The 142,048-nt window shown below is 35.6% G+C and overlaps 13 protein-coding genes and 1 long non-coding RNA gene across 21 annotated transcripts; 6 read left to right on the top strand and 8 right to left on the bottom strand.

The window, feature by feature from the left end:
* Nucleotides 1-22,056: 22,056 nt before the first annotated feature.
* On the bottom strand, nt 22,057-24,500 carry LOC116106952 (RNA pseudouridine synthase 1). Its single transcript, XM_031393258.1, has 2 exons — nt 24,117-24,500; nt 22,057-23,361 (listed from the first exon to the last, which is right to left on the bottom strand). Exons 1-2 carry the CDS (start codon nt 24,406-24,408, stop codon nt 22,691-22,693), a joined length of 963 nt encoding a protein of 320 aa, XP_031249118.1. The 5' UTR covers nt 24,409-24,500; the 3' UTR covers nt 22,057-22,690.
* A 686-nt stretch (nt 24,501-25,186) lies between these two features.
* LOC116106966 (peptide chain release factor PrfB2, chloroplastic) lies at nt 25,187-28,327 on the top strand. The gene is made up of 7 exons (XM_031393278.1): nt 25,187-25,657; nt 25,970-26,182; nt 26,570-26,671; nt 26,878-27,015; nt 27,257-27,561; nt 27,682-27,835; nt 27,931-28,327. The coding sequence occupies exons 1-7, from the start codon at nt 25,187-25,189 to the stop codon at nt 28,063-28,065; spliced, it is 1,518 nt and encodes a 505-aa protein (XP_031249138.1). The 3' UTR covers nt 28,066-28,327.
* Nucleotides 28,328-30,007: 1,680 nt separating this feature from the next.
* LOC116106953 lies at nt 30,008-33,210 on the top strand. The gene is given in 5 exon segments (XM_031393259.1): nt 30,008-30,315; nt 31,482-31,597; nt 32,047-32,332; nt 32,335-32,375; nt 32,825-33,210. Coding segments are annotated over 5 exon segments (891 nt in total). The 5' UTR covers nt 30,008-30,204; the 3' UTR covers nt 33,162-33,210.
* A 961-nt stretch (nt 33,211-34,171) lies between these two features.
* Nucleotides 34,172-36,820, bottom strand: LOC116106997. The gene is made up of 6 exons (XM_031393309.1): nt 36,506-36,820; nt 36,123-36,359; nt 35,877-36,050; nt 35,685-35,791; nt 35,152-35,468; nt 34,172-35,074 (listed from the first exon to the last, which is right to left on the bottom strand). Exons 1-6 carry the CDS (start codon nt 36,704-36,706, stop codon nt 34,446-34,448), a joined length of 1,665 nt encoding a protein of 554 aa, XP_031249169.1. The 5' UTR covers nt 36,707-36,820; the 3' UTR covers nt 34,172-34,445.
* Nucleotides 36,821-44,786: 7,966 nt separating this feature from the next.
* Nucleotides 44,787-53,578, bottom strand: LOC116106956 (lon protease homolog 1, mitochondrial). 2 transcript variants are annotated; one of them, XR_004124375.1, is made up of 21 exons: nt 53,123-53,578; nt 52,489-52,554; nt 52,173-52,355; nt 51,994-52,059; nt 51,809-51,850; nt 51,598-51,720; nt 50,998-51,096; nt 50,710-50,775; nt 50,540-50,626; nt 50,363-50,402; nt 50,096-50,267; nt 49,492-49,616; nt 49,140-49,270; nt 48,937-49,041; nt 48,681-48,794; nt 48,187-48,354; nt 47,990-48,091; nt 47,610-47,852; nt 46,692-47,210; nt 46,006-46,243; nt 44,787-45,486 (listed from the first exon to the last, which is right to left on the bottom strand). XR_004124375.1 is itself a non-coding variant. In XM_031393267.1 (20 exons), exons 1-20 carry the CDS (start codon nt 53,441-53,443, stop codon nt 46,058-46,060), a joined length of 2,958 nt encoding a protein of 985 aa, XP_031249127.1. In that variant the 5' UTR covers nt 53,444-53,578; the 3' UTR covers nt 45,810-46,057. The 2 variants fall into 2 exon arrangements, 1 of the variants encoding a protein (XP_031249127.1); XM_031393267.1 differs by lacking the exon at nt 44,787-45,486 and having other exon boundaries at nt 45,810-46,243.
* Nucleotides 53,579-69,030: 15,452 nt separating this feature from the next.
* Nucleotides 69,031-72,226, top strand: LOC116107005 (pentatricopeptide repeat-containing protein At1g09820-like). 2 transcript variants are annotated; one of them, XM_031393323.1, is made up of 2 exons: nt 69,031-71,192; nt 71,799-72,226. In XM_031393323.1, exon 1 carries the CDS (start codon nt 69,059-69,061, stop codon nt 70,865-70,867), a length of 1,809 nt encoding a protein of 602 aa, XP_031249183.1. In that variant the 5' UTR covers nt 69,031-69,058; the 3' UTR covers nt 70,868-71,192; nt 71,799-72,226. The 2 variants fall into 2 exon arrangements, with proteins under 2 accessions (XP_031249183.1, XP_031249182.1); XM_031393322.1 differs by having other exon boundaries at nt 69,031-71,333.
* A 1,160-nt stretch (nt 72,227-73,386) lies between these two features.
* On the top strand, nt 73,387-75,630 carry LOC116106963. Its single transcript, XM_031393276.1, has 2 exons — nt 73,387-73,650; nt 74,790-75,630. The coding sequence occupies exons 1-2, from the start codon at nt 73,581-73,583 to the stop codon at nt 75,464-75,466; spliced, it is 747 nt and encodes a 248-aa protein (XP_031249136.1). The 5' UTR covers nt 73,387-73,580; the 3' UTR covers nt 75,467-75,630.
* Nucleotides 75,631-79,362: 3,732 nt separating this feature from the next.
* On the top strand, nt 79,363-80,582 carry LOC116106954 (nicotianamine synthase). The gene has a single exon (XM_031393261.1). The coding sequence runs from the start codon at nt 79,454-79,456 to the stop codon at nt 80,423-80,425; it is 972 nt and encodes a 323-aa protein (XP_031249121.1). The 5' UTR covers nt 79,363-79,453; the 3' UTR covers nt 80,426-80,582.
* A 3,694-nt stretch (nt 80,583-84,276) lies between these two features.
* On the bottom strand, nt 84,277-87,813 carry LOC116106957 (homeobox protein knotted-1-like 1). 2 transcript variants are annotated; one of them, XM_031393268.1, is made up of 5 exons: nt 87,179-87,813; nt 86,987-87,100; nt 86,726-86,873; nt 85,310-85,569; nt 84,277-84,613 (listed from the first exon to the last, which is right to left on the bottom strand). In XM_031393268.1, the coding sequence occupies exons 1-5, from the start codon at nt 87,431-87,433 to the stop codon at nt 84,410-84,412; spliced, it is 981 nt and encodes a 326-aa protein (XP_031249128.1). In that variant the 5' UTR covers nt 87,434-87,813; the 3' UTR covers nt 84,277-84,409. The 2 variants fall into 2 exon arrangements, with proteins under 2 accessions (XP_031249128.1, XP_031249130.1); XM_031393270.1 differs by having other exon boundaries at nt 85,310-85,560.
* Nucleotides 87,814-89,250: 1,437 nt separating this feature from the next.
* On the top strand, nt 89,251-92,127 carry LOC116106960 (uncharacterized CRM domain-containing protein At3g25440, chloroplastic-like). The gene is made up of 4 exons (XM_031393274.1): nt 89,251-89,377; nt 90,121-90,427; nt 90,688-91,095; nt 91,349-92,127. The coding sequence occupies exons 1-4, from the start codon at nt 89,253-89,255 to the stop codon at nt 91,850-91,852; spliced, it is 1,344 nt and encodes a 447-aa protein (XP_031249134.1). The 5' UTR covers nt 89,251-89,252; the 3' UTR covers nt 91,853-92,127.
* A 1,252-nt stretch (nt 92,128-93,379) lies between these two features.
* On the bottom strand, nt 93,380-97,753 carry LOC116106961 (ATP-dependent Clp protease proteolytic subunit 5, chloroplastic-like). The gene is made up of 9 exons (XM_031393275.1): nt 97,545-97,753; nt 97,228-97,353; nt 96,259-96,376; nt 96,062-96,154; nt 95,573-95,618; nt 95,401-95,473; nt 95,195-95,229; nt 94,957-95,045; nt 93,380-93,772 (listed from the first exon to the last, which is right to left on the bottom strand). Exons 1-9 carry the CDS (start codon nt 97,664-97,666, stop codon nt 93,569-93,571), a joined length of 906 nt encoding a protein of 301 aa, XP_031249135.1. The 5' UTR covers nt 97,667-97,753; the 3' UTR covers nt 93,380-93,568.
* On the bottom strand, nt 94,299-94,725 carry LOC116106962. Its single transcript, XR_004124376.1, has 3 exons — nt 94,678-94,725; nt 94,506-94,578; nt 94,299-94,334 (listed from the first exon to the last, which is right to left on the bottom strand). It is a non-coding gene; the product is annotated as an uncharacterized LOC116106962 (long non-coding RNA).
* Nucleotides 97,754-98,376: 623 nt separating the features above from the next.
* On the bottom strand, nt 98,377-109,775 carry LOC116106946 (protein EFR3 homolog A). Its single transcript, XM_031393254.1, has 21 exons — nt 109,567-109,775; nt 108,878-109,015; nt 108,107-108,181; nt 107,882-107,997; nt 107,373-107,487; nt 107,039-107,167; nt 106,840-106,887; nt 106,464-106,663; nt 106,193-106,339; nt 102,215-102,264; nt 101,749-102,032; nt 101,512-101,661; nt 100,721-101,131; nt 100,460-100,609; nt 100,266-100,344; nt 100,070-100,194; nt 99,706-99,897; nt 99,489-99,626; nt 99,039-99,176; nt 98,737-98,937; nt 98,377-98,659 (listed from the first exon to the last, which is right to left on the bottom strand). Exons 2-21 carry the CDS (start codon nt 109,010-109,012, stop codon nt 98,543-98,545), a joined length of 3,000 nt encoding a protein of 999 aa, XP_031249114.1. The 5' UTR covers nt 109,013-109,015; nt 109,567-109,775; the 3' UTR covers nt 98,377-98,542.
* Nucleotides 109,776-114,536: 4,761 nt separating this feature from the next.
* On the bottom strand, nt 114,537-119,409 carry LOC116106955 (RNA polymerase II-associated protein 3). Of its 5 annotated transcripts, none has more exons than XM_031393263.1 (12): nt 119,338-119,409; nt 118,875-118,973; nt 118,364-118,504; nt 118,178-118,302; nt 117,873-117,994; nt 117,689-117,771; nt 117,323-117,481; nt 116,516-116,656; nt 115,813-115,995; nt 115,491-115,585; nt 115,292-115,389; nt 114,537-115,100 (listed from the first exon to the last, which is right to left on the bottom strand). In XM_031393263.1, the coding sequence occupies exons 1-12, from the start codon at nt 119,365-119,367 to the stop codon at nt 114,997-114,999; spliced, it is 1,380 nt and encodes a 459-aa protein (XP_031249123.1). In that variant the 5' UTR covers nt 119,368-119,409; the 3' UTR covers nt 114,537-114,996. The 5 variants fall into 5 exon arrangements, with proteins under 5 accessions (XP_031249123.1, XP_031249124.1, XP_031249122.1 ...); XM_031393264.1 differs by having other exon boundaries at nt 116,516-116,659; nt 118,875-118,996; nt 119,338-119,399; XM_031393262.1 differs by having other exon boundaries at nt 114,538-115,100; nt 116,516-116,659.
* Nucleotides 119,410-142,048: the final 22,639 nt, after the last annotated feature.

Here is a 142,048-nt window from a genome sequence, read left to right as displayed (position 1 = left end):
TTCTAGTTCTGAACTTCCACTGCACCATAAGGAAACACTTCGAGCACTTTATATGGTCCAGTCCATCATGAAATCAAATTTCCTAGAAAGGGTAGCAAACGTGAGTCATAAAGCAAAACTTTCATACCTAGACAAAATTCCTTGGTTGTATTGCTTTATCATGATAGAGCTTTAGAGCTTTGTTCGTTCTTTGTAAATCTTCGCATTTTCATATGCTTCATTCCTAAGCTCTTCCAACTCATTTACTTGCATTTTCTTTACCTCTCTAGCTTTGTCCATGTCAAAGTTTAACCGTTTGATTGCCCAATGAGCTCGATTCTCCAATTCCATCAATAAGTGGCATGCCTTTCCAAAAACTAGCCTATGTGGGCCCATCCCTATTGGAGTTTTGTATGTGGTTCTATAAGCCCAAAGAACATAATTTAGCTTTAACGCCCAATCCTTCCTAGATGTGTTCACTGTCCTTTCCAAAATCGCTTTGACTTGCCTATTACTCACCTCTACCTGCCTTGAAGTCTGAGGATGATATGGGGTGGCCACTTTATGAGTTACATTGTACTTCTTCAACAAATCGTCATTAGTTTTTATGGCGATTGCCTCAATCCATTTAGACATGTAATCTATAGCAACATGTATGTATAACCATAAGAGTTAGGAAATAGACCCATGAAATCTATACCTCATACGTCAAATAACTCCACCACCATGAATGATGTGAGTGGCATCTCGTTCCTCTTGTTGATGTTTCTAATTCGTTCGCATCTATCTCATCTAGCACAAAAAGTAAACGCATCTTTAAACAAAGTTGGCCAATAAAAACCAGATTGCAATACCTTTAGAGTTGTCTTCTTTCCCTCAAAATGCCCTCCACAATGTAGTTCATGATTATGTTGTAATATACTTTGCTGCTCTTGCTCAGGCACAAATCTCCTTATTATTTGATCAGGATAGCTCTTAAACAGATAGGGATTCTCTCAAAAATAGTGCTTCACCATGGATAAAAATTTATTCTTTTCCTGAAAGGTTAGATCAGATTTTAAAATATCATGTGCAAGGTAATTTACTATATCTGCATACCAAGGCTCTTTTCCACGGATAGAAAAGAGTTTCTCATCTAGAAAGGTCTCGTTAAGAGGATAATCCCCTTCTTGATTATGATCTTCGTGTTGTCTCTACCAGTCATGACAAATGATCAGTCCCAACATTCTTGCTTCCCTTCTTGTCCTTGATAATCAAATCAAATTCTTGCAGCAACAACATCTATCTAATCAACATAGGCTTAACATCATTTTTAGACATCAAATATCTCAAAGCAGCATGGTCAGAATAAACACTCACTCTAGACCCTATCAAATAAGAACGAAACTTTTCTAAAGCAAAAACAATAGCCAAAAACTCTTTTTCAGTAATGGAGTAGTTAATTTGAGCATCATTTAAAGTCTGACTTGCATAATGAATAACATGATGCAATTTTTCAACACATTGTCCTAAAACAACTCCTAGGGCATAATCAAAAGCATCGCACATTAATTCAAATAGGAGAGACCAATCGGGTGACATAAGAGGAGGAGCTAAGGTGAGTTTTTCTTTCAAAGTAGTAAAAGCAATAAGGCACTCATCACATAATTCAAATGTTGTTTCTTTAGCTAATAGGTTACATAAAGGCCTACTAATTTTTGAAAAATCCTTAATAAAATGCCTATAGAAACCTGCATGACCAAGAAAACTACGCACACCCTTCCCAAATGTAAGTGGTGGCAATTTAGTTGTCAAATCTATCTTTGCCTTATCTACTTCAATTCCTTTACTAGAAACTACATGTCCTAAAACAATGCCTTGTTTAACCATGAAATGACTCTTCTCCCAACTCAAAGTCAAATTCGTCTCTACACATCTTTTCAACACTAAAGTTAATTTACTAAGGCAATCATCAAATGAAGTTCCACAAACAGAAAAATCATCCATAAATACCTCAATGAATTTTGAAATCATCCACATGGCATCCTCTTGTATGCAAAAGTTTCGAACGGACATGTGAATTTCGTCTTCTCTTGATCTTCGGATGTGATAGGAATCTGGTTGTTGTTAGAGTAGGTGCCTTAGAGCCAATCAATTATTGTAAAATTGACTTTGTAATAAATGTTTATTTATCAATAAAAGGCATATTCTACTATATCACATAAATCATATTATATGTATTGATATATGTCCTTAGGATGGTAGAACCGTGACGAGGGTATCAAGTGTTTCAAATCTTGATAGTGAGAACTCCATGATCACATATGGTGGCCATTCTAGAAACGTCCGTAGCCCCATTATTATTCTGACCAAGAACACAGATAATACGGTAAGGCCATCATAGTGTTGAACGACCTTGTCAAAAGGCAGTGACTGATCTCACTTGTTAATGTTGTTTGCCGACAACCTGGTGCAACGCATGGGTGCTTGCTAAAGGCAAGTTCACTAGACAGACCCACCAAAGGATTCCATATAAATGGTAACCCTAGTGTCTATGGAATAAATCCTCTAACAGATGGTGGCGCATGTGATCCTTAGACTTGAGATCACCGAAGCGCCTTGTGCACCAATTAGTGTAGTTTGACACTAGCCTAACGTAGTTCTATTCAGAGCTATCAACACGATAGTGATTGGCTACATTGAGAAATGTATCGAGACTATGGTGGATCGACAAAGGATTCATCACTCCTGGGCATAGGAGAAGTTATCTCACTCGGTAATTCAGTTAATGGCAATGACACTAAATCTGTGGCCACGGTAGGATTGAGTTGATGCTCAATCCAATTTAATATTCCTGTCATTGGTCCAGTAACTGAATATAAACATGTCGAGGATATCTAAGGTTGACACTATTTTTGTTGCTCAGTCTCGATGAGATAACAATTGATGAAAGGATTTGATTGCACGACAACCAAACAGTTGACAGGCTGTGGTTTCATTGAATCTGAATCTATCGGATGGCCATGATGCCTTGCTAGGGGCCCATCTTGGTCTGTGTGTAGTGAGACGATTAATTGGTGTTAATCACGATACTACTCACTACCGATATGATAAGGAGCCTACGGGCCACACACTCAGAAGATAATTTAAGAATCAATTTGTGAGAATGGTATTTTCGTCTTTCAGGATGAAAGGGTATTTTGGTAATCTCATAGTGCAATTAAATTTGCTGAGGTTGTTGTATGTATTTAATTTTAATATTAAAATTAAATTAGTGAGATTATATTTAAATACATCTATGTATATATTTAAATGAATTATTATTATTAATTGAATGTTAATATATTATTATATATTAATTTATTTTAATTATAATAGTAATTAATTAATTAAAACACCATAAAGGGTGTGTTTGGTTGCAAAGGTGAACTAGGGTTGGAGCCCATGGCTATTCCTAAGTGGAAAAGTGGAATAGGGTTTTAATTGTTGCACTATATAAGTGCAACTTAAAATTAAAACAAAAGAATTATGCATTCAATTAAAAACCCTAGCCACTCTATCTGTCTCTCTCGAGAAGAAGAAAACTTTTCTTGTTCTTCTTTCTTGATTCTTGAAGCCCTTAATTGTTCTAGCAAATTAATCAAGGGTTTTGTGGATTATCTTCATGTGGACTTCCGTGAGTGCGATCCTACTTTGGATCGATTAGAGAAGAATCACGTGAACAGTAGACCATGAATAGTAACTGGTGAACAGTATTCGAGTCCGAAATCAGAGATATTCGAAGGAGCCTCCAAACGTACGTCAGTATTCTAATCCTTGAATGGATTTACTTTATACAGATTTTGTTTATAGACATGTAAACAGTATAATCTATACTCGGATCTCGGCAAAGAAAGGTAATTGATTTACCAATTGAATTTTTGTTTCCCACTACGTATGGTAGATCAATTACTTATAGTGGTATCAGAGCCTCGGGTATTAGATTATATTGTTTAATTGATGTTAGATAACAATTATATTTGTTTGATAACATGTTATTGCATGATTTGAAGTGTTTTTTTAAATTTGAAAAATTATGTATGTTGAATGTCTTAATTAATCAATTGATTAAATAATGTGTTAATTGAATGTGTATTGGTTGGTTGGTGTCTTGGTCGAATGTTTAAGCATTCAATTTGATTTGGATCCGTGTCATTATGTGAAAAAATGCAAAATACGTTATTGTGCCTGATTCACTGTTTTGCGGCGTTAGCCACGGCGAGATGCAAAAGGTGAATCTGGCCGCGGCGAAATTCTAGAAAAGTAGATCTAGCCGCGGTGAAACAAAACTTCGCCGCGGCATAAAACTCTCTGGAACGATTTGTGTTTTCTGGAAGTTCACGGTCACCGCGGCAAAATAAAACTTCACCGCAACGACCATGTGTGCATGAAATTCGTCGAGGCAAGAAACCTACTATTCCATTTTTGCTTTCCGTTTTTCACACAGGGGCTAAATTATAGTTTTTTGAACCTTTAAAGCCAATATTTATTCTGCACGTTTAAGATGGTAACTTGATAATTCAACCCACCCAATTCAAAAATTGATTGTTTTTGAATGCATGCAATGTTCTTGTTTGATAATTGCATGGTGCCCGGTATATGAGCCTTAGACCTATTGTTTATTGTTTATTGGGTTTGTTTGTAATTTTTATAAACAAATAGGACCTGCATGTCCTGCCTCTCTCTCTTAAATCTCCATGTATTTCTTCTCCTCGTCTCACTCCCCTCGTATGTAATGCAAGGTTTCTATTTTATTGATGTAAATTAGAATATAATTTTTATTATAAAATACTTTGTAATGATCGTGAAGAAGAAACGAAAGAGCAATGAAGAGGAATGACTTGAAGACCCAAGATTAACGTTTAAACCCTAGGTTGACCTACTGATTCCTCTAGGCTCGAGGAAATCGGTTTTAGTGGGCCATGTACCGGCACGTTTAATTTTTTGTTTAGAATGCATGCTAAGGTTGAATGTTCAACCACTGTTCGTCGAAACTTTGTTCGCCACAATGAAGGTTGCAATTCTACTAGTGGGAGGTTAAAATTCATTGGAGTTTTCCTTAATGATGATGGGTCGACTTAAAATGACAGTTTTGCTTGTTCGCCACAGCGAAGGTTGATAAACACGTCATAGACGTAGTAGAGAAGTACACATGTTGAGTGTACGTGGAGACATGTTGTGTCCACTCTACTAATACTGGGCATCACACTTGAGGACGATGGCTAGGCCGTTGGATTATGTGATTGTCTTGTTGGCTTACTTCACATTTGAGGTTGGTAGTAGGTGCTATCAACTGGTGTGGATTAAGTTTGTTGGCCTACCTAATCAACCCATTTTGGCTTGTTCGCCACAGCGACGGTTTGAAATGGGCCAGATGAGATCTTAGTCCACTAGGAAAGCCAACGGGCTTTCCCGAGTTAATAGTGAGGGCTATTGGCTTGAGGAAAATAGTGGGAGTGTTTTTTTTAATAAAAGACCATATTAAGAAAAAATAAACATTATATTGACTTTACTTTTCTAAATTATAGATTCATTTAAAAATGAGCATTATGAACCTGCGATCGATAATCGAGAAAGAAAACAGGTTGGATGGATCCAATTTCTCGGACTGGTATCGTAATCTTCGGATTATACTTAAGTCCAAAAGAAATTGTATATCCTTGATAAGCCATACATGGCTGAGCCTGATCCTAATGCCACTTAGGAAGTAAAGGATACTTATCAAAAGTTCCTTGATGATGCTAATGGCGTTCAATGCTTGATGTTAGCATCGATGACACTAGTGCTACAAAAGCAGCATGAGAATATGGACGCTACTGCCATTATTCTACACCTCAAGGAGCTTTACGAAGGGAATGCTCGACATGAGAGGTACAAGGTGTCAAAAGCACTGTTTGGAAGTCGCCTGGCCGAGGGAGCCCAAGTTGGCCCTCATGTGCTCAAAATGATCGAGCACATGGGGAGGCTTGAGACTTTAAGGTTTGAGTTGGATGCAGAATTACAAGTGGATTTAATTTTGCAATCCTTGCCTAACTCTTATGTACTGTTCATAATGAACTTCAATATGAACACTATGGTGAAAACCCTGTCGGAGCTTTTGAACATGCTAAGGACTGCAAAGCAAGACTTGAAGAAGTCCAAGCCTGTTTTACTAGTAGCTGCTAGTAAAGGAAAGGGTAAGGGCAAGGGAAAGGCCAAGGCCAATCCCAAGCCCAAGCCTAAAGGACATGATGCTCTCAAGCCTGCAGGTGGCGTTGGGAAAGGTGGGAAGGTAGTTTGCTTCTATTGTGGCAAGCCGGGCCACTAGAGGAAACACTACAAGGCTTTCGTCGCAAACAAGAAGAAGTCAGATGCTTCGACTTCAGGTATGTTTATGATTGAGATTAACTTCTCTCCTTCAACATCTTGGGTCATTGACACAAGATGTGGTACTCACGTTTGTACTGATGCGCAGGGACTAAGGCAGAGTAGATTGCTTGCCAAGGGAGAAGTGGACCTACGAGTTGGAAATGGAGCACATGTGCCTGCATTAGCTGTAGGGACTTATTGTTTGTCTTTGCCTTCAGGCTTATTATTAGAACTCAAAGACTGTTATTTTGTACCTATAATTTCTAGAAACATTATTTCAGTATCCGCTTTGGATAATATAGGGTTTCATTTTGAGATTTCTAATGGATTGTTGTCCTTTAGTTTGAATGGTATTCAATTTGGAATTGCAAGGTTATATAACGGATTATATGTTCTTGATTTGAACAATAAGGATATTCTCAACCTTGAAACTAAGAAAGCTAAACATAGCGAACAAAACCATACATACAATGATGATTTACGTGATATAGTATAAAATACCTTTCATTGATCAATGAACATTATTACAAAGAGTCAATTCTACAATAATTGATTGGCTCTAGGGCATCTACTCTAACAGACAAGAATCCACACAAGATCAATTTGTTAGAGAGATAAAGGTGGTTCAAAGAAGATGAAGGCAAGGAAAATTTTCTCTCTTTCTTGGCTTCGGCAGCAAGGCTCAAAGTTATAAGAGATTAGGGAAAGTTGCCCCTTTTATAAGGCAACCCTAATCTCCCATTTGGGATATATTCCAAATATAATCCCCATCTAATATTTAACCCTAAATAATTAGATATAATCAATTCCCCAATAAAGTATTAAATGGGTATTTAAGAATTATTATTTTATTCATTCAATAATAATAATTCAATAATTAAAACATATATACACCAATATATATATAGTGATCCTTTATTTATTTAAAATATACATACACCAATATATATATTTAAATAAATATTCAATCTTACAAATTAAATCCAATATGAAATTGGATACAGGCGACAACCTTTCCAACAAATTTAATTGCTCCATAAGATTTACCAAAATACCTCTTTGTCTATGAAATATGAAATTGCCCCTATTTGTTATCTTCCTTAAATTGTCTTTTAAGTGTGTGACCGGTAGACTCTTTATCATATCGGTAGTGAGTAATACTGCAATCAACATCCTATTGATCGTCTCATTACATACAAACCAAGATTGACCTCCAGCAAGACATCATGGCCACCCGACGCTACCTGTTAATAGTATGGTTACCATGCAATCCAATCCTTTCATCATCTATTACCTTATCAAGGTTTGAAGCACAGAAATAATGTTAGCTTCAAGTATGAACCGCCTTGACATATTCATATTCGATTATCGGAATAATCAACCAAATGAGCAACAACTTGATTCCACTGTGGCCACAGATTTAAGGTCGTTGCCTTTTACCGAAATCTCACCGAGATAATTTCTTTGATACGTAAGAGTGATGAATCCTTTGTCGACCCACCATAGTCATAGTGTACTTCTCAATGTAGCTAATCATTACCATACTAATAACCCTGGATAAGATTATGTTTTGATAGTGTCAAACTACACCAATGTTTACACACATCACTCTGGTGATCTTAGGCCTAAGAATCTCATGCACCACCATCCGTTAAAGGATGTATTCCATAGATGCTAAGGTTACCATTTATATGGAATCCTCTGTATGGGCCAGTCTAGTGAACTCGTGAATAACAAGCACCTATGCGTTGCACCAAGTTGTCACCAAACAACTTTGACATGTGAGATCTATCACTACGTTTCGGCAGGGTTGTTCAACAATATGATAGCCTTATCGTATTATCTATGCGCTAAATCAAAATAATACTAGGGCCATTGAACTTTCTAGAATGACTACCAAATGTGTTCATAAGGATTTCACAATCAAGACTTATCACTGCTTGATTCCCTCGTCACAGTTCCACCACTCTAAGGACATATATTATTACATACATATAGAATATGATTTAATAATATAAACGATGCCTTTTATTAATAGAATAACATGATGCATAGAATCAATATAAAATATCGATTGGCTTTAGGGCACCTACTCTAATAACCAACTCCCACAACTCAACAGGGCCCGATTTGAGAGATCGTCAACCAATCTCCAATCAACATTGGGACACCGAGGTGGATCCGATATGCCTTAGCAATAACTACTCAAGAGGGTCTGCAACCCCAGCTTGACATCACCTTGAGAAAGGATCCATGATAAATACGTGAAGAAGGCCCTCTAGATCGACGCTCACCATCACAAACTCGAGCGTCAAACTACAAGTATTTGTCGAACCGGCCCTTGAATACAACCGGGCTAACGGATCTAATTTCATCCTATACAAATTAGCAAAGGAAAGTCTTCGGAGAAAGCTGGTTCTCATTAACAGCCAAATGAAACAAATATATGACGATTACTTCCAATGATGGGTAGGCACGCGAAGAAGAGAAGAGAGAGAAATGAGTGAATGCATAAAAACAATCAAGTGCACCAGATAATATGGTAAAGTAAACTCTTCCATTAACCAATAATAAGTATCGTCCAAAAATTACAAAATAGGAATACATAACCAATGAAACAAAACAACAACAAGGAAAAGAGGAAGACAAGACAAGATTCGAGAGGCTCAAGCACTAGAACAAGATTGTCAGCCAAAAGAGAAAGCCTACCAAATGGTGTAGCAGGATCATGGTTGCAATGGCATTGTCAGCCAACGTTAGGGGAGTGGAATGCTACAAAGGATATCCCCCGCACCGTCCTCGCTTGAGCATCGGAGGGGAAGGAGAGGGGGGGGGGGGGGGGGGGGTTGGAATTGCCCTTGGGAGACATCTCTTGCCACCTCGACAACAAACTTTCTTACCTGTTCGTGATAACATGGTGGAAGGGAAGAGAAGTTGATAGCTCAAGCGTCTTCCCACATCATCCTAAGGAGGGAAAGGCATGCGTCCCAAGTGATAGCCTGACCACTACGCCTTTCCCTAGCAATTTCTTACTCCAATTCAAACAACTTCTCCTGAGTGACAGACACCTTGATGGTGCATACCTCGAGCTTCAACCTCAAATCAATGATTCAACTCATGACAATGTCAACCTCGAAGGTTGCTGTTTCACATCTCTCCTTAAATTTTACAACTAGCACAGCTACGATGTTCTTCTTAACCGGGGCCTTATTCTTGGCCCCTTCAGATGTTGTAAGTTTCATTAGGAACTCTTTCTCCCTCTCAGCCAACAGTGCTTAAGAAGCCTTGGCTTGTCTCCCTAGCTCTGCCCTCAAACTGGCGAGTTCCTCCTTAAGTCTAGAGACCTTGTCCTCAAAGGACGTTCATACCATTTTTGCTTCCTCCCAAGCCATGGCTACTTGCTCCAAGAATGGGCAGCCATCTCAGAACAGTGAGCAAAGGATGCCAAGGGTCTATAGGTAAGGAAACCAGAACCTGTTAAATAACATATGTATCAGGCAAGCTAAGCAAGGAAAGTTTTGCGCATACCTACGTAAACCAAACAACTACTTGTTAGAACCGCCTGAGAAACGAAGAAACGAGCCAACTTTCGGGAAGCCCCTCGGAAGTTGCCCCCATCAACGCATGGACCTTGGGGAAGAGTCGACGCGGAGGTTGAGAGGATGCTTCTCCAAGCTTCATGCTCGCTATTGGAACAAGCGGCGAGGGAGCAGCCAACCTCTCAGGTAGCAGCAACGAGACATCCAACTCGCCTTTTCGACGATGATGACTGGGACCCTATCCCTTTCAGACTAGCTAAGTTTGCCTATAACCCTTCCCGTGCTCGCCAATAACTTTTTTGACTTCCCACCCCACTTCGGGTGGTCGTACCCTCTTCTCTCTCAATCGAAAGGGCAACTCTCTTTCCTTCCTCATTAGGGCAAGCCTTTGCCAAACTTGGTATGCCCTAAGACGACTTCACCGAGGATGGCTTGATGGGAGCCCCCGGCCTTAGAGACAAAAAGTCAAATGGTCTCTTCCCCTCCAAATAGTGACTAGGCTTAGGGATGAACGTCTCTGAGGAAATGAACCTTCATTAAAAAGTAGACAAAACTTTACAAAGAAAAGTGGAGGGAAAGAAGAGAAAACACTCACTCATCTTCTTCTTCTAAAAAATGGTGGGGAATTGAGCGTTTGCGAGACAAAACCTTAATCAAGTTCTCGAGGGTGATCAACTGCTTGATGTCCCGAGCTGAATCTGAAAGCTTGAAACAGTATAAAACCTATAGTTGGAGCTCCTAGAGTAAATAAAGCTCCTCACGATCACTTGCACAGAAGAAAGAAGGGACATAAGAACATAACGACTTGCTCAAGAGGACCCCTTTGGAACAATTTGTAAAATTAGCTAACACCTACTAGCATCACCAAAACTGCCGCTCCCTTCACAGGCACACAAAAAGTAGTCAAAATTCCAACCACCTTGTTTGCAAGGGATCTTGACCAGCCCCTTCAGCTCGGAACGTTTCACCTTGGAGAAATAGTGAAGCCTTCCTTCACTTTTCTTCAGGGGTAAACATTTATAAGCTTATCAACGGTGAGGTCATCGATACTACTACTTTGGTATGCAATGCACATACCAATCATGCACAAGTACGAGTTCGCCATTAACTAAAGTGGAACAACGTTGAAGCACTCCAGCATAGTCGAAATGAATCAATGCAAAGGTACTAACACCTCGCACCTAAGGAAGGTCTCCGAGATCGCAACCCAGCCAGCAGGCAGTCTCTCAAGAGAACAGTCCTCGGTGTGATGGAGGAGACCAACCAAACCAAACTCTTCCTTTATGTGATCAAGCTCGTCACTAGGGAGGGGATGCGTCGAGTTCTTGTGTAGTTTAGATACCACTAGAGGAACCACGTCGTCATCCACTCGTAAGGGATCCATATCTGCTCTACTGGGCCAACTCCTTGCGAGCATTTCAGTTGCCAGAGGAAAAACAGTGGCTCTCCTTGTAGCCTTGCCTTGGCTAACCGAGGCACCCTTAGTCGAACACGCATCAAACTCTTTAACATTAGTCACAACCATGTCGTTCGATTTTAAAACACTTGAAATGCAAAACCCAATGTTACAGGCAACCCCTACTCCTAAACTCCTAATAGAACAACTCGCCAACCGTTCATCCCTGGTGTCCCTCGCTCAGGACGAGGATGGGTCATTTAATAAATAAGATGTTTGAAGCCAACCTTTGGCCCTGCCTACTAAGGTATCCCCAGGACAAATTCCCCTGGTCACCCTCTAAGACACCACTGGGCCAGACCAATGAACAATGTAGCGATGAAAGGTAAAGGAAGAAAGGGAGGCTTACCGTAAAAATATCCCAAAAGGTGTTAGGAATCCACTGAAAGACTGGCGAAACTATCAGAGCGTCTAAAGACCAAATGAAAAGGAGCACACAAAAAATGAAAGCCGCGAATAAGGAAAGCCAAATTTAGGGCATCTTTATAAGGCACACCCGAAAGGAAAGTAATCCAAACTGTCCAACTAATGCACGTGGCAATGTTTGACATTGGGGAGATAACCATCTTTTAAGATATCGTGGCTATCACTTATCAACCGAGCCATCAATTAATCAACAAAATACCCCAATTGACACAGTGTTCAATGTGATTGACGCGACTCCTCAGAAGCCCAAAATAGAATCTCAACTGTTCTTTGTCGAATATGTGAAGCTTACAAGAACGGTATACAAGCCTTAGACAATCCCAGGCTCCAAAGGAAGGATTATGACATGCGATGCACGAGCTTTCTTCTAAGCTCATAGCTAACGCCTCTCCTTCGTCAATAGCCAATCCAAACACGAATTTCCTATGACTCGGGGCTCAAAAGCTCAAAAAAACAATGTCAAGGAACAAAAAACTATTGCGATTAGGTTGCTCGATGCAAGACAAGAAGCCTTAAAAAGAGGTAAGGGAAAGTAAACATGTTAAAAACACATACGTCTGCATTCACATCCAAACTAAAGACTTAAGTAGAAATCATTTCATTAACATTCAAGAGTCAATACAAAATGCTTATTTACAAAGGCCCCAAAGAGTGAGAGGGCTATAACAAAAAAAAAAAAAAAAGTATCTAATGCTAGAGAGCGACAAATCCTAATTTTTTCTCCCTCAGCTGGTCAATCTGCTGCTCAAGCTTCTCCTTCTCACGTCAAAGAACATTATTCACATCCTACAACCACGTCAACTCAAAATGGCTCATTGCCTTCTCCCGAGAAAATCGTTGATTCTTTGCTCCCTCATATTGACCTCTCGGAGCAGCTCGTGATGTTCCTGGGAAAATTCAGCCTGGAACGTAGCAAGACGACCCTTTAATTATGTTATCTCCCTTTCGACTCTTTGAAGCCAAAGCTGAGTCACCCCTTGCTCCGAAAGGGCGGTATAAGCCTCTTGATGAAGCAATATCGTCAAAAGGAAAAAAGCTACAGAAAGAAAGGTGACAATAATTAATTGGATTGCCCCTATGAAAGGATTAAGGAAGCAAAAAATTATCAACCCAGGTTTGGTCATGGAGGTCGCCTTCCATAGCAAGGCCACGAGAGGGAGCCTCCAAAAAGTAATATAGGATTTCTTGGGAGCACCTAGCATGAGAACACGTATGGGAATGCGGAGGTGGTCCGCAAATTGCCTAACCATTTCCTCAGGGACCATTTCACAAAGGTAGATGACGGGCTCTCTAATACCCGCCTCATCGTAGAGGGAAGAGGAATCACTGTTTTCCTTCTCCTCTACGAAAGAGTCAACACCGGAGCCTTCCCACGACTATCGATGGCCCTCATCTCCCTGACACCTAACCGGTTAAGGGAAGAACCTATAACAAGGACCAGAGAATCACGCCCAGTCCGCTCTTTACGGACTATGGGGCAGACTTTAGCGTAATCAAGTCCCAAAGCACGAAGGCCCGATACCCAGTGCGAAGGGGACGAAGGTCCCCCCAGAAACCCACTCTGATTGGCACGCCATGCATTGAATTTGTCAGACAATGAGGAATCAGTAGACATCTGCTAAAACAGAGACAAACGAATGAAAGTTGTAGCGAAGAAAACAACAATCGAAAATGTGAGAAAAAGGAATGATGAACGAACTTGGCCAGAATAAAGACGGTAACGGAAAAAAAAACTGGCAAGAGAAAGCACAAGGATAGCAAGTAACAATAAGCCGTAAAGGTAAGAAAATAAGCAATTTATAAGCTAAGGAAATAAGCATGACATCAATCTCTTGAATAGCCACTTGTGATTCCTAAAACTTACATGGGGAAAAGAGACCAACATTAAATGCGTTGTCGAAACGCTTTTGGCAAAGATCGCCTAAAAATTGAAGAAGCAGTGCAATTATCAAACACGATAAGACCTTCGTGGGCCCCACTCAATCAACTGGAATCAACAACAAAGAAGTTTTCAAAACCTACAGCGACCTTCGAATATTAGGGGTGATGTTGTGCGAGAAAAAAAATTCAGCTCGAGCTTAGAGGAAGCACAAAGATTCTAGCTCGGATGCCATGCTAAACAAGCCAAATAAAATAATCAATAAGACTACATTGATCGACAAAAATACCGACTAACACATCCTAACTGATATGTCAGTTTATGTGGCATATGCCATATGTCAGATTTAAGCCACGTCAGACCTCAAAATCTTAAAAAAAAAAAAATTAAATTTCCTCCAAATCAAAAATCTCTCTCAAAATTTTCACACCACCTCCAAAATCAAATTTCATGCATTCCCCTAAATCAAATCTCTCTCCCAAAATTGAAATTGCTCTCTCACCAATCTATCCTCTCCCACCACCACCACCCTACCACCACCACCGCAGGCTATCGTCTTCCACCACCACTTGCAGTAGTCATTCGGTCTACCTCTTCCACCAACGCTCTATCCTTTACAAGACCCACACTTTTTGAGCCTCTACCACCACTGCCGTCTATCCTCTAACATCGCCACCACTCGCAGTAGTCCATAACGGAAAAATTACGGCTTTGGCGGGTCGGGTTGCGGCATGCACCCTCTTCCAGTACGACTCACAGGAGTCCTTAACGGAATCGAGGAAGGGAGGAGGATCTGTGACCTAGCTAGTGGTAAATCACTTATTTTTTTTAGATTGAAAAGTGCATGGGAGACTCTGAGGTAGACGTTGACAATCTTGTTCTGAAAGAAGAGCAGATGCCCAAGTAATATTGTATACTGTCATTAAATTTTAGTACATCTTGATATGTTTCAGTATGTTTAGGCACATAAAGTTACATTATGCCATGCTTTTCTTTTCCCTTTCTGTTTCAAAATTGGTGTTTTTAGCTCAGTTATACATAACCACATTGATAAGAGCACTTTCTGTGGGTTGGTAAAAGGATCAAGGGGTGATGTAACCATCACAATATGGAGGTCTGTATGTGATGTTATGTTTTGTACATAAAAATGTGAAGTTTTTCCCTTTACTGAAGTATGTTCTGCTTCTTGCAGTAAAGTTGGAGAAAGGTGTTGTCCTGAGGGTCATTTGTGTTGGTTTTGAGGAACCAACTAAGCCAGCTGTTTGTTTGAGTGGTGGTAAGCTTTAATTTTAGTCTGATACTAATTAGGGAAAATGTGTTACACTTGTTGGGTCATATTAGTTTATCTGGTGAAACAATTGAAGTCTCAAAGCTTCAATACTTAAGTGCGCTAATTGAATCTTGAAATTGGAGAGGTTAGAACATTTTCAGGACCCTTTGGTGGGAGTTGGAACCTTCACTGAGCATGGTTTAACTCTTGGAGATGTGTTTGTTTTGAACATAAGTTCATGAGTGAACATTTTTCTATGGCAGATGTAGAGACAAATGAGTGCTTGGATAATAGTGGGGGTTGCTGGCAAGATATAGGAGCCAACATCACAGCCTACAAGGTATGGATGTAATCATTTGGCTTGGTAGGTTATTGTTTTTATTTCATATTTGTTATAATTGATTTTTTTTTGTTTATTTATTTAGCTGAGTTATTGAGTTGTTTATGCTTCTACAGGATACATTCCGTGGGAGGGTATGTGAATGCCCCATGGTTAATGGTGTGCAGTTCAAATGAGATGGCTACAGCCACTGTGAAGGTAAGATTGTTGTACATGTAGCCTCTATATTTGTGTAAGTTTAATTAAGAGATGAATTTTAATCTGACGAATGCATTATTTGAGAATCATTGTTTCTTTCACATATTGTGAACTTGAGAGTTCTGCTGACTAAACCAAGGAAATGATGTTAATGTTATAATATTTTGATTTATATTTACTGTGTATTTACTTTTAGCAGATATAGAATGTTAGTTGGTATCTATTTCTAATTTTCTTTTTTTTTTTTCTTATAGGAAAATTATTTACTTTTATATGTGTAATATTATTGTGAATATTTGGTTGACAAAAAACATAAGATACTTGCAAAGAATGTGAGTTGCTTACTGATGAACAACCCAGAGGACTGGTATACCATAGGAAGGGCAAGAGGGTAAAAAAGTAGAGGAATAAGTAAAAAGGTTAGAGTTTGTTAGAAAGGACAGATGGCTTGACAGGAGCAAAAATAGGAATTCGGTTAGAAGTACAAAAGGTGCCAGGAATGAATAAAAAGGGGAGGAGAGAAAAAGATGAATCAAGCAGAAAATAGTTAATTTGGCAGGGAGGCAGCTGACCCTCGAAGTCAGTATTCTGGGAGGTGACTAACCCTCGAAGTCAGCTTTTAGTACCTTTTCTTTTATTGCACTTGCTGTGTTTATTTAGTACATTTGCTTAGTGAGTACTGATAGGGCAAGGCTACTAGAATTATTGTTCTAGCTGAAGTGTTCTTTGCAGATATTAATAGAACTGGGCATTTTATTGTTGATTGTGAGTGACTGGTTGTGTGTTGTGGTATATTCTGTGGTATTGCTGGTGTTTTTGCAGGACAGGTTCTATCAATTGGTATCAGAGCCCTGTCGTCTGGGTAATGGTCTTGACAAGGATGGATTAAGAATGGATAATGTTGAGAGAGAGGTTACGAAGTTGGGGGCTGAAATGGGTACAATCAGAGACTGTTTAGTGGAGTTGCAATCTTGGGTGCGACAGAAAGACGAGGAAGAAGCTGGCAGGGCTGAGATCCGGTCAGTAGAGAATATACAGTCTCACCAAGAAGGAAACCCAAACGGAGCCAGTGGGTCTGGGAACGATGCATCAAGCCGCAGTGAAATGGGGGGGGGGGGCGAAAGTTGGAAATGCCCATATTTTCTGGCGAAGATCCGTACGGATGGATCTTCAGGGTTGAGCGCTACTTTAACCTCAACGGGATATCGGAGGAAGGGAAGTTAACAGCGACAGCCATTTGCATGGAAGGTGAAGCTATAAATTAGTTTCAGTGGACGGAATCCAGAACTCCGGCAAGCTTGTGGGCCATGTTTAAGCTGGCACTACTGCAACGTTTTAGTGGGTCACAAGAACTCAACCCCTACGAATCTTTAATGGCAGTCAAACAAAATGGTTCAGTCATGGAGTTCCGTCGCTAGTTTGAAGCAGTGGCAGCGCTGTTGGTAGGGGAGAAAGATGAAATACGGCAGGCTGCTTTTGTGAATGGGCTGAAGGTGGAAATACGGGCTGAAGTCAGATTAGCCCAACCAAACTCATTAATCCAAATCATGGAATTAGCCCAACGAATTGAAGACAGAAATCGGGCTTTAGAAGAAGCCCAAATGGGATCACATAAGCCTTCACGCACAGCTGGGCCTGGTCTATCTTATGGGCCCAACAATCAGGGATCCAGGATGGCGACCCGATTTGAACCCAACCCAACTAATCAGCACCACCCGACCCGATTTGAACCCAACCCAACTAATCCCAAATTTCCCAACTCCGTTGAATCCCTAAAAGACTCCACATCCCGTTTCAATCGTCGTTCACCAGAATCCTCCATGCAAGGATCGTCGACGAATTTTCCAGCTTGCGACCATTCGACGACATCATTCCAGCCGTCAGAACGTCAGAACTTCCCACGGCGAGATTTTCCCTTCCGTCGAATGACAGATGCAGAGATCCAATGAAAACGAGAAAAAGGGATTTGTTTTATGTGCGATGGGAAGTATTCGATTGGGCACAGATGCGGGGAGAAACAGTTTCAGATTATCTTGATTGACGATGAGGAAGATGACCCAGATCCTATTGGAGACACTGTCGAAACGAGATCTGAGCAACAGCAGGAACATGTGGAACTTTCTCTTAGTTCAGTGGTGGGGATCCAGGGGCCGAAAACAATGAAGCTTAAAGGAAGGATCCAAGGTAAGGAAGTGATTGTTTTGGTTGATAGTGGGGCTTCCCACAATTTTATTAGTTCAACGGTGGTGGAACAGTTGGGAATTCCAATGGTGGGGACTCAGTCTTTCGGGGTCAGAGTAGGTGACGGGTATAGTGTGCGATGCGAAGGGGAATGTTGGGATGTATGTATGGAGTTACCAGGAGTAACGATTGCTCAAAATTTCTTCCCATTTGATATGAGCAGTGCGGACGTAGTCCTGGGTATTGCGTGCCTTGAGACTTTAGGTGAGACTGTTACGGATTAGAGGAAACAAACGATGAAATTCACGTTGGGAAACCAGACAGTTTGTCTGTATGGGGACCCGTCTCTTAGCAAAACAATGGTTTCCCTCAAGGCAATGATTAAAGCACTGCAGAATGAAGGCCAGGGCTATTTGATAGAATTTGGGCAGATACAGACTCAGTGTGAACAAATGGGGAACATCGATGACAGACTACTAGAGGTTTTAGGAAAGTTTAGCAGAGTCTTCGAGCCACTTCCGGGGTTACCACCGGTCAGATCAAAAGATCATACCATCCAGTTAGTGCCAGGAGCACAACCACCCAACCTCAGGCCATACCGGTACCCTTATTACCAGAAAAACGAGATAGAGCGCATTGTCAAGGAAATGTTAACTTCAGGGATTATAAAGCCTAGCATTAGTCCGTTCTCCAGTCCTATTTTATTGGTGAAAAAGAAAGATGGAGGGTGGCGATTCTGTGTGGACTATCGGGCAGTCAACAAGGTGACAATTCCGGATAAATTTTCGATTCCCACTATCGATGAACTGTTTGATGAGTTAGAAGGAGCAACGGTGTTTTCTAAACTCGATTTGAAATCCGGATATCACCAGATTCGAGTGAAACCCGAAGACACCCACAAGACTGCTTTTCGAACACACGAAGGGCACTATGAATTCCTTGTGATGCCTTTCGGCCTTACCAACGCACCGGCAACTTTTCAGGCAGTCATGAATGACATATTCAGACCTTACTTAAGAAAATTTTTATTGGTCTTCTTCGATGATATACTGATTTACAGCCGGGAGATGGACGAACATGCGAAGCATTTAAGCATTATTTTGCAAGTATTGTTGGAGAATCAACTGGTGGTCAATCAAAAGAAATGTCAGTTTGGCAGCTCCAATTGGAATATTTGGGACACATAATCTCAGCTAAGGGTGTGGCCGTAGATCCATCAAAAATTGACAGCATAACTAAATGGCCAGAACCGAAGGATATCCGGGCACTCAGAGGATTTCTTGGACTCACAGGATACTACCGTCGCTTTGTGCGAGATTATGGTAAAATAGCTCTACCTCTCACTGGCTTGTTAAAGAAGGATTCTTTTGTATGGAACACAGCAGCTCAACAAGCTTTTGAGGAGTTGAAAAGGATCATGACCAGTGTTCCTGTCCTACGGATGCCAAATTTTACCCAAGAATTTATTATAGAGACTGATGCTTCAGGCAGCGGATTAGGGGCGGTGTTGATGCAAGAAAGGAAGCCGATCGCATTTCTTAGCAAAGGGTTATCTCTCAAGTCTAAACTGAAATCAGTCTATGAGCGGGAACTAATGGCGATAGTATTGGCTGTGCAAAAGTGGCGTCACTACCTCTTGGGAAGGCATTTTGTTATCCGAACAGATCAGCGGAGTCTCCACTTCTTAACTGACCAGAAACTATTAAGTGAATGTCAGCAAAAGTGGGTTATCAAACTGTTGGGACTTGATTTCAGTATCCAATATAAGCCGGGACCGCAAAATAAAGTAGCAGATGCTCTTTCCAGAATGCCTGATACGATTGAGCATCATGCTTTGTCGATGGGTTGTTTTTTCGGCTTAGACAGTTTAGAAGATGCAGTCCAGCAGGATGACAGGTTGCGGGGAATAATACAACTACTCCTGATTGACCCGAACAGCCACTCCCATTTCAGATTAGTGGGACACCATCTGTTGTACCATAACAGGTTAGTACTGCCTAAATCGGGGCCTCACATCCAGAGAATACTGCAAGAATTTCATACTTCCCCTATTGGAGGCCATTTGGGGTTTTTTCGGACATATAAGCGACTCTCGAATGTGGTGTTTTGGGAGGGAATGAAGAAAGATATCAAGGAATTTGTGGCTGCTTGTTGTGTCTGTCAACAAAATAAATACGATGCATTAAGTCCCGCAGGACTGCTTCAGCCGTTACCAATTCCTAACCAGGTGTGGGAGGATATCTCTATGGATTTCATTATGGGGCTGCCCAAAGCAAATGGGGTTGACACTATTCTGGTTGTGGTCGATCGTTTGACCAAATATAGCCATTTTGTCACTCTTAAACACCCATACACGGCCAAGGTGGTCGTGGATCTGTTTATAAAAGAAGTAGTCAGGTTGCATGGATTTCCCCGCAGCATTGTTTCAGATAGAGATAGAATATTCATGAGCAACTTTTGGACTGAATTATTCAAACAGTCTGAAACCTATTTACTCATGAGTTCGGCCTACCATCCGCAGACGGACAGTCAAACAGAAGTGGTAAACCGAGGCTTAGAGACATACCTCAGATGTTTTGTTAATAGCCACCCGCAACAGTCTCCAAAATGGGTCCCCTGGGCAGAATTTTGGTTCAATACCACCTATCATAGCTCCGCGGGCATGAGTCCATTTAAAGCCCTTTACGGCCGTGAACCTCCAACAGTGTTACGCTATGCAGACCGGATGTCACCCGTGGAAGAAGTTGATCAGCAACTTCAGCAAAGAAACCACATTATTGAGGAGTTAAAGGCCAATCTTCTCAAAGCCCAAAACCGCATGAAGTTGTATGTTGATCGCCATCGCCAAGAGGTTACCTTTAAGGTTGGTGAATCGGTCTATTTGAAATTACAACTGTACAGATTACGTTCCTTAGCCCGTCGCTACAATGAAAAGTTCAGCCCACAGTTTTACGGTCCATTTGTAATTACGGATAAAATTGGGGCCGTGGCATACAGGCTGGAACTACCTTCGTCCGCCCGTATTCATGACGTTTTTCATGTCTCTCAACTGAAGAAAGCAACGTTTCCAATCCCCAATAGCCAACCTTTACCGGCAGCCCTCACCGAGGATTTAATTCTACAACTGGAACCTGAGGCAGTCCTCAAAAAACGAAAACTCCTGAATGGGCAGTGGGAGGTGCTGATTCACTGGAAGGGATTACCGTCCTACGAAGACACATGGGAAGATTTCGATGTTATCCACCACCAATTTCCTTCTTTCCACCTTGAGGATAAGGTGGCTCTCCTTAGAGAGGGTATTGATGAACAACCCAGAGGACTGGTATACCATAGGAAGGGCAAGAGGGTAAAAAAGTAGAGGAATAAGTAAAAAGGTTGGAGTTTGTTAGAAAGGACAGATCGCTTGACAGGAGCAAAAATAGGAATTCGGTTAGAAGTACAAAAGGTGCCAGGAATGAATAAAACGGGGAGGAGAGAAAAAGAGGAATGAAGCAGAAAATAGTTAATTTGGCAGGGAGGCAGCTGACCCTCGAAGTCAGTATTCTGGGAGGTGACTGACCCTCGAAGTCAGCCTTTAGTACCTTTTCTTTTATTGCACTTGTTGTGTTTATTTAGTACATTTGCTTAGTGAGTACTGATAGAGCAAGGCTACTGGAAGTATTGTTCTAGTTGTAGTGTTCTGTGCAGATATTAATAGAACTGGGCATTTTATTGTTGATTGTGAGTGACTGGTTGTGTGTTGTGGTATATTCTGTGGTATTGCTGGTGTTTTTGCGAAACAGGTTCTATCAGATTGCCAAGTGGTGGATATAATACCTCCTCCACCCATTCTGTTGGCTAGTTTGAAAGCAGGTTTTAAAGATATCAGATGCACAAACTGGCAAATCAACTCTCAAAATCAGTACTCATTATTCATACAATACAACAGACAAAATAAATTTTTTCAGCAATGGACCACAAATTTTAACTGTTTCCGGAAATCAATAAGCCTAAGGCCTGCCCTTAGATATTACTTGAAAAGTAAAAATTTCAGACAAATCAAGTCAATTATAACCGAAGACTCAGAAATCTCTTCAAAAAAAAAAAAATGAATTTATCTCTTCAATAGAATGAATTTATCCTAACCAATGGCGGCCATGTTAACCAACGTGACTTGTATGTGAGTCGTGATTGGATAGCACACAAATCCATGTGTATTTGTCCAACCATGACACGCCACTTTAATGTACATAAACTATAAACACAACTTGATTGGAGATGCATCTATTCACTTGAGATTTTCTGCAGTTACAATTTGACACCATCCTTACCCTACATAGTGAAAGTCCTATAATCTGGTGCTTCCTAAAGCCAATTTGGTGCACATAAAGAACATAGAGGAAAGATGTTCACTATTACTTACCCAAAAAAAAAAAAAAAAAAAGATGTTCACTATCTTTTTCCCTTTTAAGACAATTCCTAAATATTGGGTTAAATACATCGGCTTGAATGGTTCTAGAATTTGTTACAAACATTCCCTAAAAAGTAGGCTTCTATCAAAATTTTACATAATTTAAAGGAAGTTTTGATCCACTTTTAGCAGGGTTTTAACAATTTTCAAAACTAAAATAAGGTTTTGATGAATTTCAGAACTATTCCAACTATGTCTGTATTTAACAAAAACACATAGGCAGTCAATGATTTCAACCTTTTTCTCACTGCTGTAGGCAAAGGTTTTGAGTCGATGAAAAGTTTGTAATTGCAACTGAGGCATATTGCTGCAACCTCGAGCTCTTTCTTCAGCAAATCATTACCATTGGCAGCTTTGCTGAAGCACCATGGATCTGCATTCAGCATACTTCATCAGTTCAAGAAGAAATACGTTATTGGTCATTTCATTCAGTTCACAGGACTTTTCTGCGGAGCTTATTTCCTCTTCTTTAACAGTAATCCCTTCATTAATTCATAAAAAATTGAATTGCTCCAAAAGAGAACAGGTATCATAGCACCTTAGCACATCATGATGAGATCTTCTGAAGCCTGAATATTAAAGAATAAATAGAGTGGAGGGCATAATTTAGGGTGATTGCAATGCTTGGCTTGCCCAACAAGGCAGAGGCGCTTGGAACATTATAGGGCAACCAGTGACTGGATGCTCCAAAGACAAGCTCTCCGCATGAAGTTCATGGCCCTCATAAGTCCTCCCGTTCCACTCATAGACACCCTCATATTTCACATCCCCTCTTATTGAAATACCAAGATACTGACAATGCAAGCGGATTTGATGTGTTCTTCCACTCTGAGGAAATGCTCTCACCAAAATTTCATCCTTCTTTGCATCAGCATCTATCATGGCCTTTTCTTCAACTACTATAACATTTGTTACATTTTTTTGAAATTCAGATAGCTCTCTGAGGCTCCCCTGTCCGTTTACTGATAACACTTCAAAGGAAGTAACCATGTCCTTAACTACAGACCCACCTGGTAGATTCCGACCTACATCTGATGAAGCATACACACGCCAGACTCCAAACTTTGATCGACCATGGCCTGATTTAAGGGTGGTTCTTTCCCATTTTGGAGCAGGACCAACACAGAGAGCAATGTAAGTTTTACTCACCTTATGATTGGTAAATGCCTTCACAAGCTTAGATGCTACTTTGTGGGACTTGGTAATGATCATTACACCACTTGTGTCACGGTCAAGTCGATTAGCAAGATGGAGCTCTGGGGGTTTGGCTTCAGTCACTGGAAATGGAAAAGTTTAACGCTGTTCAATGCTTAACAAAGAAATACGATTGAACTCTACATTAGTGTAACTCGTCATACTTCGGTTCATTGTAGGATAAACTGAACAAATGAAACATATCAATTGCAGAATCTGACAAAAGACCATAAGGCAGTCAGTGTGAAAACTTGGTGCAGAGTGATTCAAAGTATCCAAACTCCAAAATAATTTATCATAAGCATTTTCAATTCGGTTCAGTACTAGGAAAATCACTACATGAATGTGACTCATTGAAACCCAATCTATAAAAGCCCATTATAAACTCTGCTGAAAACATGCAGAAGCTAACTATGAGTTAATAATCCCAGTCACTACGGCACTCACAATTCTTATTTTAAACTCTTATATTAACAATTAAATAAAAACATGAAATCAAGCAGGCAGTTATAGTACAAGCTTTTACAACTTATGAAGTGAACTTAAGTCTTTGATTTGGACGGCAATTTTTATAAAGCTTAATTAAGCTAGCAGAGAAGCTTTAACAACGAAACTTAAAGCAATTAGCACCTCCTTACTCAATGTTTCAGACTCTATGCTTCAATTCATATGCCGAACTTTATCTACATTTCAACATATTATTCCACTTATTATATGCTATCAATTTGACTAGCAGACAAGCATCTTGAAGATCCAAAATTTACCTACAAAATTCGAAACTTTACTCTTCCTAGAAAAAAAATAAAATAAAATAATGCAAAATAAGAATCAAACCAACCTGCATTGAGTTGACCCGACTCGGCGGAGTTACCAGCAAGAAGACAGGGAACAGAAGCCAAAACACTCTCACAATAAATCCCTTGAGGCTTGTTGACAGCAATGAGCCATTCGTCTTCATACAAAATATCACTTCTTGATAACTTAAAAAGGCTTGATTTCGAAGAGGCGGACATGGCTCTTGTGAGCTCTATATCCTTTGATATGGAAGGTAAGGGAGGGGAGAGGGGTGTGGGGTAATTCTGTGGGGTCTGAGGGACAGTTTCGGAAGTGGGTTCTGTTGGGTTTGACATGTTGCTTACAGAGATTAATGTTTTGGAGAATTTGGTGAAGAAGGGTTTTGGCGACAAGAAGAGGATTGAATGGAGTAATGAAGGGACTTGCAGGAGGGGCATCTCCGCAAGTTTCCAGTGGTTAAAAAGGGGTCTTCAAGAATTTATACATGCTCAATTGTCAATTTTGATCGAGTTCACATGGCAAATTCTAAATACCTCCCTCTTGTTTATAAAGTAGATATATATAAACACCTTTTCCCCCCTTCAATTAGATGTTAATGTTAATTACTTTTGACCGTAAAATAATTCACATCTCTATGTTTAAAATTCACCATTGCTAAATTACATCTTATACATTTCATAGCTTGGGAACTAATGCCCTCTTATAATACTTGTGCATTAAATACTTTTAATCGTCAATGTATTATCATGAGCACTCTTAATATTCTCTTGTTTCTTGAACCATTTCTTCTCTTATCAATTTGTATTTGATAACAAAAAGCTAAATCCCAACCTTTTATGAGTGAAGTAGGCCTTAGAATTCCCAATACTCTAGTAGACAATTCAACAAGTGACAATTTAAAAAAAAAGTGGGGATCTATTTGATTTTTATAAAACTAGAGAGGAGCTTTGTGAAATTTATCTATATCATGCTCAATAAACGAGGTCGTTTCACGGACAACTCGCATCGTCTCTACCTTTGAGCTCCTATACTTCGATGATACTCTGTTAAACCCTCCCCACAATCCAGTCTACAGAACCAAAAAATCACTCTTTTCGATCGTCACCTCAAAAAATGTCATCTTTTTTTCTCAAAAGATCACGTAGTTGCTTATCGCTTCTCTCTCAGAACACTAGAACCAAAACTACAACGCTCAGCTCCACACAGCTTCATAATTTCGTTGACTCTAATCAAATTCACTCGCGTTCACCTTCAGGGTTCTCTTCATTATTTATTGAAGTTACGAAAAACCCATCTGGGTCTAATCAAAATATTGCCAAAGTATGCTCTTTTGAGTCTAGGAACTTAGAAGATACGACTTTGGCATCTGGGTATTGCATTTTGAGGCAAGATATTTTAAAAAGTCCATCTGGGTTTAGGCTTTTTGCTACACAGGCTGCAGTTGAACCTTCAACTTCTGATGGGCTCACTGTTGAAGGAATTGTGGCTAATCAATGGATAATTCTTGATGAGAGTGAGAGTGACTGGAAGAGTCATGCTGCTGCTATTGCTCAATCTATTAAAGTTATCAAGAAACGGTTGCAGGTATAATTTGGGGTTTTTATTTTTGATCTTGGCTTCATTTGTGTCATTTAAGTTAAAATTTAGTTTTTGCTGTTTATATTGATTTTTTTTCTTTAAAGTACAAGAGAATATAGGTTCAACATAATTTACCTTTTTTTATTCGTAAGGGTAGTTTAGTTTAGGTGCTCATGTGAAGGGAGAAGTTGTGGATATGGGTTTGCCTCGAGCAAATTTATGTTTGTTGTATTGGAATGTCTGTCAGGGCGGTTTTGGTTTTCTATTTGACCCATTGTTGTTCAATGTAAGGGATAATTTTGTTATTCATGATTGCAGTGGAAGAAATTGATGGTTAGGTTGAATCTGTTATCTGCTGAGCTCAATAAGCCTAACCTTTGGGACGATCCTGTACATGCTGGAAAGATTAGCCGTGAGCATGGTTCACTTATGGGTAAAATGAAAGAAGTGAAGACATTTGAACAAGAATTGCTTGAGCATATTGACATGATCAAGCTTGCTCAAGAAGAAGGGGACACTGAGCTGGAATCGGTGGGCTCCTACTTCCTATTTTAGGCATGTACTCATTCTGTTTGATGATTAATTTCTTGTATCTCATAAACATTAACAACCGTATGATATTTATTTCTGATTGTTCTAGATTTATTTCGTGGCTTTTTGGCATTTTGGAAGTAGCCATTGGTCTTTTTGGCATATGAAACGATGGCCTTTCCAGGCGAAGTAGTTAATGATTCTATTGTGAAAAGTGGCCTTATATTAGCAAAGAAATGAGAAAACTAATCTGTTACATTTTAAATAACCGAACAAGATATAGCAGAGAGGTGCTATGCTACTAAAATTGCTTTGGGAATGATGCCATGGCTTGCAATTTCTTTTGAGAATGGTCTCTCGTTAATTAACATCTTCTTCTCTTTGCAGGAATCACTAAAAGCTTTGCTTTGGATGAGAAGAAATTCAAAGGAGAAAGAACTTGAAGCTCTCTTATCAGGAGAGCATGATCCTTGCTCTTGTTACATAGAGGTAATCTTCATATGCATTAGTACTTATCTTTGTTTCATTAAACAGTTTTCCATACGAAGATGTCTTTGAATGCCCTTAGTCTATAGCTTAAGAGGCTTGAGAACATGTTATTGCCCTGCTGTTTTTTCTTCTTTCATCTCCATTTTTAATGCATGAAAATTTGCTACTGTAATAGATATTGATGTTTCATGTGATACATAATATAGGTTCAAGCTGGTGCTGGGGGTACTGAAAGCATGGACTGGGCATCAATGGTCATGCAGATGTATAAATCATGGGCTCAAAAGCGTGGATATGGTGTAACCCTAGTGGATGAAATGGCAGGTGAAATGGCAGGAATCAAGGTTCACTTTCTTACCATCATCCACTTTAATTATTTCAGTGAAATATAGCATCACATATTTTCTTACTCTTGTGGGAGAAGATCAACATATTCAATGGTGAAAGTGCTGCTGCTATGTGCTTCCTAATGAATTACTAAAGGCTATTCTATATGCTAATGGTGAAGCTGTCTACTTTCTGAGACTTTGAAGCTTTGAGGAACAAACATTAATTTCCTGACTTTGGGTAATTTTATTTTTTCAGCGAGCAACAATCAAAGTAGATGGTGAATATGCATTTGGATATGCCAAATCAGAAGTAGGAGTGCACAGGCTGGTACGAGTCTCACCCTTTGACAGTGGAAAACGGCGGCATACATCATTTGCTGCTGTTGCTGTAATTCCAATCTTGGGTGATGGATCTACATGTGTACAAATTAACGAATCTGATCTCCGAATTGAGCGATTTCGTTCAGGGGGAGCTGGTGGGCAGCATGCCAACACAACTGATAGTGCTGTGAGAATAATTCACATTCCTACAGGAATCACTGCTACTTGCCAAAATGAAAGGTGTGCATTCTGTGAGGTTTTAGACATTCATCCTCACTTTTTTAATGCTAATCATGGAAAGATGAATTACCTTAAGTCTTTTTTTCCTGATTGCAAAGTCGTAATTTTGTGTTAACACAGATCACAACATCAAAATAAGGCTTCGGCAATGGCTGTGCTTCAGTCTAGATTAGACCAGCTTGAGATGGCGCGCCAGGCCCAAATGAATGCACATCATACACAATCTCTTACCGACATAAGTTGGGGCACTCAGATACGGAGTTATGTGCTCCATGTATGCATGTCATCTTAACAACCTTAATTTCCTGGGCTACTACTGACAAGCTAACCAAACTCTAATATGTGTTCCTTTCATGTTTCTTAACACAGCCTTACCGCATGGTGAAGGACCTCAGAACTAACTATGAGGTTTCTGATCCTGATTCTGTTCTCGAGGGAGATCTAGACAGCTTCATCTTGAGTTATTTATCAGCTAGCTTGGATAAAGAAGAAGATCAACAATAGGATTATTCCCGAAAATAGTGGTGAAACCCTGCATAGTCAGTGAAGCTAAACATGGAGTGAATCATCTAACTTGTGGTTCTGGGGATTTCAGTACCCTAACAAGAGAAGCTACAATGACAGTCCTATAGCATTTGTTTATTTATTAGAAGGATGAAATGTAATCATTCTCACAAGTTACTTGTTTGCCATATAAACATATGTATTAATTTATTATCAAGTTTTGGTTTCTAATTGCTGCTATAGTGTAACCATATTTCATATACCCAGTTAATCTTTTTTCTTCTTCTTCTCAATGCTATTTCTATGGACACTTATTATTGGATTGGATTAAGTATTGTATAGTTATCGAATGCTGTACATGGAGATGATAACTTTACCAAACCGCCACATGGAGATGATAAGTATAATCCTTATTTCAGGATGCCGTACAGTTTGCCTCAACTTGTATTTCCTGCAAAATCCGTCGATGTGTTGGAGTTGTCTTAACCGTAAGCTATACTCACCAAGAGTTGGTGTTAAGTTCTCTTTGAGAACATTTTGTCTGGTGAGTGTTTATGCAGATGAACACGTGATTAGGAATCTTGTTGCTGGGTGCCCTTTGATTGAGTATCTGACAATTCGTTCATCTGATGGCTTTAAGAGTCTGGAGTTTAATCTTAGTAAACTCCATAAAATCAAGTTACGAGACAATAATGAACTCGAAAAGGTGTAGATCAAAGAATTGAATGTTCATTCAGTAACAATCGGGAAAGTTGAAAACACATGAGATCAATGTAGGTGCTTGTAAGAATCTCCTATGCCTAAAATTAGTAAGGCTTTCAATAATGGATGATTGGTTGTGTAATGCATCAGATTTGTTGCTCCTCCAGTACTTAAGCATTACTAGCTGCTGTCAGTTAAGGAGTATCAATATTCCAAGTCCTAGTCTCAAGAAATTGGTCATCAATGGATATAGTTTGGTTGAAGTAAAGCTTGAGACTCCTAATCTAAGCATCTTCAAATTTCGGGGCGATGCAATGGAATATCCTTTATTTCCAATGCTTTGGCGTTGTCAGAAACTGACCTCTATCTCGATAGCGATAGTGATCACCACCTGTGGCAAAACTTGTGGATGGCTTCCTCTGGCTTTCACCTCATATGGAGACTATATTCATGATACATACTTGGAGTGGAAAATTAACATCAGCTTTCATACACCTCGACGGAGACTAACGCAGCAACTCGTCACGGTCTCTCACTTAAATTGCAGATGCTGATATGAGAAATCTAACTTAAGATCGTGCATTTATCTACACTATCCTCAATTCATCATAACCATTTGGACTATCTATGGATGAGTGTAACTTTACTACCCATTTCTCTATATTGATGAACTTTTTATTTGTGAAGTATTATTTGTGGGGGTAAAAGGCCTACTCAACCTGCCTGCCCTCTTGTCATTGTTGAAGCACACATTCTGAAAAGTTCATCATAGACATGGAATTAAGATAAACAGTGTGTTGTTGATTCAACTGTGAATCTTTGCTTCTCTACATGTTTCAGTTCCATGAAACTTTTCTTTTTTATTCACTATAGTTTAGGTTGGTTTATTCATTGTTTTGATATAAGAATTATTTCATATTTATATTTTAGATGTTTTCTGAATACATTCAAGAATCTCTATCATATCAATTGATGATGTAGGGGTGGTTGCCCTAATATTTTCTAATTAAGTTATTAAAATTTTAAAATTTTAAAATCTTTAAATTTATTTTTCAAAAACTATTTAAAAAAAATAATTTCTCTAAAAAGTAATTAGACCAAGTGAGTGACTAAACGACGTCGTTGGGAATGAATCTTTAGAAAATCAGAACCCGAGTCGGTTGACAATCGCCATTACTTCAATAAACAGAAACTGTCCGGCGGTTTCGATTCGTTAACGAAATTATCGACAAAGGTACGATAATTTCTCTAATATTATGTTTAATGTACTAGTTTATTGAATCAAACAAAAGGGTTCTTCACGCTTTCTCCAAAGCAGCTTCCTTGTGTTTAATTCATTTGTGAAGTAAACGGAGAGATGAATTAAATTGTTGTTTTTGGTTTTGCGGGCAGGCGTTGGATTGAAAAAGTTATATTGGGTTTTTTTTGTGGGCGAGAATGGCTTCATCTTCTTCCGTTATAAGCCCAGAAGATGTTTTGGAGTCTTTGATGAATGATGGTACTTTTGATTCTCTTAGATTGAAGATCATCAATCAGCTCAAAGCCAATGTAATTCTCTCTCTTTATTTACATATATTTTATATTGTTTCTTGAAATTGTGCTATGTAATTTGATAGTACTCGTGGATTTTTTGGGTTCTGGGTTCAGTTCTTACCTGGGTTTATAAGTTAAGTGTTTAACTTTACAGGGTGAATTTTTTAGTTCCAATTAATGGTGTTTGGTTACATGTAACAATGTTTAAGCTAGCATGGACGATTTTTATCGGTATGCGTGTAACTACTTCATATACTGTGCGGGAATATGATACCTTGCTTTCATCTGAACTGTTACTGTTGTGGGTTTGTTTCATGGTGTGTTTTGAGAATACTGAGGTTAATAATTTGGATATGTGGGGATATTACTTGTTTCTTGAGTTGGTTACATGAAAAATTGCAGCTTTACATGTGAAGTTTGCCCTTTTTTGAGAGAAAAAGGAAGGCTTTTGCAGAAAAATGTTGTTTTTTCCCTTGAACTAAATGAATTATTGATAACTTTTGGATTTTCTGTTACGGTCACTTACGGTTCCTAGTTGTGGTTTGAATTGGTTTTGTCACGCATGTTTGATTAAATATTAACTGAAATATTTGTTATGCAGTTTGGTTCATAATATACAGGTATTGGGTATTTGCATATTCTAATAGCAATCCTGTGTTCTTTTCTTGATGCATCTTGGCCTTTTGGACATTAACGTCATGTTCTTTTGGACCTCTATGTTTTTTCCTTTTGTTTTCTACTCGATGAGTATTCGTTTCTGCCTTAATCATCTATTTCTGCACATATGTGGCTGAATGTGGACAAAATTACCGCCTTTTCTGAGTGTTATTAGAAAAGAAAGTAAAAAACTGTCTGAACTGTATTCTGAACTTAGCTTTTCTAGGATGAAGTTCTATTTTTATTCCATTTTAGTTTAAGTTATCTTAATTCCATAGTGACAAGTTGATGACATCTTTAATATTTTGATATGGCAATTTTCAGAGTTTCTGTTGCGGTTAGTAATTATAGTGTTGAAGCCTTTATTGAGATGATCGAATATAAAATGCCAAAGATTGAGCATATCACACATAATTAAATTATTGAAGTTGATGGTTTTAGCATTTTGATTCCCATAGAAATGACATGTGACTTTTGGTTCTTGAGAGTGTAAGTCTTATATTTTTGCTTTGTTTCTATTGCAGGAAGAGCTAAAGAGTACGACCATTAAAATGGCTGAACAGAGTAAAGTTCTTAATACCCCTGGGGCAGAAAAACAGACCAAAAGAGAGCTCTTTGATGCACTTCGCCAGGAACTTGAGTAAGTGTTACAGCTTCATATTTAACTGTTTTCACAAATATTTAGAAGGTTGGAGAGACTCCATTTGTTTGGGTTAAGTGTTACGGCTTCTTAGTTAATTGTTTTCACAAATATTTAGAAGGTAGGAGAGACCTCATTTGTTTAGATTAATCATGAGATTGCTGGTCTGCTTGTAGGCCCTATGCATACCGTTACCCATTTTCGTATCTCCTTGGTGGTACATAGCTGACTTACAACCCTTAATGTTTGGGAAACATACAAGTACTTACTGATCTCTTTTTTCTGAGCTCTCTGCTTTAATGCCTCTGAAGCCACAGTTTTCTTCTTTATCTCTACGGATATTTTACACATCTCTTGCAACATATAATATGCTATACCATTTACATTTAGATTTACAAGAGTCAATCTATGCACGCTGAAACTGCGTTTTATGTTTTTTTATTGCACAGAGCCCCTGTGCTTGAGAAGGCGTCAAAATCGGTTTGGGAGTTAATTCTGGACAACAATGGGCTAGGAAAGGAAATAAATGAGACAGTTGAAAAGGTATTTTGTAGATTAAGTGGCAGTGAACCTCCGTTATTTCCTCCAAGTGTTGAGTCTCAACCTGATAAAGTAACTGAGAATGAGAAAAGAAATGTAAAAGGAAAAGGAAAAGGAAAAGCAAAGGAACATGAAGATGAAAAGGAGGGTTCGAACTCTAAATTAAAGAAAAGGAGTTTCATCGAGATGAATGACGAGGNAAAAGAGAGCTCTTTGATGCACTTCGCCAGGAACTTGAGTAAGTGTTACAGCTTCATATTTAACTGTTTTCACAAATATTTAGAAGGTTGGAGAGACTCCATTTGTTTGGGTTAAGTGTTACGGCTTCTTAGTTAATTGTTTTCACAAATGTTTAGAAGGTAGGAGAGACCTCATTTGTTTAGGATAGTCATGAGATTGCTGGTCTGCTTGTAGGCCCTATGCATACCATTACCTGTTTTCGTATCTCCCTGGTGGTACATAGCTGACTTACAACCCTTAATGTTTGGGAAACATACAAGTACTTACTGATCTCTTTTTTCTGAGCTCTCTGCTTTAATGCCTCTGAAGCCATAGTTTTCTTCTTTATCTCTACGGATATTTTACAAATCTCTTGCAACATATAGTATGCTATACTATTTAGATTTAGATTTACAAGAGTCAATCTATGCACACTGAAACTGCGTTTTATGTTTTTTTATTGCACAGAGCCCCTGTGCTTGAGAAGGCGTCAAAATCGGTTTGGGAGTTAATTCTGGACAACAATGGGCTAGGAAAGGAAATAAATGAGACAGTTGAAAAGGTATTTTGTAGATTAAGTGGCAGTGAACCTCCGTTATTTCCTCCAAGTGTTGAGTCTCAACCTGATAAAGGAACTGAGAATGAGAAAAGAAAAGGAAAAGGAAAAGGAAAAGGAAAAGCAAAGGAACATGAAGATGAAAAGGAGGGTTCGAACTCTAAATTAAAGAAAAGGAGTTTCATCGAGATGAATGACGAGGGGGGGGTTGATGAAGTTGTGAAGGATCTGACGTCCCCTGGGGTGTAGTGATAGAATGTAAGTAACACATTTTAAGTTTGAAGATACGAGGGGCCATCCTGACAAAAGTTTTTCCCTTTCAGGGTGAAATAACACTTTTTAGGACCTATCCAGAATAGAAGTAAAATGTGGTGACTTAGGTCGGAAATTAGTGCCGCACAACCACCATCTTTTATGTTTGTATATTAACTATTGGATATCATTCACTTTATTGAGTACTCTGAATGATGACTGTTTTTAAGGTTGTTTTAGCTTGAATTTCCATATACTTTTATTGGTTCTAGTTCAAACTGTTAAGGTACTCTGAGGGTATTGTAATCCACCTTTTTAGCCGTTTGATCATGGTCTAGTCGATTCTTGGATCATGATCTAAAGGTTAATAAGGGGTTAGCGCTATCCTCGGCTCTAAAATCATTCATTTATTTATTTTTGTTATGCTGGTAAATAATCTTCATTGCTAGAAGGATGACTTGAATAAGGATGCCTTCAAGGTTAATCCAAACAAAAGAGCAGCCATTGAGTCTGAAAGATTTCATTTCATGTTTGAAGTTTTCTGGGTAAACATTAATAATGCCTTAATTCCACAATTTTTGGAGTTGCTTAATATTTTTGTGTCATGTTGGTCAAGTCTACAGTTATACTTTCACCTCAAAAAAAAAAAAAAAAAAAAAAAAAAAAAAAAAAAAATGTAGCTTTACTGAAAGTTGGAAGGAGCTGATTATTAAGTTTATCAGTAGGTAATTAAGTTGCTGTTGCATGGCTTGATTTAGAACATAAACTAATTGATTAATTCTTAATGAGAGGTTTCTACTTCTGCAAAAAGTCCTTTTCGAAATATCAAATAAAGAGTGATTTAAAGTTTCTCAAGATTTTACTATAAAAAGAGGTTCCTTGATTATGGGATAAAGTGAAGTTTGGGACCTCTATTTCCTTCGAGTTTAAGGAATTCTCATTCTTGTTTCTTCATCGTAATTGGGAAGTTTGAATGAAAACATTCTTCAAACATTCAACATGAAACTCCATTAATGGAATCAGTAAGTTTGATCTGTTGAAGTTAGAAGCAATTTGCATTATAAATCTCAAAGTCTTCTGAGAAGATGAAAACAAAAGGAGTCACCCTTCTCAGAAAACTGTCTTTACACATTTATAGTTCCACCAAAACAGAAGGCCTAACTCTTCCTAATATTATGAACTAAAAGGATCGGATTCATTCTATAAATGACTACTATCTACACTACACTGAGATCACAGTTATCTAAAACTCCCTAATTCTACCTCTTCTTCACTTGTACATCAAGGCCAACTATTCTGTCCATGGTGATGGTGGTGGTGGTGGTGATGGTGGTGGTTGTCAGTGGCATAATCATAATAACTCACTGGAATTTCATTAGTTACTTGAGTTGGCATCACTGCAGATATAGGCTGTCGAATCTCAGTAACCATAGATGCCATCCAAGGTTGAAAAATTAGGCCTCCAGTAGTTTCATTTGAAGGCTGATTAGAACTCAAATCAATGTGCATAGCAATAGGCATGTTTTGTCCATAGATAGTGTTGTTTGTAGCGTTAGTGTTACAGAAAAGGTTGTTCCCGTCAGTAGGCTGATTGATCATTGCCTCCATTGTTGCCATACTTTCGAGGCTACACTGGCTAAACTTTCCTTGGTCTCTGTAATCTGCGTGTGCATCGCTCATCAAAGCCTTTTCAATGTGGTTTAGACAAGTGTCAGTGTCGAAATTGCGCCTGCAGCTGCTGCCTGATTCGATGTAGTTGTTGTTGTTGTTGTTCGGATAAAATACATCTGCTGGTGTGATTGAAGGAACATGCAGAAGTCCTTGAACTTGATTTCCAACTAAATTATCTGCAAAATTGTTCATTCCTTGACCCCAGAATGCCATCTCTGGATTTTCGCCAAATTCCATTACTGTATTGCAAAATTGAGTTAATGTTCAATTCTAAATACCAAAATTGAAGTGAACATACATCAGTAAAGAACAGTACCTGAATCTGGTGAAGCTAATTCACTAATGCTTCGTCGTTGCGTGATAGTTTGCTGATAAGATGGAACTGGTTGAGCAACATATGATGTGTTATGAAGTTGTGCCAAAGAGAGTTGCAAAGCAGGGTTGAAATGAGGCCTTTGTCCATGAAAGCTGAAATTTAACTCCATGGGCTCATATATAGTTTGGTGATAGAAATAAGGAGACTTCAAACTTGGGAAAGGTTGACGACTTAATTCATTCAATCTGTCATCACATTGCAAAAGCTTCTCAAAGGGTTTATCAAGAACTCCTGGAGGAAATGTCAGGTAATGCCTCCTGACAATATCAGTAAAAACAACAACAGCCGCACATCAGTAACATCAACGGAAAATCCTGAAAGAAAGTTCATTCAATCTACGCCGCCACTCGGATTTGAACCGAGATGCTTGAGCAAGAAGCAAACGTGTCTACCCATTTCACCATAGCGGCTAACAAGCTCAAAACCATTCAAAATTAGCATAATTTTTTAAGAGAATTTAAGGCATAACTAACCTCCACACAAGAGCTTGCCCATCTGTGAAATCTGCTGCTGTCTTCCAATTAGTATGCTTTCTTGGCTGTGGATCAGTCTCATGGTGAAATGTAGGAGGGTTTTTCAACTGCCAATAAACTAAAAGACATCACTAAAGAAAATTAACATTAATTAAACATGTCAAAATTAGAGAAAATTGACAAAACTTAAACCTCAATTTGAAGAATTCCAGGCTCATTTTCATTCATAGTTGCTCTGATAGCCAATATATCACCCCATTGTATTTCAATCTTTCTCTTCAATGTCCTCTCTAGAAACTCCCACACAAGTTTCTTCTTTGCATAGTAACACTTGGCCACCAAATCGCCTTCATGAATGGAGACTCTCTACATGAAACCAAATCATGAGAAAGTTCTGATCTTTTTGGAGATGAAATATGATATGTAATGTAATGTTACCTCCCATTTTCCGATTCTGAGTAATGATGCAGAAAAGTTTGAAGCTTTCAACTTCTCGGTGACTTGTTGAGATACAAAATCAGTTTTTCTTGGCCTGCCTACCGCCCCATGATGATGATGATGATGAATCTGTTGTTGAGGTACCAATGTGTCTTGTATTAAGTTGATAAAAGATTGAGACTTTGTAAGTTTCAAATGAAGTTCTGGATTTCTCAAGATTTGTTGAAGATCATAATTCTGCAAAAATAAACTCGAGAAATCAAAAACAAACAGCAAAATGCACCTGAACGAAATGGACATCTTGAAAATCCGAAGAGAAAGTATAAGGGAAAGAAAAAAAAATTAAAAAAAAAATAAAAGAAAACATGAAAGAACCAGAAAACCTGATGATAAGAGTACTTCATCTGTATATTATGGAAGCTCTTGTTAGCCAAATGTCTATAGAGTTGGAGTTCCTCAGAGGAAATCCCGAAGCTTGTATCATCACCATCGCTATGTCGTCCATGTCCATCTCTTTCATCCGAAAAATAAGGCGGTGGTTGTGGTGGTGGTGTTGCATCACCTGAAAAACCTTGCACCACCATGGTTGTTGATCTCCGTGTTTATAGGGTTTCTCAACGCAAACTCAGGTTTTACTCCACAGTGTTTGAATTGAAGGAGAAGAAGAGAGGAAAAAAACAGAGAAAAAACAGGGGAAAAACAGAGACGGGTGTAAACAGGGAATTATGAAGCAGCCTTCTTTATAAGTATTTCATTTCACGTAAAACTCCGTTGCCATAATCATTATTGTTACACGTGGGAAGCTCCGAATTAATCTCAGGTTTTTCAGTGAACTAAAATAAATATATTTCTGTTTTGAGAATAAAATATTCAGTAAATTGGCGGCTAATTAATAGATAATATTAAAATAAAAAATCTTTTACGTTGGTTAAGCTTTGATTGTTTTACCTTTTTACTGCCAATTTTCTTGTTCTTAGACTTTAGATTGTGTTCTAATTCTATGGGAAGTGTTATTTCTTTTATATATATATATATATATATATATATATAGAGGTGTGTGTGTATGTGGGTGATGGGTCGTGTGTACAAGTACCTGAATGAATTCCTAACTGTATGATTACCAGCATCATACTTACTTTACGTACATAATTTGGACTGATACATTTGGTTAAAAACCTAAAGTAGCAAAACCCTAGGTAAAAACCTAGAGGTTAACCATACTCGGACAATTGTACTCTACAAAATAATGTCATAATATAACTGGATGAAACCTATTAAATAATAGTGATGGTCACGTATTTTGTATAAACGATTTTATATAAAATCTTTATAAGTGTATTACTCTTTTGTTATAATCGAAAATTATGAACAAATCTAATAGGTCAGTTGAAAGTTAGCGTTAGCGTATCTATAACATATTTTTTTTTTTTTAAAGATGTCTAAGCCGGTTTATATACACCTCGACAAAATATTTTCTTGTTAGGTGAAGAAGACAACTTCGTTGGGTATTATAAGAAGACAAAATTATTTATGAGAAAAATAAAAAGGGTTTGACTTTGATAATAAAATGGGATAAGATGATGAAGCTAATTAAAATTAAATAATATTAATGACTTAATGCAATCAAAGTCACTAAAACTATATTTATAATTTATAATATTATTTCTCTAAAAATGGAATAAAGAGAGATTTATTAATAATAAACGTTTTAGTCTATAAAAATAATTAATTAAAAGCAGCCACCAAGATTATAACTTTACATATAAGCAGGCAGCCGTCAATAAGCATTAGATGCCACGTCTTGCTTAATTATGATTAGCATCACTAATAAAAATGCTTAATAAACAAAGAGGTAGCTTCATTAATTATTTTTTAATTAATTGTATATCTTAAGTATGTTTTTTTAATAATATTTTTGAGTAATTTTATGATTCACGAAAGGCATAAAATAATTTCATTTTCAAATGATAATATTTTTGCTTATTTTAACAAAACACTACTACAAAATTAAATATAAATTATTATTTTTTTTTTGGTGAAGGATTATCATACTAACTAACATATTATTTAATAGAGTAATGCTACGTCTACAATATAATCTTACAACCTTCTTTCACAATCTCGACGTAATAGATTGTACGGATCTCGCTTGCCCATTTACATTTATCTAGTAAATAATAATGATAATTACCCATTAAAAAAATTAAAAAGAAAATAATCGATTAAAGAGTAATTTAATGTTGAATATTATATATTATTTGGGGGTTTTTTTTTTTTTTTTTTTGTATAATTTTAATTAATTTAATATATAAATAGGTTGGTGGGTATAATATGTCAGCACAAAAACGTAAGATTGCAATTAAAAATAGAATTGGATAATTAACAAACAAAGAGTTGGAGGTAGGGAGGAGGATTAACATGTACTCTACTTCATAAGGAACTTTTAATTAAATCTAATTATTTAATTAGGTTTATAATTATTTAAACTTAATTTCAAGATATAATTTAGATGATGATTTCACTTGAATCTCCCTCTTAAATTAATTTGGAGGGAGGGAAACCAAATTAATTAGATGATGATTTAACTTAAACTAATTACCCTTTTGAGAGTGAAAAAAATAATCGTCTTTAACCCACCCATGGGTAGCCTAGCGGTAAGGACTAGACCTGTGAGGGACTGGTACGAATCGAGTCTAGGTCTGGGCTCGATTGGGACTAGTCACTCATGGGCCTAGGACTGGTGGCCAAAAAAAATTATGAAGTGGGAGTTTATGTAATTTTTAGGGGCCTAGAAATTTTTTCCCACCCATGGGAGATTAGTAAATTTTGTAAAATGTCAATTTAACTCTCAATATTTTTGTCAATTTAAAATTTATAAGGGGTTTTTGATATTTTTTAGGGTAGTTTTTTGAAAAAATGCAAAGGGGTTTTGGCCTCGACTTGGGACCGGTCCCAAGCCCAAGCCTTGGAGGAGGGACCAATCTAGGGACGGGTCCCTTCTCCATGGGCCTGGTCTGGGTTTGGGACCAGACTTTCTAGGACCGATCCTAGAATTGGATTTTTGGGGCAGTTTTTTGGGCTGATTTGTTGGATCGGTCCCAAATGCCCAAGTCTAGTAAGGACGAACTAAAAGGACTGCAAATGAGTAAAACTCACAATCCCAGCTTCGATTTTTCGTTGGGTGTAAAAGTAGTACCTTTGTCCATAATTTACCTAGGAGGCTATGGCAATGGATTGCTTTGGCATAGCGCATTTCTGAGGATTAGTCAAGGTGTGCGCGTAAGTTGGCCTGGACACCTCAGTTATTAGAAAAAAAAAAAAAAAAAAAAAAACCATCTTTAATTAAAATCATTGACTATAATTATTAATAAAACTTAATTAGAAGATAAAATCTAGACGATGTGTTCACAAGATGGTGATGTGGCATGGGATTGGAAATCGGTAATTATTGAATTTTGTGTACGTTCAATTCCAACTTCTTCTTCCGATTGAACTGAAACCAAAAACACCCAATAAATTAATCGAATTAATAATTAGTTAATTGAACCACCCAACAGTTGATTAATTCTATTCTTGGTCTCAGTTACCTCTATATATGGTAAAGGTACTACACTCCTGATAAACTTCTACTGAATAACATACCAATATAAATACATTCAAACTTAAATATAAAAATGCAATAAATCCTCTTAAAAAGTATTCTCAAACTCAGTATGTTTAGGACTTTAAGTCGGACCAATTTACGTACACCTCGAGAGAAAATAGTATAGCAACCTACCACCGTGGGCCTTTCACTTAAATTGCAAATACTCAAATGGAAAATCGAACCTGAGAACGTACGTTTATTTATACTATCTCTAATTCGTCATAACCATCTGGGTTATCAATGAATGAGTTTATTAAATTTATGTCATTGACCACGATGAATATTTTACCTACCAAACATATTTAAAAGAAAATTTTCAATGAAATGGATCATTGACACGTTCATTCAATAAATTTATATAGTTTATACATTATTAGACAAACAAACAAACAAATTGTGGTGGTGCGGAGTCACAAAGATGTTGAAGTCATATTTTACCCTAAAATTTCATGTATAATTTGACCGACTAACAAACACAAGGATTGCTTAATTAATGTTTTCCCAGTAGATGGTACTTAAATCTTTATTATAATCATTAATTAATTTACTTTTATTAATTATAATTATATTAATGATCAATCTAATAAAGGTTTAATATAATAATAAGTCTGCTAATTAATTAAGCTGTTAAGTTCACCAATGTCACTGCAGTTTCCTAAAGTAATATTTTATCAAAATTCAACAGCAAAATCACGTTTTCTAAATCAGAGAAAGATCCATTTGGGTCAATTTTTATTTTCTTTTTGTTGCTTTACACATTGGATATGAGAGCAACTCTAGATCTTCTCAAAATCTCAAAGGGTGCTCAGCTTGAATCTTATTCCAAGTAAGAATTCTTGTGGTTTTGGAGGATCCAGTTATGGAAGAACCGGGAACGGAGAGTTTTCCCTCCTTTTCTGCCTCTTACAACACTTATTGAGCAGGGTTTTGTTCCATGTCACAAGCTCTGAGTCATAAACTCGAAGGTATAGATATTATATCATAATATAGAGGCAATATGGCTCACCAGGGAAGAGCTGGCTTTCACCAAAGAAACTTTAAATAATGTATTTTCAAGGTAATTGGATGGCTAATAGTTTGAGGTTTAAACTCATGGACACACCACACCACACCACCATTTGTGTCAGAGGAAATGTCGACTTCCAATGCCGTAGACATCTACATGGTTGTATGTTATAATTATATTTCTCAAAGACTGTAAGGTTCTCCTGTTTGGAACACGAATCTGCAAAGCAAGTTGGGAGAAGGTACTTGGCTATAGGGTTTGAAGAGTTAAAGTTAGTGCATGGGTACTACTGGTACTGGGTTGGTGGCTGCTAAAAAAGGCTCCAATATAATTGTGGATAATGCAGAAGTCAGGCGCCTACTATATTTTGATAGAGAGAAGGTTAAAGCAATCTCCATTTTTATTGCTTGCATCAGTACTTCTCACTTTGGTGTCATTTCATAGGAAGAAACATAAAGAAAAGGAAAACACAAGAGGAGAGGGACCCAAGGCCAAACCCAGAAGAATATATATGAGAAGAAAGAGAAAGAGAAACCCAAAACTTTTTGACTATATTTTAGTGATGCATGTGATGTGATTCCATCATCAAAATATTGGATAGTGAAATATGGCTTTAACAGGGTTGGAATATTGGATTTGGAAAACTGGTTTTTTGTTCNAGATCTTCTCAAAATCTCAAAGGGTGCTCAGCTGGAATCTTATTCCAAGTAAGAATTCTTGTGGTTTTGGAGGATCCAGTTATGGAAGAACCGGGAACGGAGAGTTTTCCCTCCTTTTCTGCCTCTTACAACACTTATTGAGCAGGGTTTTGTTTCATGTCACACGCTCTGAGTCCAAAACTCGAAGGTATAGATATTATATCATAATATAAAGGCAATATGGCTCACTAGGGAAGAGCTGGCTTTCACCAAAGAAACTTTAAATAATGTATTTTCAAGGTAATTGGATGGCTAATAGTTTGAGGTTTAAACTCATGGACACACGACACCACACCACCATTTGTGTCAGAGGAAATGTCGACTTCCAATGCCGTAGACATCTACATGGTTGTATGTTATAATTATATTTCTCAAAGACTGTAAGGTTCTCCTGTTTGGAACACGAATCTGCAAAGCAAGTTGGGAGAAGGTACTTGGCTATAGGGTTTGAAGAGTTAAAGTTAGTGCATGGGTACTACTGGTACTGGGTTGGTGGCTGCTAAAAAAGGCTCCAATATAATTGTGGATAATGCAGAAGTCAGGCGCCTACTATATTTTGATAGAGAGAAGGTTAAAGCAATCTCCATTTTTATTGCTTGCATCAGTACTTCTCACTTTGGTGTCATTTCATAGGAAGAAACATAAAGAAAAGGAAAACACAAGAGGAGAGGGACCCAAGGCCAAACCCAGAAGAATATATATGAGAAGAAAGAGAAAGAGAAACCCAAAACTTTTTGACTATATTTTAGTGATGCATGTGATGTGATTCCATCATCAAAATATTGGATAGTGAAATATGGCTTTAACAGGGTTGGAATATTGGATTTGGAAAACTGGTTTTTTGTTCTTTGGTTAACTTTGTTATGCTTGAAAAAGTAGGGCCGACGCGGAGTCTTGTCAGCATAGGGTGGTCAGAACTCAAGAATGTTACGCGACCATTCAGTGGCGGCCATGTCGCATGATGACGTGAGTGGCATGCCACTGTCAGTGCAGTGGGTGAATGTCAAGTCAGCGGAAGGTTGGAAATCGTCTATATGTCCAATCCCTGCACAAGTCGAGGATATCACTCGGGCATGTGAGCGATGAGATGTAGATAATGATTTGCACGGTATCCACCACACTTGTAGATTTAGTAATCATTACCTTGATTTATTCCACTATAAATAGAGGACTTTTCTCTCATTTGCAGGAGGGGCTAATTTCACTCTGGAATAGCATACTCTCTCTCATTATCTCTCTCTCTCTCTCTCTCTTGTATTCTCTAAGCTATAACTCAGTTCGTTGAACTCGACCTGACTTTACTCTCATTAATACAATATCAGTGGACGTAGGATTCGCCTTTGAGCATCCGAACCACTTTAAATATTGTTCTTCACCTTTTACTAAACTAAGTATTTCCATAATTACGAGTGACTTCTAAGCCTATTTAGCATTTCTCACGTGCGAGTAGTTGGTGTCAAAATCCAGCATCAACAAACTTCAACTTCTTTCAACTAATTATAACTAATATTGGTCACAAAATCTTTCTAGCTTTATGAGTATGGTGATGACTTGTGAAAGGAATATTTATCATCAAATTGGATTAAATAATTAACCATTTTTTTTCTTGCTTTTGATTATCCTTTTCTTGGTGGAAGTATGACCATATATACATGCATGCTCCTTCCAATTAAAGTTAATGATCTCACTTCAATTCTCCTTCTTCCTCTCACTTTCTTATCCATTTGGTCCTCATGATTCATGTTTGGACTAATTATAGAGTTTGATACTATTTTCTTTCAGTATCTGAAATAACATTTTACTCTTTATTCTTAGTATTTCATTAAGGGTTCTATTAGGATCTCACATCATAACCCATCAAGTATAGTACTTAAGTTTAAAGACTTTCTCACCCATCAGATCGATCTTTTGGGTTAGGCTCTCTCTTGTGTTTGAGTTTTAACATCGGTGTTCTCGTTGAGAGTTGAGCTATGGGGATGACTACCTTTTGTTGAGAGATAGAAAGTACATTATTATTATTTTAGATATCTTAAGGGGGTAAAATGTTAATCAAACAAACTTTAGGGAGAATTTAATGAGCTTTAATTATATCATCAAAGGGATATTATGGTAGTTTAGATCTTCTACTATAGAAAAAGATCACATGGGTTTTATAGCCTATTAAAAAAATATAATATATGTATGAAAACAGTTGATGCTCACCTAAGATGAAATCTTGGTGGGGCTTGAACCCTTTTTCTTTTTTCTTTTTGTTTTTTTTTTTTGCACACTTGATCTCTTTCTCATCTTGAAGGTTCATGCACTAAATCTAATAAGATCCAATCTTACTTGATGTTTCATCACACACTTGTAACTTAGTTTATATCCACAATTTTCTGTGTTCAAAGTGGTTAAAATTATACGTGAAAGTTGAAAATTTCAAAACGTATGAATTATTGAATGTGTAAAATGATCTATAAATTAAATATCGTATATTGGTTTGCTCACTTCACTTTATAATATAATTTTCTTTATTTTAGATTTATTATGAATTTTTTTAATTGTTTTGGTGTTTTTAAGCTCAAAAGCTAACTCAAAAAAAAACTTTTAAGAGAAGAAAATTCAATCACATATATATATATATATATATATATATATACACACACGTCTCACCACGGTGAGACAAATATAACTTAAAAAGGAAAAAAAAAAGAATTTGGATTGATTTGATAACTAGAACTTGACCATTTATATACTCCTTTAGTCAGAAAATGATGGGTGAATTAACTATGAAGTTAATTATATCTTGATCAGTCATAATTATTATGTATACTATTACTGGTCAAAACACAATCCAATAATATTAATTAATAATATGGCATGCTGATAGACTAGAAATTAAAAAAGAAAACAATCACCATCACACTCTTTAGAATCCTAAACTTATTATAAGTATCAATAATGAAATGACCCTGTTCTTGGTAGAAAAATCTAAAGCTTTTTGGATTGATTTCACTGGTATGATATCAAAGTTTAATTTATTTACATACCCTTTTTATAATTTATCCCAAACAATAAGAACCAAACCTGGAGGTTTTAGATTCAAACACTGGAATCACTTATTACAATAATATTATCATTTACCTGGTCATTTAGGTTTGTAGGGTATTCAATAAACTCGGATAATTAGTTGAGGTGCGTACAAATTGGTACGAACACCCTGGTTAAAAAAAAAAAAAAAAGGAAAGAAAGAGACTTCACATGCTGGCTTTTGCATGGTTATGGTTAAATGTAAAAGAGATGCACAGAATATGCACACTATATCGTGATAGCTAGGACAAACGTCCATCACAAAGTATATACAAATAGGCAAGAAACACATAGTGATTAGATAGATGCTCATCCCTAACTAAAAGATTCTACGTTCAAAGAACTGAACATTAAAGATAAAGTTCCATCTCCAGCACACATTATCACAGTATGTATATGCAAGCTACGCACCATAATTGGTACAGACACTCATTTCATGGAAGTGTTTTTGGCCCTGAGAGGGGTTCTGAAAGAAGCAATAAAATGGTGGAAATGTGGAGCAATAAGAGTAGTGGTAGACCTGTAGAGTAGAGTAGAGTAGAGTAGTACTGATGTTGTCAACAATGGAGGACGACACCAACCCACTATTTAAGCGTCCAATCCATAGAGAGGACCACCATCTTCATTGTTGGTTTCTCTGATACAAGGAATCATTTGGATAGTGCCTCTGTTACCTGTCACTCTCTGCTTCATAGACTTTTCTGTCTTTCCCACTTTATATCATATCCAATTTATGATCATTGCTGACACTTGTCATCAGTATATCAACATTTTATTTCACAATCATGTATTATTATAAGTAAACTTAGAACTTCTGCGCATGTAGATTTTGTCGTGGCATTGGTTGCTCCATTTCACAGTTTCCTGGGCTTGCTTCTTTTCTCTTGAATAGAATAATTCCACTACTGGTTATCTCAAGTCAAAAGAAAAAGGATAACTCTACTCCTGTAGAACAAATGACTTAATAATCAATTGTGCATTATATAAGACTTTCTTTAGAGATAATGTAATCTTTCATTTTGTCGACTAGATTAAAAGCAAACTGAACTTAAAACACAAAGCAAAAGAGGAAATCAATTGGGATCAAGAAAGATTTGATAAAACTCCTCCATTCTTGAAAGTGAGTTTAGGTCATCAAGTTTCGGCCACTTTGAATCGAACCAAGACAATGTGTAATACAACAAGTACGATTAAGTCAATAAATGGCGATGAATGATATGACAATAATTCGACCGAAACTTACAATCTTACCAAGAAATGGAAACTTATGCCTTAAAGAATTAATGTTGCTGTTACTAAAAATGGATGTTCTCAATTTTACATGATAAAAAATGATTCATTGTGAATCTCTAGCATCCTTATAATGATGAACAAACTCTTGGGTATACTTTATGATATCAAATCTAATTGTCATAATACAAAACTGGGTTTGGTTCCTGGCATGGTTCAAAAGGCATCACTCACCTGAAGACCCAGAAAACAGAGTTTTCATCAAGAATTTGTGGGGAAGAAGGGTTTACTTTTCTTTATTTTGTTCATCACTGAAAGCCACATTGAATATCTGGCTGTAGTCAGCCACAAAGTGAACATCTAAGCCTTCCTTCACATTTGGGGTAAGCTCATCAAAATCCCTCCTGTTGGCTGAAGGGAATATGATAGTCTTCACATCGCTCCTCCTTGCTGCTATTGTTTTCTCCTTAACCTGGTTATTTTACAAAAAGAAAAGAAAAAAAAAAAAAAAACCGATTGTAAGTGAACCATGCCTCAAATTGTGGCAGGAAGTACATTACTTTGGAACAACAATGCATTGCAAATGTAATTAAAAGAAGTGTTGCAAGGGCCACAACATAAATTCTAGTTGTAAAACATTTCCGACTTCCAAATATGGAAAAATCTTGAAGGGGCACAAAAGCAGACGAGAGACTCCATAATAAAAAGGCATGGCACACACATCACTCATCTAAGAAATAATTAGAAATAAAACTAACAAGCTTCCCCTTTGCTTCAAAGTTTAGAAACATCATAGGGAATATGCATATGTATTCTTCAAAAATAAAAAAGATTTCGTTTGACTAATTGATTCAGTCTAGTATCAAGTAATGTCAAGCATAAAAAAATTCAAGAAATAAATTAAAGTTTGTTCGACATACCCCACCAATTGGAAGGATTTTCCCAGTTAGTGTTACTTCCCCAGTCATTGCTAGATCCTTCCTGACAATCTTCTTCATGGCAAGGGACAACATAGATGTGATCATGGTGCAACCTGCACTAGGCCCATCCTTGGGAGTGGCCCCTGCGGGAACGTGGAGATGAAGTTTGGAATTGGCGAAGAAAGGGCTATTTGGTTCTTTCTCAAGTAAGATTGATCTCGCTACCGTGTGAGCGATTTGTGCACTTTCTTTCATAACATCTCCAAGTTGACCAGTAACATGCAAAGCCCCTTTTCCATCTCCTTGCTCAACCTGAGTGGTCTCTATGTACAAGGTGGAGCCACCCATTGCAGTCCAAGCAAGACCCATCACAACTCCAACTGGAGTTTGATCATAGATGCGCTCAGCATGGAAAACAGGTTTGCCAACATAGTCGGCTAAGTTTGATTCGTCAACCAATACTTTCTCAACTGCTTTGGCAGCTTCATTATCCTGTACTTTCTCCCGTTCTGTTATATCCTGTACAGAAGATTAGAAGTATGAATATACAGGATGAAGCTCTTACCTTAGAAGGCTTTGAAAAGAAAGACTTACCAAGTATCTTAGATTTCATTCTTTTAAACAGATTAAGTCAGATTTTTATCTAGATATCAAAATACTAAATTAACTGCAATGGACATCCTTGGAAATAGACACTTCTTTGTCTTTATGGAGGTTTCTAGAGTGAGAATTTATTTGTTGCCAAAATAGATAATAAGTTTGAAGTTATTTTAGTCCAGTTAGGAGGCCAGAAAATTTTATAAATTCATATATTAACCTTAACAAAAACAATTTCAAAAAAAAAAAAGTAGCACTTTTCTCGACATAAAAATTGTAAACCATAACCATGGTTGCAGAAATTAATAATTTTCAAGATACCTTTAAATCAACATCACTCTGAGATTGGTCATCCGTCTGTATTGTCACAGCCTCGACAGCGGTTTCAGCAGTTTGATTGTGACTGCTAGTCTCCACTGTTTCTGCTTCAACCTTCATGTCACTTCCAGCTATTTTTTGACTTGATTCATCAACATTTTCTGCCTTTGCATTATCGGTCTCCACAACCTCTCCAGCAACAGCAGATTCACTTAATGCTCCTTGCCTCACAAGTTTCAAAGCAATCTGCCACACAACCATACATTCTAGTGCTTCATGAATTTGAACTAAAATACAAAGGAAGGGGAAAAAATGGTGGAACAGCAAAGTAAAGCTATTTGCAAATACAAATACATATAACACAAAAATTAATAATCCCATACCTTGCGGTAAATCTTTTCTATTTGCTTTTGAAGATTACGAACCCCTGCTTCTCGGCAGTAATTTTCAATCAGGCCAAGAAGCGCTGCATCAGTCACCTCAACCTGGATCAAATTAGTTTGTAAGGGTTCAATATCTTCAGTCCTTGAAAAATATATCGCACATATTATCTCCATTTTTATAAGAGAGAGGATGAGACCTGTTCAGGCTTGATACCACATGCTTCACGCGTAGTCTTCTCCAAATAGTCCCTGGCAATGTGCATTTTCTCATCAGTGATATACCCAGCAATAGCAATTACTTCCATTCTGTCCAAGAGAGGGTTGGGTATATTCTCCACAACATTTGCTGTGCAAACAAACAGAACCTACAATGAAAATTTGAAGAATTAAGGTACAAATCCATAAAAATCCAATGCCCAACTTCCAGCCCAACGTGTGATGTGCTAATTCAATGTTAAAAACACAAGATGTAATTACAGAAAACTTGTGTAAAACGTGTAAGAGTATATATGGGTATAGTATGAGTCTAACATGCCAACTGCCAGAAAAGATTTCAACAGATGAGAAAAACAAAAAGGCACATGTCCAAAATTAACTACAAGTTCTCAATCTATTTCCTTGATATTCTACTCTATTGAAACAATATATATGTTGAAAGGTACCGTCAATTGAAATCCCTGCTATTACTAACCTTTGATAGGTCAATTGGAACATCAAGATAGTGGTCCAGAAAATTAGCATTTTGTTCTGGATCAAGGAGCTCCAACAATGCGCTTGCCGGATCACCAGCATGTCCCCTTCCCAACTGCCACAAAATTCAATATGTTATTATTGTGATCGCAGTAAATAAACATTTTCCATAACAGAAAATAATTATAATCACAATGCACAAACATATCATTCTGGACCATATAACAGAAGAAAACTCAATCTTACAGCCTTGGTACCTTGTCTATTTCATCAATCAGAACAAGAGGATTAGCTGTCCCTACATTTTTTAGGCACTGCACCATCTTTCCTGGCATAGCACCAATATAGGTTCGACGATGCCCCTGAAGAAGGATTGGGAGTCAATAATAAAATTTCTATAACTTATATCACCATATAGCTGCATACAATTTTATTCCCAGTATAAGAAGACTTTAATTACCTTGATTTCAGCAACATCAGCTAAACCTCCAACTGAAAACCTAAAGAATTTACGGTTTAAAGCACGAGCAATTGAACGACCAATGCTAGTTTTGCCCACTCCAGGAGGGCCAGAGAGACAGATGATTTTTCCTGCAATTAGTTTAAGAAAATTAAGAGCTTGTAATAGCTTCTAAGTGGAATTGCTTCCATTCTTCATGGTCGGCATGAAGTCAGTTCTCTAATGCTCAAAAGATATGGCATCACAGATTGTTGCAATAGAATGATAAGAAGTAAAAGACAAATACTAAAACATTTTATTATGCTACTAGATTTTTCATACACATTAACAACTAAAAAGAAACTATACCAACCTTGGGAGGTTCCCCTGAGTTTTCCAACAGCAATAAATTCTAATATCCTTTCCTTCACATCAGTCAATCCATAATGGTCTTCATCAAGAATTTGTTGTGCCCGGAGGACATCAAAATTCTCATCACTGCATATAGAATTGGGGAAAAAAAATGAAAAATCTAAAACCAGCATGACAGAACTTTCTTCATATAAGACCAAAAATCAATCATAAATATATGAAGTCTATAAATCCATCATAAAAAAATGAAGACCGAAAATCCATCATAAATATCCCAACACAAACATCAGATTTAGCATCGTACTACTGGCACCATAATGGCCAAACCACCATCACCATGCAATAATTTTTCTTTTCTCCCAATTATTCTATCAACTTAATTAAATTAAAGAGACCATGGAAAAGTAAATTTTCAAAGTATCAAAGCAAAACTATTAGTGCTACAATGACAGGGTTATTGAATAATATTCATCTTGAAAAATTACCTGAGGTCAACATCACATCTCTCATCATTATTAGGATAAAATACAAGCATGCCAACAACATTTAAAAAAAAAAAAAAAAAAAAAAAAAAATTCTTGACCAAATGAAAGAGCAAAAAAAACCTGTAGCTTCCCCAAGGTAGTGCAGTCAACCAATCCAAATAGTTGCGAGTTACATTGAATTCACTAGAACTGGCCTCTAACAGCTGCAGTTTTGTAAGCTCCTCTTCTATAACTTGCAGAATATGAGGTGGACATTTGTCCTTGTATTGTTCAATCCTTTCCCTGAACTTTGCTGCAATAATGGATCAGAAAAGTGTAAAAACAGTCGCATTGATTTTTCTATAAGACTTTAAACTAGACCAGAAAGATTGTTTGAATGAAACTAACAGGAAAGGGCTGTTTTGTCATCTGTCTCTAATCCAAGCTCCTGCAACAGGGGCAAGAATCAAAATATAGAAGTCAATATAAAACCCAGCTCAATCTGAACATATTTGTAACAGTCTATCATAGTTTCTAGAGATACAGTATAGTAAATACATACAAATAGATAACTGAAGCTAATACCTTCTTTATGGCCTTAAGTTGCTCATTCAACAAGTACCGGCGCTGCTCACCACTGATCTTTTCCTCAATTGCTTTTGCAATCGATTCCTACACATGACCCGATGAAAGCAAAGACCTAATGAATGAGAATCAAAAAACAACAAATAACCATAAACAATAGCATGATGTACCTGAATTTTTCTGATTTCCATTTCTTTCTTCACCAACTCCAGTGTCAGTTTCAAGCGTTTATACACCTGAGTTCAACCACAGAATAAAAGTGACTAAAAATAAAAAGTAAAGAAGAAAAAGAAGGATGTAATACAAAAGTCTAAAGAGGCTTTAAAGTGCAGATTCCATAGATGTAGATAGCAAAAGGTTCTAAATCATATTGTTAAAAAAATAAAAAGGTGCTCAAATGAAAATTTTCCAGAATAAAGCTGGGAATTCAAGATCACCAATTATGATATGCGACATACATCTAGCTCTTCAAGTACTTGCTGACATTGCAATTTGTTTCCACCAGATATTGCAGCTCCAAAATCTGCTAGCCTTGGAAAGCTAAAATCACCAATATGCTGCGGAAATGAGAGAGAAAAGATGTAACTACAATGACCAAACAATGAACCAATTCATTCAATCAGGTTGCAGTTATAAAAAATATCCAACACACAGAAGCACGTGTGTAAAACGCTTTATCTAAATAGAATTGGCATGCAAATATCATTAACTCATTTCAAGCATTCTATGAATCAAAAAGAGAGAAACTGAAGTGGCAATGTTGTAATCAGAGGCAGTAGCACTATTAGAAAGATGGCAACGAGAGAAAAGTTTGGAAGTATTAAAAGTAAGATGTTGCCATAATGATGACGAAGATGATTGGCATTATCAATGCCAGAGAAAAAGAGATTTAGGTTCTATCCCAATTTATTGGCATAAGTTAGTGCAAATTGCAAAATGCACCAGGAACAAATTCAGATGACGAAAAGCTTTTCATAAGTTCTAGACCAAACTGATGATGAAAAGCAAGAGCATCTTAAAGAAAGTGTATAGGCAATTATTCAAAAACACATTCAAACCTGAGTATATGTTTGAACATGATCTCTCCAAAGGGAACTTGTCTTCAAAACATCTCTTAGAGTAGATATAACCTCAAATGATGTTGCCTTTATAACATCATCATCCTTGTCATATGGTTTATCCTGCAATGTTTAAAGTCAATAGAACATCTTTTGCATATATGGAACCCTATGAACTGGAATCAATCAAAATTGAGCATAGAGAGGATACCTTGATATGATCAACTTTGACAGTCAGGGGGTCCTCACTAACCTACATAGAAGACATCATTTTCAGTTAAGAAACTTCTCCATCAAAAGGTAACAGATAAGTAAACAGAAAGGATACTTCATAAAGCCTCAAACTCTAAGACAACAGGAAGCAAATTCTAATACTTCAATATCCTGCCTACTCACCAACTCCGTCATTCGCAGTCGCCTGTGGCCAATAAGGACAACCTGGTCTCCTTGGATGCTTGTAATCTGTAACGTTATACCACAGATTCTTTATTGTTCAATCATAAACACACAATTCTTTAATGTTAAATCTCGCATGTACTGACATTTGAGGACATTAAGCTCACAGAACTTGATACCTGAGCAAGTGTACCAACTTCATGAAGGCGATTAAACAACTCTTTTCCTTTAAGATCATATACACTTTTTTCAGTTTCAGAACCTGAAGAATCAATGCCCGGCTCATCTTTCAGAAGGAATGCCCCAGCATAAGGGGCTTGACGTTTTCGGTTTTCCTGTAAAGCTGCTAACAATTTTGGATCCTGAAACAAAATTTAAAACTTTGGTAACAGAAACCTCAACTAAATTCCTTAAAATCTTGCTGCATGAAATGAACCAAAAATGTCGACATATAACGATGTTGCATGCTGTATAACAAGACAGAAGCTACAATACCTTGACATAAATTGGCATGTAGAAACCAGGAAAAAGAGGTCTATGAGGCAATGGTAATGCCAAAACCTGCCATACACAAAATCAAGTAATAAGATAAATAGTAAACGGTAACCATAAACCCATCCACTCAATCATAAAAGCTTTAAAATTTATAAACTAGCATTTGTACTTTCAATAGTTTCATATTAAAAAAAAAAAAAAAAAAACAATCATAAAAGCTTTAAAATTTATAAACTAGCATTTGTACTTTCAATAGTTTCATATTAAAAAAAAAAAATTTAATCCTTAAGTGCTCTTCTTCAGCTAAAGAAAATTGTTTTAACATTCAATTTGAGATTGCAATTAAACAGCTTATTCATTCTATTCCAAATTTCTAATTTCCTTTACTTTCTCACCAACCAAACTAATTATAAAATAAAACAGAAAAACACTAATATTTCATCTTAAACGCTCTTATTCAATTGAAAAATTGTTTTTAACATTGGAAAACATTCGAAATTGCTACTAACGCTCTTGCATTATATTAATTGTAGAAAAAAATGCTTCATTCTCCCTCAATTCCTTTATTTCCCTTTCCTCTCTCACCAACCAACCAAATAGACACAAACAAAAACAAAAACTTTATTCAACCTACCGTTAAATAATCCTCGGGCCGAGGGCTCGTAGACACAATAGCTGAAGAACTCTTCGGGTCGGACTCTTCGGAGTCGGCTTTAGCATCCTTCAGCTCAACCTCGGCCAGGGACCCATCTTCACCGCTGTCTCCAGAAGAATCGGAGCAGAAAAATCTCCTGTAAGTCACCGTGCGGCTCCTCCGAGCCGTCAACCGGGTGAGTTGACTCAGCGCGTCGAACAGAGGCGAGGAAGATGAAGGCTTGGTTCTGAGAGCCGGAACGGTGGCGAAGGCGTGGGCCTGCGGGCATGACGCGGCGGTGGAGGAGAGGAGTTTCAGCATTGGCGAATTGGGGAGACTCTTGGAGGGGTGAAATTGAAAAGATTTAGAAATTTTGAGGTCCCGATTGAGATTGGGAGAAGTTGCATTGAAGAGAGGAGGAGGAGAGGTTTGAGAGAGGAGAGTGTTGCAGTAAAAGCCCTGCATAAACCCTTGCTGTGTCTGGTTTGAGGATATTAAGTGAATTGACGTTTTTGTCCTTACATAAACCCTATTTTGTTTTGTATTAAATAAGGTTTTGTGTATTAATTTAATATTTAATATTTATCGCCTTTGGAAGCAAGAAATCTACTTGTTCTAGAATCACCATCTCATTTGAACCTCTCTTAGAATTAATTAATTTTTTTAATGATTTTTTTCCTACAAATTTTAATCTTTAAAGTTTAAATAAATAAAAAAAAATTTTTTTTTGGTGTTTCGTTTGTATAATCAAACAGTTATTAGTCTTTTTGTTTCCAAATCCAATTTTTTAAAATTTGAAAATTTCCTTTCATTGATCCAGAAATCTCTAAAAAAAAAATAGTAGGGTTTCTTTATTCCATCCAAAATATCGGGTGAATAGACATTTGCTTGAAAAGTTCCCAAGTATCGGTTTTACGTCTTTGTGGCACATAAAGCCTTTAATTAATTCTCGACGATTCAAGTATTGAGTAAAAGATTACATATATAAACTTTGCATTGCATATCAAACCTATTATACTACATTGTCTCTAATTTTTCTACTACCGATTTGAGTATTGGGCGAAAGATTACACAAATAATCTACGTACAAATAAATCAGTAGCATTATCGCATACATAGATAATGTTTATTAAATTAGATTAGAGAAGGAAAAGTTTTGAGGGTTAAAATAGTAATTGTCAATGTGAATTTTGTTGGGTTTTAGTACACAAATGAAACCCTAGAACTTTCTTGCCACTTCAAAAGCTTGATTAAATAGTTAAAAACATATAACATATAATATTAATTTCATGAATCTAAAAAGTGAGCCAATCTCAAAAATAAATTAGAAAAAAAATTCCAACTTTAATCAAAATTTAAAAATATTTATTATCTATTTATGAGTAGCCCAGATGGTTAAGACGAACATGAAATAGTACACAGTCTTAGATTCAATTACGTCTAAATATTACTGATTTGAGTTTAAGTATGAGACTATGACGGTAAGCACGTCGAACACCATCATATTATATATATATATATATATATATATATGGAATGTGATTTTATTAATTTTTTAAAATACCCTAATTTGGCTTATAGGCTTAAGGATAAGCACTTCTTTCTGGCTCTCAATCACTGCTTTGAGCAAAGCTACAGTCCATGCCACTAAACCCCTTTTTTTCTCGGGAAAATTGTGCCAAGAAAATTTTTTGTTCTGTGTTTGAATAGAAAAGTGGAACGGATAAAAATACAAGAATTTGACGGAAAAGAGTGGCCGAGTATCATACAACAGAGTCAAAGGTGTTTGATAGGAGGATATTGTCAAAAATTTCGACTAGAGAAGAATTTGGAGGAATGAGACATTTGTGTCTTGAGCAATACTACTCTTACAAAGACAAAAACAAAGAGGTCATACAAAGACAATTTTCACCCTTCATCTTCATGATTTCTCTCTCTCTCTCTTTCCCTCTTTTTCCGTTTTTTCTTTGTTTTTTCCTTCCTAGTGATGTCACTTTGTAGCTCTCTTTGTATTGTCTTTGTAAGGATAGCATTTTTCTTGTGTCTTTGAGCCGGTGAGAAACTATGACTTTCTTTTGAAAATATCAGTGCATAAAATTAATCCATAATCAAAGTTATTAACATGCATGCTTGATGTTTGACTTAGGGCCGTTCAAAACTGGTTAACCGATTTTGTGAACCGAATCGGTTTTTCGGTTCAGGAATTTTCCTGAACTGAAACTAAATCGGTTAAGGGGAAAACCGGTTAGTAAAAATCAGTTAACTGGTTTTAAACCGGTTTTAATTTAATATTTTTATAATAAACCGGTTTCGGTTAACTGGTTCTCATATTCTCGTAAATCGGTAACCGAATTGGAAAATCAATTTTTGTATTTCTTTGAACTGAAACGGTTTTTTGGATAACTGGAAAATCGGTTCGGTTCAGTTCGAGTTTGACTTGTGATTTGTTATTGACTATATATTCCTCAAGACTTTCATTTAATTTTGAACTTACCAAGTCATGATTCAATCAACGAAAGTTGTGTGTGTAAACCTCTATCGTAAGATGCATGGATGAGTTTGGTTTTACTAACATCAACTCTATGTTTTCCTAGTTTATATGAGTACATAATATGAAATTTATTTTTTCTTTATTTTTTTCTATTTTTTATGTTTTGTTTTTTTTATTTTTTTTTTCTTTTTTTTTGACTTTTCCATGCTTCTACTAGTAGGATCAAATCTAAAAGAGAAACCCAAGATAAAAAAATTTAAACTGTGACGAATTGAACAACAGAAGCTTGAAAAGTGGAAGAAGCAGAAGCATTGGCCATCCAACCAGCTAGAGCACTGGCATTAGCTGGGCTGAAGTGGGTGGAAAAAACTATTACCAAAAAAAAAATAAATGCATTAGTCAATATTTTTAACATTTGCTCTTCCAATATGGTTAACATTTACTTAAATGAGAAGAATGTGGAGTATTATCATACATTGTGCTGCAACAGAATGGCCATACTTCCAATATACTGTGTCAGGATTTAGCCTTGGGTTCTCCCACAACTGGTGCGGCCAGTTCAAACTGCATCAAAGAACAACTCATGTATTAAATACTGGGTTCCCAACTTTTTCATAGAAACATACAGCAAAGAGACGAAAACACAGCTCCATTTTATAGGAAACAGAAAGAAAAATAAAAAGAATAAAGATAGGTTGACAAACATTTCTCACAATTTTTTTTCACAAACGCTAACGTGGCAACTCGTAATTAGTCAGTTTGCATTTGGTCAGATGGGACTCATTGTTGGATAAGCAGGACTAATTGTGAACCGGCCAATTACGAGTTAACACATCGCGTTTGTGAGAGAAAATTAATAAGAAAGGTTTGTGAGTATAGTATTACTGCAATAAAAAAAGACTAGCGTAATTCATATATAAACACAAGAATAGAGCTTGTCAAACGATTCTCTTAACTTGTATCTACAGATAATGGGACGTGTTAAGGTAGATAAAAAATAATAAAAATACAAACATTTGTACAAATTTCAATGTACTTAATACGACTAAATTTTTGCCTTTACATAAAACTTATTAAACAAAAAAACACCAACATAATCCACTTTTTTTATTAACAAAATCAACAATCAGACACACATTCCACCACTTAAACCACTCTAACAAAGCCAAAACTCCAAATTTCTCAACCAAACCGAACCTACCCCTCCCCCAATTTCAAAAATCAAAACTTAAACCCAACAAAATCCCATAATTCCAACAAGAACAACCCCGAAACACCTAAATCTAACATAATCACACAACCACCGGTTCAAAATCAAAACTTTCCTGCTCCAAAACAACTCGACATGTGAAAATGAAGACGAACAGACGGAGAAATGAAGCAAAGCTTACTTTTGAACACAGTCCTCGAATTTCTCTTCTTCGAGAAACTAAAGTATAAGAAGCACCATTGCTCTTCTCAACTTCCAAGGTTCGGCTTTATCGATTAAATCGTACACACTTCTCGGCTTTTCCATGGCAGGATCAACTCCATCCTAAAAGAGAAACCCAAGATAAAAAATTTAGTAAGCTAATTCTTAAATACTAGGTTAAAACAAATCATAACTATAATCAAATTAAATATAAAACTTTTTGGGTGGGAAAGTGTCATTGAGGCAAACCTTGAGTGGGAAAAAGTCGTTTACTCTTACAAAGAAAAAGGAAATCTTGATGACTCTAGTCTCTAGCACTGGAACATTTGAAAGATCAATGCTACAATAATTTAACCAAAACATATAATTCAGTGATATAAACAGAGGTAAATATTAAGGTAAATGTTCAAATGCTCATGCACAATTACCATACTCAAGAACAAACTGTTGCCTGACAACATTTAAAACCAACACTGAAAAAACAAATCCATGCACCAGCAAGAAATTTATCAGGACATTCCTGTGATCAACAAGGAACGGATGCATAAAAGATCCGGATCTCGGTATATCAGATGTGGTCCTTGTTGACCTCTGAGTGACAGGTGGAATCGAAGGCTGATCACCACTACCAATTCGACTGCTGGATGTAGAGAAGGGAGAAGAATGCTGATCCCAAGTGTGATAATGGAGATCCGTGGGAGGGAAACTATATGAAGTTGGCATCTCACTATGTACTGATGGACCATTCCAGGGATTGTTGAAATTAGAACTATCTGAAACACTTCCGCTGCTGTTTGAGAACGAGGGATGAATGGGTCCAAAATAAGCAATAAATGGACATGGGTGAATAGTGGATGATACAGCTGTGTGTTCAGCAAAGATAGCATATTGTCCCAGTAGATCATGATCTGCATTAAAAAATTACTTCATTAAGATACTATCCACAGCGCCTTCCACCACTAAATCTTCTATAGGAAATCTTTAGTTATGCATGAAAAAGAGGAACATATCTTACATGCAGTTGAAGAAAATTCTACTTCTCTGCAAAAATTAGAAAAAGAAAACATGTTCAGTTAGTACCAGTAGATCATGATCTTCTCTGTGATTTTTTTGATTTTTTACATAGAAAATATCGTTGTTTAAATCTTGTGCAAGGTATTCTTCCAAGATATGACAAAGTTAAAATAATAAAACAGCTACCCACAAAATGGCAAACTAGAATTTTGAAGCATAAAACAACACATTTTTGTAGGAAACATAGAACTCAACATATTAATAATAAGGGAAATAACGAAGATTTAAGCTATAAAGTGTGAGATTGTGCTTACTCAGAAGATGAAGGGAGTCGCGTTAAACCACCAAATGGACACCAGTGAACTCCAAAAGACTGCAAAACCCACTTAGATAAATATGTTGAGTCATGTAAAGTTCAATAATATCATTATCTTGTTTTCATAAACCCAAACACATATTTACACATACATTCATTGAAGAACAACTACGTTGTTTCATTTTTCATAAATTTACAGAGACATAAAAGGAGAAAAATGAAACAAAATCATAGATGTTTTCAACATGTTGACATTCAAGCGAAAGCTGGTATAACAAATTCTAGCACATCTTCAACTCCTATTGCACCATCACTTGCAACTAAAAACTATGCAGAATGTCTCCAGAGAGTCAAAGATACTTATTGGTACAAAACTAGTACAAGAGAAATTACTAAGGCATTGATTTTATAAATTAATTTCTAATTTCTAGGAAGGACTAATTTCCTAAATTGTTAGGCTATCTGCATCACAGAATCTTTAAGTCTTTCACATTATTATCTTGTTTTCTGGATATATAGATTGGTGAACAATGATGTTGACAATGGGATGTTTAAAGCTTTGTTCCCAGTAACAATTAGCAATCTAGAATTTATTTTCATTACTCAGATGCAAATAGGTATTACTGGTGCAATTGTTCTCCAAAAAAACATAGCATCATCCTTTCTGTTTAGCCTCGACACTCTTGTGATCAATATTACCATTCATTTACCCATTCCCAATCCTACATAAAATCTCCTCCTGGTTTAGACACTTCAAAAACTTAATAAGAAAGTTCCAAGTCAGTAAATATTGAAGCAAAGTCTCTCAATTTAGAGAAAATTTACTTATCCTCTGCACCTTGTGTCAAGAAGCTGCCTTTGCAGTTTTGCTTCTGTTAGATAGTATTTAATGCTAAGTTTATTTGGCCTTCTAACAACTGCCAAAGAGAGGGGTGATGTATGAAAAAAGAACTTTAAGCTGATTCTAAGTCTCCTAACTTTATGTGTACATAATGATACTGGAGCAATCAGCATGTTTATTCTTGTATGAGACCCGAATATCAATAGATAATGTGAATTGGAAAGTAAAACAGATAAAAAAAAAAATGAGTATGTCATCATCACTGAATTAAAATTTTCAGAGCAGTAACTACAATAGGCAATGGAAATTCTAATAGAAATTATGTTTTTACCATTTCCAAGTACCTTAGATCTTCGTCATGAGTCTAGTCATCCATGCTAAATTCAGGAAAGGAAAGGCAACCATTTGCATAAAGGCTAAAGCCATTGACCTTTCTCAATTTGCATCGAAGAAGAGAAATTCAAGGAGTAGTAAGCTTTGCTTCATTTCTCTGTTTGTTCGTCTTCATTTTCACATGTGGAGTTGTTTTGGAGCAGGAAAGCTTTGATTTTGAACTGGTGGTTCCCATTCCAGCTCACGCCAACATAAGCTATTTTCCTAATTTTCATTAGGAATTTAGTTTATTTTCCAATTTTATAATTCCTTGTTTAAGTTAGGATTTTTTCCAATTTTATAATTCCTTATTTGAGCAGTATTAGGATTTTTTTATTTTATTTTAATTATTTTTTCCTATATGTTATTATAAAGGTTTACTTTGGAAGCCTTTGTTGTGATTCAAGAAGCCTCTTTGCGGATTCAGATAGCGAGACTAGTAAGTAAGTTGAAGTCTCTCTCTCTCTCTCTCTACTTTTATCTTACTGAATTTGTTTGTTCGTTTTTTGTGTGTTGGTGTGGTGCGTTTTGAAGTCAAAGATGTTGCCGTTGCAAAGAGCATTGGTGTTTCTTATACTTCAGTTTCTCGAAGAAGAGAAATTCGAGGAGTCTCTTCACAAGTAAGTTTTGCGAAGAGCACTTTGTGTGTTTGTGTTGTTTTGTTTAATGGATAGTTTTACGCAAAGACAAAATTTAGTGTATTAATTACATCGCAATTTTTACAATTTTTTATCTTTTAATAATTTTTTATGTCCCTGAACACGTCCCATCATCTATAGATACACGTTAAGAGAATCGTCTAATAGCTCAATTCTTGTGTTTATATATGAATTATGGCTAGCCTAGGGACTCAGGGGAACCTCCTTTGTCAAACAAAATTTTAAAAGTTGGCAAAATCTGATTAGTGTTGGGTTGGTTTGGGTGGAGAGTGTTCTTTCCTTAGCAAATTGATGTTTTGGTTGAAAATTATTTAATTGGAGTTCCATATTTAATAAAGGATGTTACTTTCCATGTTTTGGTAGGCTTGAAAAAGAATCAGGGTTTTATTTCAACTTGATGTACCTCTATGAGAAAGTTCAAGCTGGAGATTGGTTTGAAGTTGAGAAATACTTGTCAGGATTTACCAAAGTTGATGATAACCAAGAATCTATGAAGATATTCTATGAAATTAGGAAGCAAAAGTATCTTGAAGCACTTGATAGGTATAAGTAATTTGCATTTATCAGTGAAAGTTTTTTATAGTTTTATCTTGGGTATTAATTTTTTCTGTCTTAAATCATATTATAGTCGAGAAAAAGCAAAGGCGCTTGAAATATTAGAGACTGATTTAAAAGTGTTTTCAACATTAAATGAGGAAGGGTACAAAAAAATTACACAACTTTTAACTCTCAGCAATTTAAGGTAATTTTTGTTGGTTCTCAATTTTCTCTTAAATAATGAGCTATAAATTGAAATTTTGAATCTGTTCATGATCAATTTGCTTGAATAAATGCAATAGTCATTATTCAAATTTTTTAGTGTTGCTAGTTCGACTTGAGTTTATGACACTTCGGTGTATTAAATCAATTCAGGGAAAATGAGCAGCTGTCCAAGTATGACACCAAAACAGCTCGTTTCATACTTATTCTAGAGCTCAGAAAACTGATAGAAGCAAACCCATGTTTCCGCAATAAGCTTACTTTTCCCACTCTGAGGGATTCAGAATTGTAGTCTCTAATGAATGGGTAAAGTGATACAATACATTATAAAATACAATTATATTTTTTCTAATTTCTATCTGGTTTTCCCATAAATGATCAATTTTTTTCTTTTTTTTAGTCATTCATTATGCTTAACATGAAGTCTGCTTATGAAGTATTCCTTTTTATTGTTCTATTTGTTTCCTATAAACTGGAGCCGTGTTTCCATCTTTTTGCTGTATGTTTCTATCAAAAAGTTGGAGCCAAATACCCAGTATTTAATACATGATCTTTGATGCAGTTTAAACTGGCTGCACTGTTCGGCAAGAACCCATGGCCAGAAAAGAACCCAAGGCTAAACCCCGACATTAAGACTGAGTTTACCAACCATACATGTACACCTCCAAATGGTCCTCCTGTTGCAGCAGATGCAAAGCCAACTTCTTGCAATGTATGATAATACTCCACATCCTTATTATTTAAGTAAATATTAACCATATTGGAGGAGCAAATATTAAAAATATTGACTAATGCATATTTTTTTGGGTACAGCCTAAAATGGGAATTTGGCTAACTCCGGAACAGATCAATGAGAATGTCAAGGCCTTGAAGAAGGTACGGGACAGGGAACTTGAGGAACAAAAGTTGTTAATGAAAAATCTAGAATATCTGCATGGCATTATTAAACTAGACCGTATGAATGGCGAGGACTTCGCTTCTATGCAACTTGATGAAGTAGTGCTCTGCAGATCTCATTAGCTAAATTCATGTTTTCACTAGTATTCTTATTTACTTCATTTATGTTTTGGTTTTGATTTTGCAGTTATATGCGATTTTAGATGAGCTTGTGAGCCATGGTTCCAGTAAGGTCCAAGACAAGGCCATATGTATTATGAGAATGCTGAATCGATACAATTGAATGCCATATATATATATTTTTGAATTTGATGACAGTTGGTTGATCTACACAATGAAGCTGACGGTATCGCCCATTCGCCCGTGGCTGCTGTCCGGCTACCCCAAAGCAGCCAGTTTTCAGTTTTCCAGAAATTAATAATATATTTATTAGATTTTTATTTTAATTACATTATTATTATGTAAAAAATAATGAGAGGTCCGTTTGTTTTATTATTTTGGATAAGATTTTGGGAATAATATTGCATAGTTAAATAAGGGAGTATTATGAGGTAAAATTTAAAAATTTACAAAAAAAACCCCTAGGTTTGCTAATTTAACTAAACACCCTAATATATAAATTTTTTTGTAAATGACAAAAACACCTCCACCCACTACAGTGCTAGATTTCGGCAACCATCGTCGGAAAATGGCGTTATGACGCAAAATGGTCGGATCTAGCGGGTAGAGTGTCGATATGGTCTTTTCAAGCCAGATGCACCACGGATCTGGTCGGAAAATGCCAGATCTACGGTCAGATCTGGCTGATAACAGCGGCAAAAGTCCAGATATGATCATTATTGTCAGTCAACGACTTCTAGATCTGGCTTTTTCTGGCCAAATTCACTATGGATCTAGTCGAAAAATGTCAGATCAGTGAATTAACGGCCAGTTTCGATTTTTAATTCACCGTTGTGATAGATTTCAGCTACTACCGACGCTGGTTACCGGAATCTAGTAAGTATGGGTGGGCTAGGGTGTTTTTGTTAATTTTTAAACTTTTTTTTTTCTGGGGGTATTTAGAAATTAATAAACTCAAGGGGACTAACAGAATTAAAAAAATATACTAATATTTCTCAAATAATATACCAAACAATATTTCAGGAATAAGATTGGAAATATGGGTATAAATAATATACCAAACGCACCCGAGGGTATTTGTTCATTTAAATAGTGAACCCGGTTGGTTTACAATTGTCAAGTCCCCCTTAAATTTGAATTTTGAAGCCAATGGATTCATGAGTAGTTGGCTAGCTGAGATATCTTTATTAGTCTGGTTATCAATGACCAAATACATTCATATATTTACAATTGAAAATTAACATTTTCTTCATTTGTATCATATTCCCTAAATCTTCACTATTTTGGAAAGCTACATTACTTATGCATGTATGCATCACTAAATCTTTGCAAACTACTACCAGGTCGTCTGATGGTAAAAGAGCAAAAAGAGTTTCTCCAAGCTTTTGAGTTTGAGTCACCCTAAGCACTAATAGTGCTGGTTATTAGAGAATTAAGTGGTCAGACTTTCAAGGTCTTAAGAGATTAGTTGAAGTATGCGTAAGGTAGCTTGAACACCCTCGATCATAAAAAAAAAATTAAAAAAAAATTGCTAAATCTGTTCAGTTTAGCACCTCTTATTGTGTTTGCTTTCTTACTGCAAATCTCATATTCAATGATGCAAGCGATCTATTCCGGAATGGTTGTATTAGTGGTTCCATTAGGAGAAACCAATGGAAAATCCATCTCTCCTTAATCCTTAAAGTTTGAATCTCTTATCAACCTCCCTCACTTCCTCACCGGTATGTTAATGGAAAACCAAAGTTTAAATACGTGAGCTAGGATTCATGGGTTTTGTTTGAGAAACAAAGTAGATAGAGATTTGGAAATAAATTATTGGGCTAGGTTATGTCTTTAGTAGTGTATTGAAGGTGGTTGCTTAATTTTATTTTTATCTTTAAAATGATTTAAAATTGTTAGGCTATAAGAAATCTGGAAACAAATACTGTTTACATTTTTTCTTTAAAAAGTAATACTAGATCTACAACTCAATCTCATAACCTTCTCTCACGACCCTCGGCGTGGCAGTTCGTAATTGATACATCATTTTTTATGTGAAAAAAATTGATACGCTTGTTCTGGACAACTTAATGATATTAACCTAAGAAAAAAAAAAATTGGTATAGAATTGGAGGACCAAGAAGTTTTTTCCCTTATTATTGTTTTTTATATTTTCAATTCATCGTTTTTTTTTTTTTTTTTCTCGTAAATGGTTTAGAGATGTTATTAAGTAATCCACTTTGATTTGATAACCATATTCTTATAACAATAATGACATTATCTCGCTTGAGCATACATTACTTAATATCTGTAATTCGATCATTTTTATTAAATTAGTTATTAATGTTATTGATTTGATATTACCGTATGATTACATTCTTAATGTAGTATTGATAAAACAATCATAAGATTATGTATTATAATACAAAAATACTACCTCCTTTTTTTTTTTTTTTTTTTTTTTTACTAGGTGTATCCATACCAGTTTATGCGCATCTCAACTAGTCTCCAACCTCAAATAAGGCTTCCGAAATAGGGCAAGCCCTACAGTCTATAACCAACAATATTAGCACCATTTTTGTGATTCAAACCTAAGACCATAGGGGGAGCAAACCCCTTGGCCCCAAGCCTTTACCACTCAGTCAACCTATTGTTGGTTCAAAAATACTATGTTTAAAAACCTCTTCTCACAAACATTCTCTTACAATCCCAACATGGTACGTAGCTTACGATTGGCCAGCTCGTAAATGTGTTCCGCTTTCTTGTTGTGGGTCTCATCTGTCTATTTGTAAGTTGACCAATAACGAGTTACCATGTCGGAGTTATGAAAGAAAGTTTATGGGAAGAGGTTATAAATTTAGTATTACTCATGATAGTATAAGGTTTTTGGAAACTGTTTTGTTTTATGAAAAACACAAATTTGTTTAGGATCTACAGAGAATATTATAATTGTTTTTATACACTATTAAATTATTTTCTTTGTTTTCAAGTTCCTACCTTTAAACAAATACTTTAAAATGACAACAAAATTTTATTTTTCGAAAAACGAAACTGAAAAATGAGAAATTAGATTTGCTATTTTTAAAATATGATTCTTATCTATGCAGTGTTTAAAGTTACTGTCACAACCCTAAAGAAGAGAAAACAACTGTTTCCCACCCAAGGTTTGCCACAATGACACTTTCCCACCCAGAAAGTTTCAAAATACCATTTTCCCATCTAATCGTCATGTTCCTTCGGTAAATGCCATTAAATATAATTATTTTCATTGCAAAGATGGAAATACCCCTAACTATTTGACTAGAAAATTTTTTTATTAGTATATATCATATCAATGACATCAATTACCAATATACCCCCAACCATGTGTAGAGATTAAATTACCAATTTGTCCCTAATGCTAAAAATCAACCGGTAACTTTTGAGATTTTAAAATTTTGAAACAGTTGAAATTACCATTTTGTCTTTGAGTTTGATGCAAAATAAATTGATATTTATATAATAAATTTTGTCAATTTAAACCCAACAAGAGAGTAGATTTGAAAATCACAATGCAATTCGTTGAATTGAAAACAAAAAAAGAAAAAAAAAATTGGGAGAACAAGTAGGTTTTAAATTGGGAGAATACAAAATTGGAGTTAAAATCACTTCGTTGTCATTGTTACAATTCACATTCAAATATATCAAAGTCAATTCATTGTCGTCATCACAATTCTCATTAAAAAATATCAAATCCAATTCAATCTCCATCTCCCTACACGCCACCATCATAAATCTATGATCAGTAATATATACATAGAGCAAATATATGACAAGTATTTGATTTGTCCTAGGCGACGAAAATGGTAAATAAACATCAAGATTTAATTATGGTGCTTCTTATACTGCAAACCCTTGATGATCTCCAAGGGTTATGACCTGAAACAGATTAAAACAGTAACTTTCATTCAGAATTTCTACAAACTTATAATACAGACATTATAATATTTGTAGTTGTACCGGATTTTTTTTTTTTTTTCTAAATGTAGATATAAGAACTGGCTTATGCCTTTTATAGGTTATGGTTCTCACTAACGCTAATTTTTTGAGATAAATATTGATAGTATGAAATACTTAATAATTGGAGGGAGGTTTATGAAGTATTTAATAAATGGGGGAGTTTTAAACTACTTAATAATTGGGGGAGGGTTGACATATTTAATAATTGTGTGTGGGCGGGGGGGGGGGGGGGGGTGGTCAGCAGCAGCGGTGGGTTTGATGAAATATTATGTTTGATCGTAAAATTTTATTTTGTTGGCTTCTCATTTTTTAAATTATTTATTTTGATTGTAAAATTTATTTATATTATAAAACTAAATATGCAAGACTCGGTAAGATGTATAACTTAATTTTACATATTATATTTAATATATATACAACGAGTAAACTGCTAATATAGATTATTTTTTAGGCTAGCGAGTGGCCAGCTTTACCATAGATATATTAGAGATACTCAATTAAAAAATTTACTTGTGACATAAACAATATATAATTCTCATAAATCATAGGACAATATTCTATAACTTGAAATGCATAATATTATTTGGAAATATAAAGATTAAATTTTAAAAACTCTTAAATGCATTATTATATATATATATATTAAATCAAAACTCTCATTTATCAATAAATCAAAATATTTTTCATAATATAATTACAATTTTTTTTTTACTCAAATTTAATTTTTCCAATATTTATAAACAATAATATACTTAAAAAAATGCATATGTCCTCCTAAAAAAACACTAAATAAATTTATATCTTTTTTTTTTTTAAGAAAATTAAATAATCATAAAAACATCTAGTTACAACTTGACATTAAATAAAAAAAATATATATTTGAAAATTGTAGATTGTTCTTTATAATGAATAAAATATGGGAAAATGAATTTTCTTATCCCTATGGTTGAAAATTTAAGCAAAACAGATAAAAACTATACTTTTAGCAGCAAACCAGTGTTCTGATTCTGAATAATTGAATCCAAGGATTTAGTGTGGTGTCGACCTAAAAATTTGAATATTTAAACTAAATAAAAGTAGTTTATTATTTTTGCGTTTTGTTTGTATAATCAGACGGTTCTTAGTCTTTTTGTTTCTACATCCAATTTTTAAAAATTTGAAAAATTCCTTTAATCAATTTGGAAATCTCAAAAGAAAAATAAAAGGATTTATTTATTCTATCCAAAAAAATGGGTGAGTATTTTGTGTCTTTTGTGTGCACATGAAGCTTTTGATTACTTCTCGACGATTCAAATATTGAGTAAAAGATTACATCTATAAATGTTGCATTGTAGATAAAACCTATTATACTACATTGTTTCTAATTTTTCTATTGTCGATTTGAGTATTCGGCAAAACATTACACCAATAATATACTTATTAATAAATTAGTTGCATACATCAATAATGTTTATTAAATTAGATTAGGGAAGGAAAAGTTTTGAGGGTCAAAATAGTAATTATCAATGTGAATTTTGTTGGGTTTTTGTACACAAATGAAACCCTAGAACTTTCTTGCCACTTCAAAAGCTTGTTATACATGAAGGTGGTTCCACATCCATGAGTCACCTTCATTAAATTTTTTCACTCAATAATTAAAAACATATAACATATAATATTAATTTCATGAAGCTAAAAAGTGAGCCAATCTCAAAAATAAATTAGAAAAATATTTCAACTTTAATCAAAATTAAAAAATATTTATTATCCATCCGTGGATGGTTAGGACGAGTTAGAAATAGTGTGGATAGGTGCACAATTTTAAGTTCATTTCCTCATCTAAATATTACCGATTTAAGTTTCAGTGGAGGATCATAACTATGCTTATTCTCTCTTGAGAATTAGTCAAGGGAAATATATTTATTATATAAAATGTATGGAATGTGATTTTATTATTTTTTACAGAGTAAACGACTTTTTCTCACTAGAGGTGGGAAAAAAGCCTAGGCCCAAAACCAAGTCCTAGGATCAGACTAGGCCCAAGGGAGGAGGGATTGGGCCTAGGCTGGTCCCTCCTGCAGGGCTCGAGCCTGGGACCGGTCCTAGCAGGCCTATTAATTTTTAAAAACCCCACCCAATTGCATAAACCACTGACAAATATCCAAAACTCCCTATAATAAAATACATAATAAATCGAGGGGTTAAAATAGAATTTTACAAAAAAAAATAAAATTTTCTAGGCCCATAGGATCGAGACCGGTTCTATGAGCCAATGACTAATCCTAGAACCGGTCTGAGCCCTAAGAAAACTCATGGGCCCAAGATTAGTCCTTCAAGATTTGGGCCCTTGGGCCCTTTCCTTATTCGGACCAGACCTTGAAGGCACAGGCCTTCCTTGTCCACCTCTATTTCCCACCCAAGGTTTGGCCTAATGACATTGTCCCACCTACTACGTTTCATAATGCATTTTCCCACCCTCCGTTATAATTTTTCAGTTAATTTTAACTACAAAAGGATAGAATGGTAATTTTAGTTTATTTTTTTATTTTTTCTTTTTCTTTTTTAAATATTAATTTCCTTCTTAATTTGTTGAGTGTCTCACCAGAAGCAACTGGACCCAATTGCTAAAGCAAACGCAAAAGCAAAAGGGGTCAAATGAATGGTGGTTGACGATGATTCCTTCTTTCGTCTCTCTATTAAGAGAGAAAAAAGAAAGTCGTAGTCGACAGTAAAAGAAGAAGAGAGAGGCAAGAGAAGAAGAGAAGAAAAGAAAGAGGGAAGAGAGGAAAGAGAGAAGAAGAAGAAAAGAAAGAGGAAAGAGAGAAGAAGAAGAAGAAGAAGAGGGTAAAATGACATAGTTACCCTTTTTTTTTTAATTACCATTCTGTCCTTGTGCAGTTAAAGTTAATAGACAAATTGTGACGGAGGTGGGAAAATGTCATTATGAAACTTGGCCGGTGGGCAAGTGTCATTCGGCCAAACCTTGGGTGGGAAAAAGTCGTTTAGTCTTTTTTAAAATACCCTAATTTGGCTTATGGGCTTTAGATTGAGCACTTCTTTCTGGCACTCAATATCACTACTTTGAGCAAAGCCACGGTCATGCCACTAAAAATCCTATTTTTCTCGGGAAAATCCCCACTTGGGATAGTTTTCTCCGGAAACAAACAGGGCCTCAGGTCCTTCTGTTCTGCAAATTCAACCGCAGAAAACATGCACAATATCACAGAACTAATAAGAAACCAACATTGGTCAAAACTCAGAACCCATTTCAGTAGCACTAGCCCCAAAACACTTCTTCAACAACTTATCAATTCTGAAGCTGATCCAGATCTCGTTCTCAGGTACTTTAATTGGTCAACAAAAGAGCTTAAACTTTTCCACCCTTTAGAGCTCACTTGTAGACTATTACAGTCACTAGCAGCTGCGAAAAAGTACTCAAAGATGAGAAATTTTTTGCATCGGTTTGTTCAAAATGAGAGCTTTCATTCTGTTCCTTCGATTTTCCATGCGGTTTCTGTGAGTAACGATAGTTTGTGTATAAATTCAATCATTGTTGATATGTTGGTGTTGGCTTATGCTAAAAATATGAAACACAATCTGGGTCTAGAGGCGTTTAAGAGGGCTGGTGATTATGGGCTGAAGTTATCAGCTCTATCTTGTAATCAGTTGTTGAGTCTTTTAGTGAAAAAGGAGAAATTTGAGGAGGTGGAGTATGTGTATAAGGAGATGAGAAGGAGAAGAATTGAGTTTAATTTGATTAGTTTTAATATTGTGATTAATGGGTTGTGTAAATTTGGGAAATTGAATAAAGCTAGTGATGTTATTGATGACATGAAATTGTTGGGGATTTCGCCAAATTCCATTACTTATACTACTCTTATTGATGGATATTGCAAGAAAGGTAAGATTGGGAAAATGTATAAAGCTGATGCGGTTTTGAAGGACATGGTGGAGAATGGAATTCAACCGAATGAGAGGACTTTCAATATATTGATTGATGGGTTTTGTAAGGATAAGAATTTACCGGCAGCTTTGAAGGTGTTTGAGGAAATGAAAAGTCACGGTGTGACAGCCGGTGTGGTTACATATAATTCTTTGATCAATGGCTTATGTGTTCATGGGCAGCTTGATGAGGCTATTGCTTTGAGGGATGAAATGATGGGCTTGGGTTTGATGCCAAATGTTATTACTTATAATGCACTTATAAAAGGGTTCTGTGAGAAGAAAATGTTGGACAAAGCTAGGGAGTTGTTTGATGATATTTCAAAACAAGGAATGGTTCCCACGGTGATAACATATAACACGTTGATTAATGCTTACTGTAAGGATGGGAAAATGGAGGATGCATTTGCATGGCGTGATTCTATGTTAGATAGAGGGGTGTTGCCAGATATTTCAACATATAACTGCTTAATTGGGGGTTTATGCAGTAAGGGGAATGTCGAAGAAGCAAGGAAGATCACAAATGAGTTAAGAAATAAGCATTTGAGAGCTGATCTTGTAACATATAATATATTGATAGGTGCACTGTGCAAAGAAGGGGAGTCAAAAAATGCAGCGAAACTCTTGGATGAGATGGTCAAGGTGGGTTTGAGTCCAAGTCATGTGACATATAATACGTTGATGGATGGTTATTGTGGGGAAGGAAACCTTGTCGCTGCATTGAATTTGAGAAAACAAATGGAGAAAGAAAAGATGCGGCCTAATATTGCAACATATAATGTACTGATAAGGGGCTTCTGTCAGAAGGGCAAGCTACAAGGCGCAAATGGGCTTCTTAATGAGTTGTTAGAGAAGGGTTTGATCCCAAATCAAACAACCTATGAGATAGTTAGAGAGGAAATGATGGAGAAAGGCTTTGTTCCAGACATAGAAGGCCATCTGTATAATGTTTCAGGCACCTTATAGCTCCTCCTAGAGAGAAAAAATAATAATCAGTGTCACTGTGACAGTGTGACCATTGTATTACTTCTTCTCATGGCCGTACTGGTAATAAAAATATTGATTAGCCCTTATGTGTATACAAGTGGTTTACACACCAACAGAGTCTGATACACGTGCTTAGCCTGGTTCTTGCTTTTCATGAAGATTTGGCTTCTTGTCTCACACAGGATACTGCAATTTTGCATTTCAAGTTTTTGCTTGATTTAATGGGGTGTCTTTGCTTGATTTAATGGGGTTCCGGCAAGGTTGAGTAGAACGCATGTTCTGACATCTTCTGAGTTATACTGAGGTGAAAAGTTCAAGCCTCTCTCGCCCCCACACATTGCTAGTTGAAGTCTTCGGATTTCAAGAACTACCTGCATTGCAAATTATGCATAAGAGTACATGGTCTGTGATGTTTCTCCATAGATATATGTAAAATGATTTACAGGTTAGTATAATCATCTGATTTACAACGTTTCTGAAGATAAAGAAACTGTTCATAGTGCCTCAACTCATCTGATAATAGATTTATGATGCTTCATGCCAGCTATATGGAGGAGATTCATCAATGTATTCTAAAACTTCCTTTACTTCCAAAAACCAATCTTTGTTGGTTCCAAATCAATCCAGTCTTTAGTTCTCGAAAATTTTATAGTTTCATCAAAGTATTCATGCAATGTTTAGGAAAACGCTACTTTCCCATTATGTGTTAACTCTATGATTAACTTTTAAACATCTTAGATCATTCTTACATTGTGTATATCTTATGATCTGTTTATTCCTACATTTATCAGGAAAACTTTGTTTATAGCTAACTTTTTAGGAAAATATTATTCTCAAGATTCTGTGTTTCTGTTGAACTATATTCACATTATTATATAGCTATATACATTAACTCAAAACTCTTTAACAGAAGGATCCATATGTCAACCTCTGCTTCGAAAGATGATCATAAACATGAATGCAAGATCGAGGAACAATGAAGGAAGAATCGAGAAGCTGCTCGGCAGTGGAGAATGGCAAAACAGAACAATATCATCAACCTGGCAAAGGAAATCACCTTCCGGGAAGTTGAAAATCCTGGAATAAAGAGTCGGATTAATTTGATGGAGCAGAAGTACAATGACCTAATCAGAGAAAGTATGAGTTGGATGCTGAGAAGATCATGTTGATGCAAATGTTGAAGGATGCAGATTTGCAATTCTATATACATACCCTAATAAATTAACACCTGCATTCTTCTAGTTTCATGTACAGTCAGTTCTATTCCTTCATACACAATGAAAGCTTTTCATACTTTCTTGATATTGGTAATGGTAGTTTGTGTTATCTATTACCAGAGATTTTATGATACCACAAGGAGCACTTAAACGAAATGAGCTGTACCACAAGTTTATACATACATACATATTTTAGGCTCTGATTGGCTTATTATTTCTACCTATATTTTCAATCATATTCCCAAAATACTTGTTTGTTTTGCTATTTGAGAAATATTAGTATTTTTTTTAATTATGTTTAGACTCCTTAAATTTATTAATTTCATAAATACCCTCAGAAAAAAAGTTTAAAAATTAACAAAAACACCTCCACCCACTCATACTTGTCAGATTCCGGCAACCATCGTTGGTGGTAGCCAGAATCTATCACAACGGCCTACAAACGATCAGAACTGGCCATAGAAATGGTCGTCGTTGATCGACAATGACGGCCATATTTGGACTTTTGCGGCTGTCGACGGTCAGATTTGGCCGTAGATTTACATTTTTCATCTAGATCTGTGTTGGATCTAGTCGAAAAATCTCATATGGACGCCCTACCCGTCAGATCCGACCGATCTGCGTCGTAACGCCATTTTTGGGCCAAATTCTAGCGATGGTGGTCGGAATCTGGCACTATGGTTGGGTGGGGGTGTTTTTGTCATTTTACAAAATTTTTATATATTGGGGTGTTTAGTTAAATTAGCAAACCTAGGGGGGTTTTTTTGTAAATTTTTAAATTTTACCTCGTAATACTCCCCTATTCAACTACCCAATATTATTTTCAAAATCCTATCCAAAATAATAAAACAAACGGACCCTAAGGGTCTCAGGATCGATTTTCATTTATATTGATCATAGGTAATCTAGATGGTTATGATAAATTAGGGATCCTATGGATAGACGTACGGTTTCAGGTTTGATTTTCTATATGAGCATCCGCGATTTAGGTAGGGCTGGTGGTGGGAAATCTTATGAAAGACATTTTAATTAGGTTATATGATGAATGGACATTAAAATATTAAAATTAGATTTTGTATTCTAATTGTTTATCATGTGGATAATGAAGTATTGATTAATCATATGCTGAGGCAAAAAAAAAAAAAATTATTTGAATCGATTCATCACAGACACAACTCTATAATATATGATTTAAGGGATTAATTAATAGATTGTTATTATAATAATAACATTAAATAAATTATTTTAGTAGATATTCAAGATAATGTTAGATCGCAATATGTCATATGCAAAACGCTGCGTTTAACCAGTCAACCGCGCAGATTTTAAACGCTGCGTTTTCGATGCATCTTCTTCGGAAGAATCTTCACTTGGGAACTCCGTACAAGTTAACTCAGATTATTCGATTTTGAAACCCTAATATCAAGATAAGTATTGAAGTCAGCATTCTTTGCTGAACCAGCAAGGGTTTCTACATGGATCTTCCGAAGAGGAGAGTTCAACTTTTCATCTTCATCGCTGGTATCATCGTTCTCAGCATTACAGGTACATGTATATAACATGATGTAATTTTTCTGGATATTATCGCTTTATTTGATTCTGAAGGTTAAATGTTGATTTCAATTAGTTAATTTCGTATGTTAAACTTGTTGTTTTGGCTTAAAGCCAGAGCCTTTAGCAGAAAGCTGGAATTTTTAATTTTTAATTTTTATTATGTGGGCAGATGTAGTTCTTATTTAAGTTGTATTAAGATACTACTATGTGAAGATTAATTTAACTGTAATTGGAATTAAAAAAGGATAATGAAGATATTACTAAAATTGAATTGGAGTAGATGTGCTTGGTTTAATTTTTATCCCAAATTTATAGATCCAAATGCCATATGTTTCTCCTGTTGGAAAAACTATTGTGAATATATTTTGAAAAATAAAATAAAATTCTCCAAAGTTACAATCAAATGCCTTGCTGCCAAAGGTGAGCGGGATTGAATCCCAAGGCTTCTTATACAATATGAACAAGTACAACGAGCTTAACTTGCTAGTACCCATTAGGTTTTGTTGTATTGGGTTGGTCGTAACTCATAAGACGAATTAAAATATGATGATTGTATTGTGCTGTGTGTATTTGGTTGTGTTGATCGTGATTTGGTTAAAATGTATTGTGAAGCAACCTCTTTTTCGTTTACGATGGGGTTGATGGGATAATCTCTATTGCATATTTAACTGAATGACTGAGAGAGATGGTGTTTCTAGCATTTTGAATGAAGGAGTAGCACCATTTGTTTCATTATCAATTAAATCTTTATCTGTTAGATCTACTTTCACTGCAATATCAGGTTTTGGATGGTGAATATCAACAATCCTTCTTTGGGTTCTTTTCTCTGGGTAATTCATGTGGTTTACTTTCTGCTTTTGTAGAGTTAATTATAATTTCTCTTTCTTTTGTTGAATTATTGTACATTTTTCTTATTCAGTCTCAAGCATTCTCTATATATTCTCAATATTTGGGCTATCCTTTAGAATCTTGTAATCTTCAGTTTGCAATTTTAAAGCTACCCCTATGATTCCAACTATAAGTTATATTTGCACGCTTATGTGTTGTGGGCATAATTTGTATGTCTTTACATGTATGCTCTAGTACCTTAGTTACAATGTGGAAAAGTTCTTACGGTTTGCACTTTATAGCTGAAAAATGTAGGCAGCTGGTTGGGGAAGAGGGTTCGTCCCAAAGTGGGAAGTTCACAATACTGAACTGCTTTGACATGGGAACTGGAACTTTAGCATGCACTGTGAAGGAGGGAGTGAAACTCTATGTCTACAGCATTAGAACTGCTCATGTCGAGGGAGTAAGAAATTTAGCTATTGAGACGGCACTAGCTGATGCAGTATCACAGGGATTGCCTCCTAAAGATGCAGCGAAACAAGCACAGAAAGAAGGAGCAAAGGCAGCAAAGCAAGCGAGCCGGCAAGCTAAACGTATTGTAGGCCCCATTATCTCTTCTGGATGGGACTTTTTTGAAGCTATATACTATGGTGGTACCATGACCGAAGGGTTCCTCAGGGGCAGTGGAACTTTAGTTGGTGCCTATGCTGGAGGGTTCCTTGGAGAGCAAAGCCTTGGGAAGTTCGGTTATCTTGTCGGTAGTCATCTGGGTTGTTGGGTTGGTGGTAGGATTGGATTAATGGTATATGATGTAATTAACGGAGTACATTTCTTGCTTCAATTCGTTCAAAATGAAGAAACTGAACCAGTGGAAGGAAAAATTGAAGCTTCTTCTGAGTACTCCAATGAATTTGAATCTCCTCCCTATGAGAACTACGAATCTCCTCCCTATGAGAACTACGAAACATATGAAAATTAAGAGCTGAGATGAAGACAATGAAATCCTTTCTATGATTTTAATTTTCATGATATTGTATTGAATGTAGATGCAATATAAGCATATTTTAGTAATACATTCAAATTTGTGTATAGATGTACTAATAATGTTGTCTTAAAGTTTGTGAGAATTCATATTGGCCCCTACTGGTTATCAAAGTAATTCGTGAATTAGTCTACTCTGTCTTCTGTTACATCTTATGAATACAACCATTGATGCATGTTTGCTACAAAGATGAGCCAAACAGCAGAAAAGGATAAAAAGGAAATAATTGAACACAAGAAATACCAATTCAGAAACTGATAAGAACAATGAAGAAAAGAAAATATTGACAGAAGCTTAAGAAGACCATCTGTTATGCGAAATGGGACAACAAATTGACAATATCAATTAATCTGATGAAAACAATAGAGCCCAAGTTGATTGATATTGTTGTAGATAGATAAAGTTTTGAGCCATAGACTAAAATAAAAGAACAAAAATGTCTAATCAGAGAGGCATGTTTCAATCAGTATCAGATTGCGTGGTGGCACATGGTGGTCGTGTGGCTGCCACACACCCACCACCCCCCATGACCAAGTGGCCACAGTTTATTTGACTTCACTCTGAACCAATGAATATGCATTGCTACCTCCCCACTCATTTTGTTCTTTTGCTTAAAATGTTGCCATTTTATTGTGATTATGGGGCTCACCTTCTTTGTTCTTGATCAAGACATTATATGAATTAAAGAACAGCAAAATCTTCTTGATTTAAACTCAATATATGGGTATGTTGTAATACATACTAATAGTTGTTTGAACATTAAAATTGTTAATTGTTAAGGTATACGAGAAAAAAAAATAATACATAAACGATATTGAAAGAATAGTTAAAAACGGTTTATAAAGATTGAAAGAAAATCGTTATAATGAAAGAGCACCATTGTAGTGCGTTTGTATAACAGGGAGTTTGAAATTATGAAAACTATGAGTGGAGTCTAAGCTTTTTACTTAGGAATAGAATTGCAAATGGCATAATATGACTTGAAAGGGGGCCGTCAATGGCTTCGAAGAGACATATTTTCAACAGAGAAATTATCTCTCTTGTTAAATAAGGGAAATTATTTCTTTCATGTAACCGGGTGTCATTTTCTTGCCCCACACAATGGAATATAAATGGAAAAGGGGCTTATCAAAAAAGTGTATGGGGATTTCAGTGTCGAGTAGTCGCATTTGGTCACTCTTGTTGGTAGTGATTCTAATGAAAGTCGGCCAAAGTGGTCAAAAAAGCATCAATCATCTCATATCTACATGCTCTCTAGTTAGTGTTTATGTTCTTCTAGATCCTGATGATCACTTTCTCTTAGTGGTTAAAACTTTTAGATTTATATCTACTGTCCTCAAATTCTAGTGAGGTATATTACATGTCCATGCTATAACATATAAAATCTATCGAACCAGCTCTATGAGATCGAGTTTGAAACTAAAATCTTGTTTCGAACTTGTTTTATGGGAGTCTTGAATATGTTTGCATAACCTGTTAATGTTGAAGTAGTCGATAACTCCAATACAAATCACATGTTTGATTATCGACATCTTAGGAATATATAATAAGGTTAATTTATGAAAGATGTAAACATGCTTAATGATTGTAATATTTGTCTTCTTTCCCATGTGTCACTAGCTAGTTGCATTATATAATAGAATAGAGACTTTGTGGAAAAAAATAATGTTTCTCCAAGTCATAGAATATATAGAGATTGGTTTAAATATAGAGGGTCAAGAATGTGAAGAAAACTCCAAGGTACAAAAGCATCCAATTGTCAGGCAGCACTTCTAAAAGACATTGATCAATGCTCATGAGCTTTTATTTGCACCATTGAATCCAAAAGAAAAAGGCAAGATATTAAAAAAAAAAGAAAAAAAAGGCTGTTTGCTAGCTTATAGAAACACAAATTAAAAAGAAGCATCACTATCTCTTGTTAAGAAGTTGAATTTTTTATTCAGAACAGAAGATTTGATGACATGAAATGTCAACATAATAGAGTTCAAACTTCAAACCTAAAGGTGGCCATCCAATTCGTGTAAAGGGCACTTGTCTATGACAGTATTAAGAGAAAGATAAGAATAAAAAAAAACTAGGGTCTGCTAAAACAACCAATTGTATTTGTCTTTTTGCAATTTTTTTTTTCTTCTCTATATGGAGAATCTATAAATCAAATAAGTCTATGATTATACAGTAAAAATGGGTCCCCAGTAATAAAGTTTAACACTATATTGAGACATGGTTATGTCACTTGCCACATATAAAGATCTGTAGTTGGTCTTACAAGTACTAATTGAATATGTGATATCATCTTGTCATTTCAAGCCTTTCACAAATTTAAAGGAAAATTTCTATACTGGAATTAGATAAATTTGAGAGTGTAACCTTGAAGTTAACTCAAAATTCCTCCAATATGTCATCTTGTTTGTTGAGCTATCAACTCTTGTTTGTTTGTCTAAAATGACAAGAGGAATTTGATGGAGATCAAGCCAGCTGCAATAATCGGTTTGTCCAGATTGTTTGATCACAGCATATTTATAATAGTAATATAATTGGCTTTCAAATTACTTGCAATGTGAGAAATGGATCTGATGTGACTTCTGCATTAGTTTATGTTATCCAAAATCATTAGCCACACACACCACTGTTTTAGACCAACCAAAATGCCTGAATAAATCACTAAGAATTATGACACAAAATGGCGTTTGAAGAAGTGCAGGATCAAAAGAGTTTTAAAACTATTTTTGTCTGTCAGCCTCACATACAAACTGATATTATATAGGAACATATTCGTCAACATTCATCTAAAACTTACAATATCGGTTCAATCAATCACGTTGATCTTTTCAATGTGACTGATGATTTATTTTGGCGGGTGGCCACAATTATTCCTTGTCCTTGATATATATAAAATATGATAAGACAAATGGGGTTCATATTAAATTGGAAATCTCTAGTGTGAACTGAATGATGCTCTATCACTTAGTTCACGTTCACCTCAAGAAGAAGGTTTACTTTCATCATTGGTTAACTATATAATTGATTGTTATTGGACAGTTTGTTTGTTCTTAGAAGTTATGAGTTATGACCAATACTCAAAACTCTATGATAATGAGGTTGGAGACATAGCGTGAAAACATAAAATAGCAAAAATCAATAATGTGAAAGGCACAAGAAGAGAATCTTAGTGTCAATTATGCATCATTTTAATTTAATATTTATGATTATCACATATTTTATACACAAAAGCATCGTGTATGCCACATGCGTTTACATGTTACTTTCTCATTGATTGAATATACGTATTTTATACAAAAATTATTTTTATATCTCAACTATTAGTGTTTATCAAAGTCAGTTTGTATATACTTCAACTAATCCCTCGAGGTCTTAGAATTGTTGGTCGGATAAGAATCCAAGTGTCATCCTTATTAGTGCATGGAGAAACTCGAACTCAAGAGCTCATAAAACTCAAGACAACACTAAGCAAGCCAACATCTTAAAATTCAACTAACTATGCATATCTTTTGTCTTGCTAATGCTTCATGAATTGGAGATTAATCAATCTATCCGGCATGGAAATGAGAAAACCTGTTAGAAGAATTGCATAACCCTTGTAATATAGTTTTGCAGATTTTGATGAGCTTCGGATGATTCATAAACAAACACGGTACCGTATTGAAAAAAAAGCTGGCAATTGAGTCACGGCACGGTAAATCATGTAATTTAAAAACAAAAGTCCTACCTACTGTTTAATAATGCAAAACCAGAGCTAATCTTCTGTGGAGAGTGGGACCCTACAAGCGCCCTTAAATAATCAGCCCCATTGGGAGGGTTGCAACTTGTCCTATGCCTTGAAAGAGTCTTTCAATATCTTTTCCTGTGAGAGCTCTCTCTGCGTAAGTTTTCCTTTTGATTCCCCCATATCCTCATAGTGTCGACATGGGTTGCCAAAATGATGCTCTGGTGCAAAAAGTCTTCGAGTTGTATGAACAAATCGCGAGCCTTGAGAGTCTCAAACCCTGCAAAGATGTCAACACTTTGTTCACACAACTAGTTGTCACATGCATGCCACCAAACCCTATTGATGTCACCAAACTTTGCAAAAGGGTTCAAGAAATGAGGTCTAAACTTATCAGACTTTGTGGAGAAGGTGAGGGGCTTTTAGAGAGTCATTTCTCAACAATCTTAGGATCCTTTGAAAAACCTCTTCAACATCTCAATCTTTTCCCTTATTATTCAAACTATCTCAAACTTAGCCACCTTGAATTCTCCATTCTGTCCCAACACTCCTCCCATGTCCCCAACAAAGTTGCCTTTGTTGGCTCTGGTCCACTGCCCTTGACTTCTATTGTTTTAGCCTCTAACCATCTTACAAAAACCTCTTTTCACAACTTTGATATTGACCCTTCAGCCAATTCCAAAGCTCATGCCTTAGTTTCACCCCATCCTGACCTTTCAAACCGAATGTTCTTTCACACAACTGATATTATAAACGTTTCAACTGCGTTGAAAGAGTTTGAAGTTGTTTTCTTGGCGGCCCTAGTGGGGATGGACAAGGAGGAAAAGCTTAAAGTCATTGATCATTTGGGTAAGTTCATGGCTCCTGGAGCTCTTTTGATGCTGAGGAGTGCTCATGGAGCTCGAGCTTTTCTCTATCCGGTGGTTGATCCTTGTGAGCTTCGAGAATTTGAGGTTCTGTCAGTGTTTCATCCCACTGATGAGGTTATCAATTCAGTGGTGCTTGCGCGTAAATATCCAATAATGGCTAAAAATTCATCACAGCTTGAGCAGCAAGGTGGCCTTAGCAGTCCTATAATACTGCCTAGCAAATGCTCTGAGATTGAAGCTTTCAATCCCCTCAACCGTGGAAACATGATTGACGAATTGACCGTTGAGGAGCAACTCTCATGAGCTTTTCATGCAGTTTGTTGGGACCCTTTCATTTTCTGATAAATTTGTGTTCATGTTATGCATGTCTAACACCTAAGTACGCTACCATTTTGTGTTTTTGCTTCTTAATTATGTTCCAATAAACATTAATACTACTAGCTATGTTTCAAGAATAAAATTGCTTGAAGTTCATCTTTATTTAATTATCAAGTACTAATTCTTCGCATGACATGTTTCGTTTATGATAATGTAGATATATAATTGTATGAACTTGCACGTAACTATCTAATAATGCTTGCTACTTAGGTTTCTTCATCTGTTTTCTGACTACTGTGATAAGATCCATGCCGACCCTTTATATATTATAAGATCTAGAAATCATCTTTTACAATTTGGGTGTTTTTGACGAATTAAGTAGCTATGTCCAGCTAACAAACCCCAATATTTTACAAAATTGTCTTAACTATCTGATTCTCCAAATGTCCAGATACTAATTAGATTAAAGGAGGAAACGAGTATTCTCTCTCTCTCTCTGTCTCTTTTTTTCTTATAGACTCAATCTAGTACATTGTTCTTGCAACAGAAAGTACAAATTGAAAGCTTATACGTTTTGTATATTGACTTCAAATTTGTAAAACCCAAAAATCAGTTAAGAAAAAGACACTCTACCATTCACACTGAGCAAGCTATGTCTCTGATGAGATGACATGTGTGCTAGCTACATGAATCAATTTGCTGATATCATGTATCTATCTTCTTCTTCTTCTTCTTCTTGTTTCTTTTACATTGTGTACATGGAGCTTCTCAAACAACTAGTTAGGAATTAGTCATTAAAAGGAAGAAAGCAAAGGAGATAAAGTCCAAGTGAGAAGACCTTACTACTGTTTGTGGGGTTGTGGAATCATATAACTGTTTTGTCTCTCTTTTTTTATGATAGAGAATGTCCGGGTTAGTTTGTACACACATCAACTAATCCTACGAGGTCTTAAAAGTCCGACTGGATAATCCTTCAGTGATCACTCCTATTAAGGCCTGAAGGGACTCGAACTCCAAAATTTAGGAAAACTTCTTTTGTTCTTTTACCATCAGACTATCTAATAGTGGTTTATAATTTGTTTTGTCAATCACCACAATTTGCATAGATAGGTCATCATTTATATAAGGATCTTTTATCAGCTAATGTGATATTGATGAGTTGCTTGAAACAATAGAATTATAATTCTATTTCTAGAGTCATTTCTGTCGACCTTTGGTTACTTCAACCATATTGGATGGTTGTCAATCACTTAGGCCTCTCTATATATAGATTTATGTACCAATCCTTGAAGTTTCTATCTATCATACGTGTATACATGAATGACAGAATGAGGCCTACCTGCTGATTCGATTCAGATAATTGTTTCAATTCAAGTCTCCCACAAAAGAATTTGTAATTCTGAGATAATTTCCACTGTCCATTCATAACTTAGCCAGGTGTTTAAGTCTCATTAGCTAAACATATACATACAGTGCCACTTTAATTAGCTCCTCTGAAGTCCTTATAAATAGATTCTTTACAAGCTGACAAGTGACAAGAGTAACATTAAACGTATAAACTTTGTAAAATCTGTGTAACATAATCTTTTTATTACCCATCTGTGAGTAATTCAAATAGTTAAGGTGAATTGAGATAGTGTAGATAGACACGTAATCTCATATTCAATTCTCCATCTGAGCATTCGTAATTTAAGTAAGAAGTCGTAGCAGTGAATTACTGCGTTAGTCTCTCTCAAGGATTAGCCGAACTATAAGTAAGCTGTACTTTGTGCGACCCATGTCTAATTTCTTGGATGACATCAATTATTTTACTGTAGTAGCTAGTCATACTGAAAGATATGCCCTATCATACACAAACGAGAAGGTTGAAGGTTCTATCCTTAATTAAATTTCTATGATTTAATTTCGAAACTAGTATGAACATGATCATAAGTAAGTCATAATCTGGGACTGTACATATTTTCACTTGTCAGAACTCAGAACTTGGATTCTGTTTCTCATAAAAGCTTTAGTTCTGCTAAGGTAAAAGCAGTGGAGTCTCGTGGATACAATCGAAATTTGGATGTAGCAAGAAGGCTCTTTTTAATCTATTAGATATTACACAAATTAAAAACAGTAATGTATATGGCCCCATTTATAGCATAATACAGTTGCAGAAGTCTTATCTCCCATACTAAATTCCAAACTATAGCATCTATCCATATCCAACTGGCCTTAGCTGCTTCATGTATTTTACAGGACAAAAAAACCTTCTATGTCAGCTGTATGAACAGTTATCCATGACATGTATGCATCTCACAATTGATTGATTGCTCATATAATTTATCCTACAATAAATTTTTTTTTTGGTTGTATAAATCAGTTTACACGCACTTCAACTAATTCTCCGAGATCCTGAGGTTAACGGTTAGATAAGTTTCCAATAATTACTTCTTATTAGTAGTCGTGAGAGTAAACTTCCCAGTAAACCTATAATATACTTTCTGCTTATAGTCTAACCCAGTTGTAGTAATATTTTTTTTTTCTAATTTGAGATTTTAACTGAACCCAGTTAATGGAAAAGACATGATGTTTGATGATACCATTGAAATTATAAGGATTAGCACTGGGTTGCTAGAACATTTACAAAGAGTTGAACATTGAATGCTGCACTGTACACAAGCCCAAGAACAAAGTTTCATGACAACAGTGTTTGAAGCCCAAATCCCTAAACGCAACAGAATCTGACCTGTAAAAACCATGTCTGACCTTTCGTCTTTCTATAAGGAGACTGAAAGTCTGAAACGATTGATTTGTTGCCCATTTTAAAACTATTTCTACTTCATTCGGTATCTATTTATTTTACTTCACACAGTGGTGTTATATATTTCAGGTAATTATGTGACAATTTATCACTTGAGATAAACAAATCTTGTATTATTTGGAGTCAGAGAGTATGTATCAATTTCCTTTGTTGCCCATTTTTCTTTCTTTTTTTCATATATATAATCTGTATATATACACATGAACAACCCTTTTTAGCTTATTTTATTTGAGTTAATGATTTTTTCCCACCCAAATAATAGTTTAATGATACTTTCTCACTTACAGACTTTTAAAATATCATTTTATTATCCAAATTTATTTTACGGCGGCGAACAGAGAGCAAACTCGATTCAGACTATTGGGGCTTTTAAAGAAGGGAGGTCAATGAGTCTTTTGGTAGTGGAAGATTGAATTTTGTTGATGGGATTGATAAGAATTTGACTTGAGAAAGATGGTTGTACAAACTCTAATCGCTTGATTATTGGCGATTGGTAAGATCGACGAAAGTAGGATTTGAAGAGTTTTAATAAGTGATGATCGAAAAAGAGAATAATGAGATCTCAGGTTGTAATAATATCAAAATCAGAAACAGAATATAAATTTAAATAATAAAATGGTATTTTAAAATTTTATTCATGAAAAAGTGTTATTAGTTTTATTACCTGCAAACCCTCGCGCCTCACAGCCAGCCATCCAACACTCCGTTTAACCAACGCATCCAAGAACACAATGGTTAAAACATTGGATCTTGAACTAATAAGTTGAATTGTAAGGCATTTCAAAAGTACCGAGAATACTTTGGAATCGAATTAGTTGCCGATCTCTGTATTCTGTAAGAATACTGAACATTCATTATTAAAGAAAAGGCTGCTGACTGCTTCAAATTTCAAGACCAGTAAGGCCATGCATATTCAATCATCGATCCGGTGAAGCATTTTGTCCAAAGGGTAATTTAGTTACATATCTTTGAATGGTAAATATAGAGGGTTATTGATAACTTAAAAATTAAAGCAAATCATTGAGGTATCAAATCAAAGAAGAAAAGCAAAGCTTACATGTGCGCATGTGATTATTCAAGTTATTATACAAATGAGTAGTTACACAAACTGGTATATGGAAAAAATTATAGATTACATGTGGACAGATATATCTATATTGATGAGATTATTTTTGGTAATATCTTGCTCCGTCTCGAGTGTCTAAGTAGATGGCTTCTTCAATGTTATTGTTTGGAGGGATACCCTCCATGAGAGAAAATCTCACATCTTCAGAAGGTTTCCAGTGCCTCTTTCTCTGATTGATGAACCAGTTGTTTATTTGCTTTGGGTCTAGTCCAGTTTCAGCTGATAGTTTCACCTTCTCCTCTTCCTGTACCATCAAATCAAATCTTCTTTTCAGGATCTACTTTAAACATTTATGTAGTTTTCAGGTCATCGTATATTTGACTATGAGATCCAACCAATACATATGGATACACGCTATGTAAATATACTACACTTAACATATTGGGAAGAGTAAAAGAATCATGCACTGAACTCAGTACCAAGTACTCTTTCCCCTTTAAATTCCTCTCTTATGGGTTCATACATAAAACAATTCTTGGGATGGGATGACCATTTTGGCTATTGAAGTTGCAGCTTCAAGGGGCAGCTGGTTTTCTATTCGGGTTGAATGTGATTCCTCCCACCATATGTTTTAATTATTTTGCATTAAGTACAATCTTTCACCTTCATATATAAAATAGCTCAGTACTCACTGGTTGAATTGTATTTGTATTGCCTGCCTTGGCTCTATGCTATGGCTCTTGGCTGTACTCATTATTCATTAATTTGAACTTCTCGTTACCATATATAAATATATAGAGTTAGCCTTAATCAACATGACATGCATTTATTGTCTCCAGGTTTCTTGGTTAATTATATTTATATCTTCGACATCTGTTCTGACACGGACAAATTTGATCAGAAAACACCACATGTTCCGACGCCGGCAACTATAGTGATTACAGTTAGAAGCTTGTTAATTATATATATATATATATATATGTGTATGAATTGTAATTACCGTGGGATATGGCCATCTATAGTGATTGTTCCACCAGTCCATTAGTGTCATCCTGGCAACTTTTGGTAGCTTTCCCTTCTTCCTTTTCTTCAAGAATTCCTTCTTTAAAGTGCCAAGATATCCACTGTACTTGCGCATCAGCATTCCTTTAACCTCTTGTTCATCTTGGCGTGCACTACCAGACTGATACTGACATTCAGCTGCTTCTGCCGTCTCGCCGTAGCTTTGCTCCTCCTCCTCTGATGTCCCAGCTGCTTCATCTTTAAAACCATTAACGGATACACATATGATGGATCGAATTAGAAAGTAATTTCATCAAACATATACGATTTTATACATCAATATATATCCACCCACTTTCAAATTTTCAAGGCCAGAATGATCATCTGAAACAGCTTATTCAATTTAAGTTTAATTAACAATGTGCATATAAAATGTGGCAACAGAACAACATTCATAAGTATCAATTCATGGCTGTATATTCGCCCAAAGATTTACAATAGTGTTCACATAAATCAACCAACTAGAACAGCTTTATCATGTTATAATTAAATTATTTTACAATATCGTATGAATACATATTTTAGAAGTGTTTCAAATTAACTTAACATCACCAATATCAATAAAGTGGTACTCTTTACCGGGCTATCAGAAAAAATTGAAGGGGGCCATTCCTTTGCAATGCAATTTTTATTTTTTGTGCATGTGATTGGGGTTGTTCGGATTAGTTTACGCGTATCTAGACTAATCTTCCAGGATTCTGAAGTTAACAACTGGGTATACCCTCTAATAACTACCCTTATTAACAACCAAGGAAAATCGAATTCAAAACCTCTTGAATAATATACTTAAGAGTCCTTATCGTCTCACCCAATCACCCAAGGGTGGTTTTTGCATTTCGGTGACCTTAATTAATTAGATTAAACCACAAATAAAAGTTCATTACCAAAAGGTTCAATATAAACCTCCAAAGAATAAATCAATTAACAACAAAAATGACAGCTTCAACACACCAAAACAGATATTTAATGTTCTTATTATACTCATATTTCCTTTCTGCATGAGAATTTGAAGAGCTTCATGGTGCAATCGTTGTCATATTCAACACCAACCTCAAATCACTCATATCATGCCATTTTTTGAAGAACACATATTTACCATGTATTACCACAACATTATATGCAAATTAAATAATGCCATTTTCCTCAACATGGAAAGAGGACAGTTTTACAGTACACAACACTGCATATATAATCACAAGAACTATTTTTTTTACCTGAACATGCACAGTATCACAAGTTTCAGCTCATTAATTGCATACCCTTTTAACGAAAAGTTCTAGAGAGAGCACAAACTAATAGTACTTATGTATGGAAATAAGAAAAACACAAACAGTGAAATTAATTAAAACTTTACCAGAGTGATCATAATCAAAGTTTCTTGTCAGTTCCCCTTTACAAAGGTTACTCAGTTGTGATTCGATGTCGTTTAGGAAGTTTTTTGCTTCATTGAACGACTTTGATAGCTCTTCCTTACATCTCTCAAGAATCTCACAGTATGATTCCTAGTAAATTGAGAAGGATCAAAGTTAATAATGTTAATTATCTAGTCAAGTTTCTTGGGAACCAAACAAGCGTTGAATGTTACAAAAAGAAAGGTAAATATTTTTATACATACCATGAACTCGTCGAGCTCTGGATCAGCTCCTATTTCACTACAACTTCTTGTTGTACTAAAATTTTCTCGACCCATTTCTTCAAGAAGGGAGGCCGTTTCTGGGGGAGCTCCAACCTTTCATGGTTTTATAAATTTTAAGCATAAGGTTATAAGAGAAGAATCAAAACTTTATATATGGTGATAAGGGTTTACCTTTTGGCATTCTATGTACGCAGAAAGTAAATTTGGATAACGGGGGTGAGTGGCGATTTGAGCCTTGATCAGATCGGCCATATCCGAGGATCCAGTAGCATCAAATTGATGGTGATGAAGCATGGAATTGTTACTAGAATTAGCAGCGTAGTTTCCATGAGAAAAGCTGCTTCCAACTTTTATTAACATAGGATGATCTGAACATGATGATGATGATGGCACAGGAAGAAGATCAAGTCGAGGGAAGTCTTCCATAAGGTCAACTAACGAATATTCATACAATTAACACAAGTCTAATTCAAAGATTCAACGGAAGCTAATTATGAACTTGAGCAGAACCCTTTTGTTAAAGATCTATGTATGATCAGAAACATTACATAACGATGATGAAGCCATAACAGTAGCTTTAAGCTTAGTGAAGGGCGGTGAAGAGTGAAGTCCTATTTAGCAAAACACAAAAAAGGGTGAGACTTGAGAGAGCGAGAGTGAGAGAGAGGGAGAGAGAGTGAAGAATACCTAGTTAGGTAAATGAATTAGAAGCTAGCAGTAGGGGATTGAAAAGGGCACATTAATTAACTGGAAAAGTAGTTTTCACAACTGTACAGTGAACTTCAACTTGATACTGACCAGACTTAGTTTTCTTTCCCAAGAAGAGAGAGACCAAACATACAAACAAAGACTGTGAAAGAAAGAGAGATAATGTTGGGTTTGCGTTTGGTTTACCGCTAGCTTTTGTTATTATCCCATTTCCACCCCTCAAATATCTATTTATCTTTCATACAATCGAAGTATCAATTATAATCTTTATACAAAATATCATCGTAGTCATACAATCAAAACTTATCCATGAGTGACTATTGATATTGTGATTTGCTCCAACAAAAAAATACATAGAACCTGTAATAAACCCTATACAAGAGGAGGTATGAAATATGATATCATATGATCAATCTTTTAGTAAAAAAATCATCCATATATTCATCTTATATATGGTTTTTAAATCAAAAAATGAAAAATCTAAATATATAATATATTGTTTGTTATTAGTTGACATTTGACATCTTTATCTTATTATATAATTCATCAACACAATATCACATATTATGATGAGTATCTTAGAGTAATGTAACATTTATAATCTTTTCTTACAAATTTTTTTTAAAATTTTGACATAACAGGTAGTCATTAGGTAGTTCATAAAATTGGTATCATTAGCTTATTTATGAGCTAATTAATAATGAACTATGATAAAAAATTTATAAGAAAAGTTATTTAAAAGTAGCGTTTTTTCTGTGTATCTTGTATGTAAATAGTGTAATCCATCGTCCAAAACATTCAACGTCATAGATGTGTAGGTGTTTCCGGATTAGATATGCATTGACTATTGGTATATTTGCTTGGATGAGCTCTACTCAGACGGTGGACGTTATCGCACGCTCTGCAACAGTAAAAGCTTGAATGATGAGTGGTTGGTTTCAGAATTCTGATAAGATTGTTGTTGTTTTGATTTATGTAACTAATATTGGCCCGTTAATATAGAGGTCAAATTCCGCACAGAGTTTAACTTCCACTTTTCGATTCCTCATTGGGGAAGACACTGAAATATGGGTCCCCGGCCCCATGCTTTTTGTAAGTGGACTGTTTTCAGTCTACGTAGTGTACTATTTTTTCCTGTTCTTTTTCCACTACATTAAAAGAGAGCAAGTTTTATTGGGAAGAGGTAAGGTTAAACTGGTTATTCTTATTCCAGTACTGTTACTGTAACCTGAAAGATCCCAACTTCAAGCCCACACCACCATTTCCTCCCTCCCATCTCCAGCCCAGCAGTCCCATCCCCAGTCCCCACCCGGAAATTCTCTTTCAATATTTAGAGATAGTTTATCTTTTTCTTTTTGTTTTTTTAAGTTTTAGGAATTTCATTCACGCCCCCGAGGTTTGGCACACCCCAAGGTTTTGGAAACTAACTTTTTCATCCCAATGTGTTATCTAAAAACGGTTCAATAAACAGTGTCGGACCGGGTGGGTAAATGGTATCAACCGATTGAGACGCAGAGGGGAAAAAGAAAAAAAAAAAATGGTGGCGGGGAGGGTTTTCAATTTCTCTTCTACAGCGTCACTGGCTGTCCGTAAAGCTCATAATTTGAAGATTCTCTTCTCAAAAGCTTCCATTTTTACAAAATACCCGTTTCACAGAACCAGGTATCTCCCTTTCTCACTCTCAATATCTCTGCTTTGTTTCTTGTGTGTTGTTTAATTTCTTCAATTTTTTACTTTTTACTCTTTTACACATTGTGATTTTAGTCAGTTTTGAATGTTATAGTCCACCTGCTTCACCTTAGATTTTGGGATCATAATAAATGTTACAAGCCATTTTGGCTTGTGTTAAGCTATTAGCGCAAAAGTGCTTGGCTTTTGGCCACTTATAGTACTTTGGGATGTGAATATCATCTCCTTGGAGAGTGTCATCCTATGAGATGCTTTAACCAATATCTTCATCACTGTTGGTGATTGTTGTGGGAAAAATTAGATGGGTAAGCAAAAGTTGCTAGATTAAAAGGGGAGAAAATGTTAAAATTTGATGGTTTGGTATGTTGGATTTAAAGAATAAATTTTCATGATAGCAATAAGAGTATTTTATGATAGCAAAATGGCCATAATTAGCATGAAGTTTTCACCTTTTAATTCTCATGTTTTATGTTTGAATACTTTCTTTTTTGAGCTAAATTTAATGCTAGTGTATATATTGGTTCTACCGTGTAATAGAAAAAGGCTTTTTAGGTTGTTGAATCAAGGTAGAACTAATATATGTATAAACTTTTGGTCAATTTTTTAAATAAGGAATTCATATAATTCTTCTGCAGTTCGAGGTTAATTTTCGAATGCATACTATATATCAATCTTTTATGGGAAGAGCATTTGCTTGAAGTCTGACAATGCAGTAGCTTGGTTGATGTTATGTGCAAGGCTTTTGGTCAAGAACCTTCTTTTGGACTACTCCATGATTTAAGAAGATTTCCCTTTGAGGGACGTCTATGGATTCATTCAGCTCCATTTCTGAACGCTGTGGAGCCACCAAAGTGTCCTGAAAATGGAAAAGCTGGTGCTGCTGCTGGTGATGCAAAAGTAAAGAGGAAGAAGCTGAAAGGAAAACGAGCTGTTGTAAGGTGGTTAAAGTTCTTTAGATGGAAGAAGAAGAAAGAGTATGAAAGGATGACAGCTGAAGAGAAAATTTTGTACAAATTGAGAAAGGTTAGCTTCTATTTCATTTTGTATTTGTATATATATCTATTAAAAGAACTCTTATGATTCACTTAAATGGCTCCAACCTGCAATATAGTACTGGCTGGTATATTTAACTATATTATGTTGCCGCTTATCATGAATTTGGCTCTTTTTCATTTTTCTTTTCTGGATGTAATTGTTGGATTTTCCAATTGATTGAACTTTTATTATCATATGGTCTTATCTATCTAGCTTCTCTTTGTCTGCTTTTGTTTTTTTCTCCCTAGGCTCAAAAGAAAGAGGAAAGGCTAGTTGAAGCATTGAAAAAGGTTGAACCTAAGGAATCTTCAGATACAACCCATGATCCAGAGATACTAACACCAGAAGAACATTTTTTCTATCTGAAGATGGGCCTTAAGTGTAAGAATTATGTTCCTGTTGGAAGACGGGGAATATACCAGGGTGTAATTCTGAATATGCATCTGCACTGGAAGAAACATCAGACTCTGAAGGTGGTGGTAAAGACATTCTCGGCAGAGGAGGTTAAGGAGATTGCGGCTGAGCTGGCTAGATTGACCGGAGGAATTGTTCTTGATATTCATGAAGAAAATACAATAATTATGTATAGAGGAAAGAATTATTCACAACCCCCAACCGAGATAATGTCACCCAGGGTCACACTCTCAAGAAAGAAGGTGTTTTTCTCTTCCTTGTCTCAGCTTCTTCTTAGTCATTTGTCATTTATGAATGAGGATGAGAATCAAATACGTTAGACTTCCACAGTAATATTTTTATTTTCATGTGTACATTAGCCATTCATTTATTTCTGCTTTAAGTGGAATGTCTTTATTGTAATAATAAGAGGTTTAAGCCAATCCTTTTATTTGGTTCTGGAAATTTTTCCCAATGATTTCATCAGGTTCCTATGCTTTTATTTCTTTCTTGCAGGCTTTGGATAAATCCAAGTATAGGGATGGCCTTCGTGCTGTTAGGAAACATATTCCAAAATTAGAGCAGGGCCTTGAACTGCTTCGTGCACAGTCTGAAAGAAGAGCAGAAATAGGAGTTAATGTTGTAGAAGATGTCCAAAACACTGAGATAGATAGTGTAGATTCAGAAGGCGTTCCAAGTATGAAGGAATCTTCCAAAGATGATCCTGAAATGGATTCATTAATGGGTTCAGATTCTGAAGATTTGTCGGATATTTTTGAGACGGACTCTGACACGGAGAAAGATGAGAAGGCGCAACGACCACTTTATTTGGACAATTTTGACAAATTTCCAGCAGAAAATGATGAGGAACCTGAAGACTTTGAGGAGCATTTGCGTCAAATATCTGTTAACTCCAGGGCTGCAAAATCATTACAAAAAGATGTAGACTCACCAAATTTTGATGAAGTTGATCAGATGTTTCTGCGTGCTGCATCTCTTCTAAAGAAACAAAGGAGATAGGAGATTTTACATTTATATATCAGTGCAGTGAGATTTTTACATGCTCTTACCTCATTTTATGTAACATTTATTGGCAAGGTCACTCTCTTTGGTACATTATGATCTGAGCAAAGTGTAACGGTTATTAATTTTGAAAAATAACTCATCATAACTTTGTTAAGTGGAAGAAGGAGAAATAACTGCATGAAAAATGATAGTTATCGAAAAAATACATCGAATTCACGCACTAGATGTGACACTATCTTGACTGTCCATTAATTATAAAATTGTTTTAAGAAAAGAGGATGGTGTCACGTCTGTCAGTGCATGAATTCGGTATATGTTTTTCAATGCATGAATTTGGTATATTTTTTTCGGTAAACTGTAGCATTACTGTAACTGCATATGTTATATGGTTTTATTCTCACATATGTATGAATGCATATTTTATCTTTATTGACTATTTTGCTTAGTCAAGAAACTTGGCCCAAGAATTCTGAAATTGGCCCTACCACATGCTCAAAGACAGAGGGAGGCCACAAAACACAGTATCAATAGTGAAGGCAGTTGAGAAGCTAGGGATCCAGCGAATTCCTCACCAAGGGAAAACATGAACATTAATTCAAGTCTCTAGGCTGATAAGACCATACCCTAGCTTAATGGGGTTGTTTTTGGCCTTACCTGGTCCACTATCATTGAACATTTTAGGCAGCCTCTAGAAGTGCTTTTGTAGAAAATGATTTTATGGGATAGTATTCTTAGCCAAAAAAAAAAAAAAAACCTCCTGTTCTAAAGTCAACAATATGGGTTAAATAGTTGTTTGGATCAAAAGCTTCAAAGTTTGATAGGTAAATTCTGCTCTAATCTAAGAAACTTTTGACCAGTAGATGACAATTTTAACAAGTGAAAAAAATAGAAAATGGGGTATAATTGGAAGCAAAAACTTACAATAAGAGGGTCATGGGAAGAATGATTGGTGAAGCCACCAGGCAGGCACCAAACCTTCTCATTAAATGGGCCATGTGTGTTATAGCCTGTAGATGTTGTGATATGTCTAGACTGCAATTCAATGAGCTGGGGAATTTCCAGTTTTCAACAAGGTGCAATGGAGGGTCTCTTATGAAACAAAAATAACAGTGCTTTGTAACTGGCTACCAATAACTAGTTAATGTTTCCAATCACACAAATTAAAAGAAAGCACACTCCATTCAATTCAAAGTTCCTGAAAAGAACTTTAAGATCCCAATAATTTGCTCCTAGCTATAGTGATTTCATGTTAAGACAAATTAAGTTCAGCCAAACTTGGGGAACATTAAATTTGAAGAAACGTCTAACATTTAGCAAGATAACTTTTACATTCCAACATATGTTCATAAGAGAATTGCACTTGAGAAAGCTTTCTGCATTTAATAGCAGAAAAAAATAAAAGAACAGATGCATTTCAATCGACTTTTTGTTCAATATGGCTGTCCATCATCAAACGGAAAAAATATACTTTCCAAGCAACACAAGATTTTTCAAAATTGATTTGTTCTGCAAGCTAAATCGTCATTACAACTAAAGTTGTTATTGTATTTCCTTCTGTGCCAAAACTGTATTTGATCATCACTTGTACATGAAACTAGCAGTATGGATTCTACCACTCAAACATGATCATCAAATAGGAAAAGCTATAACTAAAATAACTTTAGGAGAGCTACAATTACATGGTTGACGTCGAAAAGTTAAATTACTTATTCACTGATCTGCTGAAGCTGCTATTGGCTGGAGAACTTTATTGGGGTTCATGATGACACCATCTATAAGCCCATAGTCTTTGGCTTCTTGCGCACTCATGAAGAAATCACGGTCAGTGTCCTGGTTAATCTTCTCAAGACTTTGACCAGTATGGTAAGAGAGATACCCATTTAAGTTCGCTTTGTGATGTAGCATTTCATTTGCCTGGAAGCAATTATAATTGGAGGTTGGTCAGTAGAAATTTTAATTGATCCAAGAAAATAATGAAATTTTTATTGATGCCTATCAAATATATCATCATATTCCTACAATAGAGAACCTAGTTTATTTCCATTGATCAATTCCAATAGGCAATTATAAGTTTTCTAGCTTAAAAAGCTAAGCCTGGGCAATGGCAAGCAAAAATTAATTTTGATTAGATATAAATACACCATAAGGAAAACCAAATGCATGAAACTAGGATTGCCAAGATGCAAACGAGGACAAAAGATACCTGTATGTCAACATCACTTTGCCCTCCTTGTGCCCCACCAAGAGGCTGATGGATCATTATCCTTGAGTTTGGCAGACTGTATCTTTTTCCTTCATATTTAGAATTTCCAAAGAAGAAAGTTGAAGCAAATTAGTGAAATCACATACTAAGAATAAGTTACAAAGAAAGACTTTCACACAAGAAATAAAAACAAATCATAGAAACCAAGCCAAAAGACAAAATACAGAAACAGCTTTACCTTTGGTGCCACCACTAAGCAGAAATGCGCCCATACTGTCATAAGAAAGAAAATTAGTTGTGAGATCAGTCTCGCAAGTATTTGAAGCAGCATATATACCTTGCTTATTGATTATTTACATGAGAAGAGTACAAAATACACTATGCTAGGCCCTAGATATGAATTCCGACAGAAAAGCTCATAAATTTTTGGTTACTTTTATTTACCTGGCAGCCAGTCCAACACATACAGTGGAAACATCAGGTCTTATGTGCCTCATGGTATCAAATATGGCCATACCTATTGAAGCAATTCAGAAAAAAATTGGTAAATTATGTAGTTCTCAGTTACTCAAACTTTAAATAAGGAATGATTAAGCAATCAGAATATATACATTACCAGCTGTTACTGATCCTCCTGGAGAGTTGACATACATGATAATATCCTAATAAAAAGACGAGACGTTCATTAGTTGGAGAAACACTACAAAATGCATAGTTAAAACTTGTGGTGGGGGTAGGGAAAACAGATAATGAAATGTTATAAGGAAAAAAATAAAAGAGTATANCCTGGGCAATGGCAAGCAAAAATTAATTTTGATTAGATATAAATACACCATAAGGAAAACCAAATGCATGAAACTAGGATTGCCAAGATGCAAACGAGGACAAAAGATACCTGTATGTCAACATCACTTTGCCCTCCTTGTGCCCCACCAAGAGGCTGATGGATCATTATCCTTGAGTTTGGCAGACTGTATCTTTTTCCTTCATATTTAGAATTTCCAAAGAAGAAAGTTGAAGCAAATTAGTGAAATCACATACTAAGAATAAGTTACAAAGAAAGACTTTCACACAAGAAATAAAAACAAATCATAGAAACCAAGCCAAAAGACAAAATACAGAAACAGCTTTACCTTTGGTGCCACCACTAAGCAGAAATGCGCCCATACTGTCATAAGAAAGAAAATTAGTTGTGAGATCAGTCTCGCAAGTATTTGAAGCAGCATATATACCTTGCTTATTGATTATTTACATGAGAAGAGTACAAAATACACTATGCTAGGCCCTAGATATGAATTCCGACAGAAAAGCTCATAAATTTTTGGTTACTTTTATTTACCTGGCAGCCAGTCCAACACATACAGTGGAAACATCAGGTCTTATGTGCCTCATGGTATCAAATATGGCCATACCTATTGAAGCAATTCAGAAAAAAATTGGTAAATTATGTAGTTCTCAGTTACTCAAACTTTAAATAAGGAATGATTAAGCAATCAGAATATATACATTACCAGCTGTTACTGATCCTCCTGGAGAGTTGACATACATGATAATATCCTAATAAAAAGACGAGACGTTCATTAGTTGGAGAAACACTACAAAATGCATAGTTAAAACTTGTGGTGGGGGTAGGGAAAACAGATAATGAAATGTTATAAGGAAAAAAATAAAAGAGTATTGATGTAAAATATAGCTAAAAGACAGTTTTCCAATGGTGAAAAATATAACTAGGTAAAAACAGAGAAGAGTAAATGATGTAAAAGATTACTTTAAAAGGGTTTTCTTGTGGTGATTTATAACAGACAATTACCCATATTCATGTTCTTCGATTTACCCTAGAAATAAGTGTAAATTTTTGGAGTGTGGCCTATTCTGAAATAAAATCTAACCAAATTTTGGCTGCCATCGGGTGGCTTTTGAAATCAACTGTCTCAAAAGGTCATACACTATGATTTACCCATGCAAAAAAAGAAAAGGAAAAAGAAAGCAACAACACTAACCTTGTTAGGATCCAAAGCATCAAGATAGAGGAGTTGAGACACAATAATGTTTGCCATATCATCATCAACTGGTCCTCCACAACGAATGATCCTCTAAAAATCAGTGATATATCAATAAACTAAATTTTCTGGTAGCATTATAATCAGTTCAAAATTCAATCCAAATAATCCCAGTGAAATCAATGCCTAATGCTTACATGTTGAAAGAGCTGGGTGAGCACGCTTTGAAAACGCTCATGCACCACTGGAGAAGGCCCCTGCCCTCCTTGTGCATAAGTAGGAGTATAAGGTGAAGATGGAACTTCCAGATCATTTCTGTAAGACCAACACACAAACATTTAGCACTAGCTAAGAGAATACACAAGAAGAACAACATTCAAACCTCCTGTTCCAATAAATTTCAAAATTAGGACTTTATAACGAGAAACATAAAACCAATAGAAAACCATATCTCTATTTTACTCTTCAACTACATTTTCCTACAGCGCAAACAACATATGACTGAAACTCGATAAATACAACATCCGTCAATGCATTTCCCATAAGCAAGTTCCTACCCTCTACCATCTTCTTCGGGGAGTACATCCGTGCTTTCACTCTAGTCAATCTAACACTATACAAACAGCATGGCATACACAATTTCAAACATCTTCTCTAAGTTCTCACCTAGTCATCCACAGCTAAACTTACAACATTTTCGACAACGGAAAACTCTAATAATTCCGCATGCCACACTTGAATTTTCACATAAAAAAATTTACCTTATAGACCAAATCCCTCGCCAGGAACTTTCATAGTCTTCAATAGTTGAAAACCCACTTGATAACATCGCTTTCACTTCATGAGTTACAAATTTATTTCCTCTGTTGCTTGATACAATTGATTTCCTAAGAATACATCAAAATTAAAAATAAAATAATAATAATAANCCGTCAATGCATTTCCCATAAGCAAGTTCCTACCCTCTACCATCTTCTTCGGGGAGTACATCCGTGCTTTCACTCTAGTCAATCTAACACTATACAAACAGCATGGCATACACAATTTCAAACATCTTCTCTAAGTTCTCACCTAGTCATCCACAGCTAAACTTACAACATTTTCGACAACGGAAAACTCTAATAATTCCGCATACCACACTTGAATTTTCACATAAAAAAATTTACCTTATAGACCAAATCCCTCGCCAGGAACTTTCATAGTCTTCAATAGTTGAAAACCCACTTGATAACATCGCTTTCACTTCATGAGTTACAAATTTATTTCCTCTGTTGCTTGATACAATTGATTTCCTAAGAATACATCAAAATTAAAAATAAAATAATAATAATAATAATAAAATTTAACCTTTTTTTTCCAAATTTTCCCAATAACAAACAACGTAAAAGAAAAAAAGAAACTAAAATTTTGATTTTTTTTATTTTCGTTTCGTTTCTTTCAGTTTTAGGAAACCAAACAGAACATATGAAGGAAAAAAAAAAACCTGAGACGCAGTGGATTGAAGCGAAGAGGGAGAGAGTGAGAGTGAGAATCTGTTCGAGAGTTATGGAAGAGAGAGCCAAAGACGCTGATTGAAGATGACGTGGCAACACATGATTGGGCCATCCTCGGAGTAAGTTTCGAGCTGAAAGTTTTAGCTGAGGTTTAGCGAAAGAAAGAAATCAACTCAACCGAAATGAATAAAGAAGACGATTTGAATTGCGCCTGGCGCATATAGAGTATCTTAGTATTTAATCGTTTAACGTGCGCCACACATTTTTCTTTTTCTTTTAGTGTGAACGCATTATTATTATTTTTTCTTTTTTTTTAATCTCAAGATATCTAAGTTAATTTACGCATATTTCAACTAATTTTTCTAAACTCTAAAATTAATAATCAGATAAACTTTCAATAATTATCTCTTACTAATCGTCGAGAGAATGCATTATTATTATCATTCATTATTACGCTTCGAAAAGATTATTTAATGTATAATACTTCATTTTAAAATTATTCTTTTACATAATTAATACGTGATTATGTAAATCTTAAATTTTTAACTTAATGTACGAATCAAAGTTTTTAACGTGCAAATCAAAGGTGAATGCTCGAATGCCCGATACCAACTTCATAATCTCTAAAATTAAATGCTAGAGAATCGAGACTATACGCTCACCGATGATCGGCACATAGATGTAGTAAGAAGTTAAAAATATAAACACCAGAGGGAAGAACACAAGAGAAACATCAAATGCTAATGGCTATGCTTATATAAAGATAAGATGGTGATAATTGCATACAATACAAAGGATTAGGTGGGCATCCTCCAACTCCAAGCCCTCAAATGTTTAACCAAGTCCAACTAAAAACAAAGCATAAACCTAAAGGTCCTAAACTACACCCTCTACAAGAGTACACAACTTCTAAATCACTGCCTAACACTTTACAAAACACTGACAGGTTTTTATGTATGTGGGTGCCTTCTCACTTCCAGTCTTCCTTTTAACATCTAGCTGCTTTCAGGAAGTTGTCAAAAGGGCTTGCAGGAGGCAGCTTCATCGCCAGCCATGGCTTCTGCACCATCATGGCTCCTTGAACAGGTTCATCCTCGCTCATAATCTGCATAACACAAGCAAATGCTGGTCAGGAGAAAGAGGAATTCGTGTTTAAGATGACTTCAGGGAACTGATGTTGACCTTCTTGAGAGCTAAGCATTCATTTGCAGGAAATGAAGGTTTGTCGGAAGCTCTGGCATAGTGATTTTCGTGGACCAACCAATTGGATAGCTTCTGCCTTGTGCCAGAGCCCAGTGCTTCACAATGGCCAGTCAATGTGTTGTATGGAAGGGGTGATGTAGAGATGGTTGATCCTGCCACTTGACCAGCTACCTCAAGTGCCTGAAAAACGTGTTCATTATGTTAATATACGATAGGACAAACGTGCTAATATCTATATCTCTTAACATAAGTTTAGTGGTAATGCCAGGAAGAGAGTTTACTGATTCCATAAGCTGTCCAATGCTGATAATGTGGGAGATAGAAGGAGATGGAGGCACTTTGGGAATGAAGCGAGAAAGGTCAGCAACAGATGTTTCACTTATGGCATCATCCTCAGCCAGGAGAGTCGATGTAACATCCTACAACACACAAATTAAAGAGAAATTGAATGATCTCAGTTTCTTCATGTCTAATCTTTCTTTTCCCACTTTCCACATTGAGGCATATAGAGCAGACACTCCCAACAGTTGGCTGGTTAGAAATGATTATTTCATACCGAAGGGAAATTAATTTTTTAGAGTTTTCTTCAGTTGATACACCACAAAGACTTTTTTTAAGACGATAACTTTTTTCCCTGCCTAGAATAAGGACAGAAGTCCAAAGGCAAGAACATTTACTCAGGTTATTCACATCAGCCAGAGGCACACATTAAAATTAACTAAAAAGAGTACCTCATCAAACGAGAGTGATTCCGAAGGGGAAATCATCTGATTGTGGTTTATGGCAAGTGTTGTTCGCGAGCCAAACACGAATGCATCATCCGGTGTGAATGGTTCTGAAAGTTGTCTTGCCAGCTCATCTGCCTCCAACTTAAAAAGCATAGACTAATGTCAGCTAAAGGAGAAAGTGAAAGAGAGGAGGATATAGCAGCCTATCAACAGGGCATACCTCAGTTATGGTTGACAAATTCTGAGTTATCACATCCAGTATGGCCTTGTCAGACTCATGCATCTTGTTCCGTAACTCAAAGAGTATTGAGGTGGCCAGTTGATTATCAGAATAGGATCCATATCCTCTCACATCTGCCTGAGGCTTTACATATACTTGAAGGTCATCACTGATGCCCAGATAGGGATCAATCTGAATTTGTAGAAAATTTAAGGTCAATAAGTTATTTATAAAAAGCATATCAACTGCAGAAGCAGATTAAATGTCTCTTTTACAAGGGCTGCTAGTGGATCATAAAGGTGCACTCTACTAATAACACAGAAAAACGCGTAAAAACAGTGTAATAAATGCAGGTAACACTCACATCATGAGGAATTAAGGTCTTGAACAAATCATTCAGATCAGGAATGTTAAATATTTTGGCCGCAAACATCAGCATGCCTGTTGACAGAACAAGGATTGATCTCTGGCACACCGAAGGCAACATCCCTGACAAGCAGTAATCTATTAGTTTCAAATTTTAGAATTCTAACTAAGGAGCTATAATAAAATGCATATACCATTGTTAGGGTCCAAGGATAAGCTCCTGAGAGACAGAGGAAGCTGGAAGAAGCGAACCACAAGATTGTCATTTGGGTTCTGCAACATCACATGTTCATGAAACTGTCAACAGTGATATTTATAGATAGATAGAGAAGGGGATAATACAGGAAAGAAGAATCCAAGACAGACATGTATATGTTTGAAATTTCACCTTCAAGCGTACAGAAATAAGTGTTAAGATGAAAGAATGAGCTATAGCTTCAATATTTGAAGGCACGTTATCAGGAAGAGTGGCTTGAACCCAAAAGGCAGACAGCAGCTGCATTATCTGATCCTCACTAAACTTCATAACATATGGTTCCTGTGTGATCAATAAAACAGATTTATAGTGTCAATGACTTGGTAAATTGAATGCAACTACACATTCATTCATGCACATGTTGCACTCATAAAACCATGAAAATTTTCATACCGCATCAGCCAAGTTAGTTGCTCCAGCTTTCCCGTCAATAATAGAACTTAATTTGTAAAAGTTAGGAGAACTCTTGCGGGTGTGGCCCTGCTTCCAGTCATCTTCCACAAAGTCCCTTCCTTTAATATCATCAGGTACATTATATCCATTCTTTCCCATTTTGATTACATTTTTATCTTTCCGGAGCTTTTCAAGTAGAGCTGAAATTGAAGTAGATGTAGATGCTGTATTAGAATGCCATTTTCGTGGTTCATAGAGATAACCAGATCGCAGAGATGCAACTGTCTGTCGCTGATGATTAGAACTTGGGAAGAGAAGAACTGAAAATATCTGGTGAGCTCCAACACGTGTCTCAACATTTGGATGCAGCATTACTTTCAAAATTTGAGCAAGAAGCACTTCTGGAAACACCTAGTTAAAAATATTTTAAAAAGTTAAGTGAGCTGTAACCAAGAAAAAGAGCAACTTAAAAATAAGAAGACAATTATCTTCAATGCAAATCTTCCAAAAAGGCTGCAAGATTAATGAGTGGACTCTCTTTTCTACCAGTTGGGGAACAAAGTGGAGGAAAAGTCCACATGCTGTTAGGGTTTCATGTCTAAAGAAAGAGTTAAGTTATTTTTCTATCAAACATGAGATCTCCATTATACCATCAGAATCATCAAACTGATGATTAAAATTTCATGTTATCTTGAACCTAAATGGAAAACAGATGGGTCCTATGAGGCAAACGGCCCCCAGTAAACAACAGTACACAAAGGTGTATCAAAATTATATTAAACTCATCTCACCTTCTGTGAACGAGAAGATATTGATGCTAAAGAAATCACATGAGCAAGAATCATCAATGATCCAATGGTTGCTCGAGCAACAACTCCAGCTGATGGAAGTTTCTCCAATGTTATTGCCATCATGTCAAATAGTGGCCGCGTATCACCAATCTAGTAAAAGCAAACACAAACTCAAGAAAATTACAAAAACAGTAAGAAACTCCCAAATACATGTACCATAAAAAGTTTTGAAGTTACCCCTTTAGCTATTTCAAGTAAGCAATCTTCAATAGCGTTCTGGAGTGAGATATTCAAAGTTGATTCTTGTTCTCCAGCTGATTCAACAGTGGCTTGAAAACTTTTCCTCAAATGCCTGCACAGATCACTGACAAAACCAATTTCTGCCAGCACTGCTCCTGATCTAATTTGCCTAGCTAGAGATGAAGCAACTTGTATGACCTGAGACTTAAGTTCGGGATCATGCACAACATTTTTGTGGTCCAGATGGCGTATCACAGCAGCTAAAATCAACTGCTGATTCCCTGAAGTCAAAAGTAATATTAGCAAGCACATACATCTAATTGCACAATGCTATTAGATAATTTGGAAAATCTTTTTGAGAAAAAGAAAAAAAAAAAAAAGGTCCACGAAAGGTTACATTTGCAAGTTTGCACAACATAAAACAACAATTTAGCAAAATAAATTAAATGATAAGCAACCATACCCAAAGTCTCCATCAGATAGGCCATATCAGACAAAACAATCAAGGCCAACCCTTGCTGCGGAACAGGTGGGCATCCTCCAACTCCAAGCCCTCAAATGTTTAACCAAGTCCAACTAAAAACAAAGCATAAACCTAAAGGTCCTAAACTACACCCTCTACAAGAGTACACAACTTCTAGATCACTGCCTAACACTTTACAAAACACTGACAGATTTTTATGTATGTGGGGTGCCTTCTCACTTCCAGTCTTTATTTTAACATCTAGCTGCTTTCAGGAAGTTGTCAAAAGGGCTTGCAGGAGGCAGCTTCATCGCCAGCCATGGCTTCTGCACCATCATGGCTCCTTGAACAGGTTCATCCTCGCTCATAATCTGCATAACACAAGCAAATGCTGGTCAGGAGAAAGAGGAATTCGTGTTTAAGATGACTTCAGGGAACTGATGTTGACCTTCTTGAGAGCTAAGCATTCATTTGCAGGAAATGAAGGTTTGTCGGAAGCTCTGGCATAGTGATTTTCGTGGACCAACCAATTGGATAGCTTCTGCCTTGTGCCAGAGCCCAGTGCTTCACAATGGCCAGTCAATGTGTTGTATGGAAGGGGTGATGTAGAGATGGTTGATCCTGCCACTTGACCAGCTACCTCAAGTGCCTGAAAAACGTGTTCATTATGTTAATATACGATAGGACAAACGTGCTAATATCTATATCTCTTAACATAAGTTTAGTGGTAATGCCAGGAAGAGAGTTTACTGATTCCATAAGCTGTCCAATGCTGATAATGTGGGAGATAGAAGGAGATGGAGGCACTTTGGGAATGAAGCGAGAAAGGTCAGCAACAGATGTTTCACTTATGGCATCATCCTCAGCCAGGAGAGTCGATGTAACATCCTACAACACACAAATTAAAGAGAAATTGAATGATCTCAGTTTCTTCATGTCTAATCTTTCTTTTCCCACTTTCCACATTGAGGCATATAGAGCAGACACTCCCAACAGTTGGCTGGTTAGAAATGATTATTTCATACCGAAGGGAAATTAATTTTTTAGAGTTTTCTTCAGTTGATACACCACAAAGACTTTTTTTAAGACGATAACTTTTTTCCCTGCCTAGAATAAGGACAGAAGTCTAAAGGCAAGAACATTTACTCAGGTTATTCACATCAGCCAGAGGCACACATTAAAATTAACTAAAAAGAGTACCTCATCAAACGAGAGTGATTCCGAAGGGGAAATCATCTGATTGTGGTTTATGGCAAGTGTTGTTCGCGAGCCAAACACGAATGCATCATCCGGTGTGAATGGTTCTGAAAGTTGTCTTGCCAGCTCAGCTGCCTCCAACTTAAAAAGCATAGACTAATGTCAGCTAAAAGAGAAAGTGAAAGAGAGGAGGATATAGCAGCCTATCAACAGGGCATACCTCAGTTATGGTTGACAAATTCTGAGTTATCACATCCAGTATGGCCTTGTCAGACTCATGCATCTTGTTCCGTAACTCAAAGAGTATTGAGGTGGCCAGTTGATTATCAGAATAGGATCCATATCCTCTCACATCTGCCTGAGGCTTTACATATACTTGAAGGTCATCACTGATGCCCAGATAGGGATCAAGCTGAATTTGTAGAAAATTTAAGGTCAATAAGTTATTTATAAAAAGCATATCAACTGCAGAAGCAGATTAAACGTCTCTTTTACAAGGGCTGCTAGTGGATCATAAAGGTGCACTCTACTAATAACACAGGAAAATGTGTAAAAACAATCTGTAATAAATGCAGGTAACACTCACATCATGAGGAATTAAGGTCTTGAACAAATCATTCAGATCAGGAATGTTAAATATTTTGGCCGCAAACATCAGCATGCCTGTTGACAGAACAAGGATTGATCTCTGGCACACCGAAGGCAACATCCCTGACAAGCAGTAATCTATTAGTTTCAAATTTTAGAATTCTAACTAAGGAGGTATAATAAAATGCATATACCATTGTTAGGGTCCAAGGATAAGCTCCTGAGAGACAGAGGAAGCTGGAAGAAGCGTACCACAAGATTGTCATTTGGGTTCTGCAACATCACATGTTCATGAAACTGTCAACAGTGATATTTATAGATAGATAGAGAAGGGGATAATACAGGAAAGAAGAATCCAAGACAGACATGTATATGTTTGAAATTTCACCTTCAAGCGTACAGAAATAAGTGTTAAGATGAAAGAATGAGCTATAGCTTCAATATTTGAAGGCACGTTATCAGGAAGAGTGGCTTGAACCCAAAAGGCAGACAGCAGCTGCATTATCTGATCCTCACTAAACTTCATAACATACGGTTCCTGTGTGATCAATAAAACAGATTTATAGTGTTAATGACTTGGTAAATTGAATGCAACTATACATTCATTCATGCACATGTTGCACTCATAAAAACATGAAAATTTTCATACCGCATCAGCCAAGTTAGTTGCTCCAGCTTTCCCGTCAATAATAGAACTTAATTTGTAAAAGTTAGGAGAACTCTTGCGGGTGTGGCCCTGCTTCCAGTCATCTTCCACAAAGTCCCTTCCTTTAATATCATCAGGTACATTATATCCATTCTTTCCCATTTTGATTACATTTTTATCTTTCCGGAGCTTTTCAAGTAGAGCTGAAATTGAAGTAGATGTAGATGCTGTATTAGAATGCCATTTTCGTGGTTCATAGAGATAACCAGATCGCAGAGATGCAACTGTCTGTCGCTGATGATTAGAACTTGGGAAGAGAAGAACTGAAAATATCTGGTGAGCTCCAACACGTGTCTCAACATTTGGATGCAGCATTACTTTCAAAATTTGAGCAAGAAGCACTTCTGGAAACACCTAGTTAAAAATATTTTAAAAAGTTAAGTGAGCTGTAACCAAGAAAAAGAGCAACTTAAAAATAAGAAGACAATTATCTTCAATGCAAATCTTCCAAAAAGGCTGCAAGATTAATGAGTGGACTCTCTTTTCTACCAGTTGGGGAACAAAGTGGAGGAAAAGTCCACATGCTGTTAGGGTTTCATGTCTAAAGAAAGAGTTAAGTTATTTTTCTATCAAACATGAGATCTCCATTATACCATCAGAATCATCAAACTGATGATTAAAATTTCATGTTATCTTGAACCTAAATGGAAAACAGATGGGTCCTATGAGGCAAACGGCCCCCAGTAAACAACAGTACACAAAGGTGTATCAAAATTATATTAAACTCATCTCACCTTCTGTGAACGAGAAGATATTGATGCTAAAGAAATCACATGAGCAAGAATCATCAATGATCCAATGGTTGCTCGAGCAACAACTCCAGCTGATGGAAGTTTCTCCAATGTTATTGCCATCATGTCAAATAGTGGCCGCGTATCACCAATCTAGTAAAAGCAAACACAAACTCAAGAAAATTACAAAAACAGTAAGAAACTCCCAAATACATGTACCATAAAAAGTTTTGAAGTTACCCCTTTAGCTATTTCAAGTAAGCAATCTTCAATAGCGTTCTGGAGTGAGATATTCAAAGTTGATTCTTGTTCTCCAGCTGATTCAACAGTGGCTTGAAAACTTTTCCTCAAATGCCTGCACAGATCACTGACAAAACCAATTTCTGCCAGCACTGCTCCTGATCTAATTTGCCTAGCTAGAGATGAAGCAACTTGTATGACCTGAGACTTAAGTTCGGGATCATGCACAACATTTTTGTGGTCCAGATGGCGTATCACAGCAGCTAAAATCAACTGCTGATTCCCTGAAGTCAAAAGTAATATTAGCAAGCACATACATCTAATTGCACAATGCTATTAGATAATTTGGAAAATCTTTTTGAGAAAAAGAAAAAAAAAAAAAAGGTCCACGAAAGGTTACATTTGCAAGTTTGCACAACATAAAACAACAATTTAGCAAAATAAATTAAATGATAAGCAACCATACCCAAAGTCTCCATCAGATAGGCCATATCAGACAAAACAATCAAGGCCAACCCTTGCTGCGGAACCCAGTGACGTCTAGAATCGAAGTATATGAACATTGGATCCAATACCCTGCGCATAGCTGTACTCTCCTTGGTCAATTCAACCATTCTCTGAACACAAATTTGTGCCCATACTTTAGGTGTCTCCACCTCTTCACTGCAACAAAAATAACAAGTAATTAGAAAAAGGATATAAATCCCTTGATGATCCAAACCCAAGAACTAGAAATACAGAATAGAGTCCAAAAGTGTCCCTCCAAAGCCACCCAAGCAAGCTCTACCTTGTCAAAAGAGTAGGATCTTTTCTCTCTGGACGAGGCCTGATCATCATGCCACTGGGACTAGTATCACCACCACCACCTGCACCTTTGCCCTCACATCTAACCACTTCGTCCACCCAATTATGATGTGGCTCCCCTCTCTCATCATCATATGCACTTTCAGTATCTGGCACATAGTTATCTAATATCGCGTTCACAATCTGCAGTTCGGATATTCAAGAAACCAAAGCTTATTCCTCAATTACAGTAAAAGACAGCAATGCTCAAGTAGAATATCAACGACAGACATTTTGTTCACCAAATCAATAGTAGAAGCTAACAGAAACTCCATAGTAACATTAACTAGCTTTGAACTAAGTAAATAAAACATACTAACCTCATCAAAATCAGCAAAAATGCAGGAGAACTCTGCCATGAACCACAACTAGCAAGGGACAAGAGTATCAAATATATATCGCACAGCTCCCAAAAAGAAAAGAGTAAATAACAATATCCAAATTCAAATTTTACTACATACAATATCAACAAGAAAAATGTTGGTGAAAATAATAGTAGTATTCTTTTCACTAAAATACCATGGCTGAAATGCACTGCAAGCTTGAGGCCCTTAAACCATGCCTTTGATCTTCCACCCCATGGTCACGTGCCAGCTTACATACTTTGTGCACAAAACTTTCAATGTTATGTGTGTAAGTGCCATCTGCCTGTTCATACAACAAACCAAAGTATAATAAAAGTAATGCTAGTTAATGTCAATTAGTATAGTTGAGAATCATATATGTATACAAAGTAAACAAACTACAATATTGCTCAATATACAAAGCAAAGGATTAGACTCATCAATACGGTTATTCTGTTTGACACGTGCTGCAGCTCATTCCAAAGAAAGGAGGTCATAATTCAATTTACCTGACCATAAATGAACCTTGTCAAAGTTTGGCATCCAAGTATCTGAACAGCATCTTGCTTAGAGTTGTCCAGCAGTTCATTAGCCACATTCAGCAAACTTAAAGCAAAATATGCCCTGCACACTTGAAAAATTAAATCTAATACCTAGAACTAATCATGTAAAACAAATCGTCACACCTTTTTGTTGATAAGAATAAAAAAAGACTCATCAAATAAAAACAAACACAGTCACGCATAAATGCACAAGTACTATTACTCAAATACCAAGCATTCTTCTTTTATTGGTGGACTTGTATATTAACAAAGCAGAAAACTTCACATAACAAACGAAATGTGGAATGCAATTAAAAATTTCCTAGCTAAGTGGAACCAAGGGTGCAGTGTAACCTGAAAAAAGCAATATTATGTACAAAGCACTATAAATTTTTAAATACACACATCTAATATAGCAATTTAGCAATAAAATGAAAAACACAAACAAAAAAAATGGAAGAATAAGTTTGACTTACATCTGCTCCTTACAAAAGCAAAGCATCTTATTGTAAGCCTCTGTAACAATATTGATTAGTTTGATGTGCTCTGATCGCAGTTCTTTGTAGCACCTTTCCTCAAGATGTTTTGCAATCTATTAAAAACAGAGTATCAGCAGTATCTCAGTGGTGCATACACTAATTTGAAGGCTAGCCCCCTAACACTTGTCTGTTAATACTTTAAAAGGATACAAGGAAAATTACCTTTGGGATTCGAAAGGGATTTTTGGCAGCATATTCACATAATTTGACAATTTTCCTATCATTTGGAGGGCTATCCTGCAATATATCTCAAGACTTCGAACTTCAGTATTCTAGATACTTTTGAAATCAATATAGGAGTTTCAGATACAACATCAAAAGATCATAAGCAATAAACACTAACGCAACATTGTTTGAATTATGCTTGTCCATGAAATGAGTTAACAAACATCTAGAAAAGAGCCACACTGTAAGACAAAAGATGTAAAGCCCATTTGATCTTGGAGTGTGTTAAATACTTCATATTTATTCTTAATCAACCTAATTTATCCATTACACATTCCAAAAAAAAAAAACTCAATCTTCTTTCCTTCTTCATTTGATGATCCAGACTAGAGGTCAAAATGCCTTTTCAAAATAGGAGCAATAATTCTACTTCTCATGACAAACAGCCAGACCAAGACTTATAAGTCAAAAATAAGCGCATAGTTAACAAAAGAGAAAGTCTTATTCTCTAAATATGAAAAGGCTATAGCACTAGTGATGGATTATCACGCTGAGCAAAATTACTTTGCAGCAAGTTCTTACATTGCGAGGCTAAGTTCCCATTGTTAGCCAATATTTAAAGTTTGGCTAACTCAGACACACCTAGCAGGAATTAAAATGATTACCAGAAGAAAGAATCTAACACTGCACAAACATATGCTATAAACAAATTGCTTACATATATCAAAGAAGAGAGTAAATTTTTAAAAATAGATATTGAATACTCACAGGAGATTTAGGGAAGATCTCTGAAAGCAATTTTTTGTAACGCTTTACTGGTTGCCGAGATCTTGACCTCATAGCAGGACAACACACACACATGCTCCCACATGCTGGGAAAATCTTTCTAGAAATGAACCCCATTTCCTGCACAAATTCAAAGCAAGAAAGAAATCAAGGAAAAAGAAGAAGAAGAAGAAGAAGTAAATCTTAACAAATTATGAAGCTTTTAACCCAAAAAACACACATTCATTTAACAAAAGCTCCAAAAAAAGATCAAACATTTTAACAACACAAGTTAAAACATCCTAAGAAACTAAAGCTACTATTTTTTCTTCTAGAAAGTTCTTCTTTTTCTTATATAAAATCTAAACAAAATGCACTTCACTGAGTGCTGTACAAGAACAAAAGTGAATCACTCATGAACAGAAATATCACTAAACAATGCCAAAAAATAGCACAAAGCAACATAAAGTAGAAGTTTTGAGACTACATAAGCTACAAACATTAACTAGAGAACAGCAGAAACAGCTAAAGGTGAAATTTTTAAGCAAAAAACACAACACACTCAGTACCCAGAAGCCAAAACAAAATGTAGAAGGAAAAAAAAAACACAAACCCAGAAAAAGAAGAGCTTTAATAAGCAAATTACGAAAACAAAACAACCCCACAAAAGAGAGAACAAAAATGGATCAAACCTTTGCCCAGCAGTGACAGATCTGCAAGAGCAGTGAAGCAAGAATAGAACTTGCAAAGGAAGTGTTAGAAAACAAGAAGAAAAGAACAACAGAGTGATCGAGAGAGAGAGAGAGAGAGAGAAATGGCGCGTGGGTTAATACAACTTGAAGGGGATTGCAAGATCACGTGATGGGAAAAAGTAAAAGTGTTTTGTGTGTTGTCAGAAGTTGGAAGACTCAAAGTCTCAAACAGGTATCTCAGAAACCAACCAAAACTACAGCAGTTAGTTCGTTCAAAAATTTGTGGAGTTCGAATGTTGGAAGCAAAATACTTGATGGGTGTTTTTGAAAACAAACACAAAGTATTTTTGAAAACAAAAGCAGTGTGTTCTTGCTTTTTGACACAACTCAAGTAGGCTCAAAGTCCACTTTATTTTGAACACAAATGAGGGATGTTGTGAAGTGAACATTTTATATTCACAAATTTTATTTTATTATCTCCTAAGCTTTATCCATGTGTTATTGATGTAGGGAGAACTAGGATTGTCCGAAGAAATTATTTGTTTTGAGTTTGAGTTTGAGTTTGTGCATCTGTTCAATCACGATAAATATTTGTGTAGAAAATTATATGAATGAATATGATAAATTGTGATTAATCATATTTATTTGTGATCGAAGTTGGAAAGTTTTCTTATTGATTATTGTATTTTTTTTTTTTCCAATAACTAAGGTGTTTGGGCTAGCATACACTCACCTTAATTAATACTTGGGAGAGATTGGTACAACAATCCAATGTTACAGTCCCTACTTAAATCGCGAATGCTCATATGAAAAATCGAACCTGAAACCGTACGTCTATCCATACTATCTCTAATTCATCCTAACTGTCTAAACTACCCACAACACTGATAGATTATTGTATTATTTAGGATGTAAACACATTTTCTTAAAAACGATTCTATTGTTTTATTTTTTTCCTATTGTTTTAATTTATTTGTAAATGATTCAACAAATTAATGTTAGTCTCATGATATAAATATAAATATGCTGATATGCAAAAATAGTGAAATTAAATGAAGATTTTTAATTTATAAATTAATGAATATACATATTTATAAATGAGAATAATATTATTAACCATTTATTAGTATTGTGAACTTATCAAGAATATTAAGTGGACCAGCTTTATCATATTTTTCCAATAATATATATATAGTGAATAAATGTCATTCTCATTTATGTATACATCATTTATGGCATTATATTTCACTGGTCAATTTATATAAATGATAACTCAATTTCACTTGAGTGTTATCAGTTGCACTTATCAATATACATTATAATCTAGAAATTTTTATTGTTTTAGACATATTATTGTAATCTAGAAGTTACATTTTAATGCTGATTATTTTGATATTAACCATGGAAATTCTATATTTATAATATTACCCTGAGTAGCTTAAGAGATAGGACAATCGTTAGGATACATGGTTAAGACGTACGGTCTCAGGTTCGAATCCCCTTACTTCCAGTTAAAAAAAAAAAAAAAAATTACTCTTATATATACAAATACGCTTAAACTACTATTGTACAGACAAATCCACATGAACCCAAACCGAACCAACATTAAACCTTGATAGTGAAATAATATGGGGCATGTTTGACTTATTATTTCTGCCCATATTCCCAATCCTATTATCCAAATAATGTTTGGCACATTATTCCAGAAATATTACCCTATTTTTTAATTACTTTTAGACCCTATAAGGTTATTAATTTCTTTAAATACACCCTGAAAAAAGTTTAAAAATTAACAAAAACACCCCCGTGACCCATACTTGCCAGATTCCGGCTACCACCGAACACCCCCGTGACCCATACTTGCCAGAATCCAGCAACCACCGTCGATGGTAGCCGGAATATGCCACAACGGTGAATTACCAACTGGAACTGACTGGTAATTCATCGATCTGGCCTTTTACAGCTAGATCCACAATGGATCTGGTCGTCAAATGCCAGATCCGGTCGTCGTTGACGATCAACGACGGTCAAATCTTGGCCATCGTTGACAAAAAACGACGGTCATATCTTTGGCCATCGTTTTAGTCTTTTCCGGCTGTTGATGACCACAGCAGGCCGTAGATCTAACGACGCGTTACAACACAGATCCGACCGGTCTGTGTCGTAACGCCATTTTTCGGCCAGATTCTGGCGGTGGTGGTGGAATCTGGCACTGTTGGTGGTGGGGGTATTTTTGTCATTTTATATGTTGGGGTGTTTAATTAAATTAGTAAACCTATGGGTTTTTTAATAAATTTTTAAATTTTACCTCGTAATACTCTCCTATTCAATTACCCAATATTATTTCCAAAATCCTATCCAAAATAATAAACCAAACGTACCCATAAATTTTTTTTCTATTAGTTTAGACAAGTGATTAGTTTATGTAGATATTAATTTAAACAAGATTTAAATTTTAGATTGAACAAGACTGGAATCTTACAGTAGAGACATAAATTCTTAGGAAAGAAGAGTCACTATCTTGATTTGTCATCTTTCTCAAAACTTGGAGCAATAATTCTGAAGCAAGGAATCTCCTTGTACCATGTTCCAATGTCCTTGAGAGTGTGAATAGATGCTGAATCCATAGTTAATTTTCCCACAAAACACAAAAGGCAGGATCAGAATTAGCCTACAATTCCAATAATTTTAAGTATTGGCAAATGGGTTTGTCCCATAAATACTATCATATCTTTTGGACCCACATTAGAACTATACTATAAAATTCAGAATCTCAAAGCCAAAATCAAAGTCTCAGAACTCCTAGATCTTGTAGTTTAGAAAATTTAGAGTTTAAAAATAATAATAATAAAAAAAAAGACCCCCTAAGGTTTGATTTAATAATAGCAATCCCTTTTAAGGTTTATGAATTAACAAAAATCTCCCTCTAAACCCTAAAACGACAAATTCTGACTCATCTATTGCTCCTATAGCCCCTTTTCCTCTTCATTATTCTTCGAAAGAAAATCGCATTATTAGTTTTGGAGATACAGGTACCTCGCAGTCTAGCGGTCTTGATACTCCTCCTCCTCCTACAATCACCCAAACTTCTCTTGAGATTGTAGATTCTTCTTCTCGTTATCCTTGACGTACTCGTAGACTGAATTAATAAATATTTACCGAAGTATCCTCTTATCGTTTATTTTAATACCTAAAACTTTAGAAAAATACTACACCAACAATCCTCTCTCACAACCCTGAGTGGTAGCTTGCAATTGATCAATTCACAACAAGTCTTACTAATTAATTGCAAGCTGACCAATTGTGAACTGTCACATCAGGGTTGTGAGAGAAAGTTTGTAAGAAGTGGTTGTTAGTTTAGTATTACTCAAAACTTTATAGTAAGGGAATTTATATTGTTTTAGAAGCTTGAGGAAGATTTTGTTATTCAATCAAATCTAAAGGGGGGTCAAAAACTATGGCAAGAATCTCCATGTGATTTATCTTTTATTTAGGAGGTTATTTGTTTTAACTTAAGAAACTACAACATCAACTTGCATGCTAAGCAAGTTTGAGTATCTTGATTACTAATTAATTAGTTTGTAATCTTGGTTTTGGTGGGGGGATTATGTGGGAATAGGGGTTGACATTAATGAGCAAAAGTAATTGGGTCAGTTCAAATTATTGTTATAATAAATGTTGGGCGACTGATTGGTACATGTGGGAGTCGCCATTACCATGAGATGGCAACAGCTTGGAATAGGGTTCATTATGCTGGTACCCTTGAGGTTCGGCGTGAAATCGTGTTCCCTTCCAGTTTTGCGAAACTAACACTAACACCCCTAAATATATAGGGTTGTCATTTTGGACAAGTAGTTGACAATTTAGCCCAAATAACTTAACATATGTCAAAAAAAAAAAAAAAGCCAATAATTTATTAAGAATATTTTTTCTACTCTTTATACAGTTATATTTAGTTTGGAGATATTTTCATTGGGAGGTGATAAAAGATATTATGCCAAACCTCAGGGGCGACAAGTTATTAACCCCTTGAGATATAAATAAAGAAAGAGACTGCCAACCATGAAATTTAATATGAATGATAGGGGTGGGGTACATAGCTTTAAAAGCCATTGACCTATCTTCTTGTTGATTTATAATTGAACAATGAACTGGCCAGACCAAAATTTGAGTAGAATTATTGGCTAAAAGACATGTCATTATTATTTGAGTGGTTCTCAAGAATGGTCCAGAAATTAAAAAAACATGTACAATCTTCCTTCCTTCAATTTGAGGCAATATTGATGATGAGATTCAACAACTTTACCACCGGATTTCTCCAATAGTTGAATAACATTATCTCACATTTTGACTAATCATCAAGACAGACTAGTACAACTCATTGCCGCAGTCTTCCACTTAAATCACAGACTTAAGACTGTACGTTTATCCACACCATCTTCAATTTATCCTAACCATCTGAACTACCCATGAATGATGTAAATAAATACCCTAATTGTCAAACATTTCTAAAGTTGATACATTTTTCAACTCTTCCATTAACAATCTCATTATTGTTTTGGCCCAGTACTTTACATGTTATTAGTAGACTATTTACCCATTATTCTTATAGGAAAAAGGTGCAGGTCACCTTTTCTTCTTTTTTCAACTTTAGATTTAGATTTGAAAGATTAAACTTGCCCAACAATCTGATCAACAATGTAGGGCAATCCATAAGGATAAAATTTGAATGAGTTGAGAAGTAACTATCATTGACTAGTGTTCCATTTTCCAACAAGAGTATGGAAAATATAAGAGTAGATCCCTTGGGTGAAATCTAGGATTTTCTAAACTTTGAAAAAGGATAAGTACTAAAGCAAACCTGGAATACTCCATCTGGAAAAGACTAAATAGATTTTTGTATTTGGAAATTGGGATCCATAATTGTACTCAGATGTCAACAATTTCAAAGGATAAGTGCTAAAGCAAACCTGGAATACTCCATCTGGAAAAGACTACATAGATTTTTGTATTTGGAAATTGGGATCCATAATTGTACACAGATGTCAACAATATGACTGTAGTGGGTTTTCAAATACATTCAACGAGAAAAATGAGTAACAATTGACTTCCAACAATCAACCACCAACAACCCCACTATGGTTTTCTAGAGTAATTTTCAGTTCATATCTAGAGTCATATTCAGCCTACCATCAGTGCCTAACTTTTAATTTCATCAACTATAATCGACAAATCTCGGAATATATAAACATGAGCTGACAGGACCCATAAAGGAAACCGTGGTGGTAGGACAACTTTGCCACCGGTTAACTGGCTTACAACCAAAAAGTGGTGGAAGATTGCTGCATTACATGTAAATTTACAGTTTCAAAAGTTTAGAAGAGACAAACCAAATAGCTCAAAACATATCTTGGACATCCATCAGGATCATTACCGGTTGAGGCAGTAATTTGAATGCAAATTATCAAGGATCTCAGCATACTCAACTGGAGTAGCTTCATTGCAAAATGTTTCATCCCATATTTTCTGGAGATCTGTTAAAAAAGGTAATGAGGTCAGTACAATCACATTCATAATGCTCTTCAATGTTTGATATCAAAGTCATCAAGTTCCAAGCATAATGAGTAGTGGAGAGAATGACTTGCTCCACTGAAAATTTATGGTTGCTGTAGATAAACTCTACACAGAATTTGACATCTGATAAAGTTCATTTATGAGAACATACCAGCCTTGTCTTTTGATGAAAGGCACATGATGATCATGTCAAATCTTGGGACCTTGGTTAAATTTTCTAGATATTTGACAGCCAAATCCATTTCTTCACTGCAAACAGAATAAATCAAAGGGGAATCAAGCATCTAACTAAAGCTCAAACCAAAGTTCATGCATCTGAGACATACACAAGATCAGAACTCTCTACTTACGTGAAAAAGGTGGCGACTGTGTTAATGATGTCAATTAGTATAGGAGCAGACAAGGCATTTTTAAATATTTGTGGCAGCGCAGTTGGAGAAGTAGCCTGATAATTGAAAAATAAAGAAGGAATATTAATAGTAGTAATAGAATTAGTATTGATATAAATGAACCAACCGAAGTAAGAAAAAAAAAATACATTAAAAAGGATTGTCACTATATATCAGACTTGATTCAAAATGTGCTTATCAACTAAGACTACCAAACAATATAGAAACTGCACACACATGCCCACAGTTAACAACCACAAAAGCAATATTTGTTTTTGCAGACCTTCAACAGACAAGCCTGTAGGGCCTGATCACCAGAGAAGCCTCGCCAAGAAACCTCAAATTCATAAGCTGATTTTGGAGGTGTGATGTTTTTAGAAGCTTCAGCAATGGCTCGAGAAGCTGCTCGAGAAGCAAGTTCATGCACCGATGGATTCAAGTCTTGTTTTCTAGCTCTATGATTGCTCTGCGAAAAATTAAATTAGCGCATAGTCAAGCACCAAGAAAGGATAAAAACACAGCAGTAATGGGTCCTAAACAAATAAAGAATTTGCCTACGAAAAATGAGTGCCAACCTTGACTGGGGAAGGGAGGAAAACCATATCATATCATAAGGGATGTTTTATAGACCGATCCTCAAAAGAGATGTCATGGGATATATCAAGGATAAAAATAGGAAAAAAAAAAATTATAACCAAAATCTAGCACACTAGTCATCTTATAAGTTGGGTTACACAGTATATTAAGTATTTTGACTGCAAATTACAGAATCTCGGATTATGCTTTTCATATATGCATCAAAATACCTATAGTCAAATAAGGAGAGGTGGTGAAATGCTTTTTGATTTCCAAGGAATCATGTCAACGATGCATTTTCATGTGATCAAATTTGGTGGTCATTAATCAGGAAAGACTAGCAACTCTCATAACTGGAACCAAGAGACAGAGACAGAAAATTTTTTACTTGCAAGGAACTGACATTATACCTTCTCCAAACCAGAACTTCGTAAAGCATCTGTATGAGAACCGTCTTGCAGAACTTTAGCTTTGCTCTCAGCTCTGACACTTCTGTCTCCTATTTCTTCCACACAGAGAGAAGTTCTTACAGTATTATCTCCATTACTTGCCTGCTATAGAGTTAGATTCAGGAAAATAGAGATGATTCAATAAATTGTACTATTTAAAAACAAGCCAAAAATTTTCTTTATCCTTTATAGTAGGAAGAAACAATTCCAATATGTTTTAGTTTCGACTAAATCCATGAATTGATCAATAGTTCCACATCAAAGACCTCAAAGTGCGTGAGACATATAGAAAAACCTATCCATCACTCTAGGAAGTTGTAGGCGCATGGTAAGAGATTCATTACTCTAGGTTGTAGCCCATTATGGTAGAGACATGAAATCAGAGTTGCTAAAACTCATAAAAGAAAGAAGAATTGTATGTGGAATGCAAATCAACACTCATATCATTATCCCTAAAAAGGTTCTTATGTACTTGTCCTCAGACTGAGGAACTTCTATATATTAATAAAAAGGAAAAATCAAAGAGAACAAAGCATCACTGATTAATTTTATTTCATCAATTCATCCATTTATTTGAAAGAAAAAGATCTAGAGTGTAAATGTTCCACAATAGAATAGGTTTATGAATATATAAGAAGAATGCCCAAAAAGTTCATTCTTCTCTCTCTACATATCCCAACCACTTACAGGTCCTTTATTTGCATGAAAATCCTAAATGTCCACAAATGTTATTTTCCTCTAATAAATGTAACAAACAATAGAGAATACCTTAGCATGATCTTCTTGAACTGCTACTACTCCGGTCTTCTGAGTGGTATTTGGAACAGCACAGACCTCATCTCCATTCACTTTTATTCCTGGCTTTCCAACTTTCTGCCTTCCTTGTGCAGAGCTTTTAAGTTTTCCAGATGCCTTCTGAAGAATCTCCTGGGAGAACAAATAGCAGCAATATTACATTAATATAACAACATATTAAAACACACACACATATGTGTGTGTGTGTGTGTGTGTGTGTGTGTGTGTGTTAATTGGGACATTATAACCAGTTATAAAACCCGCATCTCTGCCCTAGAAGTAGGTTAAATGCCAACAAGTAGAAGTGATGAAATGAGTTCTACGCAGTGAGATCCTTACTTTCTCATACAAAGATTTGACCTCAGCATATTGTTTTTTGATTTCTTGGTTTTGAGGCTCCAACCTCAAGGCAAACTCTGAATCTGAAATCAGCTATAATCACCATGTCACACATCAAAATCACAAAAGAATCAATGCATCTATTATTATGGGCAAACCATAATGAAGGCAGAATTAAACATACCCTCAATGGACTCTTTAAGTTTACCAAGTTCTTTTCTAGCCGTAGCTCGGCGTGAGTATGCTTTTATGTAGCGATCATCTAGATTTAAGGCCTCTGTACAGTCATCCTCAGCTTCCTGGAATCTAATGAACGAGAAGTAGAAAACAAAAAGAATATTAATAACGTTATTCTCATTTTACATGGATCGTGCCCTTCGAGTCAAGGACACAAAGCTCTAGGCTATAATTCAGTAATGAAACAAAGGAACAGAACTAAAACCTTCTGGCAGTCCATATATACTATAGTGAATATCTTATATAACTTGCCTCTTGATTTTAAGATAGGCCATAGCCCTATTTGCATAGGCTACTGCAGTAGGTGACAGGGCAATGCTTCTTGAATAGCAGTCAATAGCTTCTTTAAACTTCCTCTGCTTGAAATACTCATTACCCTGTAAATTCAAAATTTAGAAACAATATGATTGAATGTTAGACTCACAGGTAAATTCCTACCAGTTCTTTCTCTGAAGTAGCATCTGGAAGACTTTCTTCAGTCATGAAACTACTTGATATGCGATTAACAGCATCATAGTTCTTAGAATAAGAAGTGCCCGTAGATGTATTTCCACTTGGTCCAAGCTTTTCACCAACTTTCTGAAACACAACACCTTTAAAAATTAGCCCACTACAGCATCTATGCCATATACACAAACATTCACAAATCTTAACCACCCACTGGTCCATCAACATGCACAAACAACCACACATGCTACAATCTCCTACACCAAGAGTCTAATAAAATAACTAAGGGCAGCTATTCATGCACCCTGATTCAAAAACTACATACCGCTAACAATGTTATATGCTGTTTAAGATTTGACCTCACTATCATGTAATTGGTTCCTGAAAATCTTTTAATAACTACACACTAAAACTCATAATAACAAAAGATGAACAAAACAAATACAAGCAGCAAAACAAACAAACACACTTACTAGAATTAATGGCATGCAAAGCACATTACCAAATTATCCTTTTGAGAAGCTTGAGGCTTCATTCTTTTGTCTTTGTCTTTGAGTGAAAATTCCCAGTCCTGCAAGTCATTCAAAAACCCCTGGAAATCCTGGAACATAGTAACAAATTTACCTATAACATAAACACCTCTTATTGACAATTAATAAACCATTAAAAAAAAAAAAAAAAGTCCTTATAAATGCGTTAAATGTTAAGCACATTTGCATAAAATACACAACTTAATCTGCTAATCAGCATTTTAGAATTAAATTTATAATATCTTAAAACCTTAAAGAATAAACTAAAGAGCATTAATATTATATTTTTTAACAGAAAGCGACATAAACAGCTTCGTTTCATTTTATTTCGTTTCGTTTCGCTTTCTTCAGTTTTCTCGGCAACCAAAAAGAGCATGAACAAACCGATAAATTAAGATGACTTTAGAAAAATTAACAAGATGATTAGCTGATTACCAGAGCTTGATCGCGAGTGTGCTTCGACATGGCACGAGTAAAAAGTGAGCTGTGTATTTTGTTCGATGTTTCTCGAAATATAGTCTCCGACCTTTTAAATGAACACTTTTGGGGGACCATAAGGACGGTCCGCAGTAGTTGGATTTTTGGGCCTCTTCTTTAGGCCCATCAAAACCCCAACTCCCTCTAAAATACTTGTCGTCCTTGTGACAGATATATATACTACATGTCGTAGATATCATAATTTTTGGAGCGCCCTGCCGTACGTATCAATTTATTGACTCCGTCTAAAATACTTGTCGTCCCTTTGATAGATATAGTATTACTGGTCGTTGATATCATAGTTATTGGACCGTCATGTCGTTCGCTGAATTCTTGATTATTTTGTTGATTTTCTAAACATATATGCATATAAATTCAATTTAATTTTATAACTGGATGAAAATATTATTCGTCTCGTTTAATGTTATTGTCATGAACATAGATAATTTGTTTCTTTCACTTTTTATATCTCGTCCTTAATTATTTTAATTACCCTTCTCCGACCTTTAATCGTTGTTTTAAAACCCGGTTCGGACTAGTCAGTCCAATCGGTTCAATCAGGATTAGATTGTGTGTCCGATCCGGGTTAATATAAAACCCGTTTATACTTAAAAAGCCGCTTTAACCCGCCATTACACGGGGTGAACAGTTTAGACCGCCCGGTCTAACCGAACTGCCTGATAAACCGGTTTACTGTTTCACAAGTAAAAAAGGCCCTAAATCTATTCATTTTTCAGTTTCTCTATGTAGCCAATCTCTTAAATGCAACCACTCTTTGAAATCGCCCCTCAATCTCAATCAACTTCACTCTCTAAAGTCTAAAATCGTAACCATTGTCTCAATCGCAACTCCACTTTCTAAAATCGACGACACCTCCCTCCCTCACTAGAAATCGATGATGACGCCTTCCTCCTTGCTCGACAACGACGAAGATGCCTCCCTCCTTGCTCGAAGATGATGATGACACCTCCCTCCCTTGCTGGAAATCGATGACGACGGCAATTGAAGGTACATCTGGTTTATTTGATTCTCTTTTTCTAGATTCGGAAGTATTGGTTTGTTTATTTGATTGGAAGTTTTGTTTTGACTATAATGCTTGGTTTATTTGATTGGCAGTTGATTTTTTCTTTTTTTTGGTAGAATCCTCCAGATTTGGGAGTTTTGTTTTGATTATTTGATTGGAAGTTACAAAATTATTTTACTCGAATCTAGAAGATAATTTGAAGGTACTCAGATTATTTGTGTTTTCTCCCTCTGGTTGAATAACTAGATTTGCCCAAACCTGAGAATAAAGAGATATAATGCTTAAATTAAAAGTTAAGGTGTCTTTTGGAATAGCATTCTATTTCCGCATTTCAAGCATGTTGTAATCTACAAAAGTTTTTGTCAATTATAAATTTTGGGTGGAGCTATAACATATTATATTGTATGTTGGGATTGTTGTTAAATCATGTTTGGATTGTTATTGAATTTGAATTACTTTGGTTCTGTAATTAAGCTGTTATTGAAAATTTGAAACTTGTTTAAAAATGAAAAATCTGGATATTTTTGGAAGCGCTGACATCATCATGCTGACATCAGTACGATGGCATCATCAGTCCAACTTGGTTGGACTGGTTGACCTGTGACCCGGGTAACAGAATATCTTTTTTTCTTCAATCCACCATCTTCCAAAGCCCTCTTCACTAGCCCCAAAGTGCTCTTGTCAAAGGCGAGAAATTAATACCATCAAAGAGAGACTCAATCACATTGCTCGTTTGTTCTTGGCTACTCAATTCTCTCTTAGCTTTCTCGCATTCCCTATGAAGCTTTTCAAGAGTCTATAGTAGTTTTTTATGAATCTGTTATTTACTTGTTTCCCTAAATAATAATTTATAGGTGTGTTTGTTTGGTTATTTGGAGTAAGATTTTTAAAATATTATTTTTAGGTAGAGTTAAGTGATTATTATGAGGTGGAATTTAAAACATCCTAATCGAAAATTTTTAAATTTATTTTCAATATTTTAGTTTTGTAAACTCGATGAAATTATAATTAAAAACTTAAAATATGAAGGAAATTTTTGACATTGGCAAACAATTTCAAGTGCCAGATGCTACTGGCGTTGTGTTGGGCTCAACCCGATTGATAATCTACTCAATTTACAAAAAAAGTCAAAGTCAACAAAATCAATGGAGAAGATGGAAGAAGGCAGCTCGGCCCAATTGGTGAAAGGAACCATTGAGATGCGTGGATTTGGTGATGATCATGGTGAAGATGAGAGCAATCACAAGAATTGGATGGCTCTCACTAAGGGAAAAAGTCTTCCAAAACCTCTGGTTAATAGACAATACAACCTGCAGAAGATCATAAAGACACTGAATCCGTTTGGTTTGTTATTTTAGATAGGATTTTGGAAATAATATTGGGTAGTTGAATAGGGTGATTATTACGAGATAAAATTTAAAAATTAACAAAAAACCCCCTAGGTTTGTTAATTTAACTAAACACCCCAATATATAAAAATTTTGTAAAATGACAAAAACACCCCCACCCACCCACAGTGCCAGATTCCGGCCACCACCACTGGAATCTGGTCGGAATCTAGTGTTAGGACACAGACCGATCGAATTTGGCTGGTCGTGCGTCAATCTGGCATTTTCCGGTCAGATCTGTCCGGAAAAGGCCAGATCGGAGAATTACCAGTCAGTTCTGATCGTTTTTATGCCGTTGTGACAGATTCCAGTTACCACCGACGGTGATTGTCAGAATCTGGAAACTATGGTGGGTGAGGGTGTTTTTGTTAATTTTTAAACTATTTTTTGGGGGTGTTTAATTAAATTAGTAAACTTAAGGGGTCTAAAAATAATTAAATAAAATATAATAGTATTTCCTAAATAATGAAACAAACAGTTATTTGGAGAATAGGATTGGGAATAGGGTATGAAATAATAAACCAAACGGACCCACTTTCTTTGGGCCAATATGATTTATACTCTACTTGGCCCAAGGATGAACTTGACGTCGAGATGGGAAACATCCAAGACCACCGTTGATCTTGCAGACTTTTTATAAAGCAAGATGCATGTGTTAAAGTAGTTGAAAGGACTTTGAAAAGGCAACTTCCACGATGTGGGATTTTTCATTGTAAATTTGAATGATAATATAAGATATGGTGATGAAGATACTAGTCCAAGTAGCATAATTCACGTAACAAGAGGCATATAAATGGGTTGAAATGACTTTATATTTAGAATATTCGAAGCTTATATACATATATATGTGAGGATTATTTTGGAAATGGAGGGATTTACATAAACATAATACAAAATTTTGAGTTATATTTTAATATTTGAAAATATGTCTGATGTTGTTGATGCTAAATTTTGATACCAAAGACCTCGCATGTGCAAAGCACTAAAAATGTCTTAAAAATTACACAGACCTTGCACGTGCAAAGCACTAAGAAGGTCTTAAAAATTACACGTGATTAATTATGAGAGTTGATTAAAAAAAGGTCATTTTTTTAAAGTGGAATGCAAAGACTTAAACGTAAATGAGACAATGGGAATGTTACAATGGTTCGGATGCTTAAAGGGATTCCTACATCCACTGTTTTTTTTATATGAGTATTTTTGGTGATTAGCCAAGTTACAAGAGGTCGCGAATTACGAACTGAATTACAAATGCTTGGTATTGAGAGAGGATATTAAGCCAGTCTCTTTCTCGTATGATATCTTTGCTATTTTCTTTGTTAAATTCAGAGTGTCTGATCCCGATTTTAGAAAGGGGAGCTGCCTATTTATAACTGCTGAGCTCAAGATAATGATTACAAATCTGCAAGTGGGTGAGTGCTGTGCAAATCCTTCCTTGTGTCCCATTGGTTGATAACTTAGAAAATATCCTTAAATTAAATGGGACTTGGATAGGTGTGTGAACTAAATTCCTTCACAGACAAAACTTAAGTCGGCTGAGTTGTTGACAGCTATATTCTTTCTGTCTTCGGTGAAGCAACAGACTTAGGACTGCGCAAAGCCTTCCTGAACTCTGATTGACGCTCACTAACATTAGCTTACGTCAACCCTGATTTTTTAGTCATAACAGATGTAAAACTCAAAAACTTTATTATCAGATTAAAAACCATTAAAAACTGTGAAAACGACCTTTAATTGTTTTCTAATTTTACACTAATTTTTAGGATTGTATTCGAAAACTGTTTTTAAAAATTATTCTACTCAATTTTACCAAACGCATTTTCAAATAACATAATACATTAGTATAAGTTTTTTCTCGATAAGGTAAACATGATTATTTTTTGTACTCATATAAGACTAATTAATATCAAACGCACGTACAATTATCAAAAAGTGTCAATTTTTTTTTTTAATGTTTTTACGACAAAGTTTTTACAATATGATGAAATTTACTAATATTTTAATGATTTTTGATAATTTTAAATGGTATATATTACTTTAAATAGTCATATAATTGAGTTACTTTGAGTTATTCTTTTTTTTTTTTTTTCCCTATTTTTCATCATTTACTTCTTGATTTTTCACACATGATATGAGCTCTGAGTCCATTTGATATAGAAATTATATACAATTTTTTGTTTTTGAAAACAAATGATACACAAATCTTATGAAAATGTATTTGATGGAAATAAGTAGAGTTGTTTTCAAAAATAGTTTTCAAATTCAATTATAAAAACTAATGTAAACTTATAAAATAAATAAAGATCGTTTTCACAGTTTTTTTGTAGTTTTTATGTAAAAATATTTTTTAAATATTATATTAAACGCATTTAAAATATAACTCAAATCTGAGTTATATTTAATTTTTAAAAATTATTTTTGATTTGTAAATCCGACTTCAATACATAATTTTATTGCAAAAATATTAAATAAAAAAATATTTTTTTACCTTTTCTTTAAAAAAAACGTAATTCAATCATGAGTTGACACGACACACCAGTACTGGTCAGATTAGAACTCAATACGAGTCGAGCTCAAGCTTAAGTAGCTCGCGTGTCGAGTCAAGCTGAGTTCAAGCCTAATAATACTCGACTCAAACAGCTTGTGAGATTATTCAAGCTCGACATGTTATATAATATTTTAATTATATATATATATACATCTTAGGTAATCTGAGATCATTTTTAACTATGTAAAAGCATCAATTTAGTATTTGGGAAAACATCTATTTATCGCAGACCAAGCCATCTATTAATTTTGGGCTCAATTGAGGCCCATCTTGAATCGGCTAACTTGGGTCCAAGGGCAAATATGTAAACACAGAAAAGACTATAAATAACTCCACTCACCTTTTGCCGCACTCACTTTGGCTATTTTTCTCAAACACAACACAATCATTCCTTAACTCCATGGAATAGATCAGAGGAGTTTGGGAAAACCCTAATTTCATCGCCTTCGATCTTCACCAATCATTACCAGGTCACTTTCCTTTTCTCTCATTGTCATTAATCCAATTGTTATTTTTCATCTGATCGATTTTTCTTTCTCTTCATTATTTTCAATTTTTTATGCATCGCTATAGATATATGATTTCGTTTGCGGTTTTCGCTTCTTTTTCTATGAGTTAGTGAATTGGGTTTAATGACCTGACAATAAGTTTGTTTTAGCTTGATTTGTGGTAGAATATTAGGTATTAATTTCTTGAGAAAATTAGAAATTAATTCCTTGTTGGATTATTTCAGCTTGATTTATGGCAGAATATTAGGTATTAATTTCTTGAGAAAATAGAAAATAAAAACATCCCACGCCCACGCCCCATTCACCCCTACTGCCAGTCCAATTGCGCCCAACCACAACCACAACTACCTACACTGCTTAGCCATTACACACATCAATACCTTTTGCCCACCTTACCATTCATCCCTCCAAGCATCTTCCCTTAGCCTAAACATCACCTACCTTCTGTCTCACAAGCTACCACTAAACCACCTCTTCCAAGCGCCACACACCACCCACATTGCGCCAAAAACACAGCCCAATGGACCAGCTACCACATGGCCTGCACACAGCCAATATACAACCTTTCAAAGCCAGCCACACACATTGCCATACAACAGCTGTGCAACCCACATACGCTCTCACCCTCAGCAACACAATGATTATAATGAGTAAAAAGGTCTTGGAATTTGTTTTGTTTGTTATGTTTGGTTGATTCTGAACAAGGAATGATCCCCGCAGAGAATTCCCCCAGCAAATCACCTACGTCCGGGGGGAGTTCCCCAAATTTTTAAAATTTTAGTTCAAAATAAAACAAAAAAGTTGTTTTAGGGTTCTCCTCATTCTCACTTTCTATGTTTTTACATTCTCTAACAAAAATGGCAACTTCAAATGTGCTAGTTTCGAATGAGGTAAAGGAAATTACAGCTAACTTGGAAAACAGAGGAAATGTAGAACAACAAATATCTTCAGAGGTAATTGCTGAACAAAACAGGTTAATTGAGAATCTTAGGCGCTTGGATGGCAAGTCCGTGAGTACTGTGGAACATCACGGTTTATTTAAGGTATTTGTTGCAGAATCTTTTAAAAAAAAATCGAACACTCCCTTACAAAATTATGATAAACCCTTGTTTAATACTTATTTGCAGCTAGGATTCAATGTTGGAACCCTAGCGAAACACACTTCGACTAAGGTGAAGGATAAATCGTTAAGGGTTTATAGAAACTTGAAAGTCGGTCCGCGGAGCTCTAAAGACTTAGCAGTTCTTCCCATTGCAAAGGAAATGGCCGGCTAGAAAACTGATGACATGGCAGCTTTAGTCATTCTGAACTGAGGGATATTGCTAGGTTCTTAGCAATTGTCTGTAGGTTTTGATTAATTTCTTAATTTTGATGTTGAATTCGAGCAGCATTTTGTAAGTACACAACTGAGGGGTGTGTTTTAACTTCCCCGATAGTTATTGAATGAGCATTCAATTCACTGAGAGTTTAGGAAATGATGAAGGTGAAATATGAGAGTTTAGCAAATATGTTTATAGTATTAGAGTGGTGCTTTGCAATTCACTGACAAGATTTTTCATATTACCCAGTTGCTTGTTATCATTAACTTGTGTGATCTTGATTTAGTATTATTTCATTTTTCTGTCTTGTTCCTCAATTATACATTACTATGAGATTTCTCAATTCACAAGAATGGTATTCAGAATCTTGAAAATTGGACTTTACTTATGAGTAAAAAGATTAAGATATTCAATAAAATCACTTAGTATATGGATTCTTTTGTTTCTTTCATTTATCTGTATTGATTATAATGAGTAAAATGGTTTTGGAACTTGTTCTGTTTGTAAAGTTGGGTTGATTCCTATTGATGCTTGATTTTGACACCAACTAACCGCACGTGGGAAATGCTGAGTTGGCTCAGAAGACGCACGTGAATATGGGGGTATTGAAATGAGTAAGAGATGGAGATCAATATTTAAAGTGGTTCGGATGCTTAGGTAAGCGAATCATACGTCCACTGGTATTGTATTAATATATGGGATGAGGTCGCGTTTAGTGAGCTAATTCACAAGTGATTACAAGAGAGAGAGAGAGAGAGAGAGTATATGTGCTATTCCAGAGAGAAATTAGCTAGTCCCACAAACGGGAGAGGAACCCTCTATTTATAGTGGGATGAGTTAAGGTAATGATTACTGAATCTGTGAGTGGGTCAGATTGATGTGCAAATCCTTCCTTGTGTCCCGTTGTTCACCTGCTTGAGTGATTTACTCGACGTGTGCAGGGATTGGACACGTGAACCATCTCCAGCCTTTCGTCAATCTGGCGCACACCCATTGCACTGGCAGGAGCATGCCGCTCACGTCAACACGCTATATGGCTGCAGGGCTTACCTAAACTTTGACCGCTTACCCTGACAGGGCTCGGCGTCAGCCCTACTTTTTCAGGTATAACAATTCTGAACGGGGAATGATTCCTGCAGAGATCCCTCACAAAGTCAATGAAAAATCCTAGGTATTTGTAATGTGGGTGCAGTAATTTTGTTTGAAAACAAACATTATTGAATAGAAATATGGAGCTCATGGAAACTTCAAGATCAAGATGGTCCATTGCCACCTCAAACATGGTGAGGCAGTGACAACCTACAGAGACCCAATCGAGCCTTTATTTTTCATTTGGTTCAATCGGATTCAGCTTCTCCCTGTCAAGTCTTTCTCCAGTTGTAATTCAAATCTCCTTCTGGGTGGATGGACCCATCACATTCATAGAATCCGGCTCCAGATTCACATCGTTGGTCGGTAGCAAAAATAGGGTTATTTACACTTTCTTCCTTAAGGTTTGGGATATGAAAAATTTAGTCTAATAAAATAAGACTTTTAAATAAAAATTTATGTTATTTACATATTAGTAAAAATGAATAAAATATATGCATTAAAAAAAGTAAGAAATTAGATATTTTAAAATTTTTACATTGTTCATTTTGGTTTTTGCTTTGATAATTTTTTGTATTTATAATTGCGATCATTTCTAATAACATTCGAATAAGAAAACAAACATATTATAGACATTTTATTGAAAAATCACATCTGACTAGACTAAACTGTTCATATCCTATAATGTTGAAGGTAAGTACAACTCCAAACCTTAAGAATGAAAGTGTAAATAACCTGTATAAATATGATATGAAACTTTCTTAGCCTATTATACAGGTGGCTGCCATATGAATGATCTAACAATTTAGATCACCGTTTTAGAATTTGGAGGTAGGTAAAGTTAGTGTTAGTTGTAAACCACCGCAAAACTTATAACGTGAAACTTGTAAGCCTAAGATGTAAAACTTATAATATGCATCTTTATATGACTATATCATAGCTTCGGAATTTCTAAGTGATTAGACAAAAAGCTTCATATTATTTCTTCTAATTTCTATGATATAATACAATTACGTATTATTTATTTACTATTTGGGTAAAACATAAATTTTCTTCTACTCTTCTAAAAACTTAGCTAGACTACTCTTAACTTGGTTAAGAGAAATTAATGGTATGTTGTGTCTTCAGGAAATTAAATACAATCTCATTTGATTTAAATTTTAGTAATTTTCTGGTTATACTATAAGTTTTCCATTTAAGCAATATAATTGATAATAGTTTTCAAAATACAAAATTAGAAAATAAATAAATAAATAAAAGAAGAAAGAAACTAATAAAGAACTCTTCGAACGAATATCAAACAACAATTATATTTGTTTTAGATTAGAAGGATATAAGATCTAAAAATCAATTCCTGAGGAATATTAAGTGATTTGATAATTCTTATAAGCTTTAATTTCCTTTTGAAATTATGAATTTAATTGAATTTAACTTCATTTAATTTTTGTCTACTTGAAATAAACCTGAGGAGAACGAAGATTTCAGTTGATAGGATCACCTTGTCATGTGGGCGTGGACGTTTGCATATAAAAAGATATAAAATACTAAATATGCTAGTAAGAAACTTAAAAAAATAAAGTGGGTAATTTAATTTTTTATTTTTTTCACTCAAAACATTTATTTAATGAAAAACAAAGGCATCTTTTTCTTATGTCAAAAGTAATTATAGGTCATGCGTCGCCTCTCCAACCCATTCTGGTTGTGGCTCAGTTTGATATTACCCTACGGCCCAGAGCATAGCCCAATATGGAATTGTCACATATTTTCAAGGGGGATTTTGGGCTATATCAGTATTTTACTGGATAGAGATGATAATAGACTGAACCAGAATCGGATATCCCTTAGCCCAGGCCCAAACCCGATCCATGACAAAGGCACAGTCCTAGCCCGGGCCAGTCACGAAAATTTTGTTTCTTTTGATCATACATGAGTGGTTACTCCACTCATATTTTATTCAAAAATTTAACCTTTTCTTTAACAACAAAGGAGTGGTTATACAAGTGAAAAAAAAAAAAAAAGCTTTCGTAGGTGTAAGTAATTAGGAACACCTGTTCGACAGTTAACTAAATTCGACTTTTGGTAAAATCTTGATGAAACACTGCCCAAATGTCGGATTAGCACAAAGCACCACACTAATTTTTACAGAGCTCACTAACCAATAGAAGCGTCAATCCATCCGCACTCAGCAAGTGCTGCATTAACCTAGTTGTTTAGGGGAGAATATCTCCAATTCTCAGATATCTATAAAATCAAACCACATATCAATTAAATTAAATTAAGGGTGGGATCAAGTGAAAGCAACTAAACTATTGGAAATGATTCTAAATGATATATTATAGAATTCACTAAGCAATCACTTTGTTATAGTTGACACATAAATTTGCAATTATAGTTGAGCAGAACAGAAAAGAGCGAGAATCATTACATAAGGTGATATATCATCACCCATGACAACTACCCAAATGCAACTATAGAAATAGTAATACTAGGTCTACAACCCAATCTTACAAACCCTGAAGTGACAAGTCATAAATAGGTCATGCCTACTTGCTATAGGTCTCATCTGTCTAATTGCGAGCTACCATGTCAGGGGTTGTAAGATTGTGTTATAGATCTAGCATTACTCCTTTACCAGTGAATGGTCAAACAAATCCTCTCTCTAGCAGAGACTTCCAGAAGTCAGCAAACTTCCATGTACACCGCTTAGCTCCAACAACATATATAGGCTACCTATAGGATAAAGAGTAAAGATATCTCATATGAATTTCAATTCAAAAAAGATATCTCATATGAGTTTCAATTCAGAAAGAATAATTCAACCTTAAATTATTAGGAGGTTGCCTCATCATCATATATCAAACATACCCAATACTAGAAGCCTCACTCAACATACTTACAGAATCAGCTGTAAGGACAAAAGCGTCAGCCCAAGCTAGATGCCTCATTTGAGGATTTGGATCTATGCAGTTCATATAAATAAAAAATAAGTAACCTCCCTCTTCTATGTAAACTAGAAAACATTATCAGCCTCTATGAAGCTCAATTAGAATTGCGCCTTTTCTTAATAAAATCATAAAGCTTTGATTTCCGAGATGTTGTTGGTTAAGAAGAAAAGTTAGTAAGAAGTTATTTCATTGTGTGCTAGCCCTAGAATTACAGAAAAATTAGGGTTGGGAAGGGAAGATAATTAGTGGATGTGTTCATATTGATGAGAGAAGAAAACAAGGTGAAACCTGAAGGTGTCATTTTGGCTGAAAGAAAGAACCCAAACATGTGTTTCAGCTATTGCTAACATAAACTATTAGTGATTCTATTCTACCTTGAATCTCAATTTATGTGGTGATCAAAGTGTTAGTAATCAGTATTATTTTATACTTGAAAAATAATTTCTAAAAAGGTTTTATAAGAGGAAAAATAAGAATATCCCATATAAAGAAGAACATAATTGTGCCCTATATCATGTTCTCCTAATACTAAATTTAGGTCCTCAAATTTAACAACTGGTTGCAGCAGCTTCATTGGGTAGATTCATTGGTTGGCTTTGCAACTGCTGCAACAGGAAGTATGAGAGGTGTAGGTGCAAGAGGACTGTTGAAGTGGAAGCCTGAAACAGTGTCATTTTGAGTAAAGAAGGACGATGTCGTTTTAGGCAGACTACCTAATTGAATCTTGGCTACAGAATACACTTCAGATCTAACGGCCATAATCCCGCCATCAAGTCAACCATATATAAACTCACATTTTTTGCGTAAACAGAAGAGATTCACTGTTGGGTTTTTCTAGGTGCGATTGAGGAGTTAGGTTTTGAGAAGTGTCTCACTGTTGCTTTATGTAATCGGTTTAATTAGAGTGATTAGGGGTTTTAATCATTCTGTTGAGAAGGTTGTTCTCTCGGGTTAGGGATTTGAGTGGGTTTCTCTAAGGGCTGATTACAGGATATTTGTATCTAGGTGAGGTTTTTATGTTGATTGATTTGAGATGTTGTAATCGTGATTCTTGGTTAATAGTAAGTGCAGCGAGCTCATACCTTTCCTGAGCTCAACGTGGATGTAGCTTATCCCAAAAGGATAAGTGAACCACGGTAAATCTTTGGGTTCTTTGTGTTCTTGTTTAGGTTGTATGTGTGATATTGAATTTGTTTGAAATTGCTTTTGTTCTATAACAAGGACCAAATGGAGGTGTATATAGATGGTCAATAAACAGTTTCTTAACATCAGGGTTTGGCCTTGGGTTCTTGCCGAATCGGAGCTCCCTCTTCAAAGCATCAAAGAACAACTCATGTATTAAATACTAGGTATTTGGCTCCAACTTTTTCATAGAAACATATAGCAAAAACACAGAAACGCAGCTCCACTTTATAAGAAACAAACAGAACAATAAAAATGTATACTTCATAAGCAGGCTTCATGATAAGCATAATGAATAAATGAAAAAAGAAAAAAAATGGATCATTTATGGCAAAACTACACAGAAATTAGAAAACACATAATTGTATTTTATCATGTATTGCATCACTTTACCCATGCTTAATCAGAGCCCATAATCTTGATGACTTCATGGAAGGAAAGGTAAGCTTATTGAGGAAAAGTGGGTTTGCTTCTATCAGTTTTTTGAGCTCTATCAACATTATGCTACGAGCTGTCTTGGTGTCACCATACTTGGGCAGCCGCTCATTTTCCCTAAATTGAATTTGGAGAAGGATAACATATGAAATGCAATTAGATACGCCAAAGAGTCATAAACTCAAGTAATGCAAGTCGAACAACCAACAATGCCATACTACAACACTTAAAAGCACATGAAATCATAAAAAAAAAAAAAAAATGATGCTCTGATGGGTACACAGAACAGTATGAAAAGTAAAGAAATAAAAATCTTGCAGTAAATGGAGGTTGGTCTTCAATAATGAAAGGAAGAACTCTTTAACTCAGCCAAGCTTTTTACTTAAATTCTAATTGAGTGAAGATTCCTATTTTCTCAAAAAATTTGAATACTATTGCATTTACTCAAGCAAACTGATCATAAACATATTCAAATTTTCAATTTATAGCTCATTATTTAAGAGGAAATTGAGAACCAACAAAAATTACCTCAAACTAAAAAACTGTGAGATTTCTTTATACAGTTCCTCATTAAATGTTGAGAACATTTCTTAATCAGTCCCTAATATTTCAGCCACCTTTGCCTTGTCTTGCTTGTAATATGATTTAAGGCCGAAAAAATTAATACCCTAAAATTAAAGGCAAAACTATAAAAACTTTCATTGATAAATGCAAATTACGTATACCTATAAAGTGCTTCAAGATACTTCTACTTCCTAATTTCAAAGAAAATCTTCATAGAATATTGGTTATCATCAACTTGGGTAAATCCTGACAAGTATTTCTCAACTTCATCCCATTCTCCGGATTAAACTTTCTTGTCGAATTACTTCAAGTTGAAATAAATCCCCAATTCTTGCTCAAGCCTACCCAAACATGGAAAGTAACATCCTTTACTAAGTATGGAATTCCAATTAAATAATTTTCAACCAAAACATCCAATTTGTAATATTTGCTAAGGAAAGAACACTCTCCACTCAACCAAACCCAGCACTACAAAAATTTTGCCAACTTCTAAAATTTTGTTTGACTAAGGAGGTCCCCCTAAGTTCCTAGCATAATTCATATATAAACACAAGAATTGAGCTTATTAAACAATTCTCTTAACTTGCATCTACAGATGAAGGGATGTGTTCAGGGACATAAAAAATTATAAAAAGACAAAATTTGCACAAATTTCAATGTACTTAATATGAATAAATTTTTGCCTTTGCGTAAAACCTTCTGTTAAACAAAAAAAAACCAACATAATCCAATTTTTTTGTTAACAAAACAAAATCAAAATGAAACTTCAGACACATATTTCACCACTTAAACCACTCTAACAAAGCCAAAACTCCAAGTTTCTCAACCAAACCAAACCAAACCTACCCCTCCCCCAATTTCAAAAATCAAAACTTAAATCCCATAATTCCCCTAAAACACCTAAATCCAACATAATCACACAACCGCCAGTTCAAAACCAAAACTTTCCTGCACCAAAACAACTTGACATGTGGAAATGAAGACGAACAAACAGAGAAATGAAGCAAAGCTTACTTGTGAGCAAATTCCTCAAATTTCTCTTCTTCGAGAAATTGAAGTATAACAAGCACAAATGTTTTGCTCATCTGCCAAGGTTTGGCATCAATTACATCGTCCACACTTCCCGACTTTTCCATGCTTCTACTAGCAGGATCAACTCCACCCTAAAAAAGAAACCCAAGATAAAAAGTTTACAGTAACAGTCGACCAACTTGCTGAGGCTAAAATAGGTAGAAAACAAAATTGAAGCAAGAAAACATAGTAAAGCACAAGGAAAAATCATTCCCTAGGTTGACTCTACACAAAGTAACATGTTCCTGGCATAATCAGAACACAACAGACAAATATGATTTAGGTTAAAGTAAATCAGAACTATTATCAAATTAAATCAACTAAGTTCAATCAAAACAAGTTTAAACTTCATAAAACATTAAAAGAAGGAAGCAACTGAAACGAATAAATACAAAGCTGACCTTTTTCTACAGAACCAGAAATGATGTAATAAAAATCAACTAGAAATGTTAGTAGAAAGAAGGGTAAGGTCAAAAATACATGCAACAATGCAACACATCCAAAGTTATCGGTGAAGGATCTATTTTTTGGAAATAAGAGTGAAAATAACAAAAATAACTGGTGGAACATCTTCCGTGATGCATTTTAAATGTTGAGTTTTAAAAGACTCTAAAACAAGTAGTAAATGCGTTTCAAGTAAATATGAAGATGAAAATAAAACCAATAACTCCACTAGAATTTCACAAGATTTTTGGTATTTTTAAATAAGAGTAATGTGCAAGCAAATAAAGATAACACAACATTTATTTTACTTGCTTAAAAAAAATAAACTATCTCTTAAGCATATAGCAATCAAGACAATATAAATTATCCTTCAAAGCACATCATACTTGAGTTTGCATATCATCCCCAGTGACTATATTATCAACAGTTTGAAGAGCAGGTATGAGCACTAAAGGAGAAGGATGCCTGAAAAAAGGTACATGAGAGCTCTGATGCACAACAAAATAATAAAAAGCTCATTGAACAACCAAAGTACTTCATATAACTAAACTAGCACTCACATTAGAAATTCAACCAGACGAGGGTGTCAACGGACAGCTTTGTTGTCCATATTTATTTCTAGATTTGTTTCCATATTTGTTTCCTTGATTTGTGATTATTTTAATTAGCTTAATATTTGACAGATTGTATAGGGATAATACTAGCAAATACATAGCTTTTTTCCATGTATAGAATTATTTTGTACAGTTTATATAATAGAGAGAAATCACGAGGCCAACCACTCGGCCATTCATATAGCATTTTTGACACGGTATTAGAGCAAGGTTGAATTTTTTTTCGTCTCTTGTTTTCAGTGTTGCCGGCGTGAATCATTTTCTCTTTTTGGTTTCGTGTGTCGACGTCTTCTGAGTCTCGGCAACACATCTCAGCACCTTCTAGTTCTGGTGTATCAAGCACTGATGTCATCGCTTAGTGTTTTTTAGTATTTTGTTTTTGAGAAAATCTTCGTCGATATTTTCTGGACATTTTTTGAGCATTTTTTGGGCATTTTCTGTGCATTTACTGTGTGTTTTCTAGGCATTTTTTGCTGAAGTTGTGTCTCTTGGCAATCTCTGTTTAAGGTCCTTCTCTTAGTTCCTTTATTTTTTTGGCTATTTTTTGCTCTGTCTCGGGTTCCATTTATTTGCAATGGACGCTGCACCAGTGTTTGTCAAGTTTACAGGCAAAAATTACTCTACTTAGGCTTTTCAGTTTGAACTTTTCCTCAAGGGAAAAGATCTTTGGGGCCATATTGATGGCACAGATGCTGCACCAACATCCGACACTTACAAATCCAAGGATGTCATGTCTTCTCCTTCTTGACCTATGCTTGATGCTCGAATCATGTCTTGGCTTCTTGGTTCGGTGGAGCCACATATCGTCACCAACTTGCAGGCTCATCGCTCCACTCAATCCATGTGGAATTATTTGAAGAAGGTTTATCATCAAGATAATGATGCTCATCCCTTTCAATTGGAACATGCGATTGCCATGTTTCAACATGATAGTCTTTCCATCCAAGACTACTACTCGACATTTTTGACTCTTTGGCATGAATATATTGCTTTGGTTACAACAGATGTTCCTGTTGCTGCTCTTTTGACTATTCAGAATCTTCACAAGACTAGCCAGCGTGATCAGTTTCTTATGAAACTACACCCGGAATATGAATCAGTTTGCTCCTCTTTACTGAACAGATCTCCTGTTCCTTCTCTTGATATTTGTTTTGGTGAGTTACTTTGCAAAAAACAAGGTCTTAGTACTCAAGCTATTCTGGAGCAATCTCATGGCAGTTCCAAGACAGCAAATATGGCTTATGCTGCCCAAGGACGTGGATCACTTGTGACTTCTAAAATCTACAATGTTTCTGCTGCAAAGAATATGGGCATATTGCTGCCAATTGTCCTAAAAAATATTGTTCTTATCGCAAGAAAAAGGGTCATATTATCAAAGAATGTCGTATCCGTCCCCGGAATCGTTAGGCCCAAGCATTTCAGACTTCTATTGCTATTCATCCAGCAGCGACTTTTGTAGCACATGGCTCTTCCTCAAGTGCTTCCTCTGATCTTGCACCTCCTGTAGCCACTTACTGCACCCCTAAAATGGTGCAATAGATGCTAATTTCAGCATTATCTGCAATGGGGTTTCAAGGTAAAAATTCTACTATACTCTGGTATGTAAACTCACGGGCTTCTAATCACATGACGAATACTCCCATAACTCGGTCTCATGTTCGGCATTATGCTGGCCAATCTTCCATACAGACTGCCAATGGCAGTTCTTTGCCAATCTCTGCTGTTGGAAATGCCTCATCTACATTTATTGATGTGTTTCTTGCTCCTCAGCTTTCCACGAATTTTATTTCTGTTAGTCAATTAGTTGATAACAATTGTGCTGTTAATTTTTTTGGTGATGGTTAGCCAATTGCGAAGGGACCTAAAGTGGGGCGCTTGTTTCCACTATTTTTACCTGTTCCAGCACTTTCTCTAGTTTCTTCTATTAAGTCGTTTACTTCTAATAATTTTCTTGATCTGAGTATGGTGTGGCATCGTCGTTTGGGCCATCCCAATACTCAGATCTTATCTCATGTATTGAACTTTGGCTTTCTTGATAATAAAGAACGTTCTTCTTTATCTCTTGAGTGTGATTCTTGTAAACTTGGTAAAAGCAAAACTCTTCCATTTCCTTTGCATGTTAGTAGAGCTTCTCACTACTTTGATCTTATCCATAGTGATGTTTGGGGACCTTCCCCGGTAAATTCACATGAAAAATTTAAATACTATGTGACTTTCATTGATGATCATATTAGATTCACTTGGGTTTATTTTCTTCGCTCTAAATCTGAGGTTTTTCATACTTCCACTGAGTTTTTAGCATATGTTGAAAATCAATTTTCTGCGAATATTAAGACAGTACACATAGATTATGGTGGTGAATATTTGTCTACTGAGTTTCAGGCATTCTTGGCTTCTAAAGGTATTATCCATCAATGTTCATGTTTTGCTACTCCCCAACAAATTGGAGTAGCTGAACGCAAAAATCGTCATCTTCTTGATGTAGTACGTACTCTCTAATTAGAATCTTCTGTTCCATCCATGTTCTGGGTTAAGGCTCTAAAGACTGCTACTAACTTGACTAATCGTTTAGCTTCCCAAGTTTTACACATGGAGTCTCCCTATTTCCGCTTGTTTGCTAAGCAACCTAGTAACGATAATCTTCGTATCTTTGGTTGTGTATGTTTTGTTCATTTACCTCTTCGTGAGCATCATAAATTATCTGCTCAATCTGTTAGATATGCATTCTTAGGATATAATGTGTGTCAAAAGGGATTTGTTTGCTATGATCCTACATTACATCGTACATGCATTTCTAGGAATGTTATTTTCTTTGAAAATCAACATTTCTTTCATGTGTCATTTGTGCCCTCTTCTTCTACTGTGGTCCTCCCCTCCTTTAAGCAACAGTTCTTAGATCTTGCTCAAGTCAGTTCTCGCTTTAAACCAGGTATGGTGTATACGAGACGATCCCGCCCACGATCTCTTTCAATGGCTCACCCGTGCGTTGGTACAAAAATTCGGTGGCAATAATCGGTGTCTGTAACGTTATTGATAACATTAACATAGTAAGTGAGTTCTTGGTATTTTATCCTATTGCTTCCACTAAATTATATTATATTATAACATGGTAAGTGATTAGAGGGCTTTTTGTGTCAAAAATCATGAAGCAATTATACCAAATTTGCATCCACAAAATTATTTAACATAGATATGAAATTATATGACCACACTACTAACACAACACCAACACCAACACCAACACTCCAAATAAAGAAAGATTAAAAAACAAAGCAAAGCAAAGACAAATATCCCCCAAGATGACATAATTTGAACCAAGTTGAGTTGCAGCATGCAATAGAAGCTGTTGATATAGGTATTGCCCAAAGCTCATGTTTGCCCTCGATGTTGTTGGTAGTATAAGAATGGTTATGCAAAGATACCCATTAACATTTGATAATATGACCATTATTAATCCATTGTGTTATTCAATAATTAGATAAAGTTTGTTTACACTTGTCTTATTTAGGATCAATCACTTAAAAAATGTGAATATGTTATGTGTCGTAAGTGATATATAATATACCACATATCATTGGTGACAAGTGTCAGAGTTTGAAGAAGAAGAAGGCAAGAGTGACAGAAGAGATAATGGCTGCCAGAGGAAAGAAATGGAGAAATGTTTTCTGTAATTTTATATCTTGTATGCTTTGTACAAGGTTCAATTGTGAGTGCAGGAAAGGAAATATAATCCTATAATAAAGTCATAATTACATAGATTAAGGATGATGATTGTAATTTCCTCAATCAAGGCATAATCATGCAGAAGAGTTTGTTATGGTGTAGCTAAGTTTTTAGAATAGTAGAAGAAAATTTATGTGAGGGAAGTAATAGATGCCCCTGAAGACATAACATGCCATTATTTTCTCTTAACTTGAGTAGTCTAGCTAAGTTTTTAGAATAGTAGAAGAAAATTTATGTGAGGGAAGTAATAGATGCCCCTGAAGACATAACATGCCATTTATTTCTTCTGTTTATATATGAATTAAACTAGCCTAGGGACTTAGGAGAACCTCCTTAGTCAAACAAAATTTTAGAAGTTCGCAAAATCTGTTTAGTGTCGGGTCTTAGCAAATATTAGAAATTGGATGTTTTGGTTGAAAATTATTTGATTGGAATTCTATATTTAATACTTTCTGTGTTTGTGTAGGCTTGAGAAAGAATCAGGTTTTTATTTCAACATGAAATACTTCGACGAGAAAGTTCAAGACGGAGAATGGGATGAAGTTGTCAGGATTTACCAAAGAAATATTAGTAACTGATTTAAATGTGTTCTCAACATTTAACGAGGAACTGTACAAAGAAATTACATAGCTTTTAACTCTCAGGTTATTTTTGTTAGTTTTCAATTTCCTTTTTAACTAATGAGCTATAAATTGAAAATTTGAATCTGTTTATGATCAATTTGCTTGAGTAAATGTAATATCATTTTTTTTTAGAAAATAGGAATCTTCACTCAATTAGAATATAATTCAAGTAAAAAGCTTGGCTGAGTTGAAGAGTTCTTACTTTCATTGAAGACCAACCTCCATTTACCACAAGATTTTTATTTCTTTCCTACTGTTTCCTGTACCTGTCAGAGCATCATTTAGTATGGTACTGTTGTTTGTTCGACTTGAATTACTTGAGTTTATGACGTTTTGGTGTATCAAATTACACTTTGTATATTCGGAATAAGAGATCATAAAGAAACAATAATTCATAGGCTCCGTTTGGTTGCCAATTGGGAATACTACTTTTAGTATTCCCAAAAAAGTTAAACAGTAAAATACCCAAAAACTCACAATATTATTCAACTTTATTCAATATTTTTTAAACCCCCTAAATTTGTTAATTCAATTAAATACCCCTAAATATTTTTAATGTTTTTGTTACAGCAACTCCGGCCACCCTCCGGCGGTAGTGGCCGGCTGTCCGTATTTGACATTGGGTTGGGGGTGTTTTTGTTAACTTTTAAGATTTTATTATAGGGGGTGTTTTGTAAAGAAANCCCTAAATATTTTTAATGTTTTTGTTACAGTAACTCCGGCCACCCTCCGGCGGTAGTGGCCGGCTGTCCGTATTTGACATTGGGTTGGGGGTGTTTTTGTTAACTTTTAAGATTTTATTATAGGGGGTGTTTTGTAAAGAAACAAATATAGGGGGTATTTTATTAATTTATAAATCCTACATCGTAATACCCGCCCAATTCAACTTTTTTTTTACTTTTTTCAAAAAACTTTTCCCAAAAACACCCAATTGTGAACCAAACGGAGCCCATCTCTCTGTATTTATAATTTTTATTTTATTTTTTTATTTTAAAGTTGTTATTGCTATGCCTAAAAATAAAGGTTAATAAGTGCTGACACATGCTGATATCATCTCCACCAATCAGGATTCAATAGATCTTTCCACCAACCAGAACTTGACACACACCTAAATACAATAAGAATATTAGCTATCAAAACCCAAACCGCATATGTCTAAACCTCATTTAATTTAAGGATATACATGAGACTTCTCAATTAATGGGAAGGTAGGAATAATCTACACGACATTATACTACTTGCAAAAACCACTCATTACCTTGAGCAAAACGGGTATAAATATGTAACTACCCCCTCACAAAATAGAGGTTAGAGACACACGAATTACACAAAGCAAATAGCAAACACACTATTAAAAAGAGATTGTTTTAATCGCAGATCGCAACCCTTGTAAACCTGTGTAATGATCAAGAAAATAACACTTATATATACAAATTACAGTAGAGGTAGGAGTCGCTTATAAGCATCTAAACCATTTTAAAAACTCTCTTGTCAACTTTATTTTATACACTTGCATGCAACTACCATCATAGTACTTCATCCACTTTCTATAATCTGCTTATGTGTAACTTTTTTAACACTTTACACGTGTGAAGTTGTTGGTGTCAAAATCAAGCATCAACAATTATAATCTAAGAAACTCTTTCGCACTCTAAAGTTGAGTCCCTAAATATGAAATTTGTTGTTTGTTTAGGTATATAATGTAAGTGAGAATTTGAGTTCTGGGTTTGGATTAAGTACAGAGTATTATCGTGACTTCTTCTAGGAATCACTTTTAGGAGCAATGAATTATAGAGTACGTTGACAAAAATATAGGATTTCGATTTTAAGTCCAACCCAATATCTGCGCACCAATAATTGGATTTTGGAGTAAGCTCAACTATTTGACTATTTACTCACATCTTGGGATTCCATTCAAAATATCTTCCTCTTTTTTTTTTTTTTTTTAGCTATTAAATTAAAGCCAATATTTTCACTTGATTTCGGCACAAAAACTAGTATTTTCACGTGATTTTGCACAAATATGAGGTGGGTATCGGTTTAGGGTTGAAAGTTTGAATTTTGGCAATAGAGGGACGGGAAGTTAGGGTTGAAAAAGATGAGTGAATAGTGTAAGTTTTATTTATATATGGGAGCAATTTTGTCTTTAAAAAAAAAAAAAATTGTGTAAATAAGATTATGCTATTTCTTAAGATACTTTCCAACTTCTCAATTCTTGACACCAAATAATGTCATTTAATATAATTTCTCAAGAAAATGGATATCCATTTTTTTCAATTAAAAAAAAAAAGGAAAAGAAAAAAATGAGGGCGTGGAGCTCATTCCATGGATGAAAATATGTTACATGTTCAGTTGTGGGAGTGAGCCACGTATCCCTTGTAAGGCCAAGTCTTAAGGTGGTTACCACTTCCTCCATTTCTCATACAAATCGGGTTTCAAGGGGAGGAATCAGTTCCACTATGTAGTAGTCAGTTATTGTTTATCTAAAGTTAGTTATTGCTGTTATTTTACTTTTGGGAAAGGGAAGCATTATGTGGGCGGTTATAGGGGAGAGGTAGTGGGGAGTTATGTGTTGAATGAGTCAGCTATGTAGTAAGTTAAATAGAGTTTGAACTATGAATGAAGAATAGGAAAGTTATCCCAAATATCTACCTTGCATAGGGAGGTTAGGCTTCCTCAATTAAGCTACTTATCTTAATCTTCATCTTCTTATTTTGCTAATATCTCCTACCTCAATATAGGGAGAAAGAAAGGTTCTATTTCTTACATACCAGGTTGGTATTAGAGCCTAAGAATGGAGCAGAGGGTGGAACAGCTCTAAGGGGAAGTAAGCTCTCTCAATAAAGGATAACAATAGATTTTGACCAAATTGGAGGGCTAACGGCAGTTGCTGGCAAAGATTGGGGAGATGTTTAAGCGCATGAATTCACCCTTTCCAATTCATGGCATGGGTGATGTGGCTACTCAAAACCTGGGACCGCAAAGAACTCTCTTGAATAATTCTAATGTAAGGTCCATGGCTTCACAATAGATATTTCACCCTAGATTAGTCAAGCTTGATTTTCCTCGCTACAATGGAGAAAAAGACAATTGGTTGGACATGTCGTGTAGAGCGGTTTTTTTAGTTCCATCAAACACCAAAGGAGGAAAGGGTTGTGTTGGCATCTTTCCATCTGGAAGGAGAAGCTCAA

This window comes from Pistacia vera, unplaced genomic scaffold, assembly GCF_008641045.1.
Source record: "Pistacia vera cultivar Batoury unplaced genomic scaffold, PisVer_v2 Contig525, whole genome shotgun sequence".
Lineage (NCBI taxonomy): Eukaryota > Viridiplantae > Streptophyta > Magnoliopsida > Sapindales > Anacardiaceae > Pistacia > Pistacia vera.
The sequence above is the reverse complement of the archived record's forward strand: the minus strand, read 5'-3'. Positions and strand labels throughout refer to the sequence as shown.

What these genes read in the sequence shown, in the direction of transcription:
- LOC116106954 (XM_031393261.1), top strand. Translation starts at nt 79,454, where the DNA reads ATGGGTTGCCAAAATGATGCTCTGGTGCAAAAAGTCTTCGAGTTGTAT.
- LOC116106966 (XM_031393278.1), top strand. Translation starts at nt 25,187, where the DNA reads ATGTCATCTTTTTTTCTCAAAAGATCACGTAGTTGCTTATCGCTTCTC. An exon ending in TTATCAAGAAACGGTTGCAG is followed by an intron (nt 25,658 to 25,969) that starts GTATAATTTGGG and finishes TCATGATTGCAG; the next exon opens with TGGAAGAAATTGATGGTTAG. An exon ending in CTTGCTCTTGTTACATAGAG is followed by an intron (nt 26,672 to 26,877) that starts GTAATCTTCATA and finishes TACATAATATAG; the next exon opens with GTTCAAGCTGGTGCTGGGGG.
- LOC116107005 (XM_031393323.1), top strand. Translation starts at nt 69,059, where the DNA reads ATGCCACTAAAAATCCTATTTTTCTCGGGAAAATCCCCACTTGGGATA.
- LOC116106955 (XM_031393262.1), bottom strand. Translation starts at nt 119,367, where the DNA reads ATGTCGAAGCACACTCGCGATCAAGCTCTG. An exon ending in GCCTATCTTAAAATCAAGAG is followed by an intron (nt 117,995 to 118,177) that starts GCAAGTTATATA and finishes CTCGTTCATTAG; the next exon opens with ATTCCAGGAAGCTGAGGATG. An exon ending in ACAGTCGCCACCTTTTTCAC is followed by an intron (nt 115,390 to 115,490) that starts GTAAGTAGAGAG and finishes TTCTGTTTGCAG; the next exon opens with TGAAGAAATGGATTTGGCTG.
- LOC116106997 (XM_031393309.1), bottom strand. Translation starts at nt 36,706, where the DNA reads ATGGTGGTGCAAGGTTTTTCAGGTGATGCAACACCACCACCACAACCA. An exon ending in GGGCAAGCTCTTGTGTGGAG is followed by an intron (nt 35,469 to 35,684) that starts GTTAGTTATGCC and finishes TGATATTGTCAG; the next exon opens with GAGGCATTACCTGACATTTC. An exon ending in ATTAGCTTCACCAGATTCAG is followed by an intron (nt 35,075 to 35,151) that starts GTACTGTTCTTT and finishes TTTGCAATACAG; the next exon opens with TAATGGAATTTGGCGAAAAT.
- LOC116106957 (XM_031393268.1), bottom strand. Translation starts at nt 87,433, where the DNA reads ATGGAAGACTTCCCTCGACTTGATCTTCTTCCTGTGCCATCATCATCA. An exon ending in CAGAGCTCGACGAGTTCATG is followed by an intron (nt 86,874 to 86,986) that starts GTATGTATAAAA and finishes TCAATTTACTAG; the next exon opens with GAATCATACTGTGAGATTCT. An exon ending in CTTTGATTATGATCACTCTG is followed by an intron (nt 85,570 to 86,725) that starts GTAAAGTTTTAA and finishes ATGGTTTTAAAG; the next exon opens with ATGAAGCAGCTGGGACATCA.
- LOC116106952 (XM_031393258.1), bottom strand. Translation starts at nt 24,408, where the DNA reads ATGTCAAACCCAACAGAACCCACTTCCGAAACTGTCCCTCAGACCCCA. An exon ending in GTCGGGTCAACTCAATGCAG is followed by an intron (nt 23,362 to 24,116) that starts GTTGGTTTGATT and finishes TTCCATTTCCAG; the next exon opens with TGACTGAAGCCAAACCCCCA.
- LOC116106961 (XM_031393275.1), bottom strand. Translation starts at nt 97,666, where the DNA reads ATGGCCCAATCATGTGTTGCCACGTCATCTTCAATCAGCGTCTTTGGC. An exon ending in TCACCCAGCTCTTTCAACAT is followed by an intron (nt 96,155 to 96,258) that starts GTAAGCATTAGG and finishes ACTGATTTTTAG; the next exon opens with AGGATCATTCGTTGTGGAGG. An exon ending in ATGCTTTGGATCCTAACAAG is followed by an intron (nt 95,619 to 96,061) that starts GTTAGTGTTGTT and finishes TCTTTTTATTAG; the next exon opens with GATATTATCATGTATGTCAA.
- LOC116106946 (XM_031393254.1), bottom strand. Translation starts at nt 109,012, where the DNA reads ATGGGGTTCATTTCTAGAAAGATTTTCCCAGCATGTGGGAGCATGTGT. An exon ending in TTTTTGCTGATTTTGATGAG is followed by an intron (nt 106,664 to 106,839) that starts GTTAGTATGTTT and finishes TCCGAACTGCAG; the next exon opens with ATTGTGAACGCGATATTAGA. An exon ending in CTATCTGATGGAGACTTTGG is followed by an intron (nt 102,033 to 102,214) that starts GTATGGTTGCTT and finishes TTTTGACTTCAG; the next exon opens with GGAATCAGCAGTTGATTTTA.
- LOC116106960 (XM_031393274.1), top strand. Translation starts at nt 89,253, where the DNA reads ATGGTGGCGGGGAGGGTTTTCAATTTCTCTTCTACAGCGTCACTGGCT. An exon ending in TACCCGTTTCACAGAACCAG is followed by an intron (nt 89,378 to 90,120) that starts GTATCTCCCTTT and finishes ACAATGCAGTAG; the next exon opens with CTTGGTTGATGTTATGTGCA. An exon ending in TCACACTCTCAAGAAAGAAG is followed by an intron (nt 91,096 to 91,348) that starts GTGTTTTTCTCT and finishes TCTTTCTTGCAG; the next exon opens with GCTTTGGATAAATCCAAGTA.
- LOC116106963 (XM_031393276.1), top strand. Translation starts at nt 73,581, where the DNA reads ATGGATCTTCCGAAGAGGAGAGTTCAACTTTTCATCTTCATCGCTGGT. An exon ending in CATCGTTCTCAGCATTACAG is followed by an intron (nt 73,651 to 74,789) that starts GTACATGTATAT and finishes TGCACTTTATAG; the next exon opens with CTGAAAAATGTAGGCAGCTG.
- LOC116106956 (XM_031393267.1), bottom strand. Translation starts at nt 53,443, where the DNA reads ATGCTGAAACTCCTCTCCTCCACCGCCGCGTCATGCCCGCAGGCCCAC. An exon ending in AACTTAAGGCCATAAAGAAG is followed by an intron (nt 50,403 to 50,539) that starts GTATTAGCTTCA and finishes CCCCTGTTGCAG; the next exon opens with GAGCTTGGATTAGAGACAGA. An exon ending in TGATTGATGAAATAGACAAG is followed by an intron (nt 48,795 to 48,936) that starts GTACCAAGGCTG and finishes ATTTTGTGGCAG; the next exon opens with TTGGGAAGGGGACATGCTGG.